The 144,179-nt window shown below is 37.6% G+C and overlaps 1 protein-coding gene across 1 annotated transcript; it reads left to right on the plus strand.

The window, feature by feature from the left end:
• Nucleotides 1–13,932: 13,932 nt before the first annotated feature.
• On the plus strand, nucleotides 13,933–89,431 carry LOC139185956 (uncharacterized). Its single transcript, XM_070799831.1, is given in 5 exon segments — nucleotides 13,933–13,946; nucleotides 86,971–87,782; nucleotides 88,619–89,080; nucleotides 89,083–89,262; nucleotides 89,265–89,431. Coding segments are annotated over 5 exon segments (1,635 nt in total).
• The last annotated feature ends 54,748 nt before the right edge of the window (nucleotides 89,432–144,179 follow it).

The following is a 144,179-nucleotide window of genomic DNA, read 5'->3' on the forward strand; positions in this document are numbered from 1 at the left end:
GTTTGCATCTGCCACCAACAAGCGGGGATTGAACAGAGGGTGCAGGTTGCATGCTTAGGGTAAGGACCTGGCCTGAATGCCCTGAGGAAAATCTGAAGGAGCTAATGTGAGCTAGCAACCCAAAATGTAGGATAGCCAGACAGAGGGGAAAAAAAGAGAGAGAGAGAGAGAGAGAGAGAGAGAGAGAGAGAGAGAGAACTTTCCCAAGAAAAGCTCTAACCTAAGGCACAGACTGGCCTGCTCATAGAACAAAGGATTAAGAGAACACCAGAGGAGAGCTAGCCGACTGCGGACCAGCCCATCAACTCGCAGAGGCAGAGAGGCAGGCGGGCAGCAGCCAGAGCTGGAAGACAAGGGGCATTCTCCACCAAACTGTGAGCAGGCTCCCAGTTGCTAACCAAGTCTTCCTGGGATCCTGGACGGTTGACATCCGCCAGGAGGGCCGCAGCCAGAGATCATCTCCCCAGAGGAGACACACAACTCTTGCTGCACACCCAGGAAACCAGGTGTCTGGGACCAGGGAGGTGGTTAAAATGCACAGATCACATGGGACAGTGCACTTGCCAAGCACCTGGTCGCCTGAGCTGCTCGGACCTGGGAAGTGCACAAAACCCAGGGCCTGCTTTGGAGAGTTGCCCTGCAGAGCAACCTGGAGCCTGAGCAGTGTAGACCAGGAGAGCACACGTGCCCCACATGAGATGGGGCCAACCCAGTGTGGTCCATACACTGCGAGCACTCCCCACACACGCCAGTGATATTTGTTTGCAGTGTTCCTCCCTCCCTACAGCACAACTGAACAAGTGAGCTTAAATAAGTGACCACCTACACCCCCTTGTGTCAGGGCAGAATTTAGACACTTGAAGAGACTTGCAAACAGAGGAAGCCAAAATAAACAAAGAGGTAACAGCTTTGTAATTGTCAAGTGTTAACAGATTAAAACCCTGTAGTTAGCATTGACTACATTGGAAAGGGCCTATAGACCTTGAGAAGAATAGGCTGGAACAAGGAACTATTTGAAACTGAACTGACCCCACACTGCCCTCAACAGCTCCAGAGAATTCCTAGATATATATTATTTTTATCATTTTTAAATATTAATTTACTTATTACCATTTTCATTTTCAATTTTACAACCTACTTTTCAGTTCAGTTCAGTCGCTTAGTTGTATCCGACTCTTGAGACCCCATGAACCACAGCACGCCAGGCCTCCCTGCCCATCACCAACTCCCTGAGTGTACCCAAACCCATGTCCACTGAGTCAGTGATGCCATCCAACCATCTCATCCTCTGTCGTCCCCTTCGCCTCCTGTCCTCAGTCTTTCCCATTATCAGGGTCTTTTCAAATGAATCAGCTCTTCGCATCAGGTGGCCAAAGTATTGGAGTTTCAGCTTCAGATTCAGTCCTTCCAATGAAAATCCAGGACTGATTTCCTTTATGATGGACTGGTTGGATCTCCTTGCAGTCCAACGGACTCTCAAGAGTCTTCTCCAACACCACAGTTCAAAAGCATCAATTGTTTGGCGCCCAGCTTTCTTTATAGTCCAACTCTCACATCCATACATGACCACTGTAACCCCATAGCCTTGACTAGATGGAACTTTGTTGACAAAGTAATGTCTCTGCTCTTCAATATGCTATCTAGGTTTGTCATAACTTTTCTTCCAATGAGTAAGCATCTTTTAATTTCATGGCTGCAGTCACCATTTTCAGTAATTTTCAAGCCCCCAAAAATAAAGTCTGGCACTGTTTCCAATGTTTCCCCATCTATTTGCCGTGAAGTGATGGGACCAGATGCCATGATCTACTTTTCTGAATGATGAGCTTTAAGCCAACTTTTTCACTCTCGTCTTTCAGTTTCATCAAGAGGCTCTTCAGTTCTTCTTCACTTTCTGCCATAAGGGTCGTGTCATCTGCATATCTGAGTTTATTGATATTTCTTCTGGCAATCTTGATTCCAGCTTGTGCCTCTTCCAGCCCAGAATTTCTCTGATGTACTCTGCATATAACTTAAATAAGGAGGGCGATAATATACAGCATTGACATACTCCTTTTCCTATTTGGAACCAGTATATTGTTCCATGTCCAGTTCTAACTGTTGCTTCCTGACCTACACACAGGTTTCTCAAGAGTCATGTCAGGTGCTCTGGTATTCCCATTACCGTCAGAGTTTTCCACAGTTTATTGTGATCCACACAGTCAACGTCTTTGGCATAGTCAATAAAGCAGAAATAGATGTTTTTCTGGGAACTCTTTTGCTTTTTTAATGATCCAGCATGTTGGCAAATTGATATATGGTTCCTCTGCCTTTTCTAAAACCAGCTTGAACATCTGGAAGTTCATGGTTCACGTATTGCTGAAGTCTGTTTGGAGAATTTTAAGCATTACTTTACTAGTGCGTGAGATGAGTGCAATTGTGCCATAGTTTGAGCATTCTTTGGCATTGCCTTTCTTTGGGATTGGAATGAAAACTGACTTTTTCCAGTCCTCTGGCCAGTAGTGAGTTTTCCAAATTTGCTGGCATATTGAGTAAAGCACTTTCATAGCATCTTTTTAGGATTTGAAATAGCTCAACTGGAATTCCATCACCTCCACTAGCTTTGTTCATAGTGATGCTTCCTAAGGCCCCCTTGACTTCACATTCCAGGGTGTCTGGCTCTAGGTAAGTGATCACATCATCGTGATTATCTGGGTCATGAAGATCTTTTTTTGCATAGTTCTTCTGTGTGTTCTTGCCACCTCTTCTTAATATCTTCTGCTTCTGTTAGGTCCATACCATTTCTGCCCTTTATCTAGCCCATCTTTGCATGAAATATTCCCTCTGTATCTCTAATTTTCTTGAAGAGATCTCTAGTCTTTCCCATTCTGTTGTTTTCCTCTATTTCTTTGCATTGATCACTGAGGAAGGCTTTCTTAGCTCTTCTTGCTATTCTTTGGAATTCTGCATTCAGATGCTTATATCTTTCCTCTTCTCCTTTGCTTTTCACTTCTCTTCTTTTCCCAGCTATTTGTAAGGCCTCCCCAGACAGCCATTTTGCTTTTGTGCATTTCTTTTCCATGGGGATGGTTTTGATCCCTGTCTCCTATACAATGTCATGAACTTCAGTCCATAGTTCATCAGGCACTCTGTCTGTCAGATCTAGTCCCTCAAATCTATTTCTCACTTCCACTCTATAGTCATAAGGAATTTGATTTAGGTCATCCCTGAATGGGCTAGTGGTTTTCCCTACTTTCTTCAATTTCAGTCTGAATTTGGCAATAAGGAGTTCACGATCTAAGCCACAGTCAGCTCCTGGTCTTGTTTTTGCTGACTGTATAGAGCTTCTCCACCTTTGTCTGCAAAGAATATTATCAATCTGATTTTGGTGTTGACCATCTAGTGATGTCCATGTGTAGAGTCTTCTCTTGTGTTGTTGGAAGGGGGTGTTTGCTATGACCAGTGCGTTCTCTTGGCAAAACTCTATTAGACTTTGCCCTGCTTCATTCTGTATTCCAAGGCCAAATTTGCCTGTTACTCCAGGTGTTTCTTGACTTCCTACTTTTGCATTCCAGTCCCCTACAATGAAAAGGACATCCTTTTTGGGTGTTAGTTCTAAAAGGTCTTGTAGGTCTTCATAGAACTGTTCAACTTCAGCTTCTTCAGCATTACTGGTTGGGGCTAGGATTACTGGTTGGGGCTAGGATTACTGTGATATTGAATGGTTTGCCTTGGAAATGATCAGAGATCATTCTTTCATTTTTGAGATTGCATCCAAGTACTGCATATCAGACTCTTTTGTTGACCATGATGGCTACTCCATTTCTCTTAAGGGATTCCTGCCTGTAGTAGTAGATATAATGGTCATCTGAGTTAAATTCACCCATTCCAGTCCATTTTAGTTCTCTGATTCCTAGAATGTTGACGTTCACTCTTGCCATCTCTTGTTTGACCACTTCCAATTTGCCTTGATTCATGGACCTAACATTACAGGTTCCTATGCAATATTGCTCTTTACAGCATCCGACCTTGCTTCTATCACCAGTCACATCCACAACTGGGTATTGTTTTTGCTTTGGCTCCATCCCTTCATTCTTTCTGGAGTTATTTCTCCACTGATCTCCAGTAGCATATTGGGCACCTACTGACCTGGGGAGTTCCTCTTTCAGTATCTTATTCCATTTTGCCTTTTCATACTGTTCATGGGGTTCTCAAGGCAAGAATACTGAAGTGTTTTGCCATTCCCTTCTCCAGTGGACCACATTCTGGCAGACCTCTTCACCATGACCCATCTGTCCTGGGTGGCCCCACAGGGCATGGCTTAGTTTCATTGAGTTAGACAAGGCTGTGTGATTAGATTGACTTATTTTCTGTGATTATGGTTTCAGTGTGTCTGCCCTCTGATGCCCTCTTGCAACACCTACCGTCTTACTTGGGTTTCTCTTACCTTGGATCTGGGATATCTCTTCATGGCTGCTCCAGCAAAGCACAGACTCTTCTCCTTGAACACATGTATACCCATGGCTGATTCATGTCAATGTATGGCAAAAACCACTGCAATAGTGTGAAGTAATTAGCCTCCAATTAAAATAAATACATTAATTTTTTTAAAAAAGAAATAAAAAATCTAAGATTATGGTATCTGGTCCCATCCCTTCATGGAAAATAGATGGGGGAAAAATGGAAACAGTGAAAGACTTTATCTTCTTGGGCTCCAAAATCACTGTGGATGGTGACTGCAGCCTTGAAATTAAAGGACACCTGCTCCTTAGAAGAAAAGTCATGACAAATCCAGATAGTGTGTTAAAAAGCAAAGATATCACTTTGATGACAAAAGTCTATATAGTCAAATTATAGTTTTTCCAGTAGTCATGTATGGATGTGCAGGATGGACCATAAAGAAGGCTGAACACTGAAGCATTGATGCTTTTAAACTGTGCTATTGGAAAAGACTCTTGAGAGTCCCTTGGACTGCAAGGAGATCCAACCAGTCCATCCTAAAGGAGATCAGTCCTGAATATTCATTGGAAGGACTGAATCTGAAGCTGAAACTCCAATCCTTTGGCTGCCTGATGGGAATAACTGACTTATTGGAAAAGACCCTGATTCTGGGAAAGACTGAGGGCAGGAGGAGAAGGGCAACAGAGGATGAGATGGTTGGATGGCATTACTGACTCAATGGACATGAGTTTGAGCAAACTCTGGGAGATAGTTAAAGCTTACCTGGCTTTATAATCCCTACCTCACTGCTGCTGTGGTACTGTCAGGCCTCCGAGTTCTTGTTATCCTCACAGCTATCTGAATGGTTGTGATACCTGTCATCATGTCTTCCCTCTTTTTTACTTTCTGTCTTTCCATTTTATTCATCTTTGTAAGATTATTTCTGGGCCTGTTATTTTCATGCTTAAACATTTTAAATACATTTTTATACCCACAGAATAAAATCTAATATCAATAGCTTATAGTATCATTCTATAGCCCTAAGAAACTAGCCTATATATAGTTCCAATGTATTGTTCCCATTTTCCTTCTCTCTATCTCTCTCTCTCTTTCCCTGTCCCACATTCCCTTCAACAATTCTGCCACATCCATCTAATACAGCTAAACTCTCTTTATTTTTCAAGTATTACTGAAAACTATTATACCTCTATTCTTTTTAGAAACAGTGTTTACTATCCTTGGATCTATATATTTATATCTATATCTATATCGATTCAGTTCAGTTCAGTTGCTCAGCTGTGTCTGACTCTTTGTGACCCCATGAATCCCAGCATGCCAGGCATCCCTGTCCATCACCAACTCCTGGAGTTCCCATAAACTCATGTCCATCGAGTCGGTGATGCCATCCAGCCATCTCACCCTCTGTCGTCCCCTTCTCCTCCTGCCCCCAATCCCTCCCAGCATCAGAGTCTTTTCCAGTGAGTCAACTCTTCACATGAAATGGCCAAAGCATTGGAGTTTCAGCTTTACCATTAGTCCTTCCAATGAATACCCAGGACTTATCTCCTTTAGAATGGACTGGTTGGATTTCCTTGCAGTCCAAGGGACTCTCAAGAGTCTTCTCCAACACCACAGTTCAAAAGCATCAATTCTTCGATGCTCAGCTTTCTTCACAGTCCAACTTTCACATCCATACATGACCACTGGAAAAACCATAGCCTTGACTATATCTATATCTATATTGTAGTTCACCATTTCCTTAATAATGGACCCTAGTTGTCTCCAGTTTTGTGTTACTGAAAACTATGCTATACTAGGCTTGTTTACGGAGAAGGCGATGGCACCCCACTCCAGTACTCTTGCCTGGAAAATCCCATGGATGGAGGAGCCTGGTAGGCTGCAGTCCATGGGGTCGCGAAGAGTCGGACATAACTGAGCAACTTCACTTTCACTTTTCATATACATGAATTGGAGAAGGAAATGGCAACCCACTCCAGTGTTCTTGCCTGGCAAATCCCAGGGACGGGGGAGCGTGGTGGGCTTCCACCTATGGGGTCACACAGAGTTGGACATGACTGAAACGACTTAGCAGCAGCAGCAGCAGCATCCTTGGAACAAGCACTTCATTCTTTTCCTACTAGTTAAAAAATTACCTTTTAATACTTAGCTCAATGACACTTCATCTCTCATTTTTTCCCCCAAAAGAAACATTTTTCACCACTTATGCAATCAGAAGAAAGAATTCCCTTTTCTATCTGTCTTTAAAATTTCCCTATATGGACTATAAAGTCCATGGAATTTTCTGGGCCAGAATACTGGAGTGGGTAGCCTTTCCTTTCTCCAGGGGATCTTCCCAACCCAGGGATCAAACCCAGGTCTCCTGTATTGCAAGCAAATTCTTTACCACCTGAGCCACAAGGGAACCCCCTCCTTATATACCAATCACTCATTACATTGTGTTATATTTATCACTTGGATACCTGTTTCCTTTGCTAGATTGTGGCATCTTTAGTGCAGAATTAACATGCCTAAATCCCAAGCATAGAACTGAATTTAAATGATTTTTCCATTTGTATGTATTAAATCCATTAAAGTTAATTTGGATTTGCACTAGAAGTATTAAAGTGTATCTGTGTATTTTTGTTTCTTTGAGAACTCTGGATATCAGCTGTGGAATGATCTTAGTCTCATGATCGCTTATTGGGATTTTCTGATACTATGAAGTTGCAATTTAGGAAATTGTTTGGAAACATAGAAAACTGTAGCCTCTAGGTTTGACTTCACTCATAAACCCTCTTGTCTTGGAGACTTTGATATAGAGTTCCAAATTAGGAAGTCACTTGAGGACAAATTTATAGTTTTAGGTAATATTGATAAATTCATGGATTTCAGAATCATATAGAAACATCTTTCCAAGGAAAATCTGAAGTTTTACTTGGTAATATGGCTTCTTTGCTCTCTAGTCTGCAGCACACATTTCTTTTCAAGACATAACCTAAATCTTTCTTACTAAAACTCTAATTTATTCCTTCAGTTATCAGAAAAGGCCACTGCTCACTGTCCTGTAAGGAATATTTCCTCTCCTAGAAGATTGGGTGTCCATTCAACCTTTTCCCTTTCAAACTGTAAGTAACTTAGGTCTTCTGTCTTCCTCCCACTGGGAAAAATCCTTAACATTTCATCACCAGACTTGTTCCCCTGAGGCTCCTTGTTCAGATTCTTATAACCACCTTCCCATCAGGGTTTCTACTTGTCCAGAAGCTACACATAGTCTGCCCTGTCCTTTTTATTCCCATGTGGCACAAATAGCAATCAAGTATAGGAAACTCTGTATTTCTGTGCAGACTTCTACAAGCAAGCAAAAGAACTTTCTCTAGCACAGTGAGCACGATAGATTTATAAATTTTATCAAATCCTCAACATGTCTACAGATAAGCTCTGCAGATGAACAGTGTATCATATACATTAGACACCTTGTAATAGGGAAAACACAGTATCTTCCAGTGACGCTTCTTTTCTGCTTCCTAAAATCATGGATCTTCTCTAAATATTTCATTTCTTTTTAGGAAAAATGCAAACGTATTGTTAAACATAACTCAGTTTTTTTAAAAGTTTAGACTCTGTGGCTTGTCAACAGAACAAATAAACACAGCTCCAGCAAGCCCTGCATATGAAATCACTAGCAGGATAATCCTACAGGAGGCCAACTGCTATGCTTCAATGACAAAGCACTTCAATAATAGTTTTCTACAGAGGTATATTTTACAATCCAATGAGCTAACACATTCTAACCCACCGAGCTTAAAACAAGATGAAATAAAATAAAACATAAAATGTTCTTGTTCTGCAGAACTGGGCATGGCAATTTTTTTTTTTTTTTTTTGGCTTTTTTGGGAAAAACATTAACTTTTAAGTGGCTCTTCTCATGTGGTTGGGTAACAGTAATTTGTAAATAAATATTCATTAATAGTTGTGTGCTATTAAAAGGCTGTCCAAATTATTTTTTCCCCTCACAGCCTGAGAAGATTTTATTTAAAGCCTTAAGCAGGGTAAATTAATGTTCTGTTCATCCCTTCTGCTGTCTTCACTTGTTTATTAATTAGCATAATCTTTTAACGTTTAGCAAGATAAAGCCTACTCAACATTGGGGAGATACATTTTGGAAAAGAAATACAAAAGCTGGTGAGATTCCTACCTCATAGCCGGCCTTCTCTCTTTATTAGCTTTAATCAAAGTAGGTTTGACTGTAAACACATCACCATTTTATATTTACATGTGACACTGCCTCATTAGCAACAAGGGAGAGACTGAGGATATGGGTATTAAATCTGCTTTTCCTAAGTTGTGATATCTTGCAGTAAAATAGAAATTGGGAAATTTGAAGATGCATCAGAATAAAATTATTTAATAAGTGGATCACCATGGCCAGGAGAGTGGGCCTTGAGGACACAGCACAGGCTGGCTATCTTCTCAGAAATTTTCCTAGACCTAGTCCATGCATGTGTGTGTGCTCAATTTCTTCAGTCGTGTCCGAAGTGACCCTATGGAGTGTAGGCCACAAGGCTCCTCTGTCTATGGGATTCTCCAGGCAAGAATGCTGGAGTGTGTTGCCATTTCCTACTCCAGGGGCTCTTCCCCATCTATGGATCGAACCCAAGTCTCCTGTGTCTCCTGCATTGGCAGGTGGGTTCTTTACCACTAGTGCCACCTGGGAAGCCCCAGACCTCTTTCATTCACGTATATATAAGGCTGCTGTTATATATCAAGCATTGGACATCAAACTGATGTAGAATTTGTCTTCTAGAAGCATCATCTAGTAGGGACATATGAACATTAATTAAATAAACATGCAATAAATATTTAACTAAAACCTGTGAGAATTATTTAAAACCACAGAAGTAACAATAACATCAAATTTAGTCTGGGAAGGTTTGCCTGAGATGATGCTTACTCTAAAAATCCAGCAAGTTGAAGATAAAAGATACTTTTGGTTTTGTTTGTTTGTTAATTTGCTTATTGGCTTATTATTTGATAAATAGTTATTTTAAAATGGTGTTCTGTATTAGAAACATAGTTTTTTAAATTATTTTCCATAGAAAACATCACTCATTATCAGAGAAATGCAAATCAAAACCACTATGAGGTACCATTTCACACCAGTCAGAATGGCTGCAATCCAAAAGTCTACAAATAATAAATGCTGGAGAGGGTGTGGAGAAAAGGGAACCCTCTTACACTGTTGGTGGGAATGCAAACTAGTACAGCCACTATGGAGAACAGTGTGGAGATTCCTTAAAAAACTGGAAATAGAACTGCCTTATGATCCAGCAATCCCACTGCTGGGCATACACACTGAGGAAACCAGAAGGGAAAGAGACACGTGTACCCCAATGTTCATCGCAGCACTGTTTATAATAGCCAGGACATGGAAGCAACCTAGATGTCCATCAGCAGATGAATGGATAAGAAAGTGGTGGTACATATACACAATGGAGTATTACTCAGCCATTAAAAAGAATACATTTGAATCAGTTCTAATGAGGTGGATGAAACTGGAGCCTATTATACAGAGTAAAGTAAGCCAGAAGGAAAAACACCAATACAGTATACTAACGCATATATATGGAATTTAGAAAGATGGTAACGATAACCCTGTATACGAGACAGCAAAAGAGTACTATCATTTCTAAGATTACATATTATCAAATGTAATAACTGCAAAGTAATTTTATGATATCAGTTTATAGATTTCAAAACACAGAATGTAGCATCACCAACTCAATGGACAAGAATTGGAGCAAACTCTAGGAGGTAGTGAAGGAAAGGGAAGCCTTGCAAGCTGCAGTCCATGGGGTCGCAAAGGGTAGGACATGATTTAGTGACTCAACAATAAGAATGTAAGTACACACACACAATTCCCATTTATCAACAGGAAAATTTCTCTCTAAACATATGCATCTTAGAACACAAAGAGATAAAGAGGTCCAAATTCTATCCCAGGAGGCTAGTCATGAAATAGATTCAGATTCAAAAGAGTATCTTTTATTCCAAACTGTATTCAAATGACTGAATATCATCATCTTAATAGGAGACATTAAGATTACTCTTCCTAAATAGCAATGTATGTAGTCTAAATTCTTAATCTGTGCTAAATTATAGACGTTCAAAAGGCTTCTCATTAGGAAAAGAGAAAATTATTTATCAACATATTTAATAAAGCTTAGGTAACATTATGCTCAATCTACTTCTACTATTTTCAAAATAGCCCTTTTGAGTTTCCAGGGACCCCTCTGCAGCTCTGGCACCTCCCCTACATGCTCTACCCTCTTTATTTGTCCCATTTCTCACTTTCATCAATTCTTTTTCACTTCTTGTTTTTCAGTTTCACTCATATAACATGTCCTTTCCCTTATTATAAGTGATACAAATTATTTCCAAATGATAAATCCCTCAAAGAGTTGAAACTAACAAACACAGTAATTCTTTGGTACCTAAGAAGAAAGTTTCTATTACTTTATGTTTCCAGATAAACTTTTGATATGATATAGAATTTCCATTTATTTCTCCTTACTGCTTTATTTTGACCATCAAGTATATTACTACTTTTCAAAATTTAAAAGCCTGCACTTTCGTATTAAAGTACTAGTTTCAGACATATATTTAATGAGACATAGAGTTATAAACCCTCATAAAACCTTGGATATATGCCTGCTCAATTCTTCCAAAATCCAAATGCCTAATAAATTTTGAAATTGAATATAGAAATAAAAAGGTTTGCCAATACAGCTGAAGGAGTAGTAATTACTCAACAATAGATGACTTTAATCTGCTTTGAAGGTTCAAATGTTTGTTGATACTTTGGAGGCAGGCCAAAGCAAAAGAGGAATTTCCAGTTTGACGAAATTATATTTTCAAAGAAACAGATTATTAAATTGAATAAATATGTAAGAGTGAGTAACATTTCAAATGAGAATTAGGAGAATTTATCTATAAATTAATTACCTGATCTAAAATAATTTATAAAACAAAAATGTGAATTCCTGAAATTTATTTTATTGGGTTTGATTTATCAGAATGAAGACAAGACATGAAGAAAGGGTAAAAAGTAGTGGAACTGAATGAAGGATTAAGTAAATAAGAACAGCTGAGATCTGAGATTGGTTTAGTGAAATATAAGCTGGGCAGAAAATAAATTTAGAAGTAGGGTCTCTTGGAGTAGGATAGGGCAGCTGCCTGGAGTAGTTGGTTTAGTTTGGCTAGAAGCTCTCCATCACCAACTGCTAATTACTCTGCCTTCCTCTCCTCTCTGGAGCAAAGCTGAATTTGTTCACATTCTTATGATGAGGACCAAAGATAGATTCTGGGTCATTCTGAGCTGACCGTCTGCTGATCTCCACTCACAATCAGCCTCTATACCAGAGTACTAGCGACATTTCAAATACAGTTCATCTTTACTGTATGGAGCTGTCCAGTGCCTTGTAGAATGTGTGACAGATCCCTGGCCTCTGCCAGTAGATGCCAGCATCACACTCTGCCACACCAGTCACTATAATAAAAAATGTCTCCCTGCCTACTCAGTAGCATCAGACTCTTTGTGACACCATGGACTGCAGCCTGCCAGGCTCCTCTGTCCATGGGATTTCCCCACAGAAAAATACTGGAGTGGGTTGCCATGCCCTCCCCCATGGGATCTTCCCAACCCAGGGATCAAACCCAGGTTTCCTGCATTGCAGGCAGATTCTTTACCACCTGAGCCATCAGGAAAGTCCCAGAATATTGCATAGCCTATCCCTTCTCCAGGGGATCATTCTGACCCCAGAATCAAAATGGGGTCTTCTGTGTTGGTAAGGCAGATTCCTTACGAGCTGAGCTACAGGGAAGTACATTCTTTGTTTCTACATCTTCATATTTCCAAATCATTAGCTCATTAGCACATTTTACTTCAAAAGACAAGGACATGAGTGCTTGTACACAGTTTCATTACCATCCAGCATACATTAGTTGTTTGATTCCCAAATACCTGTGCAGTAGTTTCAGAATTGTTACCTGACCAAACAGATTATACCTTATAGAATACAGACCTTATGTTATAGAATGCAGAACTTATGTGCAGTGGTTCCTTTTGCCTTTAGTCTGACAGGCTCCATTCAGTTCCAATATTATCGATACTTAGGTAAGTAACTCTTTTCCTTACTCCTTTAATTGAGTTTCTGTCCTATATTTTCAATGCAGTTAATTCCTTTTGTAACATTCCACATTCCATTCCAGAATTCTCCAGTCATCACCTAAAATATTTTCTATTTTATTTGTACACTTAATGTTCACTGTTTGTACTATGAAGTGCTATGGGATTAAACAAATTCAGTGTCATGCATCAACCATTACAGAATTACACAGAAAAATTGCACTGCCTTAATAATACCGCATGTTTCACCTGTTCAGTACTCCCCTGAATCTAAACCCAGGTCCATCACTGGTATTTTTAATGCCCCTAGAGTTTCCTCTTTCCAGAATGTCAAATAAATGGCACATTTTATATTAACTTTCTGTCCAGTGGCCTTCATATTGTTGTTGTTGTTCAGTTGCTAGGCTGTGTGGGACTCATTATGACCCCATGGACTGCAGCAGGCCAGGCTTTCCTTGTCCTTCATGATCTTCTGGAGTCTGCTCAAAATCATATCCACTGAGTCAGTGATGCCAACCAACCATCTTGTCCTCTGTCATCCCCTTCTCTTGCCTCCAATCTTTAACAGCATCAGGGTCTTTAACAGCTCTCCACATCAGGTGGCCAAACTATTGGAGCTTCAGTTTCAGCATCAGTCCTTCCAATGAATATTCAGGACCTATCCTTTAGGACTGACTGGTTTGATCTCCATGCAGTCCAAGGGACTCTACAGAGTCTTCAGAACCACAGTTCAAAAGCGTCAATTCTTTGGTGCTCAACTTTCATTATCATCCAACTTTCACATCCATATACGATTATTGGAAAAACCATAGCTTTGACTATATGGACTTTTGTTGGCAAAGTAATATCTCTGCTTTATAATACACTGGCTAGATTTGTCACAGCTTTTCTTCCAAGGAGCAAGCATCCTTTAATTTCACGGCTGCAGTCACCATCTGCAGTGATTTTGGAGCTCAAGAAAATAAAGTCTGTCACTGTTTTCCATTGTTTCCCCACCTATTTGCCATGAAGTGAGAATGCCAGGCTGCATCAGCACAGGAGCGGCTGAGAGGAGCTACTCCACGTCTGAGGTCAGGGATGACGGCTGAGACAAGCTACCCCATGCCAGAGGTCAGGGCAGCAGCCGAGAGGAGCTACCACAAGCCTGAGGTCAGGGGAGGCAGCAACCCCACGTCCAAGGAGGAGCAGCTGTACTGGCACAGGAGAGCCAAGAGGAGCTACTCCATGTCCAAGGTCAGGAGGGGCAGCCGTGAGGAGACACCCCTCGTTCACAGTAAGGAAAGCGGCTGCGCTTTGCTGGAGCAGCCGTGAAGAGATACCCCAGGTCCAAGATGGAGAAACCAAGGTAAGATGGTAGGTGTTGGGAGAGGGCATCAGAGGGCAGACACACTGAAACCATAATCACAGAAAACTAACCAATCTGATCACACGGACCACAGCCTTGTCTAACTCAATGAAACTAAGACATGCTGTGTGGGGCTGGCCAATACAGGACGATCATGGTGGAGAGGTCTGACAGAATGTGGTCCACTGGAGAAGGGAATGGCAAACCACTTCAGTATTCTTGCCTTGAGAACCCCATGAACCCTATGAAAAGGCAAAATGATAGGATACTGAAATGGGAACTCCCCAGGTCGGTAGGTGCCCAATATGCTATTGGAGATCAGTGGAGAAATACCTCTAGAAAGAATGAAGGGATGGAACCAAAGCAAAAACAATACCCTACTGTGGATGTGACTGGTGACAGAAGCAAGGTCTGATGCTGTAAAGAGCAATGTTGCATAGGAGCCTGGAATGGCAGGTCCATGAATCAAGGCAAATTGGAAGTGGTCAAACAGGAGATATATGCAGGTCAGGAAGCAAAAGTTAGAACTGGACATGGAACAACAGACTAGTTTCAAAGGGGAAAAGGAGTATGACAAGGCTGTATATTGTCACCTTGCTTATTTAACTTCTATGCAGAGTACATCATGAGAAACGCTGGGATGGAAGAAGCACAAGCTGGAATCAAGATTGCCTGGAGAAATATCAATAACCTCAGATATGCAGATGACACCACGCTTATGGCAGAAAGTGAAGAGGAACTCAAAAGCCTCTTGATGAAAGTGAAAGAGGAGAGTGAAAAAGTTGGCTTAAAGCTCAACTTTCAGAAAACGAAGATCATGGCATCTGGTCCCATCACTTCATGGCAAAAAGATAGGGAAACAGTGGAAACAGTGTCAGACTTTATTTTTGGGGGCTCCAAAATCACTGCAGATGGTGACTGCAGCCATGAAATTAAAAGACACTTATTCCTTGGAAGGAAAGTTATGACCAACCTAGATATCATATTGAAAAGCAAAGACATTACTTTGCCAATAAAGGTCCATCTAGTCAAGGCTATGGTTTTTTCGGTGGTCATGTATAGATGTGAGAGTTGGACTGTGAAGAAAGCTCAGCGCCGAAAAATTGATACTTTTGAACTGTGGTGTTGGAGAAGACTCCTGCAAGTCCCTTGGACTGCAAGGAGATCCAACCAGTCCATTCTAAAGGAGATCAGTCCCGGGTGTTCTTTGGAAGGACTGATGCTACAGCTGAAACTTCAGTACTTTGGCCACCTCATGCGAAGAGTTGACTCACTGGAAAAGACTCTGCTGCTGGGAGGAATTGGGGGCAAGAGGAGAAGGGGACAACAGAGGATGAGATGGCTGAATGGCATCATTGACTCGATGGACATGAGTTTGGGGGAACTCCAGGAGTTGGTGATGGACAGGGAGGCCTGGCGTGCTGCAATTCATGGGGTTGCAAAGAGCTGGACACGACTGAGTGACTGAACTGAAACAGAGTTGACCTTATAGGAATCAGTGAACTAAAATGTACTGGAATGCATGAATTTAACTCAGATGACCATTATATCTACTACTGTGGGCAGGAGTCCCTTAGAAGAAATGGAGTAGCCATCATGGTCAACAAAAGAGTCAGAAATGCAGTACTTGGATGCAATCTCAAAAATGAAAGAATGATCTCTGTTCATTTCCAAGGCAAACCATTAAATAACACCGTTAATTCAAGCCTGTGCCCCAACCAGTAATGCTGAAGAAGCTGAATGGTTCTATGAAGACCTACAAATCCTTTTAGGACTAACACCCAAAAAAGATGTCTTTTCATTATAGGGGAATGGAATGCAAAAGTAGAAAGTCAAGAAACACCTGGAGTAACACGCAAATTTGGCCTTGGAGTAGAGAATGAAGCAGGTTAAAGGCTAATAGAATTTTGCCAAGAGAATGCACTGGTCATAACAAACACTCTCTTCCAACAACACAAGAGAAGACTCTACACATGGACATCACCAGATGGTCAACACCGAAATCAGATTGATTATACTGTTTGCAGCCAAAGATGGAGAAGCTCTAGTCAGCAAAAACAAGACCGGGGGCTGACTGTGGCTCAGATCATGAACTCCTTATTGCCAAATTCAGACTTAAATTGAAGAAAGTAGGGAAAACCACTAGACCATTCAGGGATGACCTAAATCAAATTGCTTATGATTATACAGTGGAAGTGAGAAACAGATTTAAGGGACTAGATCTGATAGAGTGCCTGATGAACTATGGAATGAGGTTCATGACATTGTACAGGAGACAGGGATCAAGACCATCCCCATGGAAAAGAAATGCAAAAAAGCAAAATGGCTGTCTGGGGAGGCCTTACAAATAGCTGTGAAAAAAAGAGAAGTGAAAAGCAAAGGAGAAAAAGAAAGATATAAGCTTCTGAATGCAGAGTTCCAAAGAATAGCAAGAAGAGCTAAGAAAGCCTTCCTCAGCGATCAATGCAAAGAAATAGGGGAAAACAACAGAATGGGAAAGACTAGAGATCTCTTCAAGAAAATTAGAGATACCAAGGAAACATTTCATGCAAAGATGGGCTCGATAAAGGACAGAAATTGTATGGACTGTGTGGATCACAATAAACTGGACAATTCTGAAAGAGATGGGAATACCAGACCACCTGACCTGCCTCTTGAGAAATCTGTATGCAGGTCAGGAAGCAACAGTTAGAACTGGAAAATGGAACAACAGACTGGTTCCAAATAGGAAAAGGATTACATCAAGGCTGTATATTGTCACCCTACTTACTTAACTTATATGCAGAGTACATCATGATAAACGCTGGGCTGGAAGAAACACAAGCTGGAATCAAGATTGCCGGGAGAAATATCAATAACCTCAGATATGCAGATGACACCACCCTTATGGCAGAAAGTGAAGAGGAACTCAAAAGCCTCTTGATGAAAGTGAAAGTGGAGAGTGAAAAAGTTGGCTTAAAGCTCAACATTCAGAAAACGAAGATCATGGCATCTGGTCCCATCACTTCATGGGAAATAGATGGGGAAACAGTGGAAATAGTGTCAGACTTCTTTTTTTTGGGCTCCAAAATCACTGCAATTGGTGATTGTAGGCATGAAATTAAAAGACGCTTACTCCTTGGAAGCAAAGTTGTGACCAACCTAGATAGCATATTGAAAAGCAGAGACATTACTTTGCCAACAAAGGTCCATCTAGTCAAGGCTATCGTTTTTCCTGTGGTCATGTATGGATGTGAGCGTTGGTCTGTGAAGAAGGCTGAGCACCAAAGAATTGATGCTTTTGAACTGTGATGTTGGAGAAGACTCTTGTGAGTCCCTTGGACTGCAAGGAGATCCAACCAGTCCATTCTGAAGGAGATCAGCTCTGTAATTTCTTTGGAGGGAATGATGCTGAAGCTGAAACTCCAGTACTTTGGCCACCTCATGCAAAGAGCTGACTCATTGGAAAAGACTGATGCTAGGAGGGATTGAGGGCAAGAGGAGAAGGGGATGACAGAGGATGAGATGGCTGGATGGCATCACTGACTTGATGGATGTGAGTCTGAGTGAACTTCGGGAGTTTGTGATGGACAGGGAGGCCTGGCATGCTGGGATTCATGGGGTCGCAAAGAGTCAGACATGACTGAGTGACTGAACTGAACTGAACTGAACAGAAGCAGAAGATATTAAGAACAGATGGCAAGAATACACAGAAGAACTGTACAAAAAAAGGAGCTTCATGATCCAGATAATCATGAAGGTGTGATCACTCACCTAGAGCCAGACATCCTGGAATGTGAAGTCAAGTGGGCCTTAGAAAGCACCACTATGAACAAAGCTAGTGGAAGTGGTGGAATTGCAGTTGAGCTATTTCAAATCCTGGAAGATGATGCTGTGAAAGTGCTGCACTCAATATGCCAGCAAATTTGGAAAACTCATCAGTGACCACAGGACTGGAAAAGGTCAGTTTTCATTCCAATCCCAAAGAAAGGCAATGCCAAAGAGCACTCAAACTACCGTCCAGTTGTACTTATCTCACACACTAGTAAAGTAATGCTCAAAATTCTCCAAGCCAGGCTTCAGCAGCACGTGAACCATAAACTTCCAGATGTTCAAGCTGGTTTTAGAAAAGGCAGAGGAACCAGAGATCAAATTGCCAACATCCGTTGGATCATCAAAAAAGCAAGGGAGTTCCTTAAAAGCATCTATTTCTGCTTTATTGACTATCCCAAAGCCTTGACTGTGTGGATCACAATAAACTGTGGAAAATTCTGAAGAAATGGGAATACCAGACCAACTGACCTGCCTCTTGAGAAACCTATATGCAGGTCAGGAAGCAACTGGACATGGAACAACAGACTGGTTGCAAAAAGGAAAAGGAGCACATCAAGGATGTATACTGTTACCCTGCTTATTTAACTTATATGCAGAGTACATCATGAGAAACGCTGGGCTGGAAGAAGCACAATCTGGAATCAAGACTGCCTGGAGAAATATCAATAACCTCAGATATGCAGATGACAGCACCCTATGGCAGAAAGTGAAGAGGAACTAAAAAGCCTCTTAATGAAAGTGCAAGAGGAGACTGAAAAAGTTGGCTTAAAGCTCAACATTCTGAAAATGAAGATCATGGCATATGGTCCCATCACTTCATGGGAAATAGATGGTAAACAGTGGAAATAGTGTCAGACTTCATTTTTGGGGGCTCTAAAATCACTGCAACTGGTGATTGTAGGCATGAAATTAAAAGACTCTTACCCCTGGAAGGAAAGTTATGACCAACCTAGATAGTGTATTGAAAAGCAGAGATATTACTTTGCCAACAAAGGTCCATCTAGTCAAGGCTATGGTTTTTCCGGTGGTCATATATAGATGTGAGAGTTGGACTGTGAAGAAAGGTAAGCGCCTAAGAATTGATGCTTTTGAACTGTGGTGTTGGAGAAGACTCTTGAGAGTCCCTTGGACTGCAAGGAGATCCAACCAGTCCATCCTAAAGGAGATCAGTCCTGGGTGTTCATTGGAAGGACTGATGCTGAGGCTGAAACTCCAGTACTTTGGCCACCTCATGCAAAGTGTTGACCCATTGGAATAGACCCTGATACTGGGAGGGATTGGGGGCAGGAGGAGAAGGGGATGACAGAGGATGAGAGGGCTGGATGGCATCACCTACTCAATGGACATGATTTAGAGTGAACTCCGGGAGTTGTGATGGACAGTGAGGCCTGGAGTGCTGTGATTCATGGAGTCACAAAGACATGACTGAGTGACTGAACTGAACTGAACTGATGGGACTGGATGCCATGATTACAGTTTTCTGAATGTTGAGTTTATGCCAGCTTTTTCACTATCCTCTTTCACTGTTGTCAACAAGCTTTTTAGTTCCTCTTTGCTTTCTACCATAAGAGTAGTGTCATCTGCATATCTGAAGTTATTGATATATCTCACGGCAAACTTGATTCCAGCTTGCATTTCATTCTGCCTAGCATTTCACATGATTTACTCTGCATTAATTTAAATAAGCAGGTTGACAACATATAGCCTTGATGTACTCCTTTCACAATTTTGAACCAGTCCATTGTTCCATGTAAGGCTCTACCTGTTGCTTCTTCACCTGCGTACAGATATCTCAGGAGGCAGGTAAGGTTGTTTTGTATTCCCATCTCTTGATTTGTCAATGATCCATTGGATGTTGGCAATTTGATCTCTGGTTCCTTTGCCTTTTCTAAATCCAGCTTGAATATCTGGAAGTTCTCAGTTCATACACTTTTGAAGCCCAACTTGGAGGATTTTGAGCATTACCTTGCTAGCATGTGAAATGAGTACAATTGTGTGGTAGTTTCAGAGAAGGCAATGGCACCCCACTCCAGCACTCTTGCCTGGAAAATCCCTTGGACGGAGGAGCCTGGTGGGCTGCAGTCCATGGGGTCACTAAGAGTCGGACACAACTGAGCAACTTCACTTTGACTTTTCACTTTCATGCATTGGAGGAGGAAATGGCAACCCACTCCAGTGTTCTTGCCTGGAGAATCCCAGGGATGGGGGAGCCTGGTGGGCTGCCATCTATGGGGTCTCACAGAGTCGGACACGACTGAAGCAACTTAGCAGCAGCAGCAGCAGTGTGGTAGTTTGAGCATTCTTTGACATTGACTTTTGAGATTGGAATGAAAAGTGGTCTTTTCCAGTCCTGTGGCCAGTGCTGAGTTTTCCAAATTTGCTGGCATATTGAGTGCAGCACTTTTACAGCATCATTTTTCAGGATTTGGAATAGCTCAGCTGGAATTCATCATTTCCATTAGCTTCCCTGCTCTTCACTATGTCCTGGTGTTTGTTCATATGTATATCCATTGAGTCAGTTATGCCATTCAACCATCTCATCCTCTGTCCCCCCTTTCTCCTCCTGCCCGAAGTCTTTCCTAGCATCAGACTCTTTTCCAAATGAGTTTGCTTTTCTCAGTGTGTGGCCAAAGTATTGGAGTTTCAGCTTCAGCATCAGTCCTTCCAATGAATGTTCAGGACTGATTTCCTTCAGGATTGACTGGTTGGATCTCCTTGCAGTCAAAGTGACTCTCAAGAGTCTTCTCCAGCACCACAACTCAAAAGCATCAATTCTTCAGTGCTCAGCATTTTTTATGGTCCAATTTCACATATGTATATGACTACTGGAAAAACCTTAGCTTTGACTATGCAGACCTTTGTCGGCTTTCATATACTTACTTATGAAGATAGTTCCAGGAATTTTTGGTTGAATATCGGGAATTTTCTACATGACCAAATGAATCATTTGCCAATAAAGAGAATTTCATTTCATTTTCCCTGCAAATTTGTGTGTGTGTGTGTGTGTGTGTATGCATATATACCTTTTACTTATGCTATTGCACCAGTTAGAACTAACAGCATGATATAAAAAGTGGCTGAAGGAGTTTCTTTTTAATTTTTTAAAAGCTTTTTTTTATCATTAATGATAATAATATTCCATTATTGTAGATCCTGTCAGATGCCTTTTTTCTGTATCAGTTCATATGATCAGGATATGATCATATTTTTTGTGGGTTTTTGTAGCCTATTGTTGTGGTAAATTACATTGAATGGCTTCTGACTGCTGAAACAGTGTTGCATACTTGGAATAAAGTGCATTTTACCACTTTGTATAATCCTCTTTATGCATTGTAGAATTTGACTTGCCAATATTGCAAAGATTTTTTTCACCTGAGATAATTGAGATTTATTGTCTGAACTTTCTTTTCTCTAAAGTCTATCTGCTTTGGTGTCAGGGCAATGCTGCACTCAGAAAACGAGTTAGAATGATTTGTTTTGCTTCTATTTTTTTGGAGTTCTTGAGGAATTGCTATCTTCCTTTAAATATTTGGTAGACTTCTCCAGTGAACCTGTATGATGTGTTCTTTTTTGGAGTGTCATTAATTACTGATACAATTGTAAATAGATGGAGGTTTTTAAATTGGAGTTTCTCAGGTGGCTCATTGGTAGATAATCTGCTGCCAATGGAGGAGACACAGGTGTGATTCCTGGATAGGGAAGATTCCCTGGAGAAGGAAATGGCAACCCATTCCTATATTCTTGCCTAGGAAAAACCATGGACAGAGGAACCTGGTGGGCTAAAGTCCACACGACTTGGTGACTAAACAACAACTGGATTCTAGATTATCTATTTTTCCATGTATGTTTTGTACTTTATGTCTTTCAAGAAATTAGCGCCTTTCAACTAAATAATCAAATTTTTGTACATGGACTTGTTTTTAGAGTTTCTTTATTACTCCTTTCATATCCATCAAACAAATAGAGGTACTCTCTCTTTTATATCAATTTAATAATTAGTCTCTTCTTTTTCTATTTAGAATGATAGCATTTTATCAGATGTAATAATCTTTTCAAATAACCTGCTTTGTTGATTTTCATGTCTTCAATTTCCATGATATCTCTTCTAAATTTTATGTACTTTTTATTTTCATACACTTTCTTCAGGCTTAAATTTCTTTTCTTTTGTAAATTTGCTAAAGAGGAAACATAAGTTATAATTTTAAGATTTTTTTTTCTAGCATACACATTTAGTTTTATAAATATCCAAGTGCTGCCTTTGCTGCATCTCACAGATTTTGAAATGTTGAGTTTTAATTTTACTTTCATTGGGAAAAAAGTTAACTTTTTCTGAGACTTCATTGATTTCATGTGTCATTTAGATGTGTGATGTTTAATTTGCAAATAACTGTTTTTTCCTGCTATTTTTCCGTTACTGAATTTTTTAATTTAATTTTTAAATTCCATTTTGATTTGAAATCACACTTTGTTCTATTCTTTACATTTTTAAAGATGTGTTTTATGGCCCAGGAGGGGGTCTGTCATGATGAATATTTCATGTGAGCTTGAAATAAATGTATATTCTGCTGCTGTTGGAAGGTATATTCTGTAAACATCAATTAGATCAAGTTGATTGATAGTGCTGTTCAGGTCAGCTGTGTCCTAACTGATTTTCTGCCTACTTGATCTATCAATTACCAAGGGCTGGTTCTTGAAGTCTCTGACAATAATAGTGGAGTGATCTATTTATCTTTGCTATTCAATCGTATTTGCTTGGTACATTTTAACCTTCTACTATTATCTTCATACACATTTAAGAATGTTAAATTCTTTGGGAACTGACACTTTTATCATGATGTAGTAGTAATAGGGGGGTTGCAAAAGAGACTGACACAGCTTAGTGACTAAATACACATACACAAACACAGCATGATACATCTTTCTCTATTCTTTACATTTAATCTAAGTGTATGTTTACATGTAAAGTGGGATTTGTTAGACAACATACAGTTTATTTTTGAATTTTTATGCTCTCTGACAAATCTCTTTTATTTGGTATATTTGAAACATTCACATTTAAAGCAATTATTGATATAGTTAGATAGATGTCAGGTTAGTAACTTAATGGTTCAGTTCAGTCACTCAGTCGTGTCTGACTCTTTGCAACCCCATGGAATGCAGCATGCCAGGCTTACCTGTCCATCGCCAACTCCTGGAGCTTGCTCAAACTCATGTCCATCAAGTTGGTGATGCCATCCAACCATCTCATCCTCTGTTATCCTCTTTTCCTCCCACCTTCAATCTTTCCCAGCATCAGGGTCTTTTCAAATGAGTCAGTTCTTCCTGTCCAGTGGCCAAAGTATTGGAACTTCAGCTTCAGCATCAGTTCATCCAATGAATATTCAACTGATTTCTTTTAGAATTGACTGGTTTGATCTTGCAGTCCAAGGAACTCTCAAGGGTCTTCTCCAACACCACAGTAAAAAGCATCAATTCTTCTGTGCTCAGCTTTCTTTATGGCCCAACTTTCACATCCACACATGACTACTGGAAAAACAATAGCTTTCACTAGATAGACCTTTGTTGGCAAAGTAATGTCTCTGCTTTTTATTATACTGTCTAGCAATGGCAACCCACTCCAGTACTCGTGCCTGGAAAATCCCATGGATGGAGGAGCCTGGTGGGCTGCAGTCCACGGGGTCGCTGAGGGTCAGACACAACTGAGGGACTTCACTTCCACTTTTCACTTTCATGCATTGGAGAAGGAAATGGCAACCCACTCCAGTGTTCTTGCCTGGAGAATCCCAGGGATGGGGGAGCCTGGTGGGCTGCCGTCTATGGGGTCGCACAGAGTCGGACACAACTGAAGTGACTTAGCAGTAGCAGTAGCAGGTTGGTCATAACTTTTCTCCAAGAAGTAAGCGTCTTTTAATTTCATGCCTGCAATCACCATCTGCAGTGATTTTGGAACCCAAGAAAATAAAATCTGTCACTATTTCCATTGTTTCTCTTTCTATTTGCTAGGAAGTGATGGGACCAGATGCCATGATCTTAGTTTTCTGAATGTTGAGCTTTAAGCCCACTTTTTCACTCTCCTCTTTGACTTTCATCAAGAGGCTCTTTAGTTCTTCTTCACTTTGTGCCGTAAGGGTGGTGTCATCTGCATATCTGAGGTTATTGATATTTCTCCTGGCAATCTTGATTCCAGATTATACTTCATCCATCCTGGCATTTCACATGATGTACTCTGCATATAAGTTAAATAAGCAGAGTGGCATTATACTGCCTAGACATACACCTTTCCCAGTTTGGAACTTAATGCTTAATTAATTAATTTAGTTAGTATTTAATATTTAAATATATTTTGATTTTTCATTGTTTCCCCCCACCTTTTTTTTTTTTTGTTAAGCATTTTATATGAGTCCATTTTATATCCTTTATTAGATAATTATTGTATTAAGAAGTAGTGCTTGCCCTAGAATTTGCAATAGACATTTATCTTATGTAAGTTCACTTTCACATAACACTATACAATTTCCCAAGTAGGGTAGGGGCTTAGAACCAAGTATTCCCAATTCCTACCTATAGTTCCTTGTGATATTGTTGTCATTATTATTAATACCACATATATTTTAATATAACCAAATAAAATCATTTATTTTAATATCAATTAAGTTTTTTTAAAAAATAAAGATTTGAGATTGCATTTATTTGTTTTATATCTGGTACTCTCTATTCTTTATACAGATTTAAGTGTATGATCTATGCGCATCCACCTGCCAGAAGGCTTTCTTTCAACATTTCCTTCATGGTGCATTTACTGACGATGAATTCCCACAGCTTTTGTTTAACTGATAAGTCTTTACCTTCAATTTGAAGAATAACAATTTAATGTGGATAGAATTCTTAACTTTTTTTCTTTTGATATTTTAAGTATTTAACTCCACTCTCTTATGCATGTGTGGTTTCTAAGAACTCTTCTGTGATTGACTGTTGTTCCTCAATAGGTAAGGTGTTGTACAATTCTAATGCTCTTGGTCCTTTTGAGACTTCACCTTCATTTTGGTATTCTGCAATTTGAATAAGATATATTTAGGGTTTTTGTTTGTTTGTTTTGGTAATTATTCCATGTGATATCTTCTCAGCATACTAGAACTGTGGCTTGTTGAAGATCATTAATTTTAGAAAATCCATAATTACTCTTCAAAGACCTCTTCTGATTCATTCTCTCCCTTTTTTATTTTTGGCATTCCAGTATGCCTATGTTACATCTTTGAATATCACCTGACAGTTCTTGGATGTTCTGTTTCATTTTTTAACTTGCTTTTCTCTTTTCATTTCATTTTGTAAAGTTTACATTGCCCCAATATCAAGCTCACTGTGCCTCTACGCTGGTAGGCTAATCATCTCGGTATGACAAGTTATGCTCTTTGTCAAGTTCAAACATCCACATTAGCACATTTGAAAGAAGACTTGTAATCATATCAATGCCGGGGAAAAGAGAAGAATAAACTCCTCAAATAGTGCTTGTGAGAGTGATAATACCATTTTAGTAATCTGAAATCCCAAGATAGTAGATAGACCAATTATCTCTCTTTGCAGTGTGGATTTCTGTCTCACAGAATTTATATATTTGTCTATGAGTATTCAGACATATTTTGGAGAAAAGCTTATAAATGTAACTTTCAATATTAGCCAAAATAATGATTATATATTAGATAGTACCCATGAGATTCTAGTCTAAGTTTGGCCTAATTGCTTTCAAATATTCATAATTGATCTTTGCATATGTACAGAGTTTAAAATGCTGCTTGAATGTAGTCATAAATATCTTCAGATGTTCTTATATATTTGAACTTACTTAACTTTTAATGTACAGAAATCATGAGCTAGTGCTTTAAGGATACAGTTTCCATTGTTCAAGAAAAATGAAATGAAAACAAATTTATTGAGAATCAGAAATCTCTTTCTTCTTCTTAATTATAATCACAAATTAAATCACTATGGCAGAGAGCCACAAACAGCAATGAACAATAAAATTACTTTTCTACCTTCATTGCTTGTGCAATAGGATTCAACGTATTTGTATATATTTGAATAAACAACAGTACGATTTTAAAAGTATAAAATTTAAAAGTCATGAATATTTCCAACAGTAATTTTAGACATTTACTTCTACCATATTCATTCTAATTTCATTTTAATTAGCTAAAAAGGTTGCAATTAAGACCATATATCTTAATAATTCTGTAAAGAATGAAGTGCTTCTTTTTGATATCTCTCACAAGGCAGATTTGGAAATGTCAGAGACTGAATTATAGGGAAAAAAAAAACATTTCATGGACTAGTAATTTAGGCAATATATGCCAAGCAATAAGAAGGGGAGAAAGATAATTGAAATAGGTAGGATAGAAGAAAGATTGTGGGATAAACATTATGTATGGAGGCATACTCCCCAGGTAATGAGGTGATAGATCTAATCTTTTGTAAAATGTAATATACAAACAGTTCTGTTTTCTAGAAACAGACAATACTTGCAGCTATAAAAGAACAAGTAATATCAAGCATTTATTATTCTCCAGTTCTAGCAATAAACAGAAAATTATGAGTGAAAAAAACTTTTAGGTTAAGGAACTTGTTTAGTATAATCTTTCTCTAGCTCCAAGTCAGCTCTCAATTATATGCACTGATGCATGAGGAAGTATAATGCAGGTTATTTGAAACGGCAAGGATAAAACCTTGCATATGACTTGATAATGGACAATGAATATTCTGACTTGAGGAGATCTGCAAGGAGATCAAACCAGTCAATCCTAAAGGATATCAACGCTGAATATTCGTTGAAAAGACAGATACTGAAGCTGAAGCTCCAATACTTTGTTCACCTGATGTGAATAGCTGACTCATTGGAAAAGACCCTGGAAAAGATTGAAGACAAAAGGAGAAGAGGGAGGCAAAGGATGAGATGGTTGGACGTCATTACCAACTCAACAGACATGACTTTGAGCAAACTCTGGGAGATAATGAAGAACAAAGAAGTCTGGCATGCTGCAATCCATGAGGTCGCAAAGAGTTGAACACCACTACTTAGCTGCTGAAAAACAACAATAAGGCATATTCTGACTTGAGCCCTAACAATAACAAAGTGCTAATGTCTGCTGGAAGTTTTGTCATGGGGACCAACAACTTGCCTGATCTTTGTGTTAGTACTTGAAGAAAATCTCAGGAGGTATGCTATATTGGTACAGGATTTGGAATTATGCTGCTGTTGCTGCTGCTAAGTCGCTTCAGTCATGTCCGACTCTGTGCGACCCCATAGATGGCAGCCCACCAGGCTCCCCCGTCCCTGGGATTCTCCAGGCAAGAACACTGAAGTGGGTTGCCAGTTTCTTCTCCAATGCAGGAAAGTGAAAAGTGAAACTGAAATAGCTCAGTCATGTCTGACTCTTCACGACCCCATGGACTGCAGCCTACCAGGCTCCTCCCTCCATGGGATTTTCCAGGCAAGAGTACCGGAGTGGGGTGCCATTGCCTTCTCCATTGGAATTACGAGACAAAGTAAAAAACTCTTTTAGTATCTTAGGTCATTTATGCTCCAATCAGTGAAGTTGTTTCAATATCCACAATACCTACCTTACATGATTATTATCAGGAGTCAATAAAATAGAGTGTGTGAAAGTATTGGGGACTTATTTTAATTACATTTATTAATGGTATACTATGAGAACAGAGAACTTGTCTTTTATAACATTCAGTCTTCAGTGTATGACCTGGTAATTGGCAATAGTAGGTGCTAAATCAGTATTTCTTGAACTGATGAATAAATTAATGAATCCTCATGAGTATAGTAGGAGAAGGCAATGGCACGCCACTCCAGTACTCTTGCCTGGAAAATCCCATGGACAGATGAACCTGGTAGGCTGCAGTCCATGGGGACACTAAGAGTTGGACATAACTGAGCAACTTCACTTTCACTTTTCACTTTCATGTATTGGAGAAGGAAATGGCAACCCACTCCAGTGTTCTTGCCTGGAGAATCCCAGGGATGGTGGAGCCTGATGGGCTGCTGTCTATGGGGTTGCACAGAGTTGGACACGACTGAAGTGACTTAGCATAGCATGAGTATAGTTATAACATTATAGGATAAATTCCTGATAACTTTTTAAATAAGAGACATGTTTTACTATGATAATACTAGAGGTAATAATTTTTAAGAAGCCATGTAGGAATATAATTGGAAAAACCTAAAGATGTAAACTCATCAGACACTTGCTAGAGATTCACTTTGCTGGGGCGGCAATACCCTAACATTAAGGATAATGCACTGAAAAATATATCTACAACAATGGATCATTTTTAAAACCCCCTAGTAGTGAGACCTAATATTATTTGAATATTTAATATTTGTATCCAACTACATTTTTTATCTAAAACTCTAAAATCTGGTTGTATGTATGGTATTACTATGCTCAGTGAACAGATAAAAAATTAATACAAAAAATGTTTAAGCTTGCTTCTAGAATTGACTTGTGATGGGTGCATATACCTGTGAAATACACTAAAAAAACCTGACTTGAACCTATTTGCTGAACATGAATAGAGACACAGAGAACAGACCTTTGGACACAGCTGGGGCAGGAGAAGGTGGGACAAATTGAGAGAGTAGCACTGAAATATATACATCACCATATGTAAAATTGGAGAAGGAAATGACAACCCACTCCAGTATTCTTGTATAGAGAATCCTGTGGACAGAGGAGCCTGGTAGGCTGCTGTCCATAGGGTCGCACAGAGTCAGACATGACTGAAGCGACTTAGCATAGTATGCAAACCTAGAGCTAATTAGAAGCTCAGCTGAGACATACTCTGATGAGTATGACTCCATGTCTTGTCACTTTCCTTAACAACACATAGCCCTTATCTTAATTCAAATACCTGTATTTTGAATTTAGTCTAAGAAAAATAAATACGTGTGTATTATTAAATCTTCTCAGTTGGATAGTCAGCATTGTTAAGTAAAATTCCTTAGGATGACCTTTTTTCTGTTTATGTTTTATAAATCCCAGAGGACTTCACTTTTCTATGGGTTTTCTTCCTTTCTTTTATAAAGTAAAATTATGGGGGAGGAAGGTATGAAAATGGGTGAAAAACAACACCTGAAGTCACTTCAACTTCGACAGTCTACAATCCTAGGAGTTTTATTATTCATACTTGCAAAATATTCAACATTCAAAATATATCTATGAATTACTTTTAAGGGAAGTAGAAAGGAAAGGAGAATTCTTAAACTTTAAAAATCATATCTAATCCTAAAGAATATGAAATGCTTAAGAGTACAACCCATGTCTTGTTCCTCTTCCTTTATATCCCCCAAACCAAATACCAATCCCTTTATTTGATATTTATCTAATATATATTTTGCTGAATAATTAAATGAGAAAACTGTAATATAGTGTCCTCTTGACAAAGTGGGGGCCAGATATTGAATAATATGCCCCTTTCTCATCAATTTTATTCAATTTAATAGATTGTGGGGTTTTGTAATTTACTCAAATAGAAGATGCAGATTAATATAAAATATAATAAAAGCCCTTACATAATTATGATAGTGTGTGATACAAACTGTATTTATAGATGTACTCGCTTTTCAACCTTACATTTTTGCTTTTTAAAATAAATTTAACTAATAATCATTAAGGGCTTCCCTGATAGCACAGTTAAGCAATGCAGGAAACCCTGGTGAGATTCCTGAGTGGGGATGATCTGCTGGAGAAGGGATAGGCCACCCACTTCAGTATGCTTGGGCTTCCCTGGTGGCTCAGCTGGTAAAGAAAACACCTACAATGTGGGAGATCTGCATTCAGTCCCTGGGTTGGTACAATCCCCTGGAGAAGGGAAAGGCTATCCACTACAGTATTCTGGCCTGGAGAATTCCATGGACTGTACAGTCCACAGGGTCGCAAAGAGTTGGACACAACTGAGTGACTTCATTTTCACTTTCAATAATCGTTAAAACTGAGACCATACTGAATTGAAGTGATTGTATGTAAGGAATCCTTTATATGTATTATAAGTAGTATAATATGTAACTGAATTAATTATTATATGTAACTAAATTAATGGGTAAGCAATATGGCAGTGTGTAGCCCGTGGAAGAAAGCAAACTATGTCATGGAACAAAATCTTTCTAGGAAGAATCAAAGTTATTCAATGGAAATCAAATGATGACAATGATGAAGATAACAACCGTGTAGATGAAAAGAAGACAGTATTACACAGACAAATGAGCTACATTCTCTCCTGTTTCCCATTGTTGGTTTCTGAAATAGAGTTGTTGAATTTTCCAACAATCAAGGAGCAAGGCCCAGGACTGTTGCCATATTAGGAATGTACATGGGTGGAAGGACAGGAGGAGAGATTCTGTAATGAAAACCTTGCCTGATTTTTCAGTTATCAATCAGCCAAGTTCATGTACATTCACTGGTAGGAGACGTAAGTAACACAAGCCTTTATATCACTGGGCCTTCTCAAAAAGGTAAATGTTTTATGCACACATTCACATTGAACTTCATAAGAATATTATAGCACAAGTAGCAGCATTCCTAGTATATACAGGAAAAAAAAAAGCTGAATTAAGAAAGTGTACATTACTTTTCCTAGTTTTCAGAGTCTTTACTGGAAAATGATCCTGTAATTAATCATGACACGACCCTGACTTTCATCTGCTGACATAATGTATTATATATGCCCTCTTCTCTTAATGACTTTTTATTCTAATTGTCTCATGCAAATTGTGTGATTAAAGATATAGACACAGAGACATCTTCACAAGTCAAATATCCCCTGAAGTGCTATGCAGGAAGTGAGTCTGGCACTTGTGATTAGCTGAGGAAAGAATTTCAAATGAATTTCAAATATTTTACAATGCTCATCACTTGGTAAAAACATCAAAGATTGAATTAGCCCAGGTGTTGACTATGTATTAAAGTAAATATTTATATTAATATATACTTTATGTACCTTGTTAATGATTATATAAACACCTTAAGAATGATTAAGAAACACCTTAAGAAGCACATCGAGAAAAAAGACATAAATGATAGTCAAGTGTTTATAGGCCAGGATGATCATTACATAGATCATTTCATTTAGTCATGACAACTAGAAAATCAGCTTAACCCATTAAAATTATATTTTCATGATTACCCAGAGATATTCTCTATCAGTGCCTCTTAAAGTACTAGCAGTCCAAAGATCATGATCACATGGCAGTGTTCTGTGGAAAATGAAAGTGAAGTATTCTCTTTCAACATAATACTTACAAACTGTTTCATGTCACTGATGTACTGTCAACAGATAGTCCCTTCTTATTGTGAGGACACCAAGCCAGTGTGACAGAATGCAGAGTAATGAGATTGTCATTTGTCATTTGTCATTGGATGTCAATGTCATTTGTCAAATGGATAATTTTTTAAACCTCTCCAGAAAGCAGAGACAACTTTGTGGTATTGATAAAGAAATCATAGTTGAAGTTTTTATTATTATTATTTTTATTTGAGACTTTTACTAATGGGTACTTGCAGTTTGTTGACTTTTTTTTTGAAAAAAATCAAGTTATAAACTTTTATTACAAATTAAAAATGAGGTTCTTCAAAATCTCAGCTTGACCAGATATGAAACAATTTAAAAACCTTTAAAATGTACTGAGAAAGAAACAAATAGAAAGCATGGGGGTCCAGGCAAATTCTCTTTCAAAGACTGCATATGAAATCCACCTATTTCTCCCCAAACTACAAAGAGCATAAGAGAATGCTCAATGATAGAGTGGTTTTGCTATTTTCTTTTGCCACCAGAAATTACATGGGCACATCTACCCTGTTTCAGAAGCAAGGGGCAGGAACATCAATTAAATAAATTACAGTATGGGAAGATGTGTAGCCAATGTTGTTTTCTGGAAGTGGAATCTAATTAGAAATCAGCTGAGATAACTGCTAGCTAAATATAAATGGTGTCTAAATCTGCTTTTCACACAAATTTGGGGGATGAGGAGATAGAAAGTGGTCACAAATTCACTGCTGATGTTGAGTTAGAGAGCAATATAATGGCCAAGAATATGTTCTTAGTGTGTCAATTACACCTCAACTAAAAATAAACAAAGATTTGGCAGGCTATTTGACTTGGTAAGAAAAAAAAAGAGAGAGAGAGAAGAGATTTTAAGGGAGAAGAAAAGGCAAGAAAAAAAATATGTTGTCAGTTTTGATCCTGAGTTTCTGGAATTAGGTCAGTTGTTGCTGTGTAAGGAGCATCCCTGTAAGACATAAGAAATCAAATATTTCCAAAATCCCCATGTCAAAGCCATGAATAAGGTTAGGGTGACACATCCAAGTGGAAAATCAAGTAGAGGTAAGATTGGGAGAACCTGGCTAGACAAAGAAAGTGCTCTTGGGTGATGACCACAATCTTGCCAAGGAAAAAATGCAGTTCTCCTTACATACCATTTGGCATATGTCTAGCTGGGTTGAACTAGCATACTAAGTTAGACATAGAGCATTCACTGGTTTAAATAGTGTTTAATTATTCAATTCTCAATAGTGTATAATCATGAATTTAAGAGAAGATACTAGTACTTATATCATTTGTATGTGTGCATTCATAATTTGATCACTGTAAAATACTTCTTCCACATTCACCCTTAATGCACTTTATATGTGAGTACTAGAACAAGCTCTTGTGGGTCTACCAGAGTCTTAAATCAGTTCAGTTCAGTTTGTTGCTCAGTCGTGTCCAACTCTTTGTGACACCATGGACTGCAGTACGCCAGGCCTCCCTCCCTGGTGATGGTGACACCACTCCATCACCAACTCCTGGAGTTTACCCAAACTCATGTCCATTGAGTTGGTGATGCCATCCAACCATCTCATTCCCTGTCGTCCCCTTCTCTGCCTGCTTTCAATATTTCCCAGCATCAGGGTATTTCAAATGAGTCAGTTCTTCACATCAGGTAGACAAAGTATTGGAATTTCAGCTTCAACATCAGTGCTCACAATGAACATCCAGAACTGATCTCCTTTAGGATGGACTCGTTGGATCTCCTTGAAATCCAGGGACTCTCAAGAGTCTTCTCCAACACCACAGTTCAAAAACATCAATTCTTTGGAGCTCAGCTTTCTTTACAGTCCAACTCTCACATCCATACATGACTACTGGAAAAACCATAGCTTTGACTAGATGGACCTTTGTTGGCAAAGTAATGTCTCTGCTTTTTAACATGCTGTCTAGGTTGGTCATAACTTTCCTTCCAAGGAGTAAGCGTCTTTTAATTTCATGGCTGCAGTCACCATCTGCAGTACTTTAGGAGTCCCAAAAAATAAAGTCTGCCACTGTTTCCATTGCTTCCTCATCTATTTCCCATGAAGTGATGGAACCAGATGCCATAATCTTAGTTTCTTGAATGCTGAGCTTTAAGCCAAGTTTTTCATTCTCCACTTTCACTTTCATTAAGAGGCTCTTTAGTTCTTCTTCACTTTCTGCCATAAGGGTGGTGTCATCTGCATATCTGAGGTTATTGATATTACCCCAGTAATTTTGATTTCAGCTTGTGCTTCCTCCAGGCCAGGATTGCTCACGATGTACTCTGCATATAAGTTAAATAAGCAGAGTGACAATATGCAGCCTTGACATATCCTTTTTCCTATTTGGAACCAGTCTGTTTTTCCATGTCCAGTTCTAACTGTTGCTTCCTGACCTGCATACAGCTTTCTCAAGAGGCAGGTCAGGTGATCTGGTATTCCTATCTCCTTCAGAATTTTCCACAGTTTATTGTGATCCACACAATCAAAGGCTTTAACATAGTCAATAAAGCAGAAATAGATGTTTTTCTGGAACTCTCTTGCTTTTTCAATGATCCAGTGGATGTTGGCGATTTGATCTCTGATTCCTCTGCCTTTTATAAAACCAGCTTGAACATCTGGAAGTTCATGGTTCACGTATTGCTGAAGCCTGGCTTGGAGAATTTTGAGCATTACTTTGCTAGCATCTGAGATGAATGCAATTGTGTGGTAGTTTGAGCATTCTTTGGCATTGCCTTTCTTGGGGATTGGAATGAAAACTGACCTTTTCCAGTCCTGTGGCCACTGCTAACTTTTCCAAATTTGCAGTCATATTGAGTGCAGCACTTTCACAGCATCATCTTTTAGGATTTGAAATAGCTCAACTGGAATTCTATCACCTCCACTATCTTTGTTTGTAGTGATGCTTCCTAAGGCCTACTTGACTTCACATTCAAGGTTGTCTGGCTCTAGGTGAGTGATCACACCATCATGATTAACTCGGTCATGAACCCTTGTTTGTACAGTTCTTCTATGTATTCTTGCCACCTCTTCTTAATATATTCTGCTTCTATTAAGTCCATACCATTTCTGTCCTTGTGCTCATCTTTGCATGAAATATTTTCTTCGTATCTCTAGTTTTCCTGAGGCGATCTCAGGTCTTTCCCATTCTATTATTTTCCTCCATTTGTTTGCATTGATCACTGAGGAAGGCCTTCTTATCTCCCCTTGTTATTCTTTGAAACTCTGTATTCAAATGGATATATTTTTCCTTTTCTCCTTTGCTTTTCACTTCTCCTCTTTTCACAGCTATGTGTAAGGCCTCCTCAGACAGCCATTTTGCTTTTTTGCATTTCTTTTTCTTGGGATGGTCTTGATCCCTGTCTCCTGTACACGTCACGAACCTGTATCCATAATTCATCAGGCACTCTGTCTATCAGATCTTAAAACTAGTTCTCATTTCCAATGTATATTCACAAGGAATTTGACTTAGGTCATTTCTGAAGTCTAGTGGTTTTCCCTACATCTTTCAACTTAAGTCTGAATTTGGCAATAAGGAGTTCATGATCTGAACCACAGTCAGGTCCTGGTCTTGTTTTTGCTGACTGCATACAGCTTGTCCATCTTTGGCTGCAAAAGATGTAATCAATCTGATTTCAGTGTTGGCCATCTGGTGATGTCCATGTGTAGCGTCTTTTTTCTGTTGTTGGAAGAGGGTGTTTGCTATGCCCAGTGCATTCTCTTGGCAAAACTCTATTAGCCTTTGCCCTGCTTCGTTCTGTACTCCAAGGCGAAATTTGCCTATTACTCCAGGTGTTTCTTGACTTCCTACTTTTGTATTCCAGTCCCCTATAATTAAAAGGACTTTTTTCAGGGGTGTTCATTCTAAAAGGTGTTATAAGTTTTCATAGAACCATTCAATTTCAGCTTCTTCAGCGTTACTGGTTAGGGCATAAACTTGGATTACTATGATATTGATTGGTTTGCCTTGGAAATGAACAGAGATCATTCTGTCATTTTTGAGATTGCATCCAAGAACAAGTGTCTAGCTGCAGCCGCACAGCTTGGAACAGTGAGCAGCGGAGAGGAGATACCCAACATCCAAGGTTAGGAGAGAAGGCCGTGAGAAGATACACCATATTCAAGGTAATTAACAGCGGCTGTGCTTTTCTGGAGCAGCCATGAATAGATACCCCACGTCCAAGGTATAAAAAACCCCAGTAAGAGAGTAGGCACTGAGAGAAGGCATTAGAGGGCAGACAGACTGAAACCACAATCACAGAAAACTAGCCAATATGATCACGTGAACCACAAACTTGTCTAACTCAATAAACTAAGCCATGCTGTGTAGGGCCACCCAAAATGGACGGGTCATGGTGGACAGTTCTGACAAAATGTGGTCCACTGGAGAAGGGAATGGCAAGCCACTTCAGTATTCTTGCCTTGAGCACTCCGTGAACAGTATGAAAAGGCAAAAAGATAGGATACTGCAAGATGAACTCCCAGGTTGGTAGGTACCCAATATGCTACTGGAGATTAGTGGAGAAGTAACTCAAGAGAGAATGAAGGGATGGAGCCAAAGCAAAAAAAAAAAAAAAAAAAAACACCCGGTTGTGGATGTGACTGGTTATAGAAGCACAATCCAATGCTGTAAAGAGTAATATTGCATAGGAACCTGAAATGTTAGGTCCATGAATCAAGGCAAATTGGAAGTGGTCAAACAGGAGATGGCAAGAGTGAATGTCGACATTCTAGGAATCAGTGAACTAAAATGGACTGGAATGGATGAACTTAGCTTAGATGACCATTATATCTACTACTGTGCACAGGAATCCCTTAGAAGAAATGGAGTAGCCATTATAGTCACAAGAGTCCAAAATGCAGGTCTTAAGTAGCCAATATATATTGTCCTAAATATATGAAGAAAACCACAAATTCTCACATTCATGTTATTATAGACATGGCAATATATGGTCCACTTTTGTAAATAATGTGATATAAATTCAAACTATTCTGACTTGTTGTTTTCTGAAGGTTTCAAATCATGTATACTAGTATTGTTGGGTTTTGATGATAACAGATACTGGTTCATATTTTTATTTCTCTCTTGCAACTGGTGAGTTAATTAAATAAGTAGACAGTTTAATTAGATTCTTTGAGCCTCATTTTCAATACATAATACTAACTTTATGGGGCTGATTTGGAAATGAATGAGAAAATATATGCAAAAGTTGTGGCACAGTGCCTGGCACTTAATAGACTCTTCAGTAGTGTAATTTCTTTCTCCTTTCTTGTTCAAAAGGTTGAGCAGATGGGTAATATGAATTATTTTCAACATAAAGAAATTCTTACATAACATATAGTAACATGACATCACATAAAAATCAGTTTTTGTAACAATGATAAATACTAAAAGCTGCAAACTTAAAGGGGAGACTTTTTTAAACAAAAGCAATCAGTCAAAAGTGCTAAATCAATAAAGATAGAGACAGTGTATGTCTAGGAAAATTGAGTTTATTTCTTGCTAGTGCTCTGCAAGAAGAATATTAATGGATGAATTTTAACTTAAAAGATGGTGAGAGATTTTGAGATTTGTTCATGAGAACAGTAGAGGCTATATTAGCCTGTGGAGGACACAAATATCTGAGATATTCCCATGTTGTATGGGCTATCATGTGCTAGTAGATGACTTCTATGTTGCTTAAAGGCTGCATTATTATGACTCAGAAGAATGTAAAATAGAACACTAAAACCAAAGCAAAAATATCAACAACAGACAACAATAGTAATAAAAACAACCCTGGAAGGATAGAATGCATAACTCAACAAAGGCATGAAATGATGTGCAACTGCTGATTTCAAAGTGGGGCAGAGCAGAGAACATGAATTAAGGAAACTGAGAAGGAAATTCTCAAAGTTTGGTTTATATACTAGAGCCCAGGTTCGAATCATTCAAAAGATGAAGTATCATAAAAATAAAACAAAAGTTTGTCCTTAGAAGTAATGATTATTTTGTTCAATTTTTCAGGGAGAAGTTACTAAGATTATTTTGAAAACATTCTCTGATTCGTAATATTAAAAAAAGGAAATTCAATATTACATTCAGCTCAGTTCAGTCTCTCAGTCGTGTCCAACTCTTTGCGACCCCATGAATCACAGCACGCCAGGCCTCCCTGTCCATCACCAACTCCTGGAGTTCACTCAAACTCATGTCTATCAAGTCGGTGATGCTATCCAGCCATCTCATCCTCTGTTGTCCCCTTCTCCTCCTGCCCCCAATCCCTCCCAGCATCAGAATGTTTTCCAATGAGTCAACTCTTCGCATGAGGTGGCCAAAGTATTGGAGTTTCAGCTTCAGCATCAGTCCTTCCAATGAACACCCAGGACTGATCTCCTTTAGGATGGACTGGTTGGATCTCCTTGCAGTCCAAGGGACTCTCAAGAATCTTCTCCAACACCACAGTTCAAAAGCATTAATTCTTCAGTGTTCAGTTTTCTTCATAGTCCAACTCTCACATCCATACATGACCACTGGAAAAACCATAGCCTTGACTAGACAGACCTTTGTTGGCAAAGTAATGTCTCTGCTTCTCAATATGCTATCTAGATTGGTCATAGCTTTTCTTCCAAGGAGTGTCTTTTAATTTCATGGCTGCAATCACCATCTGCCACCATCTGCAGTGATTTTGGAACCCCCAAAAATAAAGTCTGACACTGTTTCCACTGTTTCCCTATCTTTTTGCCATGAAGTGATGGGACCAGATGCCATGATCTTTGTTTTCTGAATGTTGAGCTTTAAGCCAACTTTTTCACTCTCCTCTTTGACTCTCATCAAGAGGCTTTTGAGTTCCTCTTCACTTTCTGCCATAAGGTTGGTGTCATCTGCATATTTGAGGTTATTAATATTTCTCCCGGCAATCTTGATTCCAGCTTCTGCTTCTTCCATCCCAGCGTTTCTCATGATGTACTCTGCATATAAGTTTAATAAGCAGGGTTACAATATACAGCCTTGATGTACTCCTTTTCCTATTTGGAACCAGTCTGTTGTTCTATGTCCAATTCTAACTGTTGCTTCCTGACCTGCATATATGATAAAGCAAAAACTTCATCAACTATGCTTGTATCCAGATGTAAATTTGATATTGAATTTTATTTTTTAGTCAACCAAAGTATAGTGAATATTACATGTGCACATGAAATAAGTATGTGTTCCTTTCAAAGCAATGATTACCATTTGGGCTCCAAAACCACTGCAGATGATGATTGCAGCCATGAAATTAAAAGAGCTTACTCCTTGAGAGGAGAGTTATGACCAACCTAGACAGCATATTAAAAAGCTCAGACATTACTTTGCCAACAAAGGTATCTAGTCAAGGCTATGGTTTTTCCAGTAGTCATGTATGGATGTGTGAGTTGGACTATAAAGAAAACTGAGCACTGAAGAATTGATGCTTTTGAACTGTGGTGTTGGAGAAGACTTTGAGAGTCTTTTGGACTCAAGGAGATCCAACCAGTCCATCCTAGAGGAAATCAGTCCTGAATATTCTTAGGAAGGACTGATGTTGAAGCTGAAACTCCAATACTTTGGCCACCTGATGCGAAGAGCTGACTCATTGGAAAGACCCTGCTGCTGGGAAAGATTGAGGGCAGGAGGAGAAGGGGACAACAGAGGATGAGATGGTTGGATGGCATCACCGACTGAATGGATATGGGTTTGAGTAAACTCTGGGAGTTGGTTATGGACAGGGAGGCCTGGAATGCTGTACACAAACTTTACCTTTATAATTGTTTTTGGTGGAGAATTGGTTCAGAATCTCCTATCGATACCAAAATTCATCAGTGCTCAAGCCCCGTGTATAAAATGGTGTAGTATTTGCATAGAAGTAAAGCTCATTCTCCTGTTTAATTTAGATCATCTCTAGATTACTTATAATACTTAATATAATATAAATGCTATGTGTTTTGTTACAAACACAATGTAAATCCTATGTAAACAGCTGATGGACACATAACAAATTTGTTTTCTTTTTTAAAATTTCTGAATTTTTTTGTATATTTTTATCCACAGTTGGTTGAATCTATGGATACAAAAGACTGTTTGTATTTTAGAATTCCATGGGATAGTTTCATCATATTGTCATCTCCAAGTTATTTATCTCTTGAAAATATATCATTTTGCTTTTTCACAAACATATCTTGTTATTTTTGATTGAGCACAAAATTGTGTGTAAGGATTGAGAAATTTATAACTAAAAATTGAAACAACCAGCTGTTTTCTTCTGTCAAATCATTAGCATGAAAGATTGGGTCAGTCTGATTATTGGTTGAGCTCGATCTGGGCTTTGCTTTTGAAAATATTGTCTCTAGTATTCTTATTTCTACACACTTCTCATTCCTCCAGCAGTAGATTTTTGTTGCTTATTATTTGGTGTTAGATTTGTGATCCAGAGAGAGAACATTTTAAAATTCTCCTGTTGTAGCCTCTGTTTTTGGTGAGACCTATGCTTCTAGGTTTAAGGTTGGACTTTTTAAGCCTTTCTTCACTCTCTTCCTCTTGCAAGACAATAGTTCCCTGTGTCTATCTTGGACCTTGACTTGAGATATTTTCTTGCTCTTTCACCAGTGGTAGGTGGCTTGTATTTTTACCCTTCTTCAAAGACACACCATCATCATCAACAACAACAAAAATCCTGGACCTGTATTTGGTTTCCTGGGGCACAGGAAGGGTTTTATAACTTCAGAAAAGTAGAAGGTTCTAACTTCTCCACCAGTTTCTTTAAGCAGCAAAAATTTTGATGTGCTTTCTCTAGTGGCTTAAAGCAATTTTAATTAATATTTACTACTATTATTAATGCTTGTGAGAAGGGTTCTAGCAAGAGTTTATGCCTCTCCCAGGTCAGCAGCCATGACTGTGCATTGAGGAAGCCCCCTCCCACCCCACCCCACCCTCCCCCACCCCCACCTCTCCCCCCGGCCCAGGCTTCTCTTGTCCATACTCTTTTTGTGAGTAGCCAGAAGAGATGCACAGAAAAGAGCTTCTGAGGAAGTGTGAATTCTCCCACATCTAAATCTATTTTAAGTTGGTGTGCTAGCCCATATATGGCCTTTAGAAATTTGCTAAAATTTCAACTGATTTATTCTTACCCACTTCTGTGGAGACTGGTTCTTCCTCTGATGCCTGTCAAAGGAGAAACTGTTCATATATATCTGCTCTCCTTGGAAGCATTTGTTGCTCTCTGGAATTCAGTTCTGTGTTGCCTTATGACCTTAGTTCTTTGACAGGGTCAAGGAAAATGATGATTTTGTAGATCATCTGGTTTTTATTATTCTTAGGATGGTAGTAACAGTCTCTTGGCCACCTCATGCCAAGAGTTGACTCATTGGAAAAGACTCTGATGCTAGGAGGGATTGGGGGCAGGAGGAAAAGGGGACGACAGAGGATGAGATGGCTGGATGGCATTACCGACTTGATGTACGTGAGTGTGAGTGAACTCCGGAAGATGGTGATGGACAGGGAGGCCTGGCGTGCTGCGATTCATGGGGTTGCAAAGAGTCGGACACGACTGAGCGACTAACCTGAACTGAACAGTCCCTTGCCTCTTTCTGCATCTTACTCACAGGCAGAGTTCCCAGTCACTTCTATACCTTTAATGTATGCTGCAATTGAAGGCAAACTAAGGATTCATTTATTTTTGTATTTATTTTGTATTGTTCATTTCTCCTCACTAAAAGAAAAATAAATCTTGAAGGTGAGGATTTATTTCAGTTTTGTTGAACACTATTGTAAAGAAAGCTGAGAGCTGAAGAACTGATGCTTTTCAATTGTGGTACTGAAGAAGGATCCTGAGAGTCCCTTGGACTGAAAGGAGCTCAAACTAGTCAATTCTAAAGGAAATCAACCCTGAATATTCATTGGAAGGACAGATACTGAAGCTGAAGCTCGAAAATTTGTTTACCTGATGTGAAGAGCAGACTCACTTGAAAAGACCCTAATGCTGGGAAAGATTGAGGACAAGAGGAGAAGGGTGTGACAGAGGGTGACTTTTTTGGAGGACATCATTGACTCAATGGGCATGAGTTTGTGCAAACTTTGAGACACAACAAACGACTGGAAACCCTGGCCTGCTGCAGTTCATGTGGTTGAAAAAAAGTCAAATATGACTAAGTGACTGAACAACAATAACTGTACTTGGAACACTTAGGAAACAGATCTGCTGCAAATATACTTCTCAGTAAAAGTTATTGAATAAAATAATATTTAATAAGATAGAACTGAATGAGGCATTGGGAATGTTTAAAAAATATTTAATATAGGTAATAGTTTACCTATAATTTAGAGGAGAAAAGTGGTTTTCAAATGTATTAAATAAATTGACTTGACAGGGAGGGAGGAAAGAATAAGTGTATATGTGCCAAGCCTGCTGCTGCTAAGTCACTTCAGTTGTGTCCGACTCTGTGCGACCCCATAGACGGCAGCCCACCAGGCTCCCCCATCCCTGGGATTCTCCAGGCAAGAACACTGGAGTGGGTTGCCATTCCCTTCTTCTGGGTTTAAATGCTGATTCTATTTACCACATTTGATGTTTTGAGAAAGTCACTTAACTTTTTCGGCCTTCTGTATTCTATTCTCTACCTAAGGCTAATAACTCTAAACTGTTACATTAAAAACTAGTAGAAATGTTGTTTAAAGCAACTATCACATGATTAAGTACTCCTATTCCTCCTAATGATAGTATTCTTTTTGTATGATTGCTCATATCTGGAACCAAATTTTATTTTCCCTGAAACTAAATCCTGAGCATATTTTAATTTATCATGTCACCTTTGAAACGTGGAATATTTGAGGGGAAGAAGAGTCTAAGTTTGCAGAACTGGAATGTGCACATTTCTAAGAATGCATTTAAGAGAGCTGGCTGCTCTCTGTTCTCTGACCCAGGAGGCAAGCTCAATTCTCCTTTGTGCAAAATTGAAATATGAATAAATATTAATAACACGCAAAATAAGGTAAGGAATAATAGAAAGGTTTTAGATTTAAACCCTCAGCAACTAATTTTGAAGGAAAAAATCAAGTTATGTTTTTCTAAGCAGAGGTGTTTTTAAAAAAGTACTTGATAAAGCAAATAGTATCAAAGAGAATGTCAGAGATGATATTGATGAGTAAACAAATGTAATATCGGGAAGGACTTTCTAGACTCTGCTGCTTTGGGTTCTGTCAAGGTGATGGGAATATGCAAAGGATTAAAAGAAAATAATTGTTTACATATTTTAAATTTATCTCTCAGCAGAATGGAATGCTGTTAGGTATGGAGTTATAGAGTTCATTCAAATTCATATGTTTTATTGCTTTATGTTGTTTGAGACATGGAGTCTGGTATGCCTAGGGAGGGACACAGCAGACAAGAGAGTTAATGGCAACAAAAAGAAACATCATGAAAGTTGTAATGTAAGCTGAGTTACAAATGCAATCATCATCACATTGAGTAAAAAAGAAAATCAACTTCCTGCATATGGGTGCAAGTTTCTGGGATGCTTAGGTCTGCAACCCAGCATGCAGCACTTTATCCATTTTCAAAGAGTGATAGACCTTTCTGTGCCATTTAAAAAAAAAATTTTCCCTGGGTTCAAATTTCATGCGGCTGATAAGAAATTTTGAAAATATCTTAGTGATGATAAAACACATTTTTCCTATTTGAAACAGAATTCTGTAGGGATTTATTTTGTCTCTCTGGAAAACAGCCTGAGGCATTACGTGCTAATGTATTGGTTAACATCTATTTTTGAGAGTCCATTAGGCAAGGAAACTCAGGCTGAAAACTAGTGTTTTGTTTCTTTATTTTGTTATATGGTTAGAAATATGTGAAGCCACTTTGCAAACTAGAAAGACATCATAGCTGAAAGTAATCTCAGGTATCATCAAAGAAGCTTATTATTTTATAGTTGAGAAATCTAAGGCTTAAATTGAGGAACACTATGACCCATGGCACCTAATTATTATGTTCATTGGCTAGATTTTATTCTAAGTGTCCTGAATGTCAATTCAGTATTCTTAAACTAGTGTATTGCATTTGAGTGAACTTTCATAAATTATTAATCATGTAGAGGAGCCTGGGTCGTAAAGAGTTAGACACAACTAAGCAGCTAAGCACAGCACAGCACAGCAACAAATACATTATTTCATTGAGTAGTTTAAAATTTAAATTAAATTTCTTTCATATTTTAAGGTAATGACTTTTCTGTCATTATGCTAATATAAATTATTTTATTTTTAAAATTATTAACTGTCATTTTTGTAATTACACATGTCACAAAATAAGGATGATATGTACAAAGTGTGTGTGTGATTAGTCACTCAGTCTTTTCTGACTCTTTGCAACCCCATGGTAGCCCTCAAGGCTCCTCAGTCTATGGGATTATTCAGGCAAGAATACTGGAATAAGTTGCCATGCCCTCCTCCAGCGGATCTTCTTGACTCAAGAATTGAACCCACATCTCTTATGTCTCCTGCATTGCAGGTGGATTCTCTACCAACTGAGACATTTGGAAAATGTATAAATTAGAGAGAGAATAAAGACTGTCCAAATGCTACTATTCCTAAGAAAACAAAATTCACATTTAGTACAAATTAACATTCAATGAGACTCAGAGTTTACTAAGATATGAATTCTTTCCTCAAGAAACTTATGTCTAATAGTGAGGCAGATGCTAAGTAAATGATTATGAAGTTTGATTGTACTTGAAATAATATAATAGTAGAGAGAAGAGACTTTTTTTGAGGATTAGTTTAATTGGGCAGGTGAAGCAACAAACCTGGAATTCATGGTGTACATGGTATATTTTAGGGACATATTGTAGGTTGCATAGTTTAGGGGTTAAATAATATTACAAAGAGTTTCCACAGATTGGATTTTTTAATTAACAGACTGTACATCTAAATAAAAGCATGGCTATTAATAAACAATCTACTCTCAGCTTAGACATTAATTAGAAAATGACTTTGGGTTAGAAGGGTGAGAATATAAGCTTTTTCGGTGGAGTGATAACATTGGTAAGAACCCTCAAAATTCAGGATTGCAAAACAGATATCTCTCCATCACCAGAAGACTTAGACATTTCTCCAAGGCATAGAGTAATCAATTTCAGGAAAAGGTGTTCAATATTATTAGTCATTTGAGAAATAAAAAATAAAATCTCAGTGGAATATTATTACACATTGACTAGCACTGCTAACATAATCCTCACAAGCTGAGTGTTGGCACGGTTTAGGAGCAACTAAAACTCTCATATGTTGGTGGCGGTGGTTGGTGAAAAATGGAACAGACACTCTGGAAAACAGTTCAGCATTTTCTTACACCATATTGATTATATTAAATTCATCATCACTCAGAACAGATTCAGTTCAGTTCAGTTGCTCAGTCATGTCTGACTCTTTGTGACCCCATGGACTTCAGTATGCCAGGCCTCCCTGTCCGTCACCAACTCCTGGAGATCACTCAAACTCATGTCCATTGAGTCAGTGATGCCATCCAGCCATCTCATCCTCTGTTGTCCCCTTCTCCTCCTGCCCCCAGTCTCTTCCAGGATGAGAGTTTTTTCCAATGAGTCAACTCCTCACATGAGGTGGCCAAAGTATGGGAGTTTCAGCTTCAGCATCAGTCCTTCCAATGAACACCTAGGACTGATCTCCTTCAGAATGGACTGGTTGGATCTCCTTGCGGTCCAAGGGACTCTCAAGAGTCTTCTCCAACACCACAGTTCAAAAGCATCAATTCTTCAGCACTCAGCTTTCTTCACAGTCCAACTCTCACATCCATATATGCCCACTGGAAAACCATAGCCTTGACTAGACGAACCTTTGTTGGCAAAGTAATGTCTCCGGTTTTTAATATGCTATCTAGGTTGGTCATAACTTTCCTTCCAAGGAGTAAGCGTCTTTTAATTTCATGGCTGCAATCACCATCTGCAGTGATTTTGGAGCCCCCCCCCAAAATAAAGTCTGACACTGTTTTCACTGTTTCCCAATCTATTATCCATGAAGTGATGGGACCGGATGCCATGATCTTTGTTTTCTGAATGTTGAGTTTTAAGCCAGCTTTTTCACTCTTCTCTTTGACCTTCATCAAGAGGCTTTTCAGTTCCTCTTCACTTTCTGCCATAAGGGTGGTGTAATCTGCATATCTGAAGTTATTGATATTTCTCCCAGCAATCTTGATTCCACCTTGTGCTTCCTCCAGCCCAGCGTTTCTCATGATGTACTCTGCATATAAGTTAAATAAGCAGGGTGACAATATACAGCCTTGATGTACTCCTTTTCCTATTTGGAACCAGTCTGTTGTTCCATGTCCAGTTCTAACTGTTGCTTCCTGACCTGCATACAGCTTTCTCAAGAGGCAGGTCAGGTGGTCTGGTATTCCCATCTCTTTCAGAATTTTCCACAGTTTATTGTGATCCACACAATCAAAGGCTTTGGCATAGAAAATAAAGCAGAAATAGATGTTTTTCTGGAAGGCTTCTGCTTTTTCAATGATCCAGCAGATGTTGGCAATTTGATCTCTGGTTTCTCTGCCTTTTCTAAAACCAGCTTGAACATGTGGAAGTTCATGGTTCACGTATTGCTGAAGCCTGGCTTGGAGAATTTTGAGCATTACTTTACTAGCGTGTGAGATGAGTACAATTGTGCGATAGTTTGAGCATTCTTTGGCATTGCCTTTCTTTGGGATTGGAAAGAAAACTGAACTTTTCCAGTCCTGTGGCCACTACTGAGTTTTCCTAATTTGCTGGCATATTGAGTGCAGCACTTTCACAGCATCATTTTTAGGATTTGAAAGAGCTCAACTGGAATTCCATCACTTTCACTTTCTTTGTTTGTAGTGATGCTGCCTAAGGCCCACTTGACTTCACATTCCAGGATGTCTGGCTCTAGGTCAGTGATCACACCATCATGATTATCTGGGTTGTGTAGATCTTTTTTGTACAGTTCTTCTGCGTATTCTTGCCCCTCTTCTTAGTATCTTCTGCTTCTGTTAGGTCCATACCATTTCTGTCCTTTATTGAGCCCATATTTGCATGAAATGCTCCCTTGGTATCTCTAATTTTCTTGAAGAGATCTCTAGTCTTTCCCATTTTATTGTTTTCCTCTCTTTCTTTGCACTGATCACTGAGAAAGTCTTTCTTATTTCTCCTTGCTATTCTTTGGAACTCTGCATTCAAATGGGTATATCTTTCCTTTTCTCCTTTGCTTTTTGATTCTCTTCTTTCACAGCTATTTTTAAGGCCTCCTCAGACAGCCATTTTGGTTTTTTGCATTTCTTTTTCTTGGGGATTGTCTTGATCCCTGTGTCCTGTACAATGTCACAAAACTTTGTCCATGGTTCATCACATCTAGCCCTTTAAATCTATTTGTCATTTTCACTGTCTAATCTTAAGGAATTTGATTTAGGTCATACCTGAATGGTTTAGTGGTTTTCCCCACTTTCTTCAATTTAAGTCTGAATTTGGCACTAAGGAGTTCATGGTCTGAGCCACAGTCGGCTCCCGGTCTTGTTTTTGCTGTCTGTAAAGAACTTCTCCATCTTTGGCTGCAAAGAATATAATCATTCTGATTTTAGTGTTGGCTATCTGGTGATGTCCAAGTGTTAGTCTTTCTTGTGTTGTTGGAAGAGGGTGTTTGCTATGACCAGTGCGTTTTCTTGGCAAAACTCTATTAGCCTTTGCCCTGCTTCATTCTGTACTCCAAGGCCAAATTTGCCTGTTACTTCAGGTGTTTCCTGACTTCCTACATTTTCATTCCATTCCCCTATAATGAAAAGGACATGTTTTTTGGATGTTAGTTCTAAAAGGTCTTGTAGGTCTTCATAGAACCGTTCAACTTCAGCTTCTTCAGCATTACTGGTCTGGCTGGGTATGAACTTGGATTATCATTATATTGAATGCTTTGCCTTGGAAATGAACAGAGATCATTCTGTTGTTTTTGAGGCTGCAGCCAAGTACTGCATTTGGATTTTTTTGTTGACTATGATGGCTACTCCATTTCTTCTAAAGGATTCCTGCTCACAGGAGTAGTTAAAATGGTCATCAGAGTTAAATTCACCCATTCCAGTCCACTTTAGTTCACTGATTCCTAGAATATCGATGTTCACTCATGCCTTCTCCTGTTTGACCACTTCCAGTTTGCTTTGATTCATGGACCTAACATTTCAGGTTCCTATGCAATATTGCTCTTTACAGCATTGGACCCTGCTTCTATCATGAGTTACATCCACAACTGGGTGTTGTTTTTGCTTTGGCTCCATCTCTTTATTCTTTATGAGTTATTTCTCCACTGATCTCCAGTAGCATATTGGGCACCTACCAACCCGAGACTTCATCTTTCAGTGTCCTATCTTTTTGCCTTTTCATACTGTTCACGGGGTTCTCAAGGCAAGAATACTGAAATGGTTTTCCATTCCCTTCTCCAGTGGTCCACATTCTGTCAGAACTCTCCACCATGACCCGTCTGTCTTGGTTCGCCCCACACGGCATGGCCTCGTTTCTTTGAGTTAGACAAGGCTGTGGTCCATGCGATTAGATTGGCTAGTTGTCTGTGATTGTAGTTTCAGTCTGTCTGCCCTCTGATGCCCTTTCTCAGCACCTACCATCTTACTTGGGTTTCTCATACCTTGGACGTAGGGTATCTCTTCATGGCTGCTCCAGCAAAGCCAAGCCACTGCTGCTTACCTTTGACATGTGGTATGTCCTTTTGGCCGGTGTTCCTGACCTTGGATGTGGGGTATCTCCTCTCTGCTGCTTGCCGCTCCTGTGCTGCCCAACTGCCACTAGCCACTCGCTGTTCAGCCACCATGCCCTCTCAGCACCTACCATCTTGCTGGGGTTTTCTTACCTTGGATGTGGGGTATCTCCTCTCTGCCACTCACTACTCTTGCAACATAAGATCCCTCTAACTGCTGAAGTGGATGTAAAGGAAGTAAACTGTCATATTTTCTGATAGAAAAATAAATGGGCTCAACCACTGGGAAAATAATTTTATACCTATTAAAGCTAAATATAAGTCAACACACAGCCCAACATTTTTATTCCAAGAGAAATGTGTTTGTCAACTAAAGGGTACATCCAAAAATGTTCATAGCAACTTTACTAGTTAGAGCAAAAATGTAGGAACAGCTTAAATAAAGAACAAATAAAGAATGTCTAAAAATTAAAATGAGGTTTATTTCCATAGAGGAGCACCCCACAGCAATAAAGATAAACAAGCTAACACGCAACAGTGTAGAACCTCACAGACATATTGATGGAAAAATACAAGCACACACAAGTACATGTATGTAATTCATTAGTGATATATCCTAAAAACAGCAAAACTAATATCCAATAATAGAAGTAAGAGCAGGAGTTAACCTTGAACAAACTAAGTGAGGTGGGACATGAGGGATCATCCTCGGATGATGAAAATATTCTGTATCTTAGTCTGAATAGTCCTTTACATGAATTCATTCATATGTAAATCTGTTATCTGTCTAAGATTTGTGTACTTCACTGTATGCTTTGTATACCTCAATTTTTAAAATAACATCTTTTAAAAAAGGAAAATAAAAATAGGGAAAGGAAATAGAAGAAAGGAAAAGAGAAAAATTATTTTCAGATATTCTTTCTTTCTTTTTTTTAAGGTATTCTTTTTTATAGTATTTGTATTCAGTTACTCCTAATCTAAACGGCAATCCTAGAGTAGATAAAATTAGTGAACCTCCAGCTTATCTGAGCATGTTATTTATTCCACACAGATATTTAATTATCCCACAACCTCAGTTATTAGTCATCTGTTGATGGATTCACATTAACATATAAATCATTATGCCAATTAAGTGATTTAATATGGAACATATTCTTAGCAGCTAGAGTCCTGTATACATTTCATCACCACCCCCTCCTTTATATCTAACAATCTGAGGAATAATTAGAAGATTTGCTTGCACAGCTCATGCACTGCACAACTAAAGAGGACGTGTTCACATCACAGTCTAAGGTGATGTCATCCTCTTGATTTGTATAAAACAGTGGTTTTGGTTACCTGATAAAGAAAATGTGATGATTTAGAGAATATTTTGCCTAAGTTCTGGCAAAGCCTGTTATTATTTATCCCCCATTCTATTAACTCCTACAATTTCCCCTGCATTGTAACGGAAAAACCAGGGACAATATAGGCAATCCTGTTTGGTCCTCATTATGAGGTACACATGTGAGATTTGTAACACAGAAGGGAAGTAGAAGTCACAATTGTGTTGAGTAATTTGTGGGCAGATGCATATTCAGAGGGTTTATGCAGGGTGCTAAGCAGCTTCTGCAGGAATTCCCAGGTACCACCAATCATGGTAATGAGGAGAACTTAAGACATTGGCTTCTCTGATCTTTGTTCCCTCAGACTTGTAAATGGTTGTATCAATATTGAACTCGTTATGACCATTCAGTCCTTGAGTACACAGAACAATTTCTGTCTTTCTTATAAAAGCACTTATTGAAGCATTTCCCAACAGTAAACACTAATTCTCTAAAGCTTTGGTTGTTTATTTTTCCACAGACATATTTAGTATCTCTTTCCCATGGAGTCACAATGGTGAAATTCCTTCTGGAAAATTGAATTATTTGACGTTTTAAGCATGACATCCCTATGATAAAGAAGATACCATAGACTAAGTTATAAATTACCACAAATAATTTGTGGACACTGAAAATATTTATTGGTTTTTATCTTTGTTTTTGACACTTTGTTAGTGTGAAAATTAAAAAAAGCAACTTTAAAGTACAATTTTAAGAAGTCGAAATAGGAAGACCTTATCTAAAGTAGAGGGAGACCTCCCAGAGAAAAAGAAATTTAGGTTGGCAAATGGAGTTGATGTTAGTTTAATAAAGGTAAAAACTGGAATATTGCAAAGGTCCTCCTCAGGACAAGGCTATCTCATCTCTTTCCAAATAATACCTGTAGGTTAATTTAGAAAAATCCTCACAGTAATGAGAAAGTCTGTTATAGCCTGCAAACATACATGCTTTGAAAACAACGCTTTCACAAAGAAGACATGTATTTAAGACTGGACCAGTCTTGGATAGATTTGCACAATGCCCATATTGCAATGATTAGAAATTTAAATGTGCTATCTGACAGGTGCTCTACATTATGGACTGTTAATAGGACATATTTCAAACTGTCAGTCTCCAAATATGGCTAATGATTTTTAAGGTAACATTATCCACTCTTAGTTAAAACAATCTCCCTTCCTGGTGCCATGTTTGGCATTCTGTGTTTGTTACTGAATCTGATTTCATCATCAGTATAGTCCTGTAAAGTAGCATTTATTTTACTGAGAAATATGAAAATGAAAAAAGTATAAAACTTATCACTTGACACAGATGTAGCGAACAGTAGGCAGGTGAATGAACCTAGGTCTGACTCCAAGGCCTGGAATATTTTCTTCGCTATGGAACAACTCCTAAGACTCTACTGCATGTTTCTACATCTCTGGCAACTGGTATGAAGCAATGTATTTATTTTTTAAGTTCCTGTGAGTTCGACTACATTTAACATTTCTGTAAGAAATGAGATTTGTTTAAAAAAAATTAGATTTGTTGAAACTATATCATGTACTAGATCTTGTTTTAACTATTTCATAAACACTGTATCATTGGAGTAAATACGTTACCTTTACTCTAAGGAGAACTTAGAAACTAAGAGAGAGAAAAGTCCAAAAAGTTGGTAAGAGGAGTTTATATTTAAAATCCATCTAATTAGACTCTGACTAAACCCTATAGCCTTTTCAACTGTCCAGAAGGCATGATCTCTAACAGAAAAAACTAACAGTTTCAGTAGTTAATACCTAATCATGTAAAAGCAAATTTCTCAGTGAAAGAAGATTTAATTCCATGTGTTAAAGAAACTGATAATTTATTCTGGCAAGCAGCTAAAATAATACATCAGAATGGGCTTGAAGATATAAATTAACATACACTAGAAACTAAATATAGATGTTATAGCTGAGATAGGAAACTATGTAAACAAACCAAAGTTTGTTTGAAGGATGAACACTTGGTAGCTGAAAACTTTACACTTAGCCACCACAGTATACCAGGGCACATTACATGGTTTCACGGAACAACTACAAAAATTTTTGAATTGTTGGAAAAAGTTATCCTGTTGTCTGGCCCTAAAAAAGAGGCCAGCTCATTGCTGGAAGACAAAAACCTTAGTTTTCTAGATAATAGAGAAAATAAAATACAAAAGAAAAAGCAACTGTTGTAGGTAGGTATTTTTCTAGCTGGAAAGCACCTGCAAAATCATTGAGTAAAGCCATCTTATTTTAAAACTGTGAAAATGAAGACTCTGAGAAGATTAAAGTCGTATCTAACATCATGTGATGTTAGATATTTCATTAGATATAATAACTTAGGTCTCCTTTTCTCAACCCAGTGGTTTCCTGCAGACCATGCATTAGTATGGGTAGGGGGTGGAGTGAGACTAGGAAATAAAACTTCCAAGAAATGTTTGTTGACTTTATACACGTAGAAGTGTTGTACATACAATGAAAAGTACATTTTCAGCTTAGACTACAAAAGAAGTGAGTCTTCCCAGCAAACACTATTTGGAATCCCCTTTTATTTCCACAACTTCAGTGGTATGTTGATCATAGTAGAGTCAAAAAACAAAAAGCCAAAAAAAGAGAAAACACAACTCTACTGTCCTAATTCGGAGAGGAAGAGATTGATGTAAAAATGGAGTTCCACTCACCTTTTGCATAGATTAATTAATGAAAAAGAATTAACTCTGGGCTTTCTATTTTGTTCCATTGATCTGTATTTCTGTCTTTGTGCCAGTACCATACTGTCTTGATAACTGTGGCTTTGTAGTAGAGCCTGAAGTCAGGTAGGTTGATTCCTCCAGTTCCATTCTTCTTTCTCAAGATAGCTTTGGCTATTCGAGGTTTTTTGTATTTCCATACAAATTGTGAAATTATTTGTTCTAGTTCTGTGAAGAATACCGTTGGTAGCTTGATAGGGATTGCATTGAATCTATAAATTGCTTTGGGTAGTATACTCATTTTCACTATATTGATTCTTCCAATCCATGAACATGGTATATTTCTCCATCTATTAGTGTCCTCTTTGATTTCTTTCACCAGTGTTTTATAGTTTTCTATATATAGGTCTTTAGTTTCTTTAGGTAGATATATTCCTAAGTATTTTATTCTTTCCGTTGCAATGGTGAATGGAATTGTTTCCTTAATTTCTTTCTGTTTTCTCATTATTAGTGTATAGGAATGCAAGGGATTTCTGTGTGTTGATTTTATATCCTGCAACTTTACTATAATCATTGATTAGTTCTAGTAATTTTCTGGTGGAGTCTTTAGGGTTTTCTATGTAGAGGATCATGTCATCTGCAAATAGTGAGAGTTTTACTTCTTCTTCTCCAATTTGGATTACTTTTATTTCTTTTTCTGCTCTGATTGCTGTGGCCAAAACTTCCAAAACTATGTTGAATAGTAATGGTGAAAGTGGGCACCCTTGTGTTGTTCCTAACTTTAGAGGAAATGCTTTCAATTTTTCACCATTGAGGATAATGTTTGCTGTGGGTTTGTCATATATAGCTTTTATTATGTTGAGGTATGTTCCTTCTATTCCTGCTTTCTGGAGAGTTTTTATCATAAATGGATATTGAATTTTGTCAAAGGCTTTCTCTGCATCTATTGAGATAATCATATGGTTTTTGTTTTTCAATTTGTTAATGTGGTGTATTACATTGATTGATTTGCAGATATTGAAGAATCCTTGCATCCCTGGGATAAAGCCCACTTGGTCATGGTGTATGATCTTTTTAATGTGTTATTGGATTCTGATTGCAAGAATTTTGTTAAGGATTTTTGCATCTATGTTCATCAGTGATATTGGCCTGTAGTTTTCTTTTTTTGTGGCATCTTTGTCAGGTTTTGGTATTAGGGTGATGGTGGCCTCATAGAATGAGTTTGGAAGTTTACCTTCCTCTGCAATTTTCTGGAAGAGTTTGAGCAGGATAGGTGTTAGCTCTTCTCTAAATTTTTGGTAGAATTCAGCTGTGAAGCTGTCTGGACCTGGGCTTTTGTTTGCTGGAAGATTTTTGACTACAGTTTCAATTTCCATGCTTGTGATGGGTCTGTTAAGATTTTCTATTTCTTCCTGGTCCAGCTTTGGAAAGTTGTACTTTTCTAAGAATTTGTCCATTTCTTCCACGTTGTCCATTTTATTGGCATATAATTGTTGAAAGTAGTCTCTTATGATCCTTTGTATTTCTGTGTTGTCTGTTGTGATCTCTCCATTTTCATTTCTAATTTTATTGATTTGATTTTTCTCCCTTTGTTTCTTGATGAGTCTGGCTAGTGGTTTGTCAATTTTATTTATCCTTTTAAAGAACCAGCTTTTGGCTTTGTTGATTTTTGCTATGGTCTCTTTTGTTTCTTTTGCATTTATTTCTCCTCTAATTTTTAAGATTTCTTTCCTTCTACTAACCCTGGAGTTCTTCATTTCTTCTTTTTCTAGTTGCTTTAGGTGTAGAGTTAGGTTATTTATTTGACTTTTTTCTTGTTTCTTGAGGTATGCCTGTATTGCTATGAATTTTCCCCTTAGGACTGCTTTTACAGTGTCCCACAGGTTTTGGGTTGTTGTGTTTTCATTTTCATTCGTTTCTATACAAATTTTGATTTCTTTTTTGATTTCTTCTGTGATTTGTTGGTTATTCAGCAGCGTGTTGTTCAGCCTCCATATGTTGGAATTTTTAATAGTTTTTCTCCTGTAATTGAGATCTAATATTACTGCATTGTGGTCAGAAAAGATGCTTTGAATTATTTCTATTTTTTTGAATTTACCAAGGCTAGATTTATGGCCCAGGATGTGATCTATCCTGGAGATGGTTCCATGTGCGCCTGAGAAAAAGGTGAAATTCATTGTTTTGGGATGAAATGTCCTATAGATATCAATTAGGTCTAACTGGTCTATTGTATCATTTAAAGTTTGTGTTTCCTTGTTAATTTTCTGTTTAGTTGATCTATCCATAGGTGTGAGTAGGGTATTAAAGTCTCCCACTATTATTGTGTTATTGTTAATTTCTCCTTTCATACTTGTTAGCATTTGTCTTACATACTGTGGTGCTCCCGTGTTGGGTGCATATATATTTATAATTGTTATATCTTCTTCTTGCATTGATCCTTTGATCATTATGTAGTGACCATCTTTGTCTCTTTTCACAGCCTTTGTTTTAAAGTCTTTTTTATGTGATATGAGTATTGCTACTCCTGCTTTCTTTTGGTCCCTATTTGCATGGAAAATCTTTTTCCAGCCCTTCACTTTCAGTCTGTATGTGTCCCCTGTTTTGAGGTGGGTCTCTTGTAGACAGCATATGTAGGGGTCTTGTTTTTGTATCCATTCAGCCAGTCTTTGTCTTTTGCTTGGGGCATTCAACCCATTTACGTTTAAGGTAATTACTGATAAGTATGATCCTGTTGCCATTTACTTTATTGTTTTGGGTTCTAATTTATACACCGTTTTTGTGTTTCCTGTCTAGAGAATACCCTTTAGTATTTGTTGGAGAGCTGGTTTGGTGGTGCAGAATTCTCTCAGCTTTTGCTTGTCTGAAAAGCTTTGATTTCTCCTTCATACTTGAATGAGATCCTTGCTGGGTACAATAATCTGGGCTATAGGTTATTTTCTTTCATCACTTTAAGTATGTCTTGCCATTCCCTCCTGGCTTGAAGAGTTTCTATTGAAAGATCAGCTGTTATCCTTATGGGAATTCCCTTGTGTGTTATTTGTTGTTTTTCCCTTGCTGCTTTTAATATTTGTTCTTTGTGTTTGATCTTTGTTAATTTGATTAATATGTGTCTTGGGGTGTTTTGCCTTGGGTTTATCCTGTTTGGGACTCTCTGGGTTTCTTGGACTTGGGTGATTATTTCCTTCCCCATTTTAGGGAAGTTTTCAACTATTATCTCCTCAAGTATTTTCTCATGGTCTTTCTTTTTGTCTTCTTCTTCTGGAACCCAATGATTCGAATGTTGTAGCGTTTAATATTGTCCTGGAGGTCTCTGAGATTGTCCTCATTTCTTTTAATTCGTTTTTCTTTTATCCTCTCTGATTTATTTATTTCTACCATTCTATCTTCTAATTCACTAATCCTATCTTCTGCCTCTGTTATTCTACTATTTGTTGCCTCCAGAGTGTTTTTAATTTCATTTATTGCATTATTCATTATATATTGACTCTTTTTTATTTCTTCTAGGTCTTTGTTAAATCTTTCTTGCATCTTCTCAATCCTTGTCTCCAGGCTATTTATCTGTGATTCCATTTTGATTTCAAGATTTTGGATCAATTTCACTATCATTATTCGGAATTCTTCATCAGGTAGATTCCCTATCTCTTCCTCTTTTGTTTGGTTTGGTGGGCATTTATCCTGTTCCTTTATCTGCTGGGTATTCCTCTGTCTCTTCATCTTGTTTAAATTGCTGATTTTGGGGTGTCCTTTCTGTATTCTGGAAGTTTGTGGAGTTCTCTTTATTGTGGCATTTCCTCGCTGTGTGTGGGTTTGTACATGTGGCTTGTCAAGGTTTCCTGGTTAGGGAAGCTTATGTCGGTGTTCTGGTGGGTGGAGCTGTATTTCTCCTCTCTGGAGTGCAATGAAGTGCCCAGTAATGAGTTATGAGATGTCTCTGGTTTTGGGGTGACTTTGGGCAGCCTGTATCTTGGAGCTCAGGGCTGTGTTCCTTTGTTGCTGGAGAATTTGCTTGGTATGTCTTGTCCAGGTTCGATGCACGATACTGGATGCTTGGGGCTGGTGCACTGGGACGACCCAGAGGGATAGTATGGGGAGGGAGGAGGGAGGAGGGTTCAGGATGGGGAACACATGTATACCTGTGGCGGATTCATTTCAATATTTGGCAAAACTAATACAATATTGTAAAGTTTAAAAATAAAATTAAATTATAAAAAAAAAGAAAAAGAATTAACACTTTGAAGAGAATATTGTTGGCACTCTCGGACATACATCACAGCAGGATCCTCTATGACCCACCTCCCAGAATATTGGAAATAAAAGCAAAAATAAGAGGGTTCAGGATGGGGAACACATGTATACCTGTGGCGGATTCATTTTGATATTTGGCAAAACTAATACAATTATGTAAAGTTTAAAAATAAAATAAAATTTTAAAAAAAGGGACCTAATTAAACTTAAAAGCTTCTGCACAACAAAGGAAACTATTAGCAAGGTGAAAAGGCAGCCTTCAGAATGGGAGAAAATAATAGCAAATGAAGCAACTGACAAACAACTAATCTCAAAAATATACAATCAACTCCTACAGCTCAATTCCAGAAAAATAAATGACCCAATCAAAAAATGGGCCAAAGAACTAAATAGACATTTCTCCAAAGAAGACATACAGATGGCTAACAAACACATGAAAAGATGCTCAACATCACTCATTATCAGAGAAATGCAAATCAAAACCACTATGAGGTACCATTTCACGCCAGTCAGAATGGCTGTGATCCAAAAGTCTACAAGCAATAAATGCTGGAGAGGGTGTGGAGAAAAGGGAACTCTCTTACACTGTTGGTGGGAATGCAAACTAGTACAGCCACTACGGAGAACAGTGTGGAGATTCCTTAAAAAACTGGAAATAGAACTGCCTTATGATCCAGCAATCCCACTGCTGGGCATACACACTGAGGAAACCAGAAGGGAAAGAGACACGTGTACCCCAATGTTCATTGCAGCACTGTTTATAATAGCCAGGACATGGAAGCAACCTAGATGTCCATCAGCAGATGAATGGATAAGAAAGCTGGGGTACATATACACAATGGAGTATTACTCAGCCATTAAAAAGAATACATTTGAATCAGTTCTAATGAGGTGGATGAAACTAGAGCCTATTATACAGAGTGAAGTAAGCCAGAAAGAAAAACACCAATACAGTATACTAACGCATATATATGGAATTTAGAAAGATGGTAACAATAACCCTGTATACGAGACAGCAAAAGAGACACTAATGTATAGAACAGTCTTATGGACTCTGTGGGAAAGGGAGAGGGTGGGGAGATTTGGGAGAATGGCATTGAAACATGTATAATATCATGTATGAAACGAGTCACCAGTCCAGGTTCGATGCACGATACTGGATGCTTGGGGCTGGTGTACTGGGATGACCCAGAGGGATGGTATGGGGAGGGAGGAGGGAGGAGGGTTCAGGATGGGGAACACATGTATACCTGTGGCGGATTCATTTCGATATTTGGCAAAACCAATACAATATTGTAAAGTTTAAAAATAAAATAAAATAAAAAGAAAATAAGTAAACAAATACCAGAATATACTAAAAAGGAGCACTGAAATAAAAAGTCACATCCTCATCCAAACCCTAGAGATTGAAAACCAGACAGAAGAAATTTTCTGGAATTTGGAAGACAAAGGAACAAGATTAATTTGAAAAAAAAAATATTTCCTGCACAAATGTAATTACACACTTATTTTTGAGTTAGAAAGAAAAGTAATATCAAGATCACTTGTCTTATTTTAGGGTCACTAAAAATAATCTGTAAAAAAGAACTTGCATGTAGACAGTATTTAGGGAAGGTGATCCAGGAACAACTAGAGACAGTGAGACAAGAAGAGAGGAAAATCCAATATGAGATATCAGATATCTCTTTTATAGGGAACATGAGATTTCTGACAATTAAAGGACTACTTCTCAGAACTGCCTACCTAAAATGCTGTAGTCTTTATCCACTGACTGCAGTACTGAATGAAGATAACCCTCGGGATGTAAACTCCCTGCATTTACAGACAATTGTCACCGGAGAAGACCCTGGATAAGAATACAGAAAGAAGGACTAAGTGAATGTGGGATGAGTCATTGACAAGAGGGAGTGAGTCTGACTTCAGAACTGTACCTTACAGCTGTGGATGCATGTGAGGGGGTGTACTGGAGTGCACCAGAGGTATGCACGCACAGAGTTAACTGCACTTCCTGTTTAAGTTCTTAGAACCAGTTTCTATTCCAGGCACTGGTCTCCCTAACGCCCACAATTAATGAAGTCAAGCTATCCATCGAGGCTTCAGATCTCATGAATGATTCCAAACAGACATTGTGGCCAACCCAATATCACTCGACTAGGTTGATGCCATCTGTCTTTAAAGCCTAATGGCCAGAGATGCCAAAGCCAGAAAGGCAGCTATCTCTTAGCATTTACTTACTCATTTGACAGTTAATTCTGTGCTATGATATTAATCAGGTTCATGCTGCGTTTCTTGTTGTACCTCTAACACATCATCGACTACCTATTTTCTGTGTTGAGAGAGGTGACTTATTCATGAGCCACACAATATTTATCTGATTATTCATTTAAATTTAAACGCTGTGAAAAACAATTTCAGTGATCATTTTACTTTAAATATTAAAAACATTCTAGCACATTATTAATGAAGTTTCAAATAATGACATCAAAAGTAAAAACTGAAGTTGATGGCTAAAAGATAATGAGCTTTTTTTGAGTATGCTGTTTGTTTAGTAGAGAACACATTCAATATGCAAGAATAAAAGTATTTGCAAAGCTAGAGATCTAGATTTGGGAATTATTGATATTAGCTGAAAGGATGAATTCCTTAATGGAAAGGTAAAATCTAAGGCAGAAGCAATCTATGGACAAAGAGATTGAACTCTCCCATGTGAATATAGAGTAAGAAGAAAAGTTAGAGATATAGGAATGAAGGTAAAGAACTAAAAAAACAAACAAAAAAAATCTGCATTTATGTTTTAGGAAGCAGAGGAAAGAAAGCTTTGATTAAAGTGTTGAATGCTATTGTAATTTCAAAATTGAGAAGTCATAAAAGACTCTATATTTAGTGATTTCCTTTTTACCCTTTTAAGAGCACTTCCGGTGAACTGATTTCAAGGTTTTATTTACTAGAGGAAAGCTCAATAGAGGGTATGATCTAAGAATAAATTTTGAAAAGCTTTATATTGAAACCTATAGTTTTGAGAGTATTATCTCCTATAGGTTGAATTTTAATTTTGTTTGTATTTTGTAGGGTTTTAAGAAGCTGTGCATTTTTCTAATCAGAAAAAAAGGAAAACTACAGACAGAAAGCAAATATATCAAAGGCAATTATTGCTACACAGATTGATGGAGAATTTATTCGTATGAAAGTAGTCATACAATGCTTCCTTCTTCAACAGCAGATGGGTAGACATGTTGAAAACACAAAATAATCTACAAATCAAAAGAAAGACATTTGTGCAATTGGGGATCAGATGGTCTTATTCTCAGGTAGGAAGTAAAACACATTCGAACAACTTTTTAGGGTAACTTGTACTTGAGAAGAATAAAAGCATTTAGTGATTTGTATGAGAGAGAAAATAGATAGGTAAATGGATAGGTGTATATTGATTAGATAATTATGAGATTCTATTTCTATGCATGGCAGTAGACCAAAGGAGTATGGTTTTGTGAATTGTGAATGTCACAGAATGTCAGAGCTTGAGTGTTATCTATTACCTTGCCATTAACTGAATGATGGACAATCACTTAATATCTCTGGGTATTAATTAAAAAAAAATAATATGTTAAGTCTTCATTTAATTTGTTATAATATTGCTTGTTTTATGTTTTGGGTTTTTGGCCTTGGGGCATGTGGGATCTTTGATCTCTGATCAGGGATTGAACCTCATTCCCTGCCCTGGAAGGCAAAGTCTGAATCACTCGATCATCAAGGAAGGCTCCCTGTGGCATTAATTTTTTAATGTAAATACTGAAAAATATATTTGAAGTGAAAATGGTGATGATATGATGTAAATGAAGGCTGACATGACAAAATAAGTTTCCCAGAGGAACTGATCCATGAGAGTCTTGTGTGAGGACAGGCAGATGTAAACACTAGACATAAGATGGCCTCTGTTTCTTGAGAAAAAAGTTATGGGCAGAGAAGACAACCTTAACAGCAAATTAGATACTGAGTTACCACTCTGTGCATCTTGTATACTAGGCACTTAACATCATAAAAGGAATGGATATGGATTTGGTTATTATTTGCAGAAAGCTGCCCTCTCCTCTGAGTATATATGGGAAACAGTGCATATGAACCAGGAAATCATCTTTAAAATTAATACTGATGTTAATAAATACATTACTTTTATAGATTTTATTTCTGGGAAAATTAATACATCAAATTTATAAAGATTTTGATACTTATATTCAGCTTATTTTAAAAGGAAAATTAATGAATAATTTCCCAAAGAAATATCATTATGATACAAGGGATCATTTGTTTAACTTTTCTTTCTGATTTTTTTGTTGTTAGTGTATAGAAGTACAACATATTTCCATGTACTGATTTTGTATGTTACAACTTTACTGAATTCTTTCATGAACTCTAGCGGTTTTCTGATAGCATCTTCAGGATTTTCTATGTTTAATATGTCATCTGCAAACAGTGACAGTTTTACTTTTTTTCCAATTTGGATTCCTTTTCTTTCTTTTTCTTTTCTAACTGATGTAGCTAGGACTTCCAAAACTATGTGGAATAAAAATGACAATAGAGAGCATCCTTGTCTTGCTCCTGATCTCAAAGGAAAGGCTTTCAGCTTTTCACAGTTGAATATAATATTAATTGTGGTTTTCTCATATATGACCTTTATTATGTTGAGGTATATTCCCCCTTTGCTCACTTTTGGATATTTTTTTATGACAAATGGTTGTTAAATTTTATCATAAATGAATATTAAGTTTTATCATAAGTGAATATTAAATTTTATCAAAAGTTTTTTCTGCATCTATTGAGATGAACATATCATTTTTATTCTTCAATTTATTAATGTGGTGAATTAGGATATGATTTGGGAAGCAAATATGAACACCCTTAAGGGAAACATTGAGGAAATAATTAAATATATATTTTATGTAATGATCTAAGTGAAAAAGCATATTAAGGATCATTCATTCATATCGTGAGTTTTAATCATTTACCCTAGATTAGATTGTCAGCTTTCTTCCTCTCAAACCCAATCCAAATGTTTTCGAAAGACAATTTATAAAGACATGCTCTGGAGAAAGTTATGTTAATACACCATGCCTTGCTATAGTTTAAACTCAATAGAAACTTTTACTATCTGATGGTAACGGTAATGTATAATGTAACTCCAGAATCACAGAGATAATTTCTAGTGAGAATATTGCTATTGATAACATAAGAAATAACTTTCAATCTTTGACAAATGATTCATAATTAACTATCTTATAAAAATTATTCTTTCTGGTTTATAAATTAAAAAAAAAAACATTCCAGCTTCTACTTTGCTGAGATGTTTTTAGTTTTTACATTTTCCTGGATTTATTTTTCCTACATCTTCTCTCCTATATGATATTATTTAATCCTCATGAATCAGTTCCAGTATCACCTCTGCTGGGAAGGCTTCCTATTCCTGCCCTTGTTGCTCTGATCCTTTCATAAATTTGTACTTCCTTCTCAGATTATTTTTCTTGTAAAGCATCTGTATCAGCCAGTATCCATTCATAAAAGCATATACTATGTTACTTCTTTCAAATGGAGAATTTATTTCCAGTAAAATGTTCTAATGTGTTAGAAGTTCTGGAAGATGCAGAGAAGGTTTAAGTTCTAATTGGAGACTGAACTAGATTTCTCTTACTATCCCAAATGAATAGGGGGAATAAGCAAAACAATATTGTGAGCCAGGAAAGAATTATCTCAAAAGTACAGTGTAACAAAAAACTATAAAGAGAAGAAACTATAACAAATTAAAGGAAAAATACGAAATGACTTCACATTTCAAATGAAAACTCCACCCTAAGATAGTAGCCATATAATGTACTTGAATCTGACACCTTTCAGGGTTTCGTTCGGAGGTACTGAGGTATTAAGACAGAGTGTCTAAGCTAATAAAATATGATAGAGAACCATGAGATAATAAGAAAATTATTATGAAGTACCAGGCTTCCCAGGTGGCACTAGTGATAAAGACCTGCCTGCCAGTGCAGGAGAAGTAAGAGACATGGGTTCCATTCTAGGATCCAGAAGATAGCCTGGGGGAAGGCTTTGCAACCCACTCCAGTATTTTTGCCTGGAGAATCCCTTGGGCAGAAGAGCTGGAGGACTATGGTCCATAAGGTTGCCAAGAGTTCAGTTCAGTTCAGTTCAGTCGCTCAGTCCTGTCCAACTCTTTGTGACCCCATGAATCGCAGCATGCCAGGCCTCCCTGTCCATCACCAACTCCCAGAGTTCATTCAGACTCGCATCCATCGAGTCAGTGATGCCATCCAGCCATCTCATCCTCTGTCATCCCCTTCTCCTCCTGCCCCCAATCCTTCCCAGCATCAGAGTCTTTTCCAATGAGTCAACTCTTCGCATGAGGTGGCCAAAGCACTGGAGTTTCAGCTTCAGCATCATTCCCTCCAAAGAAATCCCAGGGCTGATCTTCAGAATGGACTGCTTGGATCTCCTTGCAGTCCAAGGGGCTCTCAAGAGCCTTCTCCAACACCACAGTTCAAAAGCATCAATTCTTTGGCACTCAGCCTTCTTCACAGTCCAACTCTCACATCCATACATGACCAAAGGAAAAACCATAGCCTTGACTAGACAGACCTTTGTTGGCAAAGTAATGTCTCTGCTTTTGAATATGCTATCTAGGTTGGTCATAACTTTCCTTCCAAGGAGTAAGTGTCTTTTAATTTCATGGCTGCAGTTGCCATCTGCAGTGATTTTGGAGCCCAGAAAAATAAAGTCTGACACTGTTTCCACTGTTTCCCCATCTATTTCCCATGAAGTGATGGGACCAGATGCCATGATCTTCGTTTTCTGAATGTTGAGCTTTAAGCCAACTTTTTCACTCTCCACTTTCACTTTCATCAAGAGGCTTTTGAGTTCCTCTTCACTTTCTGCCATAAGGGTGGTGTCATCTGCATATCTGAGGTTATTGATATTTCTCCTGGCAATCTTGATTCCAGCTTGTGTTTCTTCCAGTCCAGCGTTTCTCATGATGTACTCTGCATATAAGTTAAATAAGCAGGGTGACAATATACATCCTTGACGTACTCCTTTTCCTATTTGGAACCAGCCTGTTGTTCCATGTTCAGTTCTAACTGTTGCTTCCTGACCTGCATACAGATTTCTCAAGAGGCAGATCAGGTGGTCTGGTATTCTCATCTCTTGAAGAATTTTCCACAGTTGCTTGTGATCCACACAGTCAAAGGCTTTGACATAGTCAATAAAGCAGAAATAGATGTTTTTCTGGAACTCTCTTGCTTTTTCCATGATCCAGGGGATGTTGGCAATTTGGTCTCTGGTTCCTCTGCCTTTTCTAAAACCAGCTTGAACATCAGGAAGTTCATGGTTCACATATTGCTGAAGCCTGGCTTGGAGAATTTTGAGCATTACTTTATTAGCATGTGAGATGAGTGTAATTGTGTGATAGTTTGAGCATTCTTTGGCATTACCTTTCTTTGGGATTGGAATGAAAACTGACCTTTTCCAGTCCTGTGGCCACTGCTGAGTTTTCCAAATTTGCTGGCAGATTGAGTGCAGCACTTTCACAGTACCATCTTTCAGGATTTGAAATAGCTCAACTGGAATTCCATCACCTCCACTAGCTTTGTTCATAGTGATGCTTTCTAAGGCCCACTTGACTTCACATTCCAGGATGTCTGGCTCTAGGTGAGTGATCACACCATCGTGATTATCTGGGTCGTGAAGATCTTTTTTGTACAGTTCTTCTGTGTATTCTTGCCACCTCTTCTTAATATTTTCTGTTTCTGTTAGGTCCATACCATTTCTGTCCTTTATCTAGCCCATCTTTGCATGAAATGTTCCCTTGATATCTCTAATTTTCTTGAAGAGATCTCTAGTCTTTCCCATTCTATTGTTTTCCTCTATTTCTTTGCATTGATCGCTGAAGAAGGCTTTCTTATCTCTTCTTGCTATACTTTGGAACTCTGCATTCAGATGCTTATATCTTTCCTTTTCTCCTTTGCTTTTCGCTTCTCTTCTTTTCACAGCTATTTGTAAGGCCTCCCCAGATAGCCGTTTTGCTTTTTTGCATTTCTTTTCCATGGGGATGGTCTTGATCCCTGTCTCCTGTACAATGTCACGAACCTCATTCCATAGTTCATCAGGCACTCTATCTATCAGATCTAGGCCCTTAAATCTATTTCTCATTTCCACTGTATAATCATAAGGGATTTGATTTAGGTCATACCTGAATGGTCTAGTGGTTTTCCCTACTTTCTTCAATTTAAGTCTGAATTTGGCAATAAGGAGTTCATGATCTGAGCCACACTCAGCTCCTGGTCAAGAGTTAGACAGGGCTAAATCTACTTAGCAGTAACACAAGCACATTCTAAAGTACACAGGCTCTGGAATTAGATTGGCTGGATTGCCCATTCTGTTAACTCAAATATGTTGTTGCTGTTCAGTTGTTCAGTCATGTCCAACTCTTTGCTACCCCATGGACTGCAGCATTCAGGCTTCCCTGTCTTTTACCATCTCTTGGAGCTTGCTCAAACTCATGTCCATTGAATTGATTTTGCAACCCAACCATCTCATCTTCTGTCTTCCTCTTCTCCTCTTACTGTCTATCTTTCCCAGTATCAGGGTCTTTTCCAATGAGTCAGCATTTCTCATCAGGTAGCCAAAGTACCGGGGCTTCAGCATCAGGATCAGTACTTCCAATGACTATTCAGAGTTGGTATCCTAGGATAGACTGGTTTGATTTTGCAGTCCAAGGGACTCTCAAGAGTTTCCTCAAACACCACAGTTCAAAGGCATCAATTCTTTGGCACTCAGCCTTCTTTATGGTCCAACTCTCACATCTATACATGACTACTGGAAAAGCCATAGTTTTTACTATATGAACCTTTGTTGGCAAAGTAATGTCTCTGCTTTTTAATATGCTGTCTAGATTTGTTACAACTTTTCTTCCAAGGAGCAAGCATCTTTTAATTTCATGGCTGCAGTCACCATCCACAGAGATTTTGGAGCCCAAGAAAATAAAGTCTGTCACTGTTTCCATTGTTCCTCCATTTATATGCCATAAAGTGATGGGACTGGATATCATGATCTTTGTTTTTTTGAATATTGAATTTTAAGGCAGCTTTTCACTCTCCTCTTTCACCTTCTAGAGGTTTTTCAGTTAACTTGAATAAGGGAATACCATTCTATCTCACAGAGTTGCTGTTGGCACTGAGAGAATATAGTAAATACAGAGACAAGTATATAATGTGTGCTCAATCACTGAAAGGTACTTTTATTATCACTATTTTTTAATTTAAAAAAACTGTCTCCCTTTGATTCTGTCTACAAAAATTCAAACTCAGGTGTTTCATTGGGTTTTTCTGTATATGTTCATTCTGCAAGACTATATTCATATATGTAACTCTATCGGCACACACATTCTAATTTGGTTACTTCTTATTTATGTTCCCATCAAGCTGGAACCAAGACTCTGAACATGTCCAGTAACTGAGAAAGCCCCCTTTTTGCTTGGACCCGTCTGATGACCAAATCTTGGGGCGTGATAAGTTCACCAAGTCAACCCTCCCTTCTAGGACTAATGAAGACAAATCCACCTGCATCTTTTCTATGGCAGGCATTCTTATTCCTTGACTCCTAACATGCTAAATCACTGTCTTTTTACATTCAAGCTTCAGCAGTATCCAAGATTTCTTTGATGTGACTGTGATGCTCTTTGTTCTCAGAGCCTACCCATATGGTGATTAATATTGGCTTAGAGCAGAATAAATAGAGTCAGAACATTTTATTTGTAAAGAGTAACTAGATTTTTAATAGTATAACAAAATGTATTTCCACAAGATATTATGTACATATAATTTATTTAAAGTGAACATAATATTTCAAAGCATCCCACACAAAATAACAATGTACAGATTATGTTTACCTAGTAAAATTTTTATGGATATAAAAAATGTTTTTAATTTTAAAACTTACTACAGTAAATACTTTAAAACCAAAGGACAAGAGCATGAAGTAAATCACTTAATGGGAATATGACATAATGATCTTACATAAGATCATAGGCAGATTATTATGCTGAAGACAAAATGAAAAATGTAAATTAAACCACAAACTCAAGGAATGAATGCTCATAAATTTTTGATAAAATGAAATTATACTTCATTAGCACTGAAGGTTTTGAGTTTCGATTGTTGTTTATAAAAATAAAAGTTTCCTCAAGCAGCAGTAGTTTACATTTTGACTTTAGCAAAAATAGCTTTTTTGATCATTCAGAATCTACCTATATATTTGTCAAATTTATGAACAACAGCTAATTAGTTTCTTAAATTTATCAACCAGTGTCACTCTTCAGATGTTGTTGGATGCAATTTCTTATAAATTCCCCCTCATCAATAAACATAGGACCTACAATAGGGAGCATAATGAAATTCATGTCGATAATAATTAGCCTTAAAAACTTTATTCATGAATGTATTCAGTAGATATCATTCAGTATATTCTCAGCTTTGTTTAGATAGAGCAAGACAGGCACCATCACAGCTTCTAGAGAGCTCATAACCTAGAAAATATGTCAAGTGCTGTTTCTGAATCACTAAAAAAAAAAAAAAAAGCCTTCATCATGTTTAACAGTTTGCATATCTATGTCCTCTATGGGGATAAATAAAACCCTCTGTAATGCACATCATTCTTTGGATTCCATTAGAGTAATTTTAAAATTTATATGCTGACTCAATGAACATGAATTTGAGTGAAGTCCAGGACCCTAGTGGAGGACAGAGGAGTCTGAAGGCTACAGCCCATGGGGTTGCAAAGAGTTGGCCATAACTGAGCATCTAAGCACAACACAGCACAGCATAAAACATAACTTGGGGCTTCCCTGGTGGCTCAGATGATAAAGAGTCTGCCTGCAATGCAGGAGACACCGGTTCGATCCCTGGGTCAGGAAGATGCCTTAGAGAAGGGAATGGCTACCCACTCCAGTATTCCTGCCTGGAGATACCCATGGGCAGAGAAGCCTGGTGGGCTTCAGTCCATGGGGTTGCAAAGAGTCGGACACAACTGAGCAACTAAGCACACACAAAGTAACTTGCTGGGATTTAGATTCAGTAAATTATTATTTCCTAATTATTTATTCCCAATAAATTATCAGAAACATCCTCTAACTAGAAAAATCATCAGATAAATGTTTCTCCCACTGTGAGCTACCTGTTCATTATGAGATAACAATGAAAGAAAAAGGATCTGTGTTGGTGGAAGTCTCATGGCATTTCCTCTTTTTTTACATCCTCACATGAAAGACAAGGAGGGATAGAAGGATCTCTTTCACTATTTCATTGAATATTAGCATTTTCATAGTATTTTAAATAGCCTGACTTCGATGTTACAAAAGAAAATGAAAACAAAGAATCTTATTCTAAAAGGTAGTCACAAATTTCAAGTAAATGACATTTAACAACAAGCTGCAGTCTGTGCCATACTTTTAAAATATCCGGTAGTCTATGCAGGATTTAATTCTGATACCCTTGTTAGTAATCATTGAGCTTTTTGCTGCAGGAATGTTAAATTCTGTTGCTGAAAATTTTGAGACTGGTGTGAAAATGTATACTTTCAGAAAAATATGAGTACTTTGCACAGCCTTTATTGTCTTAAATTAGCATCATCTTAAAGGAAAGTTTTAACATAGTCAGGATAGTCCAGACAGAGGCCACAGACTGCCTGTGTTTCCTCTCTTATATCCAAAAACCTCCCTATCCCATTCAGGAGTGTCTGGACCTTTACATACAATTCTTTTTCCTACTCAGAGATGATGATAATGATGTATGCCAGAGATAACTCGCCATCCTAAAAAGCAGCCTTACAGCAAGTGTAAGGATATTAATGTGTCTCATTCTAAGAAGGCAACAGGGTATAGAGGAAAAAATGTGCAGGATTTTAGCTTTCATTCACCTCCAGCATTTTGTGCACCTCACCTGGCTACAGTGAATCTTGATATCCTCATCTATAAAATGAAGCTTTTGACAATTCTTTGGTTGGAGTTTAGAGACAATTATATTAAATCATGTATAAAGTCCCTTGGTGCATATTAAGTACTTGGTATTTGTTTCTTCCATTTAAAGTTTATATGAGGTATTTAATAGTTCTCTGTTCTGCATCTGATTTTGTAATTGAGAACACTTACCTCATCCATCAGACAAGTCCTTGAAAAAAGTTCAGCTCCCTTTACCTGTACAGTCTTTGCTGAACAACTAAAACTCTTTCTTTCCTAAATTCCTGTTTCAGTAAGATGATTTTTCATTTCCTGTCAATGCCACAGGGTATTCCCATAAAAACAAAAGTGAGAACTTACCCACAACTATAATGAAAAGAGACCTTTGGGAGTTAAAGTCTGTATATCATGCGAGTGTTTGGTACACAAAATTAAAGAAAGCTGAGCCATCAATAAATGTTGTGTGTTCAACCGGGACATTACAACCATCTAAATGTTGTAGATCAAAGAACAAAAGGCAGTTTATTTTTTAATTATGATTTTTACAGAAGTTTTGACTGTGGAAAACAAAAAAGTAGGAATATATGCTGAGATATTTTCCACTTTCTTACTGTTAATTATAGTAGCAGACCAAATAATTGGCTAGAAGGAACTCTGGGCATCTGCATTATAGAATATGTAGAGGGCACAAACGCATGCAGTATTCAGGAGCTGATATTGCAATAAATTTATTTTACTTTCCAATTCGTGAGGAATAAATAAAAAGAGTGGTGCCCTTCCATTGGAACGAGTCCATTGAGAAAAACTATTTATCTCTTTAAGCTGAAATAAGACACTAGCCAAACAGAATATAAATGCACACATCTACATACATAATCACACAAAATATATTAAGAATGGGTTTCCTGTATATTAAATTTAAAATCTATAACATTCAGCTTGCAAAAGTCCATGATAAAAAGAGGGGGTGAGTTGTATTTTTATGTTTGTTGTGTCTTCCATAATAACATTCCTTAATTTAGTCTAAATCCCACTAAATGGGATGCTTATCACATATAGTTTACATGAATTGAATGGTTTCCCTGGACACACTCCAGGGGAGACTGGTTTACAAGACCTGCACAAAGTCTCTGTCCATCCCTCTGTTGTAAAAGATGAGGCACCTGACATAAGATTTGTTATTTTAGCACTGAATATTCCATGATTGCTGTCTCTTAATTTTTCTGCTCTTTCTTAATTTCATATAACCCCATGGGTTTATATGTGTTATGTGCAGGTGAATCTGTATTAATCAAGATAATCTTTGCTAACTGATGTGATAAGCAACTACAAATCCCAGTGGATTCACATAATAAAAGTTTATTTTTAACTCATGCCACAGTCCAATTCAATAAGCAGCTTGTTGTTGTTCAGTCGCTCAATCATGCCTGACTCTTTGCAACCCCATGGACTGTAGGACACTAGGCTTCCCCATCCTTCACTGTCTCCCAGAGTCTGCTCAAACTCATGTCCATTGAGTCGCTGATGCCAATAAACAGGAGGCTCTGGCAATTTTTCAAGAGGCTTTTCCATATTCTAAACACATTCACTAGTTATTGTACATTCACATTAAAAAAAAACTGTGAATTAGTTTTCAGCATGATTGAATATTCTTTTTAAAAAACCTTGCCATTTCTTTAAGACTTTCTATTTTTCTTTGAATTTTGCAAGTGTGTTCATAATTGCTCATTAAAGCATTTTTATGATATGCTTTAAAATCCTTGTCAGATATTATCTTAATCATTTTGGTATTGACATCTAATAATTTCCATTTTCATTCAAGTTGCAGTTTTCCAGATTCTTGTTATGACAGATTTTTAATTAAAATATTGCTATTTTTCATATCATGCTCTGGGTCTCTCAATCTTATTTAAATATTTTGTTTTTCCTTCCCTTTTATGACACTACCCGACCAGGGAAAAAAGGAACACTGCCTCCTTGCTTCCCGGTAGGGTGGAACACTGCGTTCCCAGTCAGCATTCACTGACATCCAAGGGGGGAAGAGTTCTTTGCTGCTCCTCAGTTGAGGTGGGGGTTACAGATGCTTACTTTAATATACTCTTATGGCTGGGGTTGGGGGAGATAGTAAAACCTTATCTTAGTTGCTCTGAAACGTGGAATCTTCCTGGACCAGGGATAGAACCCACTTCCCCTGTATTGGCTGGTGGATTCTTAACGACTGGACCATCAGGGAAGACCACAAAAGCTTTATTACTGTTTCCCATGTGGCCTCCATTGGTTCTGCTGGGATCGAATTTTGTTACCTCTGGGTGTTGTTCAAAGTTCAGACTCTCCACTAGTCCTCTTACACCAGTCCAGCTGGAGAATTGATGACTATCTCCTTCCCCCCAGGTGGAGGTGGGAATTGAGGATTGCATGTGTTCTCCACTGACTCAGTGGATGGGAAAGAGGGTCACTCATTACTGCCCAGTAAGGAGAAAATTCTCAACTTCCTCTTAAGCTTCTATGCTGTGTCATAAAGTAAGTTTTAATAAATTCTAAAACGTTGAAATCTTAAACTTCATAGATTATATTTAATATATGAATTAATCTATTAAAATCTACTTCTTAATGTCGGAGTTTATTTGTGCATTTCAAGTTAGAACAACTGTCCCAGTTGTTGAATTCAATTATAAACTTCTGGTTCTGACCTTTAACAAGCTTCTAGAGATGTATAAAAACATGGAAACATTAATAAGTTATTAGCCTTGCCTGCATCCGCCAGTGAGAAATGTCATTTTGTTTTAACATGCTATCCTATTATGCCTTGAATAGTTACAAAGACTGTTTTATATTCCCTGTGCTTCTGTGTTATTTATCCCACATCAGCTGCTTTAGTCTAGCCACTCATCAGCTCCAGTCTGACCTTCTGGTCTCCAGATTGTCTGCCATCTAAAAGACCTCAAAGGTTAATTACTACTGGACTCTATTAAATGACACATAAGACCCTCTGTTATCATCTCTGTTCCTGTTGTCCTTTTCCGTACAAGCTCCCCAGTCTCAAATACATCTTTCCTTCTGGCGTGTCCGTTATGCTATTAAATAGATGTTTTAGAATGTTCTTTCAATCTCAGGAAGTAGATATATACAGTATACTGTCCTTTTTTTTGGTAAAGGCAATAATCCTAAGTAAAAATCTTTTTTTCATTCCTGATAACTCACTTCAAGAGTTCTCTTTTTTGAGAAATTCTCCGTGACCTCTATCACATATTTTCTAAATTTACAAGTACAGTAATAACTATTAACACAACACTTTTTTTTTTTTAACTCTTTAGTGTTGTTTTTTTTTTAATAGACTACATTTAGGATTATTTTGGGCTTCCCCAATGGCTCAGTGGTAAAAGATCTACCTGCAAAGCAGACGCTGCCAGAGGCATGAGTTCGAACCCTGGGCTGGGATCCCTGGAGGAGGGCATGGCAACCCACTCCAGCATTCTCACTTGGAGAATCCCATGGACAGAGGAGCCTGGTGGGCATCCATGGGGTCACAAAGAGTCGGACATGACTGAAATGACTTAGCATACACACATATAGGACAATTTTAGACACACAGAAAAATTGGGAAGATAGTAAAAATTCCCATATATCTACATCCATTTTCCTATATTATTATTTCCTATATTTATATTTATATAAATAAGTATTTATAAAAATATGTCCTATATTTATATCATATTCCTATATTATTATCAGTTTTTTTCACTTAAACTTATTATGTGCCCCTCCTTTCCTACCATTCTCTTTTATATTCTATTTATTTGATTACAAGAGAGATTGGCCACCTTTTCATGTTATTTATTGGCTATTTGGAATGCCATTTCTCTTAAACAGCTGTTCATAAAATTTGCCTATTTATTTTAGGGGCAAAAATTTAAATGTAGAGTGAGCTTCAGTTAGGTATTAATATTCCTATTACGTTAAATAAGAATTTGACTCAAAGGGAAATAAAGAATTGTGCAATGCTACAGCCATGCTAATGATAAAGCTGGTTTTTCTGTTTGTTTTTGATAATAGTTTCTTTCCTTTGGACTTTGAAATTTTGCTTATTCTCTTATTCAGAAAAGGCTAGGGAAAAATCAAGCATCATGGTTCCTGGTCACTATATCTGTGACTTAACTGGGTTGGAAAACAGAGTAGATGAAGCTTGAGTGTTCTGTGTTCTGGGGTCCACTGAAGCACAGCATATGCTTTGTCTTATTAGGATGACCCAACCTAGTTTCTTTGGGGATATGCCAATCATTTACTTCTAGATCTAACCAGCATGTGCTTTTATATTTCCTGAGGTTCCTTAGATTCAAAAATCTCTTTTGGGTTTTCAAAATATAACTCCTGCCCCTACAACTCTCTCATGATCTCAACCTTCCCTGGCATACAGCACACCAGAAACTGTTCTGATCTGGTGGGGAGTGGATTTAGAAGATACAGAATTTGATACAGTTAAGATTCCTACCTCCTTCTGGAATAGGCACTCTCTTCTCCAATTGGGAAATGAATATGTACATATACATATGTATAAATATCCCTTTATGTGTTACCGTCTGTATCTGTATTTAGTTAAACAAAAGTTCATACTCATATTCACATTTAATCCCAGACCATGGGTATCATTCTGTCCTCTCCCAATTGTTTATCTGTTTCTACTTACTGGGACCCTCAATTTATTACCCAATTAGTTAACAATTGTTCAGTTTAAATCAAAATATATAATGCTTCCAAGAATTTTTGCCTGTGTCTCTGTGAAACACAATTTGTGTTAAAGAACACTGTGTCTGGATAATACTTTTCCTTTTGAAAAGGATGCCACTCATTTCCAAAATTATTTAAGTCAGTACCTTTTACTCCCATTCCTTTAAACAAAACTCCCTCATTCATTTTGTCAAACAGATTTTTGCATTTTTAGGGGGTCACATTCTTCATTCTGGAGAAGGCAATGGCACCCCACTCCAGTACTCTTACCTGGAAAATCCCATGGATGGAGGAGCCTGGTGGGCTACAGTCCATGAGGTCGCTAAGAGTCGGACACAACTGAGCGACTTCACTTTGACTTTTCACTTTCATGCATTGGAGAAGGAAATGGCAACCCACTCCAGTGTTCTTGCCTGGAGAATCCCAGGGATGGCAGAGCCTGGTGGGCCACCTTCTATGGGGTCTCACAGAGTCGGACACGACTGAAGCGACTTAGCAGCATATTCTTCATTCAGTCCTAGGGTTCTCAGATCTCTTAGATTTTTGTTTGAATTGCATATATCAAGGTTTAACTTAAGCTATAAAGTTCTGTAGGTTTTGACAAATGCATAGTATCATGCATTTGCTAATACAGTGTCATACAGAATAGTCCACTGCTCTAAAAAATTCTCCGTGCTTTTGTGTTCAGTCCTTCTACCACAAAAACCTCCTCCTCCTCATCTGGCAACCACTAAACTCTTTACTATCTTATGATTTTGCTTTTCCAGAGAGGCAGTTAGTAGAAATCATATTGCATGCAATCTTTTTGGATTGACTTCTTTCACTCACTATTCACTTAATATGCATTTAAGATTTCTTCGTGTCTTCTCAGAGCTTAATAGCCAATTCGTTTTTATCTTGAATAGTACCACAGTTTGGCTGTTCCTTCATTGAAAGAAATCTTGGCTGATTCAGTTTTGGACAGTTATAAATAAAAATGCTTCAAACTTTCATGTACAGGTTCAGGATGGGGAACACATGTATACCTGTGGTGGATTCATTTTGATATTTGGCAAAACTAATACAATTATGTAAAGTTTAAAAATAAAATAGAATTAATTAAAAAAATTTTAAAAAAATAAAAAATAAAAATTAAAAAAAATTATGTTAACATAAAAAAATAAATAAATAAAAATAAAAGTTTCCTGTCCTGAAAAAAAAAAAAAAGAAAAAAAAAACTTTCATGTACAAGGTTTTGTGTTTTTGTACACGTGAATACGAATTTTCAAGTTAGTTGTTCACATAGTTACATGAGTGACTGCTAGATTATATGGGAAGATGGCATTTAACTTTATAAGAAACTACCAAACTGCATTCTGGTAGCATTTGATAATGCAATTTAGGAGGAATTTAGCCATTTTGCTGTGAATTGTGGTTCCTCGTTGTTGTTTTAATGTACATAAACAACTAATATCAAGCATCTCATTTGTAGAGATTTAAAAAACGGAATAGTTGATTAGAGTTCTCACTCAATTTTATCCTTTAAGTTGGATTCATGGCCTATAGCTCTTGAATATCCACAAATATCCTTTTATCTAGTATTATATTTACAGCTTTGTTGGGTATAACATTTCTGTGTCACAGTTACTTTTTAAAATATTATCCCATCACCCTTTAGCTTCTGGTGTTGTAAATGAAATATTTAATACTACTTTGATCTTTCTTTTTTTAATGAACTCTTTCTTGTATCTTGAGTTTATAAAATTTTCTCTTTATCCTTGAGGTTTTTTTAAATATAAGTTTATTTATTTTAATTGGAGGTTAATTACTTTACAATATTGTATTGGTTTTGCCATACACCAACATGAATCCGCCACAGGTATACACGTGTGAGACTCCTTACATATATTGTTACTTTTCTTTTGTCTGCTCACTGGAACCCAAGTCTTTTGTTGGGATGCCTTTAGTAATTGTGGCTCTACAAATGGTGCAAGGTAAAGATAGTTGGCAGGCTGTCAGCAAGTTGGATGCACATTTTCACTGAGGCAGGAATGCTTTTTGCTTTCCTCATGAGTAGGAGAACTCAGACATTTAACTCCTGGGGTACCGAGTAGATCAGGCAAACCCACACACAGTCAGTGTGGTTCTTACACTTTGTAGGTAAGGCTCTTTCTACAAGATAAAAATAAATATAGATAGACATATATATAGATACATACTATGTTTTTTCTCTTTACCCTAGAGTTATCTTAATGCAGTCTCTCATCCATGAACTGTCCCCAAGAGCCTTTCACCACCTCCCTTCTATTAAATTCCCCTAAAGCCAAAGTCCTCCTTCCTACCCAATTACCCACAGTGCCTCGGGATAATCGAGGGATGGAAGTTGCTCATGAGTTACCATTTTTCTGAAATCCATTCCAGAAACTGACTTTATGGTTATATATTGATATTTTCAAGTACTACTCAGACCCTCAGAAAATTGCTTAAGCTAATTGGATGAAAACCAATGTGTTCCAAAATGAGCATATATGTTTCTAACAAGTAAGCACATTTTCAATTTATTCATATTTTGTCAAGATTTGACAAGATTTCTTCTTTGGTAAGATAAGTTCAGTAATGTCAAAAGAAAGATTTTTGGCCAGTTTCTTACATTCTTATGAGATATTCCATTTAGCCTTTTTTTTTTTTTTTTTGGACAGCAGGAGGTGAATATTTATGTTTTATCTCTTAGCAGAAGAAACAGTTTATCTTTTGAAGTGTTTGTTGAGCTTCCTCAAAATAATACACACATTTCTCTAAAACATTTATTTTGTCAGTATTTGGTTAACATTGTAATGGGCTTCCCCAGCGACTCAGATGGTAAAGAAACTGGTGCAGTACAGGAGACCCTGGTTCGATCCCTGGGTTGGGAAGATTCCCTGGAGAAAGGAATCGCTATCCACCCTAGTATTCTTGGCTGGAGAATTCCATGGACAGAGGAGCCTGGCAGGCTACAGTCCCTGGGGTCACAAAGAGCCAGACGGGACTGGGTGACTAACACTTCCACTTTTCACAATAATTAGCTGTTTGAATATAAATCTATTTTTCTCCATAAACACTTGACTGTATATATTGTATTTCTGAGTGTAGCCATTTGCACCTGTAGGTATTCAACACCTGTATATTGATTTGAGTGTAATATTTAATCAGATGAAGATAGTCATGTGATACATTAGGGAGAACTCAATGATCAATTTTGTTAAGGATCCTCATAGACAGTACTCATCAGAAGGGTTACTGCTTAATAGGGAAATTAAATTTATTTCTTAACCCAGTATCAATACGTAATCTAGAGTTATGTATAACAAAATTCCGTATCATTCCCAGAATAAATGAATATATACTAAAATGTAGGCTTTCCTAATAAATAAAATCCTATTCTCAGTTGTAATCAACCTAGAAAATTAGATTCAGGTTTATTTTATCACATGAAGTGCACATGGTTATCACAAAACCACTCAGTTGTAACTTAGCACCAATTTACCAATAACTTACATGTTAATTTGCCTCAGAGTTTACTGCAAAGTAGAGTTGCTGCTGTCATAAATCTCTGAAGTGTTTTCTGGGGTAGGTAAACTTTTAATAAGGAAATGATTCCTCTTGTTTAAGTCCATGTGAGAAGCACTTTATAAAGGTAATAAAAGATTACTCACTAGCTAGAAATGTCCCTAAATAAATTCTGGGCTGATGCATACAGTAGAGAACAAGCTGAACTAGAAAAGTTTCAACATGCAGAGTTTCCATCTGTTAGGAACAAGACACAAAGTTTTGCAACTTTGAGTATAAATTTGGACCAGATAATTTTTGCTGTTCATTGCAATGGTAAGATTCAATGAGTCTAGAATTATAAAAACAACTTGCCTATATAACACCAAGGAAAATTTTCTCAAAGAAGTATGATTATGAATTTCAATCAAATAGCAGATGTACAGCATATGCAGGTGGTAAAATGATTCAGGTCAAGTGTGCTAAGTTTTCTAAATTGATACTGAGTTTGTCCCAAGGGACACAACACCATCTGTTCCCTTTTAGGTTAGATATTTTTATTATTTTTTAACTCATTTGACACTTTAGGTGGGTAGAGAGATGATGTTCAGTTCAGTTCAGTCACTCAATCGTGTCCAACTCTTTGCGACCCCATGAATCGCGGCACGCCAGGCCTTCCTGTCCATCACCAACTCCCAGAGTTTACCCAAACTCATGTCCATCAAGTCGGTGATGCCATCTAGCCATCTCATCCTCTGTCATCCCTTTCTCCTCCTGCCCCGAATCCCTCCCAGCATCAGGGTCTTTTCCAGTGAGTCAACTCTTCGCATGAGGTGGCCAAAGTATTGGAGTTTCAGCTTCAGCATCAGTCCTTCCAATGAACACCCAGGACTGATCTCCTTTAGAATGGACTGGCTGGATGTCCTTGCAGTCCAAGGGACTCTCAAGAGTCTTCTCTAACACCACAGTGTAAAAGCATCAATTCTTCGGCAATCAGCTTTCTTCACAGTCCAACTCTCACATCCATACATAAACATTTGAAAAACCATAGCCTTGACTAGACAGACCTTTGTTGGCAAAGTAATGTCTCTGCTTTTGAATATGCTATCTAGGTTGGTCATGATGTTAGTTTTCCCTTATAAAAATAAAGAATGTAATATTTGTGGCTACCTCTTGGTTTTTAGAACTACCATTAAGTACTAGTTTAGGCTGCAAATATGCAGGCCATAGGGTCATTTTATTATTTTTTAATTCTAAACTGGAGATAAATGTTGTATGTGTAGCAAATATTTCTAATGCATTCCACAATTAATGATGATTTCATTTTCCAGTGGTGCCTGTCCAAACTGAGAGAGTACCTTATTCATGTAAAATAGCACAAATATAAAGTTTGAAGTTAATTGTTGTGCAAAGATCCTGGCTTTGGGCTGATCAGAGTAAACAGACACTGAAGACCAGAGGTTCCATTACCACACGTTCTCCTAACTCATTTTGGCTAACTATAAGCCCTGTCAATAAGCATACAGGGTAAACTGTGTCCAGTCTTAGAGCTCTGTAAGGCAGGATAGGAACTTGGGTGTCCAGCACTCACAGGAATGTGCAGTAACTCAGGAAACCCCATTTCCAGGTTCTACTTGTTAGACCACCTGTGTGATAGCAGTCCCAGATAGGGTCCCTACCATAGCATTTGCAGGGGCCTACAACTCAGCACCTGTCCTGCATATGCCCTAGTGAGGGTGAGGATGGTAGACAGCCTCTGCCTTGGCAGAGTGAGCTGTGTCTGCCTAGGAGCAAGGCCATCTCAATGCACAAGGAATCTTGCCTAGGGAGCAGTACAGAGCAATTCAACCCAGTACCTGAAGACTTGGCTCCTGCACTGATTTCAGGGCTGAGGTATTAGTTGATGGTACTGAAGATTACTCCTGCTAAGTAGGAAATGGCACCTTGAGAAACTGCCAGGGAAAAGTGCCAAGGGTTAGAGTCATGAAAATTGACCCAGTGCTATTGGAAGCTAACCTACCCATTGGCAACTGGGAGTCTTCCTGAATTATGTTTTTAAATAATGTGTAGTATTAGTACTAGGTTAAGACCTGCCATCCTTTTAAGACAAGTCCTTTGCCCATAACTAATATTAGAAAGCCAATGTGATTATCCTTTGGCCAATCAGGTGTAGAGACATCTAATTGTGAAAGGTCCTTATAAGGATGGCTTGCTTATGATATAGGGAAAAAAATGCATTCCATGATTCATATCATATTTTTGTGGACTGAAAGGAACTAGTTTAGCAGTAACACATATAATAATTAGAATTGATTTACAGTATTAGGGGAAACTCCAAGAATTATACTCAGTCTTCCATGAAGTGAAAATCAGGTCCTACAACTTTGAATAAATTATATTCTAGGCATTGTACTAGATATCTTTAATAATTATTTTATTTCATTCTTATACCAAGTTAGTTGCTGCTGCTGCTACTGCTAAGTCGTGTCCGACTCTGTGAGACCCCATAGACGGCAGCCCACCAGGCTCTGCCGTTCCTGGGATTCTCCAGGCAAGAACACTGGAGTGGGTTGCCATTTCCTTCTCCAATGCATGAAAGTGAAAAGTGAAAGTGAACTCACTCAGTCGTGTCCGACTCTTAGCAGATCCCATGGACTGCAGCCCACCAGGCTCCTCCGTCCATGGAATTTTCCAGGCAAGAGTACTGGAGTGGGGTACCACTGCCTTCTTCAACGAAGTTAGTTAGGTAAGGGTAATTGTTAACGTTTTAGAGAATGAGATTGAGGATTAACATTAAGTTATCTGTTTTTATAAAAGTAAACATTCCATTCTGAAGGAGATCAGCCCTGGGATTTCCTTGGAAGAAATGATGCTAAAGCTGAAACTCCAGTACTTTGGCCGCCTCATGTGAAGAGTTGACTCATTGGAAAAGACTCTGATGCTGGTAGGGATTGGGGGCAGAAGGAGAAGGGGACGACCGAGGATGAGATGGCTGGATGGCATCACTGACTCAATGGACGTGAATCTGAGTGAACTCCGGGAGTTGGTGATGGACAGGGAGGCCTGGCGTGCTGCGATTCATGGGGTCACAAAGAGTTGGACACGGCTGAGAGACTGAACTGAACCAAACTGAGGAAGCAATTTTTTCTTTTTCCAATTATACCATGATGATTCATTATTGAAACTTTTTATGGTTTAAGATTTTTCGGGAGTATTTTTGTATTTTAATGTATAGCTGAAAATAAACTCTCAATCTATACATAATGATTATTTATTTTGTCCAAGTTAAAAAATAGAGATAAAATCTATTTTTCTGTGCTCTATATAATAAATCATTACAATCTAGAGGGAAAGTAAAATAAATAAATAAATAAATAGATATATGAATCAAATAAAGCAAATAAAACTTTCAACTGAAATATAGTGTGAGAGTTATATACATATTCACATTGGCACACAGCGGGGAAACAGGTTAGCATCTTAAACTATGCCTGATGAATAATAACTATTTTTATATTTGAATTAGACTTACCTTTTTTAAATCATATTCCTGAATGTCTGTCATAAAGATGAAATAAATTATCGTTGCTTCCAGTAAAATCACTGTTAGGCTATGGAAATGGCTGAGTAAGAGCTATAAATTATAGACGTGTACTATAATTCTAAGTAAAAATAAAATGGATAAAAAATATTCTTTTTTTCTGTAAAAAGTACTAAATTTGCATACAGAATGCATTTTTAGTTTAAATTAATGTATAGATTCGAATATTATAAGAGATCATATCACAATATCCAATCAATCTTCTATTTATGATACTGCACTTTAGCAATTGCACTTTGAAAGTTTTCCGCTTTATATCATTGGAAGTTTCTGCAGGAAAAGTAACTTCAGTAATGTAATCAAAATGAATATATTTTTAAGTTCAATGAAAGAATGGTTTGATGGAGAATAAACAACATGTAGATCTCTGGGGCTCAAAAGTAACATCAATGTCACCCATCAAAAATGGCCGGAAACTGAAGGCCTATATTTAACCTGTCCCATGTTAGAAACCTCTTCTACTATATGGACCTGATAAGGTACTTAGTAATATTGACCTAAATGTAACATTTCACAGTAGAAACTATTACTGTGTTCAAATAGTGTAGGATGGATAAAAGCAGCTCTTTTAATACTAAAGTAAATTATTCACATTCTTTTTTTTCTTTCTTTAATTGTATTTATTTATTCAAAGTGAAGGTTAATTACTTGACAATATTGTGATGGCTTTTGCCATCAATATGAATCAGCCATAGGCATACATGTGTCTCTTCCCTCCTAAAGCCCCCTCCCACCTCCCTCCTCACCCCATCCCTCCAAGTTATCATGGAGCACCAGCTCTGTGTGCCCTGTATCATACATCAAACTCCCACTGGCTATCTATTTTACATATGGTAATATATATGTTTCAGTGCTATTCACTCAAATCATACCAAACTCTCCTTCTCCCACTGAGTCCAAAAGTCAGTTCTTTATGTCTGTATCACCTATGCTGCCAGGCCCCACATTCTTTCTAGTCATTATTTACATTCAATAAAATTGCAACTTTTAAGTGAACAATTTCAAGATTTTTGACAAATAGCAATACATGCAGAATGGTAAGCATTGCACTTAGCATATAAAACATCTTCAATATAACAATAAAAAAGTCCCTTGTACACTTCTCTTTACCAGAGCCCTTAAACCATTGTTGTTGTTTAGTCACTAAGGCATGTCCAACTCTGTGACCCCATGAAATGTAGCACACCACTATCTCCAAGAGTTTGCTCAACCTCATGTTCATTGAGTTAGTGATGCCATCCAACCATCTCATCCTCTGTCACATCCTTCTCCTCCTGCCCCCAATCCCTCCCAGCATCAGGGTCTTTTCCAATGAGTCGACTCTTCACATCAATTGGCCAAACTATTGGAGCTTCAGCTTCAGCATCAGTCCTTCCAATGAATAATCAGGATTGATTTCCTTTAGGATGGACTGGTTTGATCGCCTTGCAGTCCAAGGGACTCTCAAGAATCTGCTCCAGCACTACAGTTCAAAAACGTCAATTCATTGACCTGTTTCTTTTTTTTTTTTTTCATCCTTACAGCTTTGCCTTTTGAAGATATCATATAAATGGAGGCATATAAAATGAATTTTTTAAATTGTCTGCTCCCTACCCTTCACATTTTAGGACTTATTCATATTTTTGCATGTATCATTCATTTTCTTTTGTTTTTATTGTTGAATAGTATTCCATTGAAATAATATGCAAACATTTGTTGGAATGCAGGGTCCTTAATGAGCATACATATCTTTACCCTCCTCTAGAATCCAATGGGTTCAGTTCCTCTCTTTTCATTAGAGTGAATCAACCAGTTTCCTGATCTCCCCTGAGTAGAGTTCAACCCTCCGCTCTGCAGTAGACAGCATTTTCTTTTTTCATATGATATAAGGGTCTGGGTTTTGTACCATTGACAGCTTATCACTATATGTCTATCTGTGTCATGACAAGTGTTCCCCCTCAGATCTATGACCTTCTCCAGCTTTCTCCTGAGTATTCAGTGAAGGCTTGTTTTCAGGGCATTCAGGCAATCTAAACTGTCACATTCACCTCTACTTGGCCTTTAAGAATTAGCTACAATTCCACTGCTTTCTTCTTACCTGATTTCCTTGTTACTACATTTTCTTTTTCCATTCTATCAAAAGTGAAAAAGCTTATGTAGCCCTCTGAGGGGCTTGCTACTCTAGAATTCAGTTCAGATCATTGCCTTGAAATATCGGCTCTCTGATAGACTTAATAAAAGCTTCGATCATGCACATTACCTAGGCTAATCTCATTGTAATAGTGGGAGCAAAATTATCTGCAGCTTTCCATATTGCTTGTGGAAGCCACTTTCAGAAGCACATTTTTAACATCCGTAAATATCATAGAGAAAAAATTCATATTTTCAAGAAAATTCTAGTGAAATATTGGAATAATGATTGGGCATTAAAGAAAGCATTTATTTCTATGCTATTTGTATATATATATATTTTAATTAATCAGTCATTCATTTGTTTAACCCTTCATTCCAAAACATTTGTAGATTATCCTGTAAGTGTTATTTTGTTAGCCTCTGGAAATAAATGACATATGATAGACCAATTACTTAAAGATCTGGACTTATTTTTATTTTCATTTATACAAAATAGTATATTTTTATATAATTCATAGATGGGAAAGAATTCTCAAAAAATGTATTGGATTTCTCATGAATCTCAGTAAGTAAGTTTTAGCTGTTTAGAAAACAAAATTTGCTTTCCTTCAACATGACTACTATGCATCAAATGATATCTATAACATACATACATGTATTGAAAGAAAAGCTTGAAACCATATTTTAAATTCCCATTCAAATAAATCAATTTCATCAGTCTACACCTGATATGTAGTAGAATTATAGAAATTTAAAGAAAACTAATTTTCAGTATTTACTACCACACAAGTAACTGAATGTTTTTATGAGGGTTTATGCAGCTCAAAGTGAAGAACTGAGTTTATGTTAACATAAATTAAAATGCAAACCAGCAACATGCAATTTGAGAGGCTCTATGATCTACCACAAATATTTCCTTTCCCATCACCCAAATATCTCTTTAGAGAGAGAAGATACCCTCTACTATGAGCCAAGTCTCAGAATATGTAAATTCTATGATCTATTTTAGTGTTTTGGATTTCTATTCTTGAAGATATCTTTGGAAATAAATTTTATCTCAGAAAATACTGTGTGCTAAACTGATACACACTACAAGTATATAATACACTAAGAAACTCAACAGAGAGTCATATCATGAAGAAGAACAGACAGTAAAGAAAGGAGTGGGGAAAACTACATTAAACCAGGTCAGAAATTCTAACATGAGACTCTATGAATATCTTTGGTCAGATGACCTTTTGTTTTGGGTTACAGTTCTGTGCATTGCAGGAGGTTTAGAAGCATCTTGAATCTCTATTACCAGTAGCAACCTCCTAGTTGTGGCAAACAAAATTGTCCCTAGATGTCTCCAGTGTCTTCTTGGTTGAAGGAACCACCTCTGGTTGTGAATCACTGATTCAAAAAAAAAAGACATCAAAGTGACATTTATTTTATGGTTACAAATATATCCATCTTTGTTTTTAAAAATAAAAGAAGCTAAAATATTAGATAAATTTATTATAGAAGAACAACTTCACTCAGTTGTTGGCAGATTTAAGTTTTCTTTTTTGCCAATTATTAAATATCTTTAAGTGACAAGTGATTTACAGCCTTTTTATTAGTGGGCAAGTCATCTAAACAAGATGTAGATATGGTAGAAAATCAGAGTGAAGAGCACTGATAATAGTTTTATGATAGTATCTGAAGAAATCCATTTTTATTGATTGAATTTGTGTCATTATTTTGACATTTATACCCCAGGGTGTGTGTGTGTGTGTGTAAACAATCAACATCAAGAAGGACACATCAAAGCTCCGGCACCACTGACTATGAGTAAATAATATGTTCAAAATGTCACTTGATAAGTTCTCAAAATGTTATTTCTCTCCCTGTGTATTAAAATTAATGATTTTTCTGAAACTCCTGAAGCCAGTCATAATGGAAATTATATTGAGCTTGGTTTTAAATCTCCAGTGATTTTCACCCAATCAAGGCATTCCTCTAGGCTTTCAGACTAAATAGACAAAATATTAAATAATTTTGTTTTTTAATAGAAAAATTATCAACTGCCTCATGATCTTTATGTCAGAAACAGACCAAAACCTTTTAGATAGACACTTAAGAAACATTTCTATCAATATATAGACATATCTATATATTTCCAACATATAAAGAGCTATAGGTCCTCACCCTATGCTTATATTAAGAAAAAAAGCTGAATAAACTGAAAACCAGTGACTTTTTCCTCAACCCATTAGAGCACTCAGGTTTCAAGGCAAACTGGCACACTAAAAACTGGAGACACAAGTGAGTTCAGTGACTCCCAAAAAAGATCAGATTAACAAAGGTAGACATTGCTGGAGCCATAAACTGTCAGGAATATATAAATGGTAGCTTGATGGCAGCAGACTAGTTTGACAGTAAGAAATTCCTGGGAGCATACAATCTTATAGAAGCTGTACATGTTTATGAGTTTTACTTCTAGGAGTCCATCAAGTTCTCTTAGAGCAGAATGAGAAAACTCACTCTGTCTTTGGCAGGAGGCGTGAAGAAGTAAAAAAAAGAAGGAGAAGAAATGTGAACTATGCCTAGTGTGTTTTCCTAATAAACACACATTATCCATAGTAAAGGGCTTTGCCAAATCCTTACCTCCTTTATACTCAAAGTTGATTATCTAAATGAACCCCTCTAGCAATCCTGTCACCTAAAGTAGGACAAGAGAAAACAGCAACCACAAAAAACAACTTTGAAACATTTTGAAAGTCATAGCCGATGAACAAACACCAATGAAAAGACTGACATTTAATAGTAAAATTATGATTTTTCCTCTTTCCCTACTCCTTGAAGTGGAAGTGAAAGAAAGTGAAAGTCTCTCAGTTGTGTCTGACTCTATGCGACTCCATGGACGATACAGTCCATAGAATTCCCTAGGCCAGGATAACTGGAGTGGGTAGCCTTTCCCTTCTCCAGGGGATCTTCCCAACCCAGGGATCAAATCCAGGTCTCCTGCATTGCAGGTGGATTCTTTACCAGCTGAGCCCCAAGGGAAGTCCAAGAATACTGGAGTGGGTACCCTATCCCTTCTCAATCAGATCTTCCCAACCCAGGAATTGAACCAGGGTCTCCTGCATTGTGGGTGGATTCTTCACCTACTGAGCTACCGGGGAAGCCCATATAAATAAGGCTTCAGTAAAATAACAGTGGATTATAATTGAAAGAGCAGCAATGCTTGACTTAGTTTAAGAAAGAGTTCTTAGGAAAATCCAAAGAAAATAGGGGAGAATATAGCAAAGACACCAGAGTTATTTGAATCTCAATATCTTCTTTAATGATAAATATAAATACTGGCCAATTCAGAGCCAGATCTATATAAAATCTCCTTCTAAGGTGTATTACCTGATACAATATGTTCAGCTTTCAAAAAAAAAAAAAAAAAAAAAGGTTATAGTCTGAAAGGACAAAGCAAATATCAGATATGGTACAGATTTGGAACTTTTAGACAATTGATTTAAAATGAGTATGATTAATATGTAATGTGCTTTAATGGAAAATTTGACAAAAAACAAATTCAGATAGGTAAAATGTAAGCAGAAAGATAGAAGTTCCAAGAAAAACTGCTACAAATTAAAAATGAGGTCATGGATGTGAGAGTTGGACTATAAAGAAAGCTGAGCACAGAAGAATTGATGCTTTTGAACTGTGGTGTTGGAGAAGACTCTTGAGAGTCCCTTGGACTGCAAGGAGATCCAACCAGCCCATCCTAAAGGAGATCAGTCCTGGGTGTTCATTGGAAGGACTGATGTTGAAGCTGAAACTCCAGTACTTTGGCCACCTCATGCGAAGAGCTGACTCATTTGAAAAGACCCTGATGCTGGGAAAGATTGAGGGCAGGAGGAGAATTGGACGACAGAGGATGAGATTGTTGGATGGCATCTCTGACTCAATGGACATGGGTTTGGGTGGACTCCAGGAGTTGGTGATGGACAGGGAGGCCTGGCATGCTGCGGTTCATGGGGTCACAAAGAGTTGGACATGACTGAGCGACTGAACTGATCTGAACAGAAATGAAGAATGTCATTGCAAAATCTAGTAATAGAAAGGACAAAACTGAAGAAAGAACCAGTAAGCTTGCAGATATATCAATAAAACTTCCCCAAATGAAACACAGAGGAAAATATTAAAAAATGAAAAAAAAAAAGATGTGCAAAAACTGTGTGAAAATTCTGGAAGGTGTAACATATAAGTAATTGGAATATCAAAAAGAAAAGAATGAGAGACTGGAACTGAAAGGAATATTGGAAGAAATGATTGCAGACACCAAACCACACAACCAAGAGGCTCAGAGAATGCAAAGTAGCATAAAGACCGAAAACAAACCAATAAAACTTACCTTTAAGCATAGTAAACTGTACAAAGATAAATACAATTTTTTTTAAGAAGTGTATAAGAAACCCTACCAATGGAGGAACAAAGATAACTCCTTCTTAGTGGACAGTTAGATTGATTCCATATCATGGCTATTGTAAATTATGCTGCTATGATTGGGTGCCTATATCTTTCAAATTAGTGCTTTCATTTTCTTCAAATATATAACCAGGAGCAGAATTGATGGGTAATATTGTAGATCTATTTTTAGTTTCCTGAGGAACCTCCATACTGTTGGGAAGCATAGTACAAAATAGCCGTAAAGGAGAAAGTCCTTGGGAAAATGGCAAAGGGCCAGAAGTACCCGGCTTTGTGCTGCGGACAGAAAAACATCTCCTGCCTTTGGTTAGGCTCGGCGCCAAGATTTAATAATAAATAGGGATGTTACTTGAGAAAACGGGTTGTGGGATAAGCCCATGAGTCACTTAGAGCACGCTGTCCTTGAAATGTTTTTACTGATTATGTGTTAACCCCGTATGTGCTCTGCTGGCCATATACTTTAAGCTCTTTGTTCCTGCTTTTATAAAAAGGCTTGACTACAGAAATAAACTTGTCAGTCCTTGCAAGAGACTGTCCGAGTGTCATTCTTTCAGGTTCGTAGCTTCCAAGTCCCGGAGAGAAAATCCCCAACAAGTGGTGCCCAAACAGGGACTTGAAAGAAAGGCTGAACAAAGCGACAAGCCCCTGCAGAAAGAGGTAAGCAGGATGGGACAACATAGCAGTAAAATTACTTTCATTTCTATAATGCATCATTTTTTGAAACAAAACGATGTTAATGTTTCAAGAGATCAGTTGAATGACTGCTATCATATACTATTGGAACATAATCCATGGTTCCCGGAGGAGGGGATGCTTGATCTTGATGTATGGAAAAGGGTTAAGAATAATGTTTTGCGAGCATATCGGCAGGGAGTTCACATTCCTCCTCAATGGTGGGTTACCTGGTCACTCATACGTGCTGTCATAGAACAAATTGAAGGACATAATGTTAATTTGGAGGTAGAGACTATTCAGTCTTTGCCTGAATACGAGCTTAATGAACAAGACATGCAAGGTGCTTTGAAACGCAAGAAAGTCATGCTTAATCAAACACAAACCCTAGAAAAACAACTTGAAGATGTATCTATTAAGGATGTGCCAAAACCAAAACCGCTTAAGGCGGAAGTCATTTCGTTCAACGGACAGCCCAAATCTGAGGCTTTTCCTTCTGCTCCATCTGTAACTGCAGTCGCTAACCTTCCTCGTACTAACCTCTTCACTCCTCTGCGGGAGATGCCTGCTGGTGCTTTTGCTTTCCCAATACAATTTGATCAACCTGTCCAGGGTCAAAATTCTTGGGACGGTATAAATTTTAGCATGTTGTCTAATTTTAAGAAAGCATGTACTCTGTATGGATCTACTTCTCCTTACTGTATAGAATTTCTCAGAGGATGGGCTAACCATTGGATGCCATATGATTTTTTTTCAAGTAGCAAAGATGGTTTTAAATCCTCAACAATTACTGCAATGGCAAATATGGGTTAATGATGAGGCCCAACAGCTGATGATTGACCAGCAATCTCGTGGTAACCCTGCCAATTTAACTTATGATATACTGACTGAAACAGGGACTATGGCCAATGTAATGGCGCAATTAGCTAATATTACCCCTCAGATGTTACATTTCATTAAAGAAACTGCCTACAAGGCATAAGCAAAGGTTGATAGCACTAACTCTGATGGTTCATTTGTTAAGATTATTCAAGGACATGAAGAGGAATATTCTCAATTTGTAGGAAAATTAAAGGATACAATTGAAAATCTATTAAGGATATGACTTTACAAAATATTATTTTAAAACAACTTGCTTTTGAAAATGCTAATGAGGAATGTCAATCCATGCTCAGACGAATTTGAGAGACTGGCTCTCTTATGGAATATTTGAAAACATATAGGGACATTGGATCTATGTCCCATAGAGAAAATTGGTAACATTAGAAACCTTTAATGTACAAAAAAGCTGCTAATACCAAATGTTTTAACTGTGGGAAGGCCAGCCATATGAAAAAACAATGTCACATGCTAACACAGGCTGGAAAAAATAATACTGCTTCTAATAAGAAGAGACCCCCAGGAGTATGTCCAAGATGTAAAAAGGGATTCCATTGGCTGAATGAATGTCATTCTAAATTTGATCAGGATGGAAACACCTTGAACCCCGGTGCACAACAAAAACAGCAAGGAAACTAATAAAGGGGCCATCCTCTAGCCCCACTACAAAAGGAGGACCTAACGTTGTAACGCTACAAGCAGCTACATCTAAGAGTGCTTGCATTGATATACCTAGTCCTTATGATATGGAACTAATAGAATTATACAACCCCCACAAAATTCCCACTGGATATTATGGCCCGATTCCACCCGGGACAGTGGGACTGATTTTGGGACATAATAGCTGCACAATGAGAGGGTTAATGGTATTGACCAGTGTTATGGACGAAGATTATGAAGGGGAAATACATGTTATGGTAAATGTTGTGAAAACAGGAAATGTATACTTACAAAAAGGGGAACGTTTTGCACAATTATTACTTTTGCCATATATTAAACCAATGAAGGCATCTGATAAAGTTCGGCAGGGAAGCTTTGGCAGTACCAACCTTATGCTACACTATCCACCTTATTAAAGGAACATCAGAAACCCATGCTTACTTTACGCATACGGGGAAAGAATTTCACAGGCATGTTAGATACCGGAGCTAACATTTCAATCATTAGAGCTGCAGAATGGCCCCTCGATTGGGGTAAGGTTATGGCTCCTTCTAAACTATTAGGAATGGATGAACTGATGCCACACAAACTTTCGTCAGTGCATCCTATTTACAAGTGTATGGCCCTGATCAAATTGTAGCTTATCTTAAACCATATATTACTAATATCCCTATCAATTTATGGGGACGGGATTTTCTTGAACAAACGAAAGCCACAGTTTTTTTAAATGAACCTTTTTAACGGGGGCCATTGAGTTAACATCGCTGCCCCTCGATTGGGAATCTGATACCCCAGTGTGGACACCTCAATGGCCCCTAACTAAAGAAAAATTGGCAACTCTTACGCAATTAGTTAATGAACAATTACAAAAAGCTCATATAGAACCTTCATTTTCCCCATGGAATTCCCCTGTTTTTGTAATAAAAAAGAAATCAAGAAAATGGCAAATGTTGATAGATTTAAGAAATGTTAATAATACCATGTTACCTATGGGGCCCTTACAACCCGGATTGCCCTCCCCTTCTATGGTACCAAAAGGATGGTCTATAGTTATTATTGACTTCCAAGACTGATTTTTTACTATACCTTTGCACCCTAAAGATAAAAAAAGTTTTGCCTTTTCAGTTCCTTCTATAAATCACATGGCTCCTGTTAAAAGATTTCAATGGAAGGTGCTAACTCAAGGAATGATGAACTCCCCTACCATTTGCCAGTATCTCAAATCTGTTTTATTACAATCCATTAGAGATAAATATCCTATTGCATTTATAATTCATTATATGGATGATATACTTCTCTCTATGGAATCTGAACTCTGTTTACAACAGTTATATAATGAAGTTACTACTACTCTTCAAAATCATGGCCTGCTTGTAGCACCAGATAAAATTCAATGGAAAGCACCCTTTAATTATTTAGGACATGTTATGGAAGAATCTAAAATCAAACCTCAAAAAACTCAAATTTCTATGCAATCTCTACGCACACTGAATGATTTTCAAAAATTGCTAAGAGATATTAATTGGCTGCGGCCATCTATCGGCATTCCCACCTATGCCTTACAAAATCTATTTAAAATTTTAGAGGGATACCCTGACCCTAATAGCCTTAGGCAGCTCACAAAGGAGGACAAAGAAGAACTGGCCTTAGTGAAGAAACGCATTCAACAGTCTTTTTCAACTCGGCTAGATTATGATCAACCAATTTCTTTATATATATTCCCCACTGAACATTCACCCATGGCAATTATAGCTCAGCATAGCCCAATAGAATGGGTATATTTACACACTAAACAGTCTAAAAAAATTGTATCATATATTGAGAAAATACAGCACTTAATTGTGTCAGGAAGAAGCCATGTACAAACTTTGACTGGATTTGATCCATATGCAATACACGTTCCCTTGACAAAAAAGGAATTGCAAATTGCCTTACAATATAACCTGACCATGCAAATGGCATTAAGCGATTTTCAAAATGTTATCTCATTTCATTTGCCAAAAGGAAAATTATGGGACTTTCTACAATGCACTAAATTCATTGTAACTAATATCATTGCATCCAGCCTAATACCAATGCACCCACCTATTTCATTGATGGCAACAAGAAAGACATAGCAAGGATTGTCGGCCCTGATATCAAAGAGAAATTACCCACTACCTATTCTTCAATACAAAGAGTTGAATTGTATGCTTTCTATGCTCTTTTGTCGCTTCAACCATTATCCTTCAACGTATATACTGATTCCAAATACCTTGCTTCCCTTTTTCCTGATTTTGTTACCGCCTTTTTATACAACCTAGATGAAGAATTATATACTCTCTTTTCACAGACCCAAGCTTTAATTCGCTCACGTACGGAACCCTTCTTCATTGCACATACATGTGCTCATTCAGGTTTACCTGGCCCTCTGGTCACAGGAAATGATGCTGTTGACAGGTTCATAGCTCCCATTTTTACATCTGCCAGTGACGAACATGCTAATCTTCATATCAATGCTAACACATTGCACTCTAAATACCATATTCCTCTCACTGAAGCGTGGCATATTATTAAAACCTGTGATGTCTGCGCCCCTCTGCACTTACGAACTATGATTTCAGGAGTTAATCCCCAGGGGCAACAGCCTAACTCCCTTTGGCAATCTGATTTCACTCACTGCTCCTTAGGAAAGTTTTCTTTGCTTTTTGTCTCAGTTGATACATTTTCAGGCTTTATCTGGGCAGTACCTGTCTCTTCAGAATGGAACATAACACACATTACAGGAATACCCTATAATCCTCAGGGTCAAGCCATTATTGAAAGAGCCCACCGCACCCTAAAAACTCATTTACTAAAACAGAAAGGGGGAATAGGAAGAGGAGATACATTTCTTTTCCCTTGAACCCTCAATTACTATTATCTTTAACTCTTTATTCCCTGAATTTTTTAAACTTAACAAAAAATAATTCTGACAGTCATGCAGATAGACATTTTGCAGAAGACAAAAACAGCAAATTAGAAGTCAATACACCAATATGGTATAAGCAATTTAATCAGTGGCTGCCAGGAATCTTACAACTCCTAGGCAAGGGTTATGGTCTTGTCATTGCAGATGGAGAGGAAATCTGGGTTCCCCTTTGCCATGTCCATTACCTAGAGGGTCCCCAAGACCAGACTCCCTCGGGAAGTGACTAAGTTGACGCGAAGGGTCTCATCAATGACCCTGGAGGAGCCAATGAGGAAACGCCATCATCTGAATCCTTACCCGACACGGGCTCAAGTGAAAAACATGACTCATCAGGCTGAGAAGACACTGAAGAGCAAAAGGAACATCATAATTGCTCCTGGTTTAATAGATCAAGCTTTGGAGGCTTTCATAAATCTAAGACAAGTTTCTTGACTGATAAGGACATATTGCTGAATTGGTATAATGGGGGCTTATCACCCCCACGACCCAGGATTGTCGTCCCCATTGTGGGGCCAGAGCAATGGCACATTTGGAAAATTCCAGCAGCTTTAGAGCACTTCGGTAATGTTTATGGTACTATGGGTGTATTTCGTCCTTCTAATTATACCTTCCTATATAATAGTACTGGCTATATTTAATCATGTGTTCACTTTCCATACTTGTTTATTGTAGGGCATTTTGATATTGACTTATCAGCCAAGATTGTCAATTGTACTGCAGGTGCATTGTATACCTGCCTTAATCACACCATTTCATATCACAATGCTAGCATTGCACTAGTTAAACAAAGATCTGAGTTATGGCTTCCCATAAACTTAACTGAACCTTGGACTGATTTCTGTATTCCTTTCTGTATTGCTGAAAACTAGGCTTAGGCAATCTAAGCGCATCATTGGGTGGATTATTGCAGGCATCTTAAGCCTTATCTCCATTGTGACTGTAGGAACTTTGTTTTGTATGGCTTTACATAATTGTATACAAAATCATGGTTTTATCACTGCTTGGCACAAAGACTCTCTTGATCTGTGGACTCGGCAAGCTCAAATAGATCAGCAATTACAAACACGAATTAATGAGTTACAAACTGTGGTTATCTACTTAGGAGATCAAATGCAGCAACTGACTTTCTGAACACGTATACGCTGTCACTGGTATTTTATTCTTTTTGTCTGACTAACATAGCACTGAATATCCTTGGAATAAAGTTAAGGCACATTTGCAGGATCTCATGGATAACTCAAGTTTAGACATCAATTTGTTGAAACAACAAGTTGCTAATTTTCAAGTTAGGGTATCTAGGGAATTATATAGCACTCAATTCTATGATACTTTAACCAAAACCCTATCATCTCTAGACCCTAGAGCTTGGCTTTCAGGAAGCAATATTTTTATATATGTATTAATCACCCTGCTCTTTTTGTCATTGCTTATAGGATACAAAAGTCTCTACTCAAGACTCCATGCCTCCCACAATGGAGTCCAACGAGCAGCCACCATGCTTAATTTAAAAACAAAAGGAAGATATGTTGGGAAGCATAGTACAAAATAGCCCTAAAGGAGAAAGTCCTTGGGAAAATGGCAAAGGGCCAGAAGTACCCGGCTTTGTGCTGCAGACAGAAAAACATCTCCTGCCTTTGGTTATGCTCAGCACCAAGATTTAATAATAAATAGGGATATTACTTGAGAAAACGGGTTGTGGGATAAGCCCATGAGTCACTTAGAGCGTGCTGTCCTTGAAATGTTTTTACTGATTATGTGTTAACCCCATACGTGCTCTGCTGGCCATATACTTTAAACTCTTTGTTCCTGCTTCTATAAAAAGGCTTGACTGCAGAAATAAACTTGTCAGTCCTTGCAAGAGACTGTCCGAGTGTCATTCTTTCAGGTTCGTTGCTTCCAAGTCCTGGGGGAAAAATCCCCAACACATACAATTTTTAATTGTGGCTGCCCCAACCAGTAACGCTGAGGGAGCTGAAGTTGAATGGTTCTATAAAGACCTACAAGACCTTTCAGAACTAACACCCAAAAAAGATGTCCTTTTCATTATAGGGGACTGGAATGCAGAAGTAGGAAGTCAAGAAACACCTGGAGTAACAGGGAAATTTGGCCTTGGAATACGGAATGAAGCAGTGAAAAGACTAATAGAGTTTTGCCAAGAAAATGCACTGGTCATAGCAAACATCCTCTTCCAACAACACAAGACAAGACTCTACACATGGACATCACCAGATGGTCAACAATGAAATCAGATTGATTATATTCTTTGCAGCCAAAGATGGAAAAGCTCTATACAGTCAACAAAAACAAGACCAGGAGCTGACTGTGAACTCCTTATTGCCAAATTCAGACTTAAACTGAACTCCATGAACTCCTTATTGCCAAATTCAGACTTAAATTGAAGAAAGACCATTCAGGTATGACCTAAATCAAATCCCTTATGATTATACAGTGGAAGTGAGAAATAGATTTAAGGGACTAGATCTGATAGATAGAGTGCCTGATGAACTATGAAATGAGGTTCATGAAATTGTACAGGAGACAGGGATCAAGACCATCCCCATGGAAAAGAAATGGAAAAAAGCAAAACAGCTGTCTGGGGAGGCCTTACAAATAGCTGTGAAAAGAAGAGAAGCAAAAAGCAAAGGAGAAAAGGAAAGATGTAAGCATCTGAATACAAAGTTCCAAAGAATAGCAAGAAGAGATAAGAAAGCCTTCTTTAGCAATCAATGCAAAGAAATAGACAAAAACAACAGAATGGGAAAGACTAGAGATCTCTTCAAGAAAATTAGAGATACCAAGGGAACATTTCATTCAGAGATGGGCTCGATAAAGGACAGAAATGGTATGGACCTAACAGAAGCAGAAGATAACAAGAAGAGGTGGCAAGAATACCCAGAACTGTACAAAAAAAGATCTTCACGACCCAGATAATCACGATGGTGTGATCACTGACCTAGAGCAAGATATCCTGGAATGTGAAGTCAAGTGGGCCTTAGAAAGCATCACTATGAACAAAGCTAGTGGAGGTGATGGAATTCCAGTTGAGCTATTTCAAATCCTGAAAGATGATGCTGTGGAAGTGCTGCACTCAATATGCCAGCAAATTTGGAGAACTCAGCAGTGGCCACAGGACTGGAAAAGGTCAGTTTTCATTCCAATCCCAAAGAAAGGCAATGTCAAAGAATGCTCAAACTACTGCACAATTGCACTCATCTCACATGCTAGTAAAGTAATGCTCAAAATTCTCCAAGCAAAGCTTCAGCAATATACGAACCATGAACTTCCTGCTGTTGAAGCTGGTTTTAGAAAAGTAAGAGGAACCAGAGGTCAAATTGCCAATATCTGCTGGATCATGGAAAAAGCAAGAGAATTCCAGAAAAACATCTATTTCTGCTTTACTGACTATGCCAAAGCCTTTGACTGTGTGGATCACAAAAAACTGTGGAAAATTTTTAAAGAGATGGGAATACCAGACCACCTCTTGAGAAATTTGTATGCAGGTCAGGAAGCAACAGTTTGAAATGGACATGGAACAACAGACTGGTTCCAGATAGGAAAAGGAGTTCGTCAAGGCTGTATATTGTCACCCTGCTTATTTAAATTCTATTCAGAGGACATGGTGAGAAACACTGGACTGGAAGAAGCACAAGCTGGAATCAAGATTGCCGGGAGAAATATCAATAACCTCAGATATGCAGATGACACCACCCTTATTGCAGAAACTGAAGAGGAACTTAAAAGCCTCTTGATGAAAGTGAAAGTGGAGAGTGAAAAAGTTGGCTTAAAGCTCAACATTCAGAAAACGAAGATCATGGCATCCGGTCCCATCACTTCATGGGAAATAGATGGGGAAACAGTGGAAACAGTGTCAGACTTTGTTTTTTGGGGGCTCCAAAATCACTGCAGATGGTGACTTCAGCCATGAAATTAAAAGACGCTTACTCCTTGGAAGGAAAGTTATGACCAATCTAGATAGCATATTCAAAAGCAGAGACATTACTTTGCCAACAAAGGTCTGTCTAGTCAAGGCTATGGTCTTTCCTGTGGTCATGTATGGATGTGACAGTTGGACTGTGAAGAAGGCTGAGGGCCGAAGAATTGATGCTTTTGAACTGTGGTGTTGGAGAAGACTCTTAAGAGTCCCTTGGACTGCAAGCAGATCCAACCAGTCCATTCTGAAGGAGATCAGCCCTGGGATTTCTTTGGATGGAATGATGCTAAAGCTGAAACTCTAGTACATTGGCCACCTGATGCGAAGTGTTGACTCATTGGAAAAGACTCTGATGCTGGGAGGGATTGGGGGCAGGAGGAGAAGGGGACAACAGAGGATGAGATGGCTGGATGGCATCACTGACTCGATGGACGTGAGTCTAGGTGAACTCCGGGAGTTTGTGATGGACAAGGAGGCCTGGCGTGCTGCAATTCATGGGGTCGCAAAGAGTCAGACAGGACTGAGTGACTGATCTGAACTGAATACCAATTTGCATTTTCACCAAAACTATACCATATCCTTGCCAGCAATTGTCCAATGAAGATATTTTGATGCTCACCATTCTGACACTAGTGAGATTTTATGCCACTGTGGTTCTTATTTGCATTTTTTGTACGGATGAATAGCTATGTGGAGCTTTTCATGCAACTGCTGGGCATCTGTAATGTTCTTTTGGAAAAATACCCATTTAGGGTTTCTTCTCATTTTTTGATTTGTTTAAATATCTGTATAAACTGTTTATATATTTTGGATACAAATATCTTGTCAGTCATATTAAGGGCAAATATTTTCTCCCATTCATTAGGCTATCTTTTCATTTTGTCAGTGACTTTCTTTGTTGTACAAAAGATTTTAAATTTAATTGGGTACAATTTGTTTATTTTTGCCTTGATTTTCCTTACCATATTAGTCAGGAGTGAGTGTCGCTTAGTTGTGCCAGACTTTGTGTGACCCCATGGACTAACAGTCCATGGAATTCTCCAGGCAAAAATACAGGAGAGGGTAGCCTTTCCCTTCTCCAGGGAATCTTCCCGACCCAGGAATCATAGTAGACAGATCCCCGCCCCCCAACCCCCAGAAAAAAATGCTGCTATCATTTATGTCAAAGAGTGTTCTATGTTTTCTTTTAGGAGGTTTATGATTTCAGGTCTTACATTTAGATCTTTAGTCATTTTGCGTTTATTTTTTTTTATGGTATGATTAGTTCAGTAGCTCTGTCACATTTGACTCTTTGTGACCCCATGAATCCCAGCACGCCAGGCCTCCCTGTACATCACCAACACCCGGAGTTCACTCAGACTCATGTCCATTGAGTCAGTGATGCCATCCAGCCATCTCATCCTCTGTTGTCCCCTTCTCCTCCTGCCCCCAATCCTGCCATGAAGTGATGGGACCGGATGCCATGATCTTCGTTTTCTGAATGTTGAGCTTTAAGCCAACTTTTTCACTCTCCACTTTCACTTTCATCAAGAGGCTTTTTAGTTCCTCTTCACTTTCTGCCATAAAGGTGGTGTCATCTGCATATCTGAGGTGATTGATATTTCTCCTGGCAATCTTGATTCCAGCTTGTGTTTCTTCCAGTCCAGCGTTTCTCATGATGTACTCTGCATAGAAGTTAAATAAGCAGGGTGATAATATACAGCCTTGACGAACTCCTTTTCCTATTTGCAACCAGTCTGTTGTTCCATGTCCAGTTCTAACTGTTGCTTCCTGACCTGCATATAGATTTCTCAAAAGGCAGATCAGGTGGTCTGGGATTCCCATCTCTTTCAGAATTTTCCACAGTTTATTGTGATCCACACAGTCAAAGGCTTTGGCATAGTCAGTAAAGCAGAAATAGATGTTTTTCTGGAACTCTCTTGCTTTTTCCATGATGCAGCAGATGTTGGCAATTTGATCTCTGGTTCTTCTGCCTTTTCTAAAACCAGCTTGAACATCAGGAAGTTCACGGTTCACATATTGCTGAAGCCTTGCTTGGAGAATTTTGAGCATGACTTTACTAGCGTTTGAGATGAGTGCAATTGTGCGGTAGCTTGAGCATCCTTTGGCATTGCCTTTCTTTGGGATTGGAATAAAAACTGACCTTTTCCAGTCCTGTGGCCACTGCTGAGTTTTCCAAATTTGCTGGCATATTGAGTGCAGCACTTTCACAGCATCATCTTTCACGATTTCAAAGAGCTCAACTGGAATTCCATCACCTCCACTAAATCCATTCTTTTGTATGTGCATGCATACATGCTTAGTGGATTCAGTCGTGTCCAACTCGTGATCCTATGGACTGTAGCCCACCAGGCTCCTCTGTTCTTGGGATTCTCCAAGCAAGAATACTGAAGTGGATTGCCATTTCCTCCTCCAGGGGATCTTCCTGACCTAGGGATTGAACCTGCATCTCCTGAACTGCAGGCAGATTAGTTATCCACTGGACCACCTGGGAGGCACTCTTTTACATGGAGGTGTCCAGTTTTTCCAGTGTAACTTATAGAAAAGCCAGTTTTCCTGTACTGTATATTCTGACCTCCTTTATCATATATTCATTAATGTAGTTTTATGGGTATATTTTGGAGCTCTCAATTCTGTTTCATTGATCTATGTATCTCTTTTTGTGCCAATGCCATTCTATTTTGATTAGCTTAGCTTTCTAGTATAGTTTGAAATCAGCACACATGAATCTTTTAGTTTTATTCTATTTTCTCAAGACACTTTGGTACCTGGGGGCCTTTGTGGTTCCATATAAATTTTAGACTTCACACTCCTGGAGTGTGAAGTCAAGTGGGCCTTAGGAAGCATCACTATGAACAAATCTAGTGAAGGTGATGGAATTCCAGCTGAGCTATTTGAAATCCTAAAAGATGATGTTGTTAAAATGCTGCACTGAAAAATGCCAGGAAAATTTGGAAAGCTCAGCAGTGGCCACAAGACTGGAAAATGTCAGTTTTCATTACAATTCCAAAGAAAGGTAATGTCAAAGTATGTTCAAACTACCACACAATTACATTCATCTTGCATGCTAGTAATGCTCAAAATTCTCCAATCCAGGCTTCAACACTATGTGAACCGAGAACTTCCAGATATTCAAGCTGGATTTAGAAAAAGCAGAGGAACCAGAGATCAAATTGGCAACATCTGGTGGATCATAGAAAGAGCAAGAGAGTTCCAGAAAAACATCAACTTCTGCTTTATTGACTATGCCAAAACCTTTGACTGTGTGGATCACAATAAACTGTAGAAAATTCTTCAAGAGATGGGAATACCACACCACCTGACCTGCTTCCTGAGAAATCTGTATGCAGGTCAAGAAGCAATAGTTAGAATTGGACATGAAATAATGGACTGTTCCAAATTGGGAAAGGAGTATGTCAAGGCTGTATGCTGTCACCCTGATTATCTAACTTATATGCACAGTACATCTTGTGAAATGCCTGGCTAGATGAAGCACAAGGTGGAATTAAGATTGCTGGAGAAATGTCAATAACCTCTGATATGCAGATAACACCACCCTTAGGGCAGTAAGTGAAGAGGAACTAAAGATCCTCTTGATGAAAATGAAGGAAGAGAGTGAAAATGCTGGCTTCAAACTCAACAGTCAGAAAACTGATCATGGCATCTGGTCCCATCACTTCATGGCAAATAAATGGGGAAACAATGGAAGCAGTGACATACTTTACCTTCTTGAGCTCCAAAATTACTGAAGATGCTGACTGCAGCCATGAAATTAAAAGACACTTGTTCCTTGGAAGAAAAACTATGACCAACCTAGATAGCATATTAAAAAGCTCAGACATTACTTTGCCAGCAAAGGTCCATCCAGTCAAAGCTATGGCTTTTCCAGTAGTCAAGTATGGATGTGAGAGTTGGACTATAAAGAAAGCTGAGCACTGAAGAATTGATGCTTTTAAACTTTGGTGTTGCAGAAGACTCTTGAGAGTCCCTTGGACTGGGAAGAAATCCAACCAGTCCATCATAAAGGAAATCAGTCCTGAATATTCATTGGAAGGACTGATGCTAAAGCTGAAGCCCAATACTTTGGCCACCTGATGTGAAGAAATGAGTCATTGGAAAAATACCCTGATGCGGGAAAGATTGAAGGAAGGAGAAGGGGACAACAGAGAATGAGATGGTTGTATAGTATCACCGACTCGATGGACATGAGTTTGATCAAGCTCTGGGAGTTGGTAATTGACAGGGAAGCCTGGCATGCTGCAGTTCATGTGGTCACATAGTCAGACATGACTGAGCATCTGAACTGAACTGATAAATGTTAGAGTTATTTGTTTTAGTTCTGTGAAAAATTTCACCAGTATTCTGATGAGGATTATATTAAATTTGTAGATTGCCTTGGATAATATGGACATTTTAACATAGTTTCTTTCATAAAATATATTAAAAATAGAACTAATATTTTTTTGAAACTTAAAAAAGTTAACACTTGTAAGTGTTCTGAGGAATGGCCATAAACATTGAAAAGGTTGAGAAAACAGCATGAATAAAGACATTAAGAGCCTTATAAGAACTAAAATGTGGGAGTGAATGGTGATGTAGGATCTGGGGGCTTTTTGGTGACTAAAAAAGGTTAAAAGTGGGAAATCAGATTGTTGGAGTTAGGGAGGGGTAGTCCTCTCTATTTCAGACTTTATCTCTGATAAATATAAACTGTGACTGTCAAGTACATTTGTTAGTTACGTCTTCCAAAATGAACGTACCTTATTCACAGAAAGTAATTTTTCACATTGGTGTAAGAGAGAGAATATATTATGTGTGCCATGTTCTAATAAATAATTTTAACAAAATCAATGTCAACTTCCTGATAATGATGGTTTTCAAGAATAGAGGAGGTTATACCATGCATGTACATGCCATACACACATAAGACTTAAGATATCCTAAAGAATAAGTATTGTGAAAATGAGAATGAAAGTGTTGGTTTCTCAGCCATGTCCAACTCTTTTTGACCCCATGGACTGTAGCCCAGCAGGTTCCTCTGTCCATGGAATTCTCCAGGCAAGAATACTGGAGTGGGTAGCCATTTGCATCTCTAAGGAATCTTTCCGACCCAGGGATCAAACCTGGGTCTCCTGCATTGCAGGCAGATTCTTTACTATTTGAGACACTTCTAAGTCAAACTTCCTAGTTTTAAAATGTGGAAATTGATATTAAATGACATGGCCAATTTTAAAATACCTAAGTTTTCAAGTACTTAAAATTGAGTAGAAGAATATTTTTCTCCATTGAATTGTGCCCACTTTTCCATTCTGTACAAAGCATGTGATATAATTATGTGGTTAGGTGCTGAGGTCTATAATAAAAGAACACATTTTGCATTTTAAAAATCAAGTAACAATTAAGCTCTGAATTTCATGCTACTATTACCTCTAGCATAATTGCCAGACAATTTTCAGGCCATAAATAACCCTACAATTACTTAATGCTTTTTATGTTCTATAGTCTACATGGCAACAATTACATTATTACCGAATAATTATGTAAATTCCTTTATTTGTAATTGCCATAAAAAGACATTATTCCAGCACTTTATTCAAAACACAAAGACCAAAAAGAATATGTATGATGCTGAGTATTTGATTTGTTCTTAGAGAAGTACACAATATTAAAACTTCCTGTTCTATCATACATTTGAAGAAACACATATGTGGATCTCTATGGGTCATTTGCTCATGTTCTTTAATGCTTTACAACATACTGGTAAAACATGAAAAAAAAAAAAAGCTTCTCAGCCCACTGTACTATGATTTTCCTCTATGTGCCCCTTTGCAAGAAGACTGTATAAAACATAAATTGGTATGAATATGGTTGTAAGAATACAGTAATTAGAAACTTTGTATTCCAAAAAATAGGCTTCAAATACTACATTTAAATGTTAATATAATATCATTTAAAGAATTATTCAGTAAACTCTTTTCATTATAATTTAAGGAGGCTTGAATAAAGTTAAGTATTATAATTTGAGGATTAAATTCTACCAGAACCATGAGCTTAATTAATTTTAATGAAATCGTTGCCTCAATTAAGTTGCAGATATAATCTAATGACTAAGGCACAATTGGAAGAGCTATCATTTTTACCTTTCCTGAGGAGGTGCCATAATTCCTTCATTTCAGTCCAATTCAGTCGCTCTGTCGTGTCCTACTCTTTGCAGCCCCATGAACCACAGCACGCCAGACCTCCTTGTCCATCACCAACTCCCAGAGTCCACCCAAACCCATGTCCATTGTGTCAGTGATGCCATCCAACCATCTCATCCTCTGTCGTCCCTTTCTCCTCCTGCCCTCAATCTTTCTCAGCATCAGGGTCTTTTCAAGTGAGTCAGCTCTCTGCATCGGGTGGCCAAAGTACTGGAGTTTCAGCTTCAACATTGGTCCTTCCAGTGAACACCCAGAACTGATCTCCTTTAGAATGGACTGTATGGATCTCCTTGCAGTCCAAGGGACTAAGAGTCTTCTCCAACACCATAGTTCAAAAGCATCAATTCTTCTACGCTCAGCTGTCTTTATAGTCTAACACTCACATCCATACATAACTACTGGAAAAACCATAGCCTTGACTAGACCTTTGTTGGCAAAGTAATGTCTCTGCTTTTTAATATAGCGCCTTTCTAAGGAGAGAATCACTGGGTCAAAATGTCCATTTACCATCTAGTTTAGGGATCTCTATGCTTAAAATTTTGTGATCAGTGAAGAAATAAAATGTGATTCATCACAGTGTTTTTTTTTTTTTTTAACATCATTCAAGAAGTAGCCACAATTTCAGAAATTGTTAGCTACACTACAACTTACTCTTTTGAGACTCCAAGTACTCATTTGAGACTTCAAAAATAATCCACAGTTCCAGACAATTATATTATTTGTGTCCCCATAGTGTTTACAATTCTATTGCAGTGGTTCTTCAGGACTCAGATTGCCTTCTTTCTATAGACTGTCCTGCATCATGACCAGTTTAATTCCTTACCTTTGATTTCTTTGCCATCAACAACTTCCTCTTCCTTCTCCTCTTGCAGAGATAGAATGTGAGCTTTTTTATTTCATAGTTTGCAACCAGTTTATCCTGCAATTTGATTTTCTCACTACCTGCTAACTGATCATGGATTCTGCAAAGGTTATATAGGATCTGAAACTGGCACCCACTGATATCTGGCTTTGTGAAAACAAAGAAAATTTTCTTAGATTTCCACTGAGTGATTCTGATGGCCTTGGGTGTAGGTTTACATGTTTTCTTTTTTTCCCCATTACATGCTCAGTTGTTTCAGTCCTGTCTGCCTCTTTGCAACCCCATGGGTTATAGCCTGCCAGGCTCCCCTGTCCATGAGATTATCCTGGTAATAATACTGGAGTGGTTTGCCATTTCCTCCTTCAAGGGATCTTCCTGATGACCCAGGGATCAAACCTATGTCTCCTGAAGCTCCTGCATTGGCAGGCAGATTCTTCACCACTGAGTTCCTAGGAAGCCCACTATTTTTCCCATTGTGATTCTGTTTTTCCTTGTTGACTTGGTCTTCATGAACTCCAACATCTAGTACCAGCTGGGCAAGATATGAGAGTAACTGTGTGGACCCTGTTGCCAAAGCCCTGATGCTGATTCATTACTCTCAATACTATTGCAAGTGGTGGCTGTGGAAATTCTTCTTCGGTGGGAAGGAGGGTTTCTATGGCTATCTGACAGTGAAAAGAAGGCAGAATTGAGATATTGGTAGAAAACTGTGAATTACACCTTATATAAAGAGAAAACTTTTGCCCCAAGTAAGGTTCTTATAAGATTATAGATTTTCTTCTAAGAATTGGAGAAACTTTTGAGACATTTACATTAAAAAGTGCACAGATGTGGGAATTCCCTGGCCATTCAGGGGTTAGAACTCTCTGCTCTTACTGCCTTGGGCCTGGGTTCGACCCTTGCTGAGGGAACTAAGATTCCACAAGCTGTGCAGTGCAGTCAAAAATAAATAAATGCACGGATATATTATGAGGATGTAAATTTTACATTGATTTTGATATAGAACATACACTTTCAAGGGGCTTCCCAGGTGGTGCTAGTAGTAAAGAACCTGCTTGCCGATGCAGGTGATGTAAGAAACACTGGTTCGATCCCTGGGTCAAGAAGATCCCCTGGAGGAGATCTTCTCGCCTGGAAAATCTCATGGACAGAGGAGCCTGGAGGGCTAAAGTCCACAGGGTCTCAAAGAGTTGGACACAACTGAATAAACTTGGCATGCACAATCATATGCATACATTTTCAAGGAACTCTTACTCCCATTGCAGTGCACCAAAATATATGACTCTAGGTCCCAACATTAGCATTCATTGTTTTCAGTGTCAATGGGGATATTTAGAAAATTACAGCGATAAGAATATCTTAAATATGAGGATATTCTGTTGACTTGAACATGTGGTGTCGCATTGAGAATATCATAGCTGCTCTCCAGTCCTCACATCCTGCACCTGTGAAAGTGTTCGATAAGGGCATCAAGAAGACGTGACTCCTGGTTGACCCACAGGGTGATAGGAGCATCCTCACCCTTTCTGCATCCTTGGAGTATATATTCAGCCCACTGATTTCCAATGCGGGAGCTGTTTCAGGGACATAGCCTTGAAAGAATAACATATTGAGACCATCTGTACTAAATACCCAGTTAAAGCTTCTCTATAAACTTTTAGGATTCTGGTGGGCATGTGTGGAGATCCACTTGCCTTGCAGCCACTCAAGACAAGCTTAGTATATAATTCCCTTGCTAATTAAACCTGCCTCCTACCATCTGCAGTGATCTTTTTCTTTGGCATTTCCTTGTACTCTTTGAATAGGGGCCAATTTCAGATTTTAGCCAGGAAGCTTCTGAGAATGTGAACCAGCAAAAATGAGTAGCATAGCATAACTTTTCAGTTCACTTCTAGTTGACAGCTTCTGGATATACAAATGTTACAGTGCTGACATGGGAAAGAGAGTCTTGCCAGAGGACAGAATGGACCTTGAGACATCGGGTATAAGATAGCTTCAGGATATCTGATGAGTAGATGACTGTGCTGCTTAATTTTGTGTGTCAACTTGACCGAGCCATGGTGCCCAGATATTTGGTCAAACATTAATTTCAATGATTTTGTGAGGGTGTTTTTGGATGAGATTTAAATTTAAATCAGTGGACTTTGATTAAAGCAAATTATTCTCCAAAATGTGAGTGGGACTCCCATTCAATCTTAATAGAACAAAGAGCTGACCTCTCCCAACAAGCAGGAACTCTGCCGGTTGAAAGCCTTCAGAGTTCATCTGTGAAATCAGTCTTGCCAGCCTCCTGCATCAGTTTCAGCTTTTGGACTCTAATGTGCGTGTGCAAATATATATTGAGAATGGAATATATATATTTATACATACACATTTATTGGTTATATTTCTTGGAAGAACTCTAATAAAATAAGCCAGTTTCAGTTCTCAGTCAGGGTTGAGAGTATGTGAAATTTGTTTACTAAACTAGGCTAAAATAAAACTAACCAACCAAACAACAACAACAACAACAAAAAACCAGAAGTGTAACATGGATTGAGTGTGCGGTTTGGAAGAAATGGTGAATCCCAAAGCGTAGAGTAATCTAGAGAAGCCAGGGATCCAGAGATGTGTGAGCCTTGGGCTTATTGTGACTCATTAGGTCCTAGAGTCTGTGCCAACAGATCCAGTCTTGCCCTGACCATAACTAATGAAGGCAAGACACTCCTGCAGAGGTATGTGCATGTTAAGTCCTTTCAGTCATGTATGACTCTGTGCAACCCTATGGACTATAGCCTGCCAGGCTCCTCTGTCCATGAGATTCTCCAGGCAAGACTACTGGAGGGGGTTGCCATGCCCTCTTCCAGGGGATGTTCCTCATGCCTCGGGGATTGAGCCTGTGTCTTTTATGTCTCCTGCATTGGCAGGTAGATTCTTTACATCTAGTACCATCTGGGAAGGTAGCCTAACCTGAATCTAACCATGCTGCTGCTAAGTCGCTTCAGTCATGTCCGACTCTGTGCGACCCCATAGACGGCAGCCCACCAGGCTCCCCTGTCCCTGGGATTCTCCAGGCAAGAACACTGGACTGGGTTGCCATTTCCTTCTCCAATGCATGAAAGTGAAAAGTGAAAGTGAAGTCGCTCAGTCATGTCCGATTCTTCACGATCCCATGGACTGCAGCCTACCAGGCTCCTCCATCCATGGGGTTTTCCAGGCAAGAGTACTGGAGTGGGGTGCCACAACCATGAGGAGACATCAAACTCACTTACATTGGGGGGGCAGGCATTCTACAAAATAACTGGCATGTAATATTCAAAGGTATCAGTGTCCAGAAAACTAAGGAAAAGGAGACAGAAAACTAAAAGAGACACAACATAAAGGAGTAAAATGCAATGCATGGTTTGAAATTGATTTATTTTCTAGTAAGTGACATCTTTGGAACAACTAGCAAAATCTGAATGATATCTGAGAAATAAATGTTAGCGATGATTCATTGTTAAGTTCATGTTTTTGAAAGCTAAACTGAGAGGATATAATAAAAAGTTCTTGTTTGTAGGAAAATATATTAACATATTTGGTTCTAAAGAGACATCATGGGGGCAGCTCATTATCAAATGGCTCATGCAACTTTTGCCATCTGCAAATGGCACTTGGATCTTTTCAGTAAGTTTGTAATTGTTTACCAAAATAATTATGTTCTAAAAGAGAAACATGTGTCATACCATGAGATATAAGAAAAAATAAATAAAAATTGTTAGCACTCTAAGATATTGATAGGAAAAAAAAAAAAAAAAAACAACTGCCCAACATCATGGGGTTCTAATTTTACTTTGAATAAATAGCTGAGTTTGCTCAGATTGAAGGCTTGGTCCATGCACTGCAACCTGATGTAAAAAGAAAATATTTCTTCATAAAGAATTTCTAAGCTTTCTTCTGACTGAATCTAATCATGTGGATATATTTCAAAGTATAATTTCTATTGATTGTTTTGTTATTTTGATGACATAATTTTCCTCTAGTAAAATCTGAGTCATGGAGGTTAAGTCTTAGCAATGTACCCTGAGTCCCTGCCAAATGCATTTTTTCGGGAGAAAAATAGAAAAAGGTGCCAAGCACAGATCATTTAATGATTCAATTATTTTTGAAAGCAAGCATATAGTGTATAGTTACAGAACAGCAAATAACAAGAGTATCTTTCCTATAGTACCGAACAACAGTGCTTTCCCTTAAGTGCCCCACACTCAGTACATTAAAGAGATGTATAAGCAGGAAAGTACAGGTTAGAGTGAAAAGTGCCATAATGAAGATGGGTAAAACATGCAAGGACAGATGAAAGTAGAAACCACGCATTTACCTGGTGAAGGAAGTTAATTCATGGAGATATTTGAGTTAGGTATTGAAAGAGGATTCAATAAGAGGTAGATCTTAGAATCCTGAGTTCAAATTTCACCTCTGTACTTATTGCTTGCGTCATCTTAGGGTGTTAATTTTATCTGACTGAAGTTCAGTTTCATTACTTGTAACACAAAGTTGAAGATCTATGACGACTGTTTTGAAGAATTTCCTAAATCATGTCTATGAAGGTTCCTAACACAATGTTGGAGAAGGCAATGGCACCCCACTCCAGTACTCTTGCCTGGAATATCCCATGGATGGAGGAGCCTGGTAGGCTACAGTCCACGGGATCGCAAAGAGTCAGACACAACGGAGTGACTTCACTTTCACTTTTCACTTTCATGCATTGGAGAAGGAAATGGCAACCCAGTCCAGTGTTCTTGCCTGGAGAATCCCAGGGATGGGGGAGCCTGGTTGGCTGCTGTCTCTGGGGTTGCACAGAGTTGGACACGACTGAAGCGACTTAGCAGCAGCAGCAACACAATGTAGCCTCCAAATAAATTATATCTTAATATAAGGCCCCTATAGCAAAAATGAAGCTTTTATTATACAAACTGTGAAGCTTGAAAAGAACATGGATAAAGTGTTTACATAGCTGTCTCTGATTAATGTAACTAAGAACGTCTCCGTTGCTATTTGTACCTATCTGCAGACTTGGTAATAGACCACATCCATAGACTGTAATTTCAAGGGCAGGTCTGAATTTTTAAAATATTCCACAGGTAATTCTGATGTATAGTGATAAGAATAGCTACATTAAAAAATCTACTCTTTACTAGAGGCTTTGCATGCATATTAATGATTCTTACGCTCTTCTTGTAAAATAGGCATACTTATCTCAATTTAAAGTGTGAAAGATACAGGGTCTCCAGGAGGTTAAACACTTGTCCTTGGTCAGACAGATATTGAGAAGCAGGGGTTTCATCCTAGCTGTTTGTAACCACAAACACTGTGCCAGTTTTAATTCCACCTAACACTTTCTAGCGATTAAGTTTAACATATAATCCACAGAGAGGATTATAAAGTTAACCCAAATGGGAAGCAGAAAATATATACTGACATTTCAGTGAATACAAAATATTGATTATTAAAGATCTTGTTCTGCACTTTCACATGAGCTGTTATTTATGCCAACAGATGTTTCCTCTTCACAAACCACATCAAAGAGACTGAAGATAATATATGCTAATTTCTCTAGTCTCTTATCTAACTGTTTCTAAAGGTGGCCTTATTAGCAGAACCCAGAATATATTTATTTTTTAGTATATGATTTAAGAAATTATTTTCAAGTTAAGTATTTATATAATAAAAAAGAAAATCATATCTTATATGCTTTAGAAATTGTTTGCTTGCACATGTTTTAAATAGACCTAATACTCTGAAAAATGTATACTTGAAATTTGGGTTGAAGCCATCTTAATATGTGGGTTGTCATTAATGCTTCTACAAATTATACAGAATTTATTTTTCTGATCCTTTCTTATCATGGATATGTAACTGAGTTTCCAAATAGAATTTAACAATTTAGAGTTTAAAAAATATTTTCTCCATTTTTCTCTTATCTGTTTCTGAAGGTGGCCTTATTAGCAGAACCCAGAATATATTTATTTTTAAGTATATGATTGAAAAATTTTCAAATTAAGTATTTATGTAATAAAAAGAAAGTCATACCTTATATAACTTTCTTGTCATATAAGATGGAGAAAAAAATATTTTTTCCATCTTCTAAAATTAACCTTCCTTTGGTTTACATCTTAAAAAGTGATTGATTTTCTAAATTCTGTAGTGCTTCCTCCCATTCATTTTCATAAACAAACAGAAAAAAAAAAAGCACAAAATATAAGCATGTAGTAGTGCAACAGTGTCATACCTGTTCGAGAACTGACACTTCAAAGGTGACAGGTAAAGATCTCTATTTCATTTCCTGCCTCATGGAACCCCAAGTCTTGTATCTGCAATCTTAACATGTTTGAAAACTCAAGTATTTTAGGTCTAAAGATAGAAATTCACTCTCAATGTATTAATAGCTCGATTACCCGCACTGACTTCTTTGGTATTCAGTTGTCTCTCATATTTTGGGCATGCCGTTGCTGTTGTTCAGTTGCTAAGTGTTATCCATATATCTGCAGTTCCATGGACTGCAGGACACCAGACTTTCCTGTCCTTTACTATCTCTCAGAATTTGCTCAAACTCATGTCCATTGATGGTGCCATCCAACCATCTCATCCTCTGTTACCCGCTTCTCCTCCTGCTTTCAATCTTTCCCAACATCAGGGTCTTCTCCAATGAGTCAGCTCTTCGCATCAGGTGGACAGAGTATTAGAGCTTCAGCTTTAGCATCAGTCTTTCCAGTGAATGTTCAAGATTAATTTTCTTCCGGATTGACTGGCTTGATCTATTTGCAGTCCAAGAGACTCTCAAGGGTCTTCTCCAGCACCACAATTTGAAAGCATCAATTCTTTGGTGTTCAGACTTCCTTATGGTCCAACTCTCACATCCTATATGACTACTGGGAATATCATAACTTTGGCTATACAGACCTTTGTCAGCACAGAGATGTCTCTGCTTTTTAATATGCTGTCTAGGTTTGTCATAGCTTTTCTTCCAAGGATCAAACGTCTTTTAATTTTGTGGCTACAGTCATCATCTGCAGTGATTTTGGAGCCAAGAAAATAAACTCTGTCACTGTTTCCACTGTTTCTCCATCTGCTTGCCATGAAGTGATAGAACTGGATGCCGTGATCTTAGTTTTTTAAATGTTGAGTTTTAAGTTAGCTTTTTCACCCTCCTCTTTCACCCTCAGCAAGAGGCTTTTAGTTCCTTTGGGAACTGACATTTCTATTATTTTCTTTCAACTCAGATGTGCACTGAAATCAATGTTTCACATTTTTTCCAACTTTTTGAGCATACTGCTCTGGAAGTGTTTACCAATTATCTGGTCAGTCACCGTGTTAAAATGAAGTGCCCCTCTCAGAATGAATCTCTTCTATGTGCCTGTGTTTCTCTAATATCTGTTAATATATTCCATGTCTCCAATTGGACTGTAACCTCCAGGCAAGCTTGGAGAAGGAAATGGCAACCCACTCCAGTGTTCTTGCCTGGAGAATCCCAGGGACGGGGGAGCCTGGTGGGCTGCCATCTATGGGGTCACACAGAGTCGGACACGACTGAAGTGACTTAGCAGCAGCAGCAGCTCTAGGCAAGCAGTGCTTTATCCACAGATATCAATTAATACTTTTTATGTGTTGTGTAATATTTTGCAAAGGGTTGATCTGAAGCACATGTTTACAGGGAGGCCATGTAAAATGGTGGAAGGAATATGTGTTTCTAGTTGGCAAAACAAAGTGTTCAAATCCTAGATAAATTGATATGGTTTTGAGTAAATTATTAATATACTTTCAGATTTATTAGTAAAACTAGACATGATATATATTAAAGGGCCTCACAAAGACGCAGTAGGTGCCTGATAAGGTAAACTTATTCCCTAGTTTATCTGGAAGAGATTAGAATTTTACCAATGTTTTGGTATATTTTTAACTACACTTCCAGGTGTGTCCCATGTAGGTGGTAAATTGTAAAACTATTAATTTATTATAAGACTGATAATAAAATACATGTATTATAATTGTGCTTGGTGAATCCAACCAACCTACTTTCTAGGAAAAAAACATATTTTGAAGGAACTTGGTGTACAAATACTGTCAACTAGAAGCACACTGACCTCAGAGTTTGCCTTTTCATGGCTCAGCTCATCAGAAAGAATGACCGGAAATTCAGTATTTTAACTCAGTAATTAATAATTATGTAAGAAATTATTGTGACCTAACCAATTATACTTGAAATAATGCAGTATGCCTTAAAAGTACAGTAGTAAATTCTCAGGCAAATACCCATTAGTATGTTTTTGTAAAGCAATTTGTTACAGATCCCCTATCTTTGTATATTATTTAAAGAGTAGAGAATAAGTTGGTATTCTGCAGGATGTACACAACAGCATGAATCATCTGAATGCTTTTGTAGAAGATGATAATATAACTAGAGAAACTGTGGTAAAAAGAGTAAGGCTCTTATCAGATCTTTTGAAACTCTCATGCTTATATTTCTAAAAATGAGATATCAAGGTCAATAAAGAAAAGCCATGTTGTTGTCCTGGCATTAAACAGAAAATAATTCATCCAATACATCATATTGACATAGGACATCTCAGGTCAGAAGTGGTGTGTCTCCTGGAAAGAAATAGGGGCATGAGTGTGTTTTATGCTCAGGTGATCTTATATGATGATGACTTTGTCTTGTTCTTCAGTCATCCCAGATTTATGATGCAGTGAACTTGGAATATTAATATTTTATTTCATCAACTATTTTAAGAGCAGTGGTAGGGACCAACAGTACCGAATTAGGAACTATGCCCTTCAGGTATATGGAAATAGTCTAATACTTTCACTGTCTTTATTGGGAATCACTGATCTTCTGCCACCTTCAGGTAAAGTGATATTTTTAAGGGTATTGGCTAGTTAATATAAATCATCTTAGATGTTTTATTAACTTTATATCAGAACATTTTAGAAAGAAAAGTGTAACTATCATTACATTATAAATAAAGGAATTGTTTCTGAGAATTATAAAACTATTGTTCTCTGTTTACATACCCAGTGAAGCAAAGCCAGTTTTTCAGCCCATGTTAATACAAACTCTTTGTTCATTAATTTATACTTTTTGGAGTATATCTCTGGTCTGGAAAGAAAAGTGATTTTAATCCCTCAAGGAAATTGAAAACAAAGTACCTAAGAGTGGAAATGCTCAGATCTGTGTCGTCATCCAGTCATCTCCTGTCAGAGTTGCGTTTGGCATGACAGGATGGCAGACTCCAGTCTAGTTGGATAAATATCGCAATGGTAAATGGGATTTTTACAACATCTGAACTATTGTACATAGTTGTGATTTTTTTATACCCACAACACACATATGGTGATTCCTGAATGTATTGTTCTACTATTTTATAGCTGAAATGCCTGAGGTGCAGAGGTTAATTGATTTCTCCAAAGAGAAACAGTTGTTTAAGTTAAAATTTGAGTGCCCATCTGTCTTCCCCACAGGTTCTTGGTTTGTCACTCTTTATAAGTGCAAAAATATCTTTTCTGAGCACTTAATCTGAGTAGGTAATGGTATAGGCATTAGGAATGCAGCAGTTAGATGAGAACCCCTGCCCTTATATGGTCTAACTGTTGGGGAAATGGAAACAATAAATAAATACAAAATAAAGTATGCAGCAGGTTAAATGGAGAGACACTGGGTATTGTGAATATAGAGGCAAGTATGGTTACGAGTTCTGAGCAGAGACAACAGCAAGTATAGAGATGCTTGGGCTGGAGAGTACCTGCTATGCTTGAAAAATGGCAAGTGGACTAGAGTGGCCGTGAGTGAAAGGTCCAAGAGTAAGCCCTGAATGACCGTCGTGGGGACACGTAACCCATTATAATGATTTTGTGGTTTACTCAAAAATGGGAGAGCACTGGAAGGTTCCAGGCGAGAGTGACAGGATCTGACTTACGTCTTGAAAGAGGCACAGTAGAAGTTATGCTGAGAAAAGGTGGAAGTAAAGAAAAGGTGAATAAATAAGATCAGTTAACAAGCTACTCCAATGAATCTACTTAGAGATGATAATGGCCTGGGCCAAGGCGATGACAGTATGTGAGCACTATCCTTTCAGATCTCTGACAGCTGAGAGTACTCTGGAATCCATCAATAGGTTCTGGCAGAGGCTGTTTCCCATGCGCTACCAAGGAAACCAGTAAGCATGGCAGGGATTCTGAGAAAAACTCATTTCTGGAAGATGCAGAAATATCTCACAGGCTACTTTGGCTTAAGGACTCTCCAATGGCCCTGCCAAACCCTCAGAATTGTTCTGCTGCCAAAAACCCTTCCACCCAGATTCCCATCTTCTCTTTCTCCTCTACTTTGAGTCAGACCTGAGTTTCATTTCTGACTCTCCAGGTTCTGTCCTTGCTTTCTCTCTTGGGCTTTACTCCTAGTACATTCACATGTTTAATCCTATCTTGGTATCTAATTCTCAGAAGACCCAGAATAACACATAATGAATGTGGGTACTACTGCAATACTGAATGTATTTTGAATACGTTGATTGTAGGTGGAGTGACAGGAAATAGAAGAGTCGAAGACAAATCCAATGTTTTTCCTTGAGTTCGGCACCTGGAAAGATGAAGTTGATATCAGCTAAAATGGTAAAAAATGAAAAGGAGTATATTTGAGAGGGAGCAGTTGGTGTGAAAAGATGCATATGTTAATGGTTTGAAATTACTACTGAAAAGTTAAGTGGGAATGCTAGGCAGGCAGTTGGAGATAAAGTAAGAAGTTTGGACAAAGGATACAAAACTAAGAGCAGGTGAAAGTTAAGCACTGGGCCTATCTAAACTTTTACATTCAGAAATGTAAAGAACTAGCTAGCAAAGGAATTTTAAAAGGAGTGGCAATGAGATAGGTAGAAGACAAGACAATATGGGGCTGAGTACTGGGAACTATGGGTCTATTCCCCAACCCAATACATTGGGTTCTAAAAGTGTCCAGATTTAGAATATTCTCCAGAGAAACTCTAGGTTTTAAAGTCTATGTGTACCTAATTTTGCTGCATGTGTGTCCTTAGTCACTCAATCGTGTCCAACTCTTTGCAATCCCAAGGACTGTAGCCCACCAGGCTCCTCTGTCCATGGGGATTCTCCAGGCAAGAACGCTGGAGTGGGTTGCCATGCCCTCCTCCAGGGAATCTTCCCAACACAGGGATCAAACCCAGGTCTCCCGCATTGCAGGCAGGTTCTTTACCATCTCAGCCACCAGGGAAGCCTTACACTCAATCATTTTTCTTCCCAGAAATCAAAGATTTAAATTGTTTTGATGATTTTGCATGTCTTAATTTCTCTAGGACTAGTTTCTTTATCTGTATGATAGTGATAAAAAAATCACTAGTGATCTGTAGACATTAAAAAAAAGTGAGATTGTGACTAAATAATGCTTAATGCAAAGACTATAAATGATAGATATTATAACTATTAGAAACAGGTAATATTTTACTTTATAAACATTATCTCATATAATTTAATTCTTCCCAAAGCAACAGTGAATGATATTATTAATTCTATTTTCAGCACTCAAACGTATTGAGTAACTTGACAAGAGCATTACTTAAAAATGGCAGAGTTGGGTTGAACCCAAATATCACTGGTCCATTCACTGTTAAACTTATTCAATATACATTCATATAAAATTAACAAGTTATTCTATGCCATGTACTACCTACTGAGAAATGCTTTGTTTAGCACTGACTTCCTGCATAGTTCCGGGAAACTTGTAACCTGAGAGTCACTGGTGTAGATGTACACTCCTCAGTTAATGACTACTGTTATTTTTAGATTTGAGCATGTATACAAGCTGTTGCTGCAGTTGTGTCTGACTCTTTGCAACCCCATGGACTGTATATCATGTCCGATTCTTTGTGACCACATGGACCAATAGCCCAACAGGCTCCTCTGTTCATGGGACTCTCCGAGGCAAGCATACTGGAGTGGGTATGCAAGCTCTCCTCAAGGGGATCTTCCCAACACAGGGGTTGAACCTGGATCACTTATGTCTCTTGCATTGGCAAGGGGGTTCTGTACCACTAGCACCACCTGGGAAGCTCAGATTTGAGCATACAAACCATTAAAAGATAATGTGTGTATATATGCAGGGATTAATAATATAACTTAATCAGGAAAAATTCAGGATAAATCTTAAATTTAATGAGTCTCCAGGAAAAATAAGCATAAATTTGGATTAATCTGGTCAAAACAGGCTGATAACTACTCATGGGAACCTGTTCTTGGGGGTAAACAAACAAACAAACAAAAAGGGCATAGATTTCTTGCTACATGCTACATATATATATATATGATATATATGCATACATATATATACATATTGGGGTAAATAATCTGCCCACCAACGTAGGAGATGCAAGAGATGTGGGTTCGGTCCCTGGGTCAGGGAGATCCTCTGGAGGAGGGCATGAGAAGGAAATTGCAACCTGCTCTCGTATTCTTGCCTGGAAAAATCTCTTGGGCAGAGGAGCCTGGTGGGCTGCAGTCCATGGGGTCACAAAAAGGAAGGACACAACTTAGTGACTAACCAACAACACATATTTGAGAAATATTTTGGCATGTGTCTATGCTTCTATGCTTTCTGGATCTAGTCTTTGCATTTTAATAGTAAATAAAATAAGAATCAAACATAAAATTCTGGAAACCATCTTGAAAAAAAATGTATCTCCATTAAAAATAATTTGATAGTAAAGAAAACTTCTTAAGACACCTATCAGAAATCTAAAGAAATCTTGATTACTGGTCTACTAGTAATCAAGTTTTTCCACTAAATACAAGACAAACATTATAAAAGTGACAACATTTAGAAAAAATCACATATGATCTCATCTTTATCAGCTGGTTTTATTTTTAAGACTTTTTAAGGACCACAATAGACTGTCATAGCATCAAGGTTCCCCTTGCTAGCTAATAAGGTAGGAAATGTTATTGGTTTATTTGGTTTTTGGTGTCAAAATGAGCCATAGAGAAGAAATCCTCTTTTGTTTTATTTCTTTTCTTTTCATTTTTAATTCTGCTGAATTGTGTGTCTTCATATGATACCTAGAATTGTTATAGACTTTTTATACCATGAAGTGAATTAACTTGGAGGAGAATATGTGGAAAATAGCAGGGCAGAAAAATAAAAAGAACCCAAGTATTGATGGTTCGCTGGCTAACTCAATTAACCAGTCTTGGAAAAATTCTGCCTCTGAAATTGTTGAAATAAAAAATATTTGGTCACCATTTCAATTTAAGTCATTTTGAGGTTGAATTTTATTTTATTTATGGTCAAAGGCATCATGACTAATGTATCTTTATTGCTTCCCCAGAAAGACAGAAAGTTCCCAGGGATGACAAATGGAACTTTACTGATTTGGTAATAGCTAATGGTTGCTCTTTCTTGGTGGTTTATATACTTGGCTGAATAGACTCCAGGTCAATAGCTGGGAAGATGAAATGACTTTCCTTGAAGCCAAAAAGTGATATCAAAGATATTATCACCTACTATGACATTTTTTGTGGCCTTCATTTTTCTCCACAGCAAGTGGTGAAAAATCCTTTCTGAAGGAGATAATCATGGTCAGAATGGAATGCAGTCCCAGTATCTGAATTATCCAATGATTTGCACAAAAAGTTGCAGCAAATGATCCTTTTTGCATCTTAAGGAGGACAATGTTTCAGATAGCTCCTTTATGATTGGTTTAATACATACTTGATTATAGGCTCCCACTGGTGAGTAAATGTTTCAGGCCAAAAGTTAATATTAAGAGCCCCTCCCCACCAAAGTGTACAATCTGTCCAAAAGTGTATTCTACTTAATAAAGTATTTTAAGGTCACTGTCTTCTAGGCTTGCTTCTCCCACTTCATAGAAAGTGATTGTCTTTTTGGGCCTCAATACTTGCTAATATAATGTGAGGATTCTTCTAATTCATCTCAAAATCTGCATGCCTTTCCAAAAACATCACATCATTTGACACTTTCTGATATGTTATAATATATTGTGCCAGCTAAATGACTTTTTAAAGATAACTCCGTCCTATTAAATGATGCTGTGTATATTTGCTAATACATTTTTGAAATCGCCATTAAAGTTAACATACTTAAAATTAACACACTTCCCTGCCATTGTAAAGACACCAGTCATAATTATTTAAAAATTTCATTTTTATGATATTTTGCAACTTGGCAATTCACTTGGTACATGAGGAAATATTTGTCTTGATAGTTTCCCCCTCTTTTTCCCTTAGACACAGAATTCTTTATTCTCTCTTTCTCTTTCTCATTTTCTGCTCTGACACTGAGCTGCTGCTGCTGCTAAGTCGCTTTAATTGTGTCGGACTCTGTGCAACCCCATAGACAGCAGCCCACCAGGACACTGAGCAGCTATTGATAATTTTGTATTGCTATTAATATCAATCAATGTGTTTCTCATTTGTTTTTAGTTTTTTATGGAATTAGAATACAAATAGTGTAACTGGTTAAAATCATGTAAAATGAATATTAAAAAAAAAATAACATGCAGCAAAGCTTTCCAGCAGCATTCCTGGTCCACCTGCTTTTACCATATGGGCAGAAATGTGACCTCTGGGCTGGTTTCTGCAGATTTCTTTTAAGTATCATGAAAGATCTTAGAACTTCCTTTTATGTTATTAACTGTACATTTTCTTAAAAACTTCATTGATTCTATAGGATTTTTTTAATATTAAAATGTTATCAAGTAATGTGACAAAATAAATAATTGTGATTTACCTCAGTAGCAGGGGCATTCCCTATTTTCTCTATGTTTGTGGTGGACAAAGTTTTACACATATTTCCTTTAACCTACAACTTCCCATAGTTTACATTTGAGTTTTCCAACTGGCAGCCTAATTAAATTCATACATCTCACAGCTTATCCAATGCTCTATGATCCTATTGTCTGATGTAATAGGTAACTTGAAGGGACAGCAGTATTGACGACTTCTCTAATGACCATTCAAAGACCAGGAGTTAGCTACCTCTAGCTGTTCCTGTCTGCCTGAGTTCACTGCTACACGGTGTATCTTAAAGGGAGATTATAGTTACATAATCTGGAACAACTGTTGACTTGACCACTGGTCATACTTGTGACTTATTTGTGTGTTAAGTGGGAACTCTTCCTTCTACATTTACTTTCTGTATTTACCTCTGACACTACTAGGTAAAATCATAACAGAAATTAGAAAAAAAAATACATTTGGAGGTCTATTGGATATACACTAAGTTATTTTTATTAGGGATAAATAATATAACTTAAAGAAGAAAATTTCAGGACAAATCTTAACTTGAATGATTCTCCAGGAAAAAATAAGTTTAAATTTGAATTAATGTGGTCAAAACAGGTTAATAGTTTCTCATGGGGACCTGTTCTTGGGGTTAAAAACAAAAGAACATCTAGGTTGCTTCCATGTCCTGGCTATTATAAACAGTGCTGCGATGAACATTGGGGTACATGTGTCTCTTTCAATTCTGGTTTCCTCGGTGTGTATGCCCAGCAGTGGGATTACTGGGTCATAAGGCAGTTCTATTTCCAGTTTTTTAAGGAATCTCCACACTGTTCTCCATAGTGGCTGTACTAGTTTGCATTCCCACCAACAGTGTAAGAGGGTTCCCTTTTCTCCACACCCTCTCCAGCATTTATTGCTTGTAGACTGTGGGAGAGGGAGAGGGTGGGTTGATTTGGGAGAATGGCATTGAAACATGTATAATATCATATAAGAAATGAATCGCCAGTCCAGGTTCGATGCAGGATACAGGATGCTTGGGCTGGTGCACTGGGATGACTCAGAGGGATGGTACAGGGATGGAGGTGGGTTCAGGATCAGGAACACATGTACACCGTGGCAGATTCATGTTGATATATGGCAAAACCAATACAATATTGTAAAGTAATTAGCTCCAATTAAAATAAATAAATTTAAATTAAAAAAAAAGAACATAAAAGGTCAGGGTTTTCATGCTATTTGGGGTTTAGGCTGAAACTTAGAACAAACTCAAGAGGTGGTTCCTTGGCAAAATGTTTTTTTTTCCCCTGCAAACTGGCTTTTCTGCTGTTGGCCTAGCTCTTCTGGGTACTGTCTCACTGCAACTGAAACAGTGCAGGAGGGCATTGTCTAACCTTGGTTTAGAGGATGGTTAGGAAAATCCTAGATGAACCTGATGAAACCAGTGCTGGGTCTTAAATAACATTAAAGTATTTACAAAGCACCAAAGATATTTTAAAAATAGAGTTCATTGCCATGGCAGAGCAAAGTTGAGGTAGATGTGACATTCACAGAGAACGATCAGAAATTTAGTGACACCTAAGCACCGTGTGCTTCCCTTATGGCTCAGTCGGTAAAGAATCTGCCTGCAGTGTAGGAGACCAGGTTAGATCCCTGGGTCGGGAAGACCTCCTGGAGAAGGAAATGGCAATCCACTCCAGTGTACTTGCCTGGGGGATCCCATGGTCAGAGGAGCCTGGCAGGCTTCAGTCCATGGGGTTTCAAGAGTTGGACACGACTTAGTGACTAAACCAATACCAAGCATCATGTGCAGAGCTGGAGGTAGAAGTTCTCAGAAAGAAAACAGAGTCCAATATTTGAGAAGCCATGTATTCCATACCAAGGTGTTTGGATTTAACCTTGCAAGAATTGAAAAGTCATAGCTCCTTATTTTCATTTTCCTTTTACCAACAGTATAAAGAAGCTCTCTGCTAGAGTGTGTTTATATGTGTGTGCACACACTTACACACACTCTTACAGGCATTAAGCCCTGGTAATAGTGTTAAAGGTGCTTGAAACAAAAATCATAAGAAATCAGAAGTCTAGGTGAGCAAGAATCTAACCAAACAGCCACAGGAAAAGAGCACATTGACATTCAAATTGTTGGTAATAGAAAGAATGCAGGTTATGACCTCTATTACATTAATCTCCTAAAAGATGCTCTGCCTTGTTGTTGAACAAGGAACTCTGTTCTTTAAAATGCAGTAGGCACCCACATTATCTAGTGTTAGAAGCCTGGGAGCAGAAAAAAAGAGGGGAGCTGCTCTGGCTTTTTATCAAGCTCCCATTATTAGTTCCTTTTGAGAAGCAATCCTAAATGCCACAGTGCTTTTAATCATTATCAATTCCATAAGGGATATCATTATGTTGTTTTTCCATTTCTTCTTGCAACCCAGGGGGAAATAATTTATTCTCTTCAAAACAGGTAGAAAAGTATATATAATCACACATTTATCCAATTCAATAGTGAAAAAAAATTTAAGTACAGAGTATTAGTAAATGCGATCAGAAATCAGGTCTCACAACACTTTAGTGAAGTATAGTAGAAAGATAATGTATTTGAAAGACAGAATGTTGGATGTGTCTGGGTGTAAAATCCAGTTTGGCTACTCACTAGCTGTGTCACTCTCAAAAGTCACAGGTCTGAGTATTTGTGAAAAATGCCTACCATGAGGTGGTTGAAAAGTACACTTGTGCTATGCATTCAGCATAATGCCTTTCATGGATTAAAGTATTCACTATAGTTTTCCCTTTAGGTTGATGATTTCCCCCTCTACCCTTTGCTAGTATTATTTACAGAATTCCTGAAATTCCATTTCTTCTCCCTTTTGTTCCTGGTGAACCCTTTCTCAGTTGATACCTATTTAGAGGAAAATTATCTTTACTGCTTTTCTGTGAATAATCACCTCTTGGGAATTCTCAGGTTGTTCAATGATTAGGAACTTTGTGCTTTCCTTCCATGGGTTCAATCCCTGCTCAAGGAGCTAACATCCCACAAAGTATATGGCATGACCACCAACAACAAAAATCCATTTTTGTCTGTGTTGCTCTGCTAACTTTTACCTATTTCTATTGTTTCACTACATGCACAGTGTAGCAATTGTTTGTTCTATATGCGACCTTTGAGATTTTGTTAGAAAAGGAGACATTTGCTGCATGAAAAGGAAACACAGTCTTGATGGTGAACAAAGATATTCTTATGTTGGGAGTTTAGCAGTTCAACTTGTGAACTGTCCAGTATAATCCGAACTCTGAGCCTCTCTGCTTCAAGCTGAGGGCCTGTTGGTCTGAGCTCCAAACTATTTATGAGTTGTGGTTATGTTAACTTCACATGTGTTCATTCTGAGTTCAGAATGCAAAGGGTCCCAGCTCTCTGGGGGAGGTTATTCTCACTGCAGTTCACTGATGTTCAGTGGGGCAAGCCCAACTTTCCAAGATATTATCAAGCCTCTGCTCTCATCATGTGCATAGTGACATCAATCATATTAGATGAAACAAGCCACAAAGACAAGATAAACTCAAGAGGATAGAATGTATATTCTTCTCACAAGGAGTGCAAACAAGCATATTCTATGTCAAGGAAAAGAGGATCCTTTGCAGCATGTATATATTTTCACTAAATTATTTCTACATATAACTGCCCTTTTAGAATGAAGTAATTACAGAGTAGTCCACAGAAGACTCTGGAGAACACTGGGAATGCAATGGTGTCTGCTTCTCTGAATGACGGGGAATCCATTTCCATTCCCCTCTCTCAACCCAAGTGCTCAAATCTGCCCAGTGAGATTTGAAACCATTCCTCTATCTGTCACTGACTCTGCCTGTTACCATGTAAGCACTCAAATGTTGGCATGGAAATAGTGAAAAATGCCTTTACCTGGAAGACCGTTACATAGTTGCAATCCATGCAAATAATCTGTTTTCTTGTTTCACATCCGTGAGTGGTATTTTAACATATATAAAAACACCTCTTGGTTTGTTCAAAATGCACATCAATATTTTTCCTTTGAACTTTTTCAAACATGTTTTTGGTAAAACTAGACCTAACTCGGGAGAAGGCAATGGCACCCCACTCCAGTACTCTTGCCTGGAAAATCCCATGGACAGAGGAGCCTGGTAGGCTGCAGACAACGGGGTCGCTAGGAGTCAGACTCGACTGAGCGAATTTACTTTCACTTTGCACTTTCATGCATTGGAGAAGGAAATGGCAACCCACTCCAGTATTCTTGCCTGGAGAATCCCAGGGACGGGGGAGCCTGGTGGGCTGCCGTCTATGGGGTCGCACAGAGTCGGACACGACTGAAGCGACTTAGTAGCAGCAGCAGCAGCAGCAGCAGACCTAATTCAGAAATTCATTCTGTAAGGACTCACAGTTCTTTAAAAGGATGAAGAACTTAACATAGCCTAGAAGGAAGAAGCCTTGTTAATTTTACTTTAGCTCTAGACTCAAAACACATAACTGATGTTGAAAGAAATTTTAAAATCTCATAATGCATTCACTTTAGGAGTTACTGACTGATTCTCAGTGATATCTAGAAGAATAAAGAATAATTTAGGTGTGATTTATAAAATTCTTTGTGTCTCCATAGTTTGTGAAAAACACATGGAATGATAGACCTTTATCCTTCTCTTCATTATAATTATCATTATTACAATCATTATTTATATTAAAAATAATGGCAATAACTATCAGAGAATATTTATTATGTTGAGCAATTGATAGCCCCCAACACTCATCATATAGCTGAAAACACTGAGGATAGTCTGCTCAACTGCTTTGGCCAAGGTCAGAGTAAGTCTGTGGCAGCTCAGTGAATTAAAATCAGGCTTTTGTGTGTGTGTGTGTGTGTCTAAGGAAAATGTTCTCCTCTATATTGGATAACATTTAGAAATACAAAGGAGGAAAGCTCATTAAAACGGTAGGGAATGATAGATGTCTCGGGAAGCAGTCAGAGGAAGATATAAAATGTATGAAAAGAAGGGTTATAATCCTGTTTGTTAGGAAGCAGGATGTTGAGATGAGGAGGATGTAGCTAAATTAGGGTCTCATGCTGAGTTCTGATCACCCAGGAATGTAGATTTGGATGGATCTAAAAAGTAATCACTATGTATTTGAACAGGAATACAAAAGATCCATAACACCCAAAGAAACCCTCCTTTGCAACACAAGGTAAAGGACACTCAGAGTATAGCTAGAGTAAGCAGCCATGCTTCCCAGGATCTCTAGTGCCACATGTTTCTCAGGAGGCAGGTACAATGAACATGGAAATACAACTTCCTTTATGAGCATATAGACATGGAATTATCACATTTAATTTGCAGTATTTATTTTGTTGCCTTTATATTTATAGCTATGGGTTCTGATCTCTACTGCTTTCTGATTTTAAAATAAATTGCGAATAGGCTTTTTTAAAAAGCAGTTTTAGGTTTTCAGGAATTAGATCCAAAAGAACAAAGAGTATCTATATACAGGCATACCTGTAGATTTAAGTGAATGAGATCTGGGGATGATTAGAGACTCGTTTAAAGTCATAGAATTGCCTGTGGTAGACCTCAGACATGAAGTCAAGGCTTTACATTCAGCTTTGTGCTGTATATTATGCACTTTTAGCTGCTGTAAACAGTACCATAAATACTGTACTGAATCGAAAATTCAAAGGACAGAATCTACGTATATCTCAGCCCTTCCAAATTGTTAAAGTAGTTCATTCGTGAGCTTTCTTTTTGATTTATTAGTTTTCTATTTTGTTCGAAGGTCCCCAGTGTTATTTTCAAGTATATTACAAAGGCTTGGGAGAATTTATGTCCATTTCTTTGATCTTTTTCCTTATAGTGGTATATACCAAGTAATGAAATTACTTACTGGAAATAATCCTGGATTTTTTTAGTCCATTGTTCACAATTACACTGTATCCTAAGCTTGTTTTAAATATTTCTTATAGTTTCCTTGATACTGAAAGAAAAAGGTTACCCTGATTTAGAGTTACTCTCTCATTTGCCCATTCCCTCAGAACAAAACAAAACTAAAACAAACCATTACCAATAAATGTTAAAATGTGTGAAGTAGTTCAATACTCTTACTTTTTGGTTGTCAGCTTCTTTCCACTACATATGAGTATTACTGCCAGAAACAAGTCAAGGTTCTAAGGAAAGAGCTGATTCAAGAATGCTATCTGCCAACAAAAATGCTTACTGCATGAAAAAAAAAATTAATGTTTCTTTTTATGGTTTTAACTCTAAAGCTCATAATAATTGAGAATTATAAGAAATCATAAAAATTATCACCCATTCTCTGTAAAATTTCTCAACACAATTATGTAACTAGAAAGGAAATCATTGGTTTTCTCTCCAAAGCTACTTCTTTTGCCCAGAATTCTGTTCTCTTTTTAGTGAAATAAAAAAAAAAAATCACCCTAAGAAAAGAGAGGCAACCATTGGCCAGAATTGTATCATAGTTATTTCTGGTGATCTTGTAAACCCCTGTGTACACACATTTGAGACCATTTCCTGTTCAAGGATTATACAAACTGCCCTGTGATGACAACCCTGTATTTTGGTTAGTGGTTGCATGGTTTCTTCTTTTTCCCCCAGAGTCATTTGAGACCAATGCATCCAGGCCATTCTCTCTCTCCTTTGTCTCTTGGTCATGGAATCAGGTGTTGGTATGGAGACCCAGAGCTCTAAGACCCCTTTCAGTAGACTTCACTCGCCCAACAGCAAGGATCCAGCCTGGCCTGCACCATTTCAGAAAAGCTTTGAAGGTGATTCTGATGAGCATGCTTGAAATCCTTGTTGGCTCACAAATGTTAAGTTCTCAGGATTTGCTTTGATTTTTAACCATACATATGGCTTTGCCATGAGGCACTTACTGAACTCAGCTCTAGAGGCCTTCCTTCCATAAAACTGTCCAAAGTTTTCTTGGTGGCATTTACATCTTTCTGTCATGTATTATAAACTGCTGTCCACAGGTCCTTTTTTTTTTTTTTAAAGAGAATTAATAGTTGTTGCCACAGACCTTGCATGTCTTAGAGTTCCAGAAAAACAGATGTGTCATTTTTCTGATACAAAGTGGTATTTTGTGTTGCTTGTTTTTAATAAACCCTTTTCCTAGTTGGTACAATAGCAGAATGGGAAGGATGCATAGTTCCAAAGACCTTAGTCTTCCACTGAGGTAAGCCTAACCTCCAGTTTCTTCTCTGTCACTGCTGCTGCTGCTGCTAAGTCGCTTCAGTCGTGTCCGACTCTGTGAAACCCCAGAGATGGCAGCCCACCAGGATCCCCCGTCCCTGGGATTCTCCAGGCAAGAACACTGGACTGGGTTGCCATTTCCTTCTCCAATGTCACTAGATACTCATTAAGTAAACCCTGAGGCTTCTTATGTGTATGATGTAGGAATACTGGAGACACCCAGTGAACAAATAAATGTGAATAAATAAATGTGAATTTCCTTTAAGAAAGTTCTGGGGAAAGTTTATTTTTTCCTTTTTTCATCTTTATGTCTATAATTTTCAGTAAGAGATAATACAATTTCAATAAACTGTTCCATGCAGATAATAAGTAGGTTATATATATATCATCTCTAATGCTTACAACATCCTTATGTAGATCTCATGGCCATCATTTTATAGATGAGAAAACTTAAGCTTAGAATCTCAATGTCAAGATAGTGCGAAGTACTAGATCTGTGAATCAATGGCAGAATTTTCTGACTCCAAAGTGTATGTTCTCTTTGTCGTATTTTCTTCACTGTCCTGAAGCTTTTCTTAATTCCTCCTTGTGTCCTGTAAACATAGCATCATATATATCTGCAGTGCTAGCAATAGTGTAATGAGTTCCACACTCATTTTCACTTAACCATCTGATCAACCACAAAGGATCGATTGTATTTCGTTCTTATAGGGAGGGAAACAGAGATTCGGGTATTCTAAATGTTCTTCTAAGGCCATCCAGCTAACATGCGTCTGACGTAAAATATACGTGTAGGATTGTGGCCTAAAAAGTACATCCATTAAGTCATCTCTCATTTTTCTCTACTTCTATTTTCTTCTGTTTTCATTCATTCATGAGTTCCTCCCTTTGTTGCTTATAATTTAGCAGCAATCTTTTTTTGAGTCCTACCTTCCTTTTTTTTTAAATTTTTTTTTTCATTTACAATATTGTATTGGTTTTGCCATACATCAACATACATCCGCCACAGGTGTACACATGTTCTCCATCCTGAACCCCCCTTCCACCTCCCTCCCCATACCATACCTCTGGGTCATCCCAGTGCACCGGCCCCAAGCTTCCTGTATCCTGCATCAAACCTGGACTGGCGATTCATTTCTTATATGATATTGTACATGTTTTAATGCCATTCTCCCAAATCATCCCCCCTCCCTCTCCCACAGAGTCCAGAAGACTGTACTATACATCTGTGTCTCTTTTGCTGTCTTGCATACAGGGTTGTCGTTACCATCTTTCCAAATTCCATATATATGCGTTAGTATACTGTATTGGTGTTTTTCTTTCTGGCTTCACTCTGTATAATAGGCTCCAGTTTCATCCACCTCATTAGAACTGATTCTTATTTCTCACAGTGTCTTCCCTTTGCTTGGGCACTGTTAGAGCTTAGTGAGCTAGACCTGAGACAGGAGAGATTGCGTGGTTGACAGGCAGCCACTGCGCTCCAATCCCCAGCGATCCGATCGCTACTCATCCTGCTCTCAGCAGGCTCCGCTTCAGCCTCCCTTGCACAGCAATTAAATGCAAGTAGCGGTATAAATTCTTTCTATGCTTTAGAAGGGAGAGGGTTATTTCACATACTGTTTAAACTGACCTTTAAAATGCAGTATCCAAAGACTTGTCATACCAGGAACATTCTTTGGCTTGTGTATTAGGTCTCTTTTAGGAATTAAAGGTAAAAGAAGAAAGATTAACATAGTAGGCAAGCAAACACGTCATGACGGACTCCCAGATATCTATGATGGTGAATCAGGACGATGGGAAAAAAACAAAAAAAAAAAAAACAGAATTCTAACAGATATACTTCTCTTTAGAGGATGTGCATGCTTTCATGCATGTAAAGTTGCTTCAGTCGTGTCCGACTCTATACAACCCCATGGACTGCAGCTCACCAGGCTCCTCTGTCCATAGGACTCTCCAGGCAAGAATACTGGAGTAGGGTGCAATTTCCTTCTCCTCTTTAGAGAATACATTTTATTAAATACCACTTGTATTATGATCTAAACATTTTTATGCTGGATGTTTTAATGATATTATTACATTTCATCCATACAACAACATGATGGTTTATTATAGTTCCATTATGCAGGTGAAGAAATTGAGAATCATGTTTATAATCATATGAACACAGTGACTTATCTTATAAATGATATTTTTCTGCATTCTAAAATGTCTAGACATGAGAAGAAGAAAGCATTTGATACATGAAGCATTGTGAAAGACCAACAGATTCTTGTAAAGGCTATCCTTTTCTAATTCTCTTTCACCTACTAAGCTGTATGTCTATCAAAAGCATAAACTATAAAACATTTTACCAGTTTTGTGGATTGGGTTGCACTCTGAGCACAATATTCTCACATTGTATTCTTTTTGAATGAGCATCTGTCTCATAACCATTGGAATAAAGGCAAGGTGTCTGCAGGGTTTATCTTTCTAAGATTGCATGAGCCCCTCAGATAAGGTTTCCTCATAGCTCCACATGATCAGGAAAGATCTGGATTTACTTATCATTAAAGTAATTAATGACAAAGGATTTCTATAATAATTTCACTGCTAATTGATTTGCTAAGTCAATATGTCTTTAGCACACGTAAGAGCTATCAGCAGTCACCAAGCAATGAATGGCAATTATCTGCAGCATTTGTCTACCACATACATTTTCAAGAAAAATAATTTATAAGCTTTAGCACAACAAAACCACAAATGTAACATCATTTTAAAATGGCATTTCTTAACTGCAGAAGACATCTTATGTGTCTCCAGTCTCCTCTCTCTCTGCCTTTCTCTCTTTCTCTGTCTCAATCTTTTCCTCTCTTCTACTTAACTAACAACACGGCTGAAGACATATGGTAATTTACCTTATCAGTGCATCTTAAATGGAGAACATGGATTGAAACAATAAAATTAAGGGAGCCATCTTTATTGAATTTTCTTTACTTTTCAATTAAATGGTCACTACCAAAAAGACATTGGCAATGTAATTAACAAACATGAAGGGCAAAGAGATATATTTTCACATGGATCTAGGTATGTAGTGGCTTATTGGGAAAGTAAAGGGGAAAAGCAGTGACTACACTGAGGGTTGCATCCCGTCTTGGCGATCAGGTCATTGTTTATCTCAACAGGGTTAGTTCTCTGAGCTGTACTTTGTTCCTTCTATAAATATGTGCGTTGGAATAACAAAGCAGTTTTCCCTAAAGGTCAACAGAGTTACTTCTGGAGTTCTACAAATTTGTGACTTGAGTTTCACTTCTTAAATTATATTCACCTTAAGGGGAAAAAAAAAAAAAAAACCCTGAAAAAATACATGTTTAAATGTGCTATAATCCAATTTTTGTCTGCTGCTGCTGCTAAGTCACTTCAGTTGTGTCCGACTCTGTGCGACCCCATAGACGGCAGCCCACCAGGCCCCACCGTCCCTGGGATTCCAGGGAAGAACACTGGAGTGGGTTGCCATTTCCTCCTCCAATGCATGAAAGTGAAAAGTTAAAGTGAAGTTGCCCAGTCATGTCCGACTCTTAGCGACCCCGTGGACTGCAGCCCACCAGGCTCCTCGGTCCATGGGATTTTCCAGGCAAGAGCACTGGAGTGGGGTGCCATTGCCTTCTCCGATACCTTGTGTCTACTGTGGAGCAAATACCCAGTTAACTCCTTTTTTGAGTGAAAAGGAATAAAGACTCTGGATTCTTTGTTAATAAAACATTTCCATTGTTCTGTGGGGCTGAATTGTGGTCTGCCAGAAGTCATGCTGAAACCCCAATGTGATGCTTTCTCAAGATGGAGCCTTGGGAAGGAGAGGTCATGATGCTGCAGCTGAACGTGGGATTAGTGCGCTTATAAGGAGAAGGCAATGGCACCCCACTCCAGTACTCTTGCCTGGAAAATCTCATGGACGGAGAAGCCTGGAAAGCTGCGGTCCATGGGGTCCCTGAGGGTCGCACAGGACTAAGAGACTTCACTTTCACTTTTCACTTTCATGCATTAGAGAAGGAAATGGCAACCCACTCCAGTGTTCTTGCCTGGAGAATTCCTGGGACGGGGAAGCCTGGTGGGCTGAGGTCTATGGGGTCACACAGAGTCGGACACGACTGAAGTGACTTAGCAGCAGTAGCAGCAGCAAGAAGAGGCATTGGGGGATTCCCTGGTGAGCCCGTGGGTGGGACTCCATACTTCCACTGGTTTCATTCCTGTTTGGAAACTAAGATCACATGCTGTGGGCACACACACACACAAAAAGGAGGCATTGCTGGCTCCTTGAATGTAGACTTCTGGCCTCCAGAACTGGAAGTAAATAAATTTTTCTTGTTTAAATTCACAGTCTAGGTATTGTGTTAAGGTAGTCCAATATAAGACATTTTTGAGTGCAACAGAATGGTCTATTCTGCATTTTTTGCTTAATTAAACATCATCCATGCTTGCAGTTATTTAAATGTGTGAATCAGAGTTTTGTTGATACTGGGCAACCAGAACAAAACCCAGAAATAATTAGTATGATACAAGTTTTATTAATACCTGAATTTTAAATGAATTTTATTTAATTTTAAATAAATACCTGAACATTTAAATTATAAATGTTCTGATTTTAATCTTGATTGATTTGCATGTCAGGGGAAGAATGTCTTTAAAAGACTATATAACTGTACTATAGTCTCAGTGATGAGTTGTTGATAAGTTTCTTATTTAATGAGGTAGCGTCACACTGAGGTGTAGCAAGTTCCTTATTGTGGATATAGAATATGGTGATTTCGTTACAGAAACAGATCAAAAGCTTAAAGGAAATAGGCAAGAACCCTGGGCAGCAGTGACTATATGATGAAGCTGAACATGTTTAACATAAAATATTAAATTCACAGATATGTACCAAAGCTATCAAGTTAGAATTAAGGCTATGTGCAGACCTGAGTAAGCAGTGTCAGAGCCCTAACTACAGAAAAGTTAATGTCATAATATGCACATTGGAGATCATGGACTGATAAAATTCAGAGAGATAGGTAAAGGAACTGAATTTTCCCACGTTCATACTCTTTGCCTGAGACTTACTGGGTTTCATTATAGAAGTTATCATGCATGTTATCACACAGAAAGAACAGTAGGGTTTTGAACCTTTCTCTCCTAAAATACTTCTGGAGTCTACAAAAATTGTCTAATTTATGACTAGCTAAAGCTCTGCATATTAGTGAGTATTGAAAAGATATGACCACTCCCAAATATTCAGCTATAATTAAGACTTTTTCAGCAAAATGCATGGTTATCTACTTCCTGCAAAATATTAGTTCCATTCTTATTTGCTTTATCTATATAATTAAAGAATCATTCTGGTAAGTTTACCAAAACACATAATTTCTAATCATTTTCACTGAAAAATATCACAAGTTCACAAAAGGCAAAAACTAATAATAAACTTGAAAATCAGATAAAATAAACTGTCATTTGTATAGTAACTCTGCTACAGATAAATTCCTCTTTTCCTCTCTCAGTGCTTCCTAGATTGAACTTCTCTCAGAACTTCCTAGATTGAATAGAAAGAAAGGCTTCAACATTGACTTAGTTAAGTTTTAATGCAGTATAATGATAAAAATTGCTTACTTGGTTTTCTGGAACACAAAGATATTTGTCAAATAAGATTATTTTCAGAATTGGAGTATAGAGTTAAGCATCAGCCTTATACTGAAAATGTATTTAAAATCATTTTTCACAGTTATTTATTTTATAAAATATATTTCTGCTCTGCACTACCATTTAAACTTTCTTACCGCAATTACCAGTGCCTTGGAGAAAGATTACAAATTTAAGCACCACTTTTTACAATGAAAGTAGCTTTTGTTGTTATTCATGGCATCTTTTCAGCCTGTCTCAATTTTACATGTGGTGGTGAGTGGACTTTCAGGCCAGAGTTGTCATTAGGCACTGCAGTCTTACTCTGGGCACAAAAGGAATCCAAATATGTTAGAAAATTATCTTGAATCTGTCTGTGTGATCTTTGGAAAGTAAAATCAAATCTACGGGTTTTATCAGCTACCTCTGGAAAAATAAGCAGTTAAGCTAGATTATCACTAAACTTGTTGCCAGCTCTAATATTCTGCAACATTAGCTTAAAGGAACATTTTCTCTTAAGGAGAGATAATTGACCTTTCTAGAGTAGTGAATTTGTACAAATAGTATGCTGGACATTTTATATTCACTTTTTCAATTTCTCTCTGAATGTTGTTGCAAAGCTTTTTACAGATGAGGAAATTGAAGCTCAGAGAGCTTAAATAGCTAGCGATCTACTTCAAAGCCCATGTTTTTCTCCACTTCATTGGAAATAATCAACACATTTCCCCCCCAGTGACATGCAGATCAGGGTATATGATACAACTGTGAAGGGCATAGAATGTATCAAAATTATTACAATTAGTGACATTTATATATGAAATGTTAAAAAACAATTTTAAAAATTTCCTATCATGAGTAATATTCAACTTAATCTTTATGCAGTTGTTGTAGATGGCAATGATGATGTGGAAAGAGTTCAGGGTTTGACCCAGAAAACCCTGACTAACAACACTACACTTGCTGCTCAGCAGATCTATTAACAACATGTTGTTTCCCTAAGATAAACCCTGACTTCATAGTGCTCGCACTGTGTACTTTATCTGTACTTCTACTGCAGTAATCATGTTTTGATTTGTGTGATGTTCAATCTATGTGACTATCTTCTCAACCAACATATTTTGAACATTTAGAGGACAAAAACGTTGAGTCATTGACAAATAATAACTCAAGATAAACATGTATTAGATGAGTCATTTTAAAAGCTTTATTAAAGCGGATGGCATCACTGACTCAATGGACATGGGTTTGAGCAAGCTCTGGAAGATGGTTAAGGACAGGGAAGCCTGGTGTGCTGCAGTCTGTGGGGTTGCAGAGAGTTGGATATGACTGAGCAACTGAACAACAAAAAAGGTGCTTTTACATGATAGACATGGAAACTAATGCCCAGAGAGTACTAGTTGCAGTAAGTCACACAGAGGGTATAAAATAGTCACACAGATTTGGAAAACCATTGTTATTTTAGTAATAAAGGGGAACTTATGCCACAGGTACTTTATAGATAAGCTCCAGTGTTATTCTTTGCTGTTTGTGCACGATGGGCATTATGGAAGATTATGTCCTGAAATTGCCATTTATGATTATCTAAAAGTAAGCAATAATTGCACTCATCACTTCTGTGTGCACAGGTGAATAGCAATCACCCTGAAGCAGATTTTTATGATTATGGGAGGAATCATTTAAGAGGCTTTTTCTTTATCATTATGCAAATCTAACTTGAGTAGATAATCCATTACTTGGGTGGAGAGATTAACTGATTTCCTGTGGCTTGAAGAATGCTACCTGCCAAGTTCCTGAGAGCTCTGGGTACATGTACCGTTGAGAGAAAGTGGACAATTTATATAAAGAGCGTAGTGACTTACGGGAAGGAAGGGGACAGGAACAAGATCTCCATCCTTATAACCCTAAGAATCAAAGCTATGGAAAGCTATTTGTATGAACAGGGTAACCCTGTAATTGATCTACTGGAAGAAGAAGACCACAAGGGTCTGAAAAAATAATTTCTTAGGAGAGAAATCTGAATTGGTACCTGTGCTAAACAAATAGACTTGGTGAAAGATAGCTGGTTAGAGCCTTGTGAAAACTGACGGAGGAATGGAGAAGTAGACTGAGCAGATCAAACTGAAAAGAGCTGTAAATGTGAAGTCTGACAGGAAGCAGTACGATGTTTGCAGGAAGGATTGTATTTGCAAAATTATTATCACAGAGGGTGTTTATAAAACTGTGTAGAAATAGTTACCTACCTGGCTTTTACTGGCAACAACCAAGAACTTATGGTGATGAGTTGATTGAATATTTTCTTGGGAGAGGCAAGACTTCTACTTAATCAGGGAAAATGGATGCTGGAATGTCACATTCACAATGGAAGAGATATGAAACCACATGTGTTTTGGGGTAGTGAAGCCTTTCTGATAGTTAGCATGGGTCATTCACTCTGGTACCACTGGGACCAGAAAAAGCTTGTTACTATCATCTTAAAATGGAAATATCCTCCGTTGACACCTTGGCTGAGTGGAGGATACTCTGTGGCTTCTCTTCACACCAGGTGTGATTACACTGGTTACCTCTGCATCTGACATGCCCAGGGCACACTTTCCGTGCAGGGCAGATCCACACTCGGCCTCCAAGAGACTTACCTCTCCAGGGATAAGCTTTGCCCATAGAGAGTCATGATTAGAGGTGTAAGAAGTTGTTGGAATAATCTTTAGAAAAATCTATGAAATTTTGAAGAAGGAAAGGATTCCATCCAGTCAGTGTAATGGAAAGTTTCAACAGAAGTTATCATGACAAAAAATCTGTCAACGATGCATGGGATTCAACAGAGGGGGGAGGAAAAATAAAAAGCAGGGCTCTCACTATTTTCTCCATTCTTTCTCTTGAAAGTATGTTTTCACTATTCTCCTTGCAAAAGTATGAATGTAGAGACACATGTTTATGTGGCAAAAATAAATTATAGCAAATAGATATTAATTCCTATATGAAGAAGCAAACATTCTGTGAAAACCAAGGCATCATTTCTTTGTAGACAGCAATTATTTTCTCTCCAGGAGCAAACTGCTTTACAAAATGAGAGAGTAATTTTTAGTGGCATTTTAAATAGAATGTTATGGCTTTAAAATGTCTTTGAATCAAATTCAAGACCTTAGTAGTTTTTAATTTCACTTCACTGAAATGGGTTTTCATTGCTATGGTGACTGAGGGGGACTCCTCAGAAACTGCTGAATGATGTCTCTTATTGGTGAGAGAGAACCATGGCTCACTGTTTTATTTATCTTGTGGATTTATCTTGTCAATATCTGAGCTCTCCTCCTGTTGAATATGTATTATTTTGATGGATTTTATTTTTCATCTAGATTGTCAAGAATAACTTTATTTAAAATGAGCTCAGTATAAAGAATGGACGACTCTGTGTTTTTCCTTTTACTGATTCTGTAAAAGAATGATTTTAATTGTTATTTCTTTCCTTTACTTTGCTCTGCATCAGTTTTTTACCAAGCCTGTGCTTTTCAGAAAGCCATAACTATACTAGATGCAGGTCTAATAACATACACATTCTTCCATAATCGTATTATATTTTTGTTTAAATATTTTGCACAACTACTTTCTCCCTACCTTGGTGGCTCAGATGGTAAATAATCTGTCTGCAATAGGGGAGAGTCAGGTTCAATCCTGGGTCGGGAAGATCCCCTAGAGAAGGGCTTGGCAACCCACTCCAGTATTCTTGCCAGGAGAACCCCATGGACAGAGGAGCCTGGAGGCCTATACTCCATGGGGTCACAAAAGGTTGGACACAACTGAGGAACCAACACTTCCACTTTTTACATTAACACTTTTGAAAAGTTTAAGGAAACATTTCTTTACTAAAGTAAATCCCATTTCAGGGTAACATTCTGGGAAATTCTAGTTCTCAGATTCACTTGTAGGTGGTCATAGAACTTTCTAATCACACACTAAAATACAAATCTTTATTTCAAAAGGTCAGTGGTAGTAATCACTAAAGCTGTTGTCCACATATAAAATGAAAAAGTCCAAAATTTCAGTCACCAATTATATATAAAAGACTGAAAAATGTTTGAAGTAATTTTATTGTTCTTTCTGTTCTTCCCCCACAAAATAATATTTCTGAATTGCAATTTCTCAGTTTCTCACAATACTCCTGAGAAAATGAATAATTTCATGTGTTTTGGACCTGAGAGAACCCATATATTTTGGTCAGCCTGCAATCCTTTGATAATAATGCAAATATTGATAAATGGTAATGTTAGATAAGATGTGATTCCACTGGACTTTACTTTTGAATAAATTAATACATCAGGTATTGAAAGCTACTTTTCTCATCAGAAACCATTTCACTTAGAAAGATTATAGGGAAATTCTGAATTTTCTTCTTCAAAAACCTAAGAGCATTTTTCACCTGTGAATAAAAAGAGTAAGTTTTACTTGTGACCATATTCTCCTTTTCGTCTTGTACCTTAGACTGTTCAGAGCAAAATTTAACAACTATATTTATAGCTATGTGGATTCATGTGGATCCATTTAAGGTCATTATTTGATTTCCCTGTTAGCTACGTTGAATAGCTTTGTTTATTCTTTTAATTTTTTTTTTGTAAATTTGTGTATGCATGTGTGTGCACACATACTAATACAAATCAATTTGGGGAGAGGGGAAAAAAGAAGTGATTTTTATCTAAATTAGCTACATTAATCTTTATTGAAACACAATGACAAAGCCCAACTTTCAGAAGTTAGTTTCCTAATGCTGCTTTGCTTCAGTGTTTCAACCTAGGTTTCCAAATGCTAACTCAAGCATTCTTCCCACCCTGCCACCTGCGCAGCCTTGGGCCTTAAGAAGAAGGAGGATAAAGCAAATACACACACCTAAATGTTCATCAGGGTCCAAAAATATGGTGCTATAACTGTCTTCTATATTAATTCTAGTTAGTGTTTAATAATTGCCGCTGCCTAAATACCCAAATGGATGAAAGTTTTACTCCATTTAACAATAAAATAAGGAGAGGAAGGAAAGTAGTAGAGAATGACAATCAAAGTCAGGAGGGCAGTGAGCATAAGGGGGAAAATGATGGCAAAGGCCCAGTCTCAGCACAAGGTGGTTTGAGTCAATTACCAGTCTTGGGAGGAAGCTCCATTGGCCCAGGTGCAGAATTAATTTGTTTCCCTAAGAACCTCAGGGCTTTCTCCATAGAAATCTGCTTCTTGGGAAATCTTCCTTTCTCCTTCACTTCATTACTGTATCCTCTCTGTGGTCCTGGCCAATCAGGTCACCCAATTCCTGGAGCCCAGAAAGTTTATAATGCTAAAAAGGGAATAAAATCTTTCACCTTGTTATCCCAGACACTAAGTAGTATGCTAAGTGCTCACGTTCCCAGAATCTACTCTGTTTTTACCACCTGTTGAATAACCAAGACAACTCAGGGAAGATAATTCAGTTTGCCCTATCCCCTTTCCCTTCTGCCAGTGTTCTTGCCTGGAGAATCCCAGGGATGGGGGAGCCTGGTGGGCTGCTGTCTCTGGGGTCGCACAGAGTCGGACACGACTGAAGCGACTTAGCAGCAGCAGCTTTCCCTTCTGATGCCCACAGGTAAGATGTATGAGCAACGTGCATTAATCCCAAGCCCGTTTTAGCTAGCTGGCAGGAGTATTAGAAGGCAGGTCATTTATGTAAATATAAGCAGGGTGAAGTCTGTTGAAATTATAAAAAGTTCACTATAGCTTGACATAAAAATAAAACACTCCTTTAGCACTGGTCCAGAAGAACCATGAAATTGAAGATCTACTGATGCAGAGAATACAAAGGCACATGTTAAGGCTCAAAGAAAACACTTGCAAATTTGAAGATCTTGCATTTAAAAATACAGAATTTCAGTTTCTCCTGAAAAACTGGAAAATCTGACAAAAGTTGGCCTACATTTCAACATGACATCTTTCCAGCTGAACATGGACTAAATTGTATGTCTCTTTAAATAGGGCATGAGTTGTCCAGTTTTTCACAGTCCCTACGAAAGGCACAATATAATCATATCACCTTAAACTTAGTTATCTTTTCTCAGCTATGTTAATTATCACTTCTTCCGATTATTGGACTTTGTTAACCTTGCCTTAAGGAAAATGCCCAAAGCAGATTAAAACAGTGTGACCATGTTAATTAGTGAAGTTTAATGCATTTTAAATGGGATGGATAATCTAACTTTTCTTTCTTTCTATTTTAACAGTTTATATGGAGCTTATCTTTGTCCTAGGTAATATAAATGCATTGCCTCATTTCATTTCACACAAAAACTTCAAAATTTTTATTATTCACATTTTATGATTGGAATATAAAAGATTTGAGAAAGTAAGATTCCAGGACCAGAGTTCAAACACTGATGATTTGGGGGCCTGTGACATATCCTGAAGACATAAACTAGAACCCTAGCTGACTATATACTGCGGAGGAAACACAAGAGTGTTATGGAGTCTGAGTGTGACGAGTCCCTCCCAGGTGACATGAGTTACTAATCTCTGAGACTCGCTCCCTCATTTATACCTTTCCAGACTCATTCAATCTTCAACTCTCCTCCTCTCCAAGCTGCAGCACACCTAGGTATGTGGTCTCTCCCAGAAATTCCCTTAATGTTTATGATTCTTTATGCTGATGCTTCTCCTTTATCTTAGCCAGACTTTCCCTTGGTTCAATTTTCCCATCCTCTCTGAATTCTTCCCTGGACTATACGGACAGGATAAACTGCTCTTTGTCTTTAGCGTTATGATTGCTTTACCATAGCCTTTGTCCCATTTTATTGAGCTGATTGTTTAAGTTTCTATGTATTTTGCTCGCTTGTGAACTACTGACAACAAGCATTTTAAACTATAATAAATGCCAGGAAGCAACAACAGTATACGACAATTTAAAAAAATTTCATTAAATCGGTAGGCTCAATAAAGTAGCATATCAATAAGATAATATATACAGTTCTATATTACTCTTGAGTTAGTTAATGGTTAATTTTTTTATAACCAGTTCCTTGGTTTTACTTAGATGTTTGTGTCTGAGTCCTATAAAAGTAGATAGTTGAGTATGTTTGAAATTATAATAATTTAGGTTGTTAAATAAGATAAAAATTGGTGAAATTTAGGTATTTAGATTAAGCCAGTCTGAAAACTATAATATGAATAGTTTAAAAAATCTAATATCAAGAAGCAAGAAGACTATTAGTTTTACTACCAGGGGTATGTATGCTATCAACTGACAAGAAAACTGAATTTTGTCTTTTATATCATATGACTCTAAGAATTTATATCTCAAAGGTAATATGATATGAAAAAAAAAAAGAATCAGACTTGAATTACTCTATTGTCTATCTGGACTTTTAAATAAGTTCAGGGGACATTTACTAAGTACATATAATCCCTGCCGTGTCAAGCCTAGAAGATGAAAGACAAAAGACATGATTTCTCTTTTATTGATTGATCAAGGTTGATAAGTCAACAGAACACTATAATATCAAAATTGATATAACAGTGGTATTCTATTAATTAGCTCTGTGTCCTTTGAAATGTCTTGTTTAATGTATACTTGTGTTTAATGTCTTTGTTTGTGAAGTAGATTAATTGAATTAGATACATTTAGGACTTCTTCCAGCTCTGGGACTTCTAACAGTTCTATGGAAGGATCTTCTAATTTATTTAAATTCAAATATGTCTTCAAAAGTAAAATAGATATTAGCTTTCTAAATATTTCTAGATATGTGTGTAATTCACAATTCTAAAACTATGTGGGCAATTTAAATGTTTTGAGACAAAGGAAGAGATATTCAACATCTACTAGGAATTATACCAACACTAGCTTGAGACATTTTACAGTTTCAGTGTTGGATCCTTTGCATATCTTTCAATGATGTCATATATTTGTGAAGCTGGATTTTCATTGGTAGCTATAATAAAAAGCAGGTACCAATATAACAAAAGAAAATCAGAGTGGAATAGGAAACAAAGATGGCAGTGTTCAAGCTGATTCCAAAGTCTGAGAGGTGTACAGAGACCAAAAGGCATATTTAGTCTTATAATTGTGATTACTTAATAATGAAATAGATTTTTTTTCTTTAGCATATTTTTTTCAGAATTACAGTTATTGGGATATTAATACTTTTTATGTTTCTGAAAGTTTTTAATAAATAAATGGAACTTTTTGGTACACTTTTAGCCAAAGGTGTGCCATGATAAAAGTTAAAGACTTTTAACTTTCATTTTGATATTTGGCAAAACTAATACAATTATGTAAAGTTTAAAAATAAAATAAAATTAAAAAAAAAAAAGAAGAAGTTAACTAAGAAGTTAAAGACACCATTCACTAAGTGAGTTTGAAAACAACTAGTATAAATCATTTCAAATAGATTTCTCTTTTATCATTTATAAAGTGAGCATAGTATTACTTATAACAGCTATGTTGAAGTCAAATTCTTACTCAACAGATAAAAATATTTATATTGAGAAAGGATACACTGTTTTTCTAGACTTATTATAGTTAGTTAATGACAGGCTGTTCCATCTGTCTATATTATCTACAAGGATGATACAAAGATAGACTAATTGTCATTCTCAATGTATTTTACAAAATATGTATTCCTGTTGAAAGGTTAAATAGAAAAGAAATAGCAGCTGCTAAACAATTTTCGTAATTATGGAAATTAGGAGTGATCTCCATTCTCTTGGTGAATTGCCAATATGTCCAGCTGGTAGAAACAATTGGTGGGCTAGCTTGAGGAGAATACTGTTGATTTTTAAAAAGGTGTAGAAATAAAGCTTTTATGATGTGAATAAAGCTTTTTTCTCTGCTTATATTCTATCATCCAATTTATTTTTCATTATCAAGATACTATCTAGCCATTGAAGTCAATGTAGAGAACATGGACATGATGAAAATGACTGCAGTAATTTCTAATTTTATCATTTATCTACATTGCTAACATAATGAGATATATCGTTTTATTCTTACTACTATTCCATTAATGGATGTTTTAAAAAACTATTGTAGTCATATTGAGTGTAAAATTATTACTCTATTCTTCACTATAAGCATTTTCTATATAAGGGTGTAATTTTTATAAAATTATTTTAATTATGGCATGTTGGTCCAATAAGTAGAATTACCATAAATTACTAAGTTATTACTTTTTTATTATTAAACATTAAGTTTTTTTCAAAACTTTCACTATGGTAACTAACGCTGCTCTCAGTTACACATGATGGACACAAAGATGCAGTTCTGTCTCCAGAATCCACTTTAAATCGGCAATAAAATAATGAAAAAAGGCATAACCTCAAAATAAAAGAGAGAATGAGATAGGAGACGACAATAGAAAAAACATTTTTGGAAAATTTTGGAAATTGTAAGATGAATGGATGATTTCTACTTTGCTTATGAGAATGGAGAAATCAGAATCTTAGACCTACAGGCAAGTGTCACTCATTCCAAGGGAAGTTTGGAAATGTTGTCTTGATATTCAGTGCTATCTTGATCTTCTGAATATGAACAGTTTTGGGTGCAGGGATAAAAGGCAACACAGGAGTCAGTGAGGGTTTATATATTTATTTATATGTGTGTGTGTGTGTGTGTGTGTGTATATATATATATATATATATAAAAATATATAGAAAGTTCGAAATGTGGGTTGCTGATATCAACAGTATCCCATCAGTAATGGATATAATATTAAAGAAAATTAATAAATAAATAGTGATAGTGGCCTGAGCACTTTTGTGCTCATTATAAAGATGAGGAAGACTGGGAGGAGTACACCTGTGTTTTAAAGAAAACAGTTTTGAGTATTTAATTTGAAGTACTAGACATGCAAATGACAATGAGTAGCAGGCATGAAAATCTGGAACTAAGAGGGTAAATAGCTAGAAAAGCAAAAAACAAAAAGCCCGTGGCATTTGTTTACTGCCTTAAGACCATGTGAGATAGCTAAAAAGCCTGTATAGTTAGAAAAATCTGAGAAGCTAAAGGACAGAGGTCAGTGACATGATGACATCTAGAGATCAGGTTGCATGTGAGTAGCCAGGAATTGCCAGTGAGAAAGGAGAAAAATCTAAATATTGAGTTGCTTCAAAGTACAAGAGAAGAAAAAAGTCACCCAAAAGGGCAACGATTAACTGTTTCAAAAGTTGTTGAAAGATCAAGTAAGATGGACATTAATTGTTGACCATTGGATTAAGCAAAATGGAAGATGTTTGTATGCTTTTCAAGAGTAGTTTTAGTAAAGTAATAAAGTCAAAAACCTGACTGCAATAATTGACTGGAGAATAGAAGGTAAAAAACAAAACAAAACTCTGAGAGTTCCCATAAATACTTTGTTCTAGGAGTGTTGCTGAGAAAAGGAGTGGCAGATGAATAGACATGTAGGGGTCTACAAAATAATTTTTTTTAATGACAGATATTACCATGTGATTTGATGCTAATGGGAAAGACACAATAGGAAAAATTAGTGATTCAGGAGATACTTATCTCAGTCTAGTCCTTGGTCAAGCAAAAGGTTATGGAATCCAGTGGACATATGAAGAATTGGAATTACATAGGAACAAGGATTATTTTTATTTCATATAACAAGAGAGAAACAGTATGGCAGAAATATAGGTAGACTAATAAATTCAATAGTGCAATAGAGAAAGAAGATGGGAAATTATATTTTGTTTGCCTATATTTGCTCAGTAAAATATAAAATTAAAAAAAAAAATAAGTGAGGAGGTAATCCTAGTTTGAAAAGGTAAATAGTTTAAAGTAACTTTCTTGGAGAAAGGGAGAATTAATTGACAAGAGAAAACTAGTGTCATTGCCTACCAATTATTAAGTATGCTTACTTGAATTATGTGGTCAAATACTTAAAGTAAGGATCCTTACAGCATGGTGGGAAATTTTTCTTCCTATATCACATTCCACTTCTTGACTGTAGAAAAGAAACAAGCAGATAGGGGATTTCCTTGGAATTAGGTTTTTGTTCATGGTGGTTGATGATGGAGTTAGAGAAGGTGAAGTGGGGTGTACATATGAATAAGGTTAAGATACAGACTACGGAATTTAAGCTGGATAAAAATGTCGGATATGGAGGGATGATGAAGAATCCAAAATGGTAGCAAAGATGGATTGAAGGTAGAGTGATTGTTCTAACTCAAAGGATGAAAAATCCAAGTATGATACTTTTTCAATACATGATATCTCTTTATGGATATTAAATTGTATAAATGGTTTAGTTATAACTTGCAAGTAAAATACTCTGTATATTTTAACTTAAAATGTTCTAATAAACTGCATTTTCAAATTCCAAAAGATAGGTTGATTTTACATATTTATATTTTTCTTCCAAGACTACTTTAAAATAATAATAAAGAAAAAATTAGCATAATCCAACATATACAAATGAGTGTTTCTTATAAAATTCGGAAAATGGAAATTGGAAAGAAACTTATTGATGGTACAAAAGATGTGTTAGCATTATAAGAGTGCTGATGTTGTGAAGTGGATAACCAATCTGACAAAACTCAGAGAAACTTAGAGACTAAAAGCACAAGGGAGGTTATGTGGAGTAATGTGCCATAAACAGGAGAAGAGAAACTGATTTTTACCATATGTTTGGGAAAACCATATCTCTACCTTCATTCTCACATGTCTAAGCACAGATTGGTCAACAATGACTTTGCTGCATCGCTTCAGTCGTGTTCGACTCTGTGCGACCCCATGGACTGCAGCCTACCAGGCTTCTCCATCCATGGGATTCTCCAGGCAAGAACACTGGAGTGGGTTGCCATTTCCTTCTCCAATACATGAAAGTGGAAAGTGAGAGTGAAGTTGCTCAGTCGTGTCCGACTCTTAGTGACCCCATGGACTGTAGCCTACCAGGCTCTTCCATCCATGGGATTTTCCAGGCAAGAGTACTGGAGTGGGTTGCCATTGCCTTCTCCCCAACAATGACTTTACTTCCTATAAATATGGCAGTTTATAGAAATATTATCATTCACATGTGTTAGATTTCTCCAGGAGCAATGGCATGATAAAATTTTATCATTTTAATATGAAATCTGCCAGTCAAAACGTCTACTACCACATCTACAAAAATCTCTACTTCTATTATTTTAATTGTGAAACTTTCTATTATTGTGAAATAGGATGGCTAAAAAGAGAAAGAGTAAGAGGTCAAAAACTAAAACTGATTCTGGATAAAACACACAGTTCATGAAGCAGATAAAGGATATAAAGACCCTAGTTTGTAATTTCAAAGAGTTCAAAGATTGTGCATCCAAAAGAAAAAGAAAATATATATATATATGGAAAATCAAGCACTCAGACAATAAAATAATAAATTTAAAATGTAATTGTCATAAGAAAGAAATCCAGTGTACCAAAACTGTGAAACTCAGAAGAAAACATAGGCAGAACACCATTAAGTGTTCTGCAATATTTTTTTTTTTTGGCTGTCTCCTAAGATGAAACAAAAGCAAAAATTAGTAAATGAGACCTAATCAGATTTAAAAGTCTTTGCACAATAAAGGAAATTGCTGACAAAACAAAAAGACCAAATACTGAATTTGAGAAAATATTTTCAAACAATATGACAAATAACAGATTAATAGTCAAAAAATATAAAAGGTTCATACAACTCAACATTAAAACAGCAACAAAAATAACTCAACTACAAAATGAGCAGAAAGAAAACATATAGATGGCCAAGAGGCAAATGGAAAGATGTTCAATGTCAGTAATCATCAAGGACATGCAAAGCAAAGCCACAATGAGTTATCACCACATATCTGTCAGAAGGGATGTCATCAAAAAGACCATTAATAACAATTGCTGGGGAGGGTGTGGAAAAAAGAGAACCCTAGTGCACTGTTGGTGGGAATGTAAATTAGTGCAGCCACAATGGATGTATAGAAGCAGGAACTGTGGTGTGTCATCATTAAAGTTTACTAGTAAAGATTCTGCCCAGCAATGAGTTTATCAGCACTGTCGGCTGGATATGTGTATCTAATTTACAAGTTCAATATTATGTGCTCATTCAGCTAAAACAGTAAAGCTCCATTAAAACTCTAAGAGCTCCATTAAAGATAATAATTTTCAAAGTTCTTTCACTCTCTCTCTTGCTCTCACTTCTAAAGTTCTACTCCTTAGTGGTTAGAGGTGTGTTATGTCTTGGGACTCCTAAACCCAAACAGCAAGGAATAAACATAGTAAGAAACTTACTGAAAAACAAAAGCTATAGAGGAAACAATATCTAAACAAAAGACACTTTTGTCTGTAGGAAGTTAACATCAGTGTGGTCATATGGACAATATCATCCTTGTTTTTTGCTCATGTTAACTTGTAGATTTGGAGAAGGCAATGGCACCCCACTCCAGTACTCTTGCCTGGAAAATCCCATGGACAGAGGAGCCTGGAAGGGTGCAGTCCATGGGGTCGTTGAGGGTCGGACACGACTGAGCGATTTCACTTTCACTTTTCACGTTCATACATTGGAGAAGGAAATGGCAACCCATTCCAGTGTTCTTGCCTGGAGAATCCCAGGGACGGGGGAGCCTGGTGGGCTGCTGTCTATGGGATCACATAGAGTCAGACACAACTAAGTGACTTAGCAGCAACTTGTAGATTTATCCCTAAATTATGAAACCCTAACCATTGTAGAGTGGGATAGACTTATTATCATTATCAGCAAAACTAAATGTTTATAAGAATCTAACAATGATAAATCAATAATCAACAATACATTTATAGCATTTAGACATACATATTAAAAAATAACCATCGAAGTAATTAAATATGTTTTCTTTTAGGAAATGAGGAGGAATGGAGAGAGGAGAGTTGCTTTTCATTTTGAGTTCATTAATGCTATTTAATATTTTGTTAACCTGATTCATTTCTTAGATTGAGGCTAAAAGATCATAATCTA

This window comes from Bos indicus, chromosome 11 (genome assembly GCF_029378745.1).
Source record: "Bos indicus isolate NIAB-ARS_2022 breed Sahiwal x Tharparkar chromosome 11, NIAB-ARS_B.indTharparkar_mat_pri_1.0, whole genome shotgun sequence".
Classification (NCBI taxonomy): Eukaryota; Metazoa; Chordata; class Mammalia; order Artiodactyla; family Bovidae; genus Bos; species Bos indicus.